A 144,179-nucleotide genomic window follows, 5' to 3' on the forward strand; every position below is an offset into this window, starting at 1 on the left:
ACAACATTTGTCTTGCGAGAGTTTAATATTTCACTATAAAATGCTTTGTCTTGAAGACAGCTGCAAAATGCTAGGCAGCTCCAGAGACATTAGAATATTGTACAGCTCTGCCAACACCATCAAGAGTCAGTATTCCCCTTCAATTAATCCAGACGCCCGCCTCCTGCAAATGTCATGTTGTTTTGGTTGTTCTTACAAAGAAGGCACAAGAACACAAACAGCCTGTTATCATAAATGATTTCTATAACCACATTACTTTGAAAAACAATTCTGCTTCTACTGTGTTTTTCTTAGCTATCCCCATACCAGATCTTCCTGAAATGGCGTTTTCACATTGTCTGTTAAAAATGGGCTGTTTTTGAAAAATTTTGGGCAAAATAACTTGTCCATTTTTTCCAATACATTCTTTGTTTTCAATTGTAGTAAAGAAAAAATAGCATAACGTCTCCTAAATGACCCCTCAATTATACCAAGCAAATCATAATAACCATATGTTAAAGGGGTAAGGAGTCACTAATGACAAAAGACAGGAGTCGGAAAATTAAGGGTCAACGTACTACAATGGGCAAATGGTACAAAAATTTTAATAGACACAAGGGACAAGTGGTTGCATAAATAAAAAAAAGGCATGAACTTTAAAGCGTAACTAAACTTTTGAAGCAATTTTTATTTCATAAATGAATATTGTCTGTGAGAATCATAAACTTTGTATTATACTTCATTAAGAAAATGCTTCTCTGTGCTTTTATTCTGCTTCTTTTTCCTGTAGTGAGCAGTGTATGTGAAGCTTTTTGAGGTCATCCACTTCAGACAGGTAAGCAGGCTAGAAATTAATTATTTCCATAACTGGAACATAATTCCATTAATGTTCCAGCTCCTTAAGGAGATACATTTAGGACTGTATGTAACGAGTTAAGCCATTAGACACTTTATCGGGTTCCTTTAGCTCTAATCTGTCAGTGGTACAGGACAGAAAGATGATTTACATAAACTTCTTAAATAATGAAGAAAGGCAAGGGAAAAACAAGGATACAGGAACAGAAACAGCATAAAGTCCAAGCAGCACAATGATTAAAGTGGGTGCAGGCTAATAGGGCCAGGCTGAATGTCCTCCAACATAAATTAGAAGAAAAATAGCAGCCCTCCATACAAAATCCGTGAAAAAAGTGATCTTTTTTATTCCATAATCAAATGCGACAGAGACATTTCAGCTTTAACCAGCTTTAACCAAACCAAGTGAAAATACCACATATATATATATATACCAAAAATATAAACCCCATCCACTATTTAATTTGCATCAACGAAAACATGATATAAATAGAATATAAAGAGACAAATTCATTTCACAAGTGCAATCAGATTGTACAATGATACTATACAAGATATGTATATATATATATATATATATATATATATATATATACATATACATATATATATATATATGTATACATATACATATATATATATGTATACATATACATATATATATATAATACAATATGCTATACCATCAAAGTGTCATCAGTGATGTGTACAATGAGAAAGTGACATGTACGTTAGTGCAAGTAAAACCATGGCCTGAAGGATACTTAAGCATTCCCTCGTATAGATTGCCAGGACTTCAAACTCACGGATCAATGTGTATAAACAAACCTAGCGTGTGTCAAACGCTCACTGGAACGCATCTCCAGGCTTGGAAGAACGCACGAAGGATCACTTTAGTTAAGGATCACTATCGATCACTGTTCGATCAACACCATTGACAGTGACTAGAGCAGCACAACACGTGGTCAACCTGTCTTCCATTCATTTGGAGTAAAGAGTCCCAATGTAAATATCTGCTGCAGTCCTAATAATGGGAACCCCACCATCAGCAAGTTATATTTCATCTGGTGGATAGGGGATAACTTGTTATTATTGGACAACCACTTTAAATACCGGTTTTGCATCGGAATCCTGTATTAATCTGATTTTTTTTTTGAACCAGTCAATTTAGACAAATGTGCTATTGGTTTTATCAAAAAAATTAAAAAATGTCTCTTCCTTATTGAACACTTACAAGAAAAGGAGGTTTGATTTTGCTAAGTAGCAACATGTCCTGCACACACATGTTAAAGGGCATTTACCACCAGGATGAAAGACTGTAAGCAAATAAACCTGAGGGGCTTCAGGCTCCATAGGAGTTAATGGAGCTTGGTGCCTCTCAACCTTATTTGCATACAGTCTTTCATCCTGGTGGTAGATGTCCTTTAAATGTGTGCATCACACATACATGTTTTTGGTCAGAAAAGAAGGTGTGAGGTGAGCAATGTTCTCCTCCATGTATTCATTGTGAACTCTGAGCATGTGAATGGTAATCTAGCTGACAACTTGCTAAGTGGGCAATGAAAGGGCTATGATCAGAGCGATTACTATGAGTGATTAGTAATAGGCACATGAAAAGAACCCATACGGAATATCATTTGTTATACTAGCTGTCCATGAATATTATTGTAATAAATAAGAGAGGGAAGAAGAGACTGCAATAGGGCAACATCAAGAGGTTATTAGGGAAACACTATAATTCAACAAATTACATGGCGTGAAGGGCCAGAAACAAGGGCTACTTGAAGATCATAAATTGGAAAGTATGACGCACAGTATCTTAAGGATGTCACCTTCTACAAGGTTCATTTTTGAAGTGCTGATCGGACCAATCGACAATTTCTAAACGCAGAACTGTAGTAGAGAAGCAGAGAAGAAAGGATCTTATTTTACACTAAATAAAAAGCCAAAGGAGAACTAAAATGAAAATGAAATTTCCCAATAGCCCTGGATGGAATAATCTAGTTCTCACAACTTTAAAGTTGTCAACAGAAATCAACCTAATAAGCCACTACCAGTATGTTGTGAGGAAGATTAACACCTTCCAGATCATTGTCACGGGTGCCCCTGCAATCCACGTATCGGATCGCAGGCACAACCGTGCCCCTCTCCGTGGCGGCGCCCCGTCCCCCAGTCCTCACTTACCTCTCCGCGTTCCTGTCCCGGCTGGCCAGTGCGGGCGTCCCCACTCCCTAGGGTGCTTGCGCGCTGACACTCGCAGTTTTAAAGGGCCAGTGCACCACCGATTGCCGCTGGCCACTTCCGGGTTTTCCATAAAAGCTGGCTTCTGCCAGCAAACCCTGCCAGATCGTATTGCCCATTGCCTATGAGAAAGCTTCCTCCTGTAATCCCTGTGTCTGCTCTGACCTCCTGTTGTGACCCCGGATCTGTTCCAGACTCTGCACCTCTGCCACCTGCCTTGAATATCTGCCTGCTCTTGACCATGAGATTGCCTAACGTTCCTGAACCTCAACCTTGGCTGCCACCACCACTTAGATTCCAGTCCCAGGGGTCGGCTTGTGTCATGGTCTGCAGTGGTCCAGGGGGTTCACTGACCCCGAGCCCCGACAATCATGTTTCTTTCATGGTCCAGCGTGGTGGTATGACTTTATAAATCAACTTTGAAATGAGTTGTGAATTGATTGCATAAAGGCACGGAGGTGAAGAGAGCTCCACCTCAGAATGACTGTGATCATGCATCAGACTACAGGAAAGCCCTTAAGTGATGTCATTGACACAGAGTCATCAATAACAGCAATGTTCTAGGGTGAGGAATTTTGACTTCAGGGCTACACTCCCCACCCTCATGACTTCATACACACAGTTTACATCTCACTTCAATGTTGATTTGATTCTCCAGATGGTGCCACCAACCTGGGCCATGAAAGAAACATGATCTGGAAATCATAACAATAATGCTTTATTAGGTCAGTGTCTTCTCTCTTGAAGCATATTTGTACCCCTTCTTTACACTTTTCTGAAAAGTTGGCATGCCTTAGCGGGGTTCAAAGAATTAGTATGCTCTGTATTTAGAACAAAATGTTTTGTTGTTTTACCAGTTGCATCTGGTATGTTCAATAAGGCTATCAAGCCTAATGATGTATTGTCAATGATACTTTGTTTAAAAGTTTGAAAAGTTAATAAAAATCCAGTGAATTACAAAAAAAAAAGAATTAGTATAACTTATGGTAGAAAGTGGGGTAAGTTATAGTTCAAGTCTACTCCATCTCAAGGCAAGAGGATTCAGCACATCTTCTTTGTGGCAGAGGTCAAGATTGTAGGTAGAAGCAGTCTTGATAAATTGTATACCAAAGCACATAGGGGGAATGCCTCCTTGAGTTTGTACAACCAGTTTACATCTCACTTCAAAATTGATTTTCTGGATGATGCCACCACAGTGATGAAAGAAAGATGATCTGGGAGGTGTTCAGCTGCTTGGCAACATACTGGTAGTGGTGTATTAGGTCAATTGCTTTTGAAAAGTTCCCTTTAAGCTGTCTAAGCTAGTGGTACCCAAACTTTTTTTTGTCCAGGGACCAGCTGTAAACATGCAGTCTGGTTTCAGTTTCATAGCCAAAAACATATGTTTGCATGTCCACCATAACTCCATGTGTGCCTAGCTTATATTGTCCCCTTTTCTGCATCATGCCTTCATCTCATGTCCCCTTTCCTTTAGCTGTCCCCACCTTCTGCTTCCAATATCTCCTTTCCCAGACAAACAGTGTAAAATTCTATTGTCAGTAGACACGATGTGATGACATCATGACACTCACCGTTAATAGAGCAGTGAATTAACGTGGAAATTAAGTAAAGGAAGAGAAGACTGCTGCAGTGGAATGGGGAAGGTGAGTATTTTTTTTTTTTTTTTAACGGTGTTCCAATGGCCCAGTCTTGGGCCGCGGAGCAGTGTTTGGGAAACACTGGTCTAATCCACTATAGTAAATATAATGGGCAACATACACCAAAATAGATCCAAAGACACCCCTGAAAATTGTGGTAAGCTACCTACCTAGTGATAAATCTGTTCCTGTATATATAAAATAGAGAGAGCTCTTTACCGAAGGGCAACTTTTGCTTTATTCTTGTCTTTCGTATGATGGAGAACTGCTGTTGTATTGTCAGGATAGTCATCATCGAAGCCCTGCTGTTCTTTCTCTAAATAATTCTAATGATTGCACAACAGGGAAATTGATTTACCCTGCAGCTCTTCTCTACACTGTTCCTTGACTTGCCTCAGCTCATGAGGGGAGTCTTTTGGGTAAGATATGAACCTACAGGATGCTCAAAAGAGGATGACAAAATACAATACTTGAAAGGATCTCAAAACAAAGTCTTCCAAATTAAACTGAAAACTTTGGAATCGTCTAATCATCCTAATATCACTATCAATATTTCTGCAAAATTGTGTTTTCCAATCAACATCTCAGTTGTAATGGAAAGAGCCTTTAGGTGACATTAATTATAGATGTGCCTTTTCATGGCGAGTTAAGTAAAGAATTACATGCAACTTGTGTATTGAAAAGCAAAGGCCACAAAGATTTTCATGACCAGGACGAAGAGGACGGAATCGAGCATGACAAATCCCATGGTCTGTGATGTTTTCATCTATAAAACAAACATAATACTAGCAGCACTTTACAGATTGATTTTAACTGGGATTTTTTTCGGCAGTGTCAATTTATAGAAAGCACAATAGAAGAGATTAGCAGGAAATTGCAAAGTATACCAGCTCTAATCAATTAGAGACCGCTTTCATTCTCTAGTGAAAGCTTCAACGCACAAAAAAATTACAGATGCAAAAACAGGAAATTATAATTTTGTTGGATATAAATAGGAAGGCTTAATATGTCAAAAAATGGATGGATTGCAGAGTCGGTGGATGAGCAAATTCCAGCTATTTACAAAAACAGTTTAATTATGTGTTAGGCGTAAACTTCATTTTTATTCGATACAGTGTTTAGTAAAGCGAGCTCATATGGCCGACAGCTGTAGGCATGGCGAAAGGATGGCTAATTAGCCTTTAATAAGCACATTATCGCTGGCACTGCATTAATAATGCATATATAATACAGAGGCGATCTACCTGTAGAATTTAATCTCTACAAGCCAATCCGCACAGATGCCATACGGACAGTGACTGCTATTAGTCAGAAGTCACAGAAGGGTTTTCAAGGAACACACATTGGTGAACTCTCCGTACTACAGACCATCTTTGGGTTATTGGTATGGGTCCAACTACTAGGTCTTTAGAAGTGGTCTGAACTACAGAAGCTCTATAAAGGAAGCACTGGCGGATTAAGTGTCCCATGGGCTCCCATGCAGTTCACATGACTAGGGCCACTTAGTGTCCAAACCAAGATGTGCCGGGATGTAAGACCTAATGGAAAACTTATTGACTCCTACGGGGGCAATGCAGCCGCTACTTTAATGAAATGTCCACAGAAGAGCGCCCCCTTGGAAAATTTGCACAACACATTCCCAATTTAATGTAATGTCTACAGCAGGGGGTAAGGAAAATAAAGGAAGAAAAAGAAAAGCAAAAAAGAGGAAGAAAAAGAAAGAGAACATTATTTCTCATATATATCTGAATTTTCTTATTTCATGACCCTTGAAGAGATCTGGCTTGGAGCTCCATGGTTCCCATCTCTCCATAAAAATTGGAAATGTCTGCTTCTCTATGGCTATCCAGAATTAATATTAATAAAATATATTTATTCTTATTATTGTAGCTTTTAGAGGTGGACCTTGTAGTTCTTTCCAGGGGGACCTTGTACTATTTCCATTCTTGCTACACACAATATATGGGACACCAGATATCCTAATCTTCTAATCTTAATCATTGTTGAGAGAGCCAATTCCACTGACAGGGCTACCTCTTTCCCAACAACTTTAGAGATAATCATAAATATGTCCTTCCAAAATTTTTTAACCAATGTGCATCCCCACCAGGAGTGTAAAAAACTTCCAACTAAGAAACTTTTTTTTACCAACACTCAATTTGTTTACCAATTCCGGACAATCTATATTGATTATTTTCTTGCTAATTCTATATGATTTGTACAAATAGAGTATTCTGAGATTGACTTCCAAGACCTTTCCCAGTCTCTTCGGCTAAAATTCCTATCTAATTCCCATTTTGTTATATAATCGGCTGTAACTTGAAGCGGCCCAATCCCGATCCTTGACCAATGGCAGATCTTCATAGAGGACCTGGGTTTGGGTAGGTGTGGGCCCCTCACAACCTGAAGGACCCGGGCACCCACCCATTCTAAATGAAGATCTCCCATTGAAAGGAGGTAGCTAAGAATAAGGCCTCATTTACATGGATGAGCATACTATAAGAAGGAGGGGGAAGGCGGTGTGAGCACTTCTCACTTGAGATGACTATAGCTGTAGTTTTAGTTTGGGTTCGGCATTTGGTTTCGGTTGTGCGACCCAGATGTATTGCTGAAATGGCTGGACGAACAGTCATCAGGAAAATTGATGCCCCTTGCTACTAGCTTTGGCCATGAATGGCCCGGCAGCTGAATCCGCTCATCTCTACTCCTCCCTTAGAAAGACACTGCACTGCGACCAAGTGCCATAGACCTCTTTATGGTTCCATAGCCCATATGGTTGTGTACATGAGGCCTAAAGCTAAGAGAAAATGGAAAACACATTTAACAAGACCATCAATCAATTTAATTTCTCCCAAACTGGAGCAAAGATGTACCTAATGCATGAAGAGACCATGCTCCCTGCTGCCATATTTCACAACATACAGTACTATCCCTCCCTTTAAAACTGATGGAACGGAATCAACAATGCAAATAGGAACGGAGACAATGGGGCTCATTTACTAAGGTCCCCGCGGACTGCACTTTCATCGGACATCCCAACGATTTCCGTTTTGTGCCGCTGGGACATGGATTTAAAAGGGGTTCTTGGCGCACGCAATTGGATTTTGGCGCAATAACGTTGGCTTTCAAGCAACACAAATCGGGGGGCAGGCCGTCGGACGATCCGACGTATTCGGACAAACCGCAGGATTTAACTTCAAAATTGTGTTGCAAGACAATGCACTTACATGCACCAGGAAGAAGAAGGTAAACTCCGTCGGACCTGAGAGGGAAAGCGACACATGCAGGATATCAGGCGCTCGATCTTCATGAATCGTGGCAGAGTTCATCCTCGGATAGTCTGGATCGGGGATTGCACAGGGACCGGGTAAGTAAATGTAATAATAATTTACAGCAGATGGCATTAATACCCACTTAAAGGGTTTAACTAATAAAAAAAGAGTAAGTGGAGTAAACACTATTTATCAGAATAGAAGGTCGTCCTCTAAGTTTTACATAAGTGTAGGCTTTATAGACTGTTACTTTTATTTTTTATTTTGATTCGATTTTATTGGAACTACTCCATTCCTGATCTGGAGGACCAATTACAGGTTTAGTTGGTGGACACTGGATATGTCGATAAGATGACTTTTCTAAAAGGTAAAATGAATGAATCCCATTTCACCTAATTTAGCCGTAGTGCACATAGCCTGTAGCTTACAAGTGTAATTAAGTGAAGATTGAAGTTATTAGCTACGATAGGAGCCTTATAAGCATTGATCTACAGTAGAAGGTAGATTCTTTGGTAATTTTCCAATTTATTTCTCAACTAGCTATTCATCGACACATTCTGCATGTATGATATATTGAGACCGTTTTCAGAATGTTGTTATTATGGATCATATTATTCTCTACTTTCCTTATTTTCCTACAAATAAACATGTCTTCAAACAAGAGAACCATACTGTATCCCCTGCACACCACTTACTTCCAAAGTCTCTTTTCCACCTAATCAAAACTTCTGGCCAAAGGGTAGGGAGGAAAATAATAAAGAATAAAAAAAAAACATAAAAAAAAACAAAACATTTCGCTCATGTCTTTCCATTAGTGAAACGCATTGTAACTTGCATACTAATGTAACTACTATACTACTACAAGCATTGACCTCAGGGTTGTATGGCTCAAGAATATATAAAAATAATACAAAATAGTTATAGAATAGTTGTAAGGCAGCAAATAGTGATGAGCGGACCTCTTTAGGTTCAGGTACCCAAACCTGACCGTGAACGTCTATCAGTAGTACCCGTGATTGGAGTTGGCAACCAACGTGTGTGTTAACCCTTTAAACGCTGTTGGCTGAGCCTTCAACATTTTCCATAGGATTGTCGCTCCCTGTGACATCACAAAAGGAGCAACAATGCTAGGGAAAAAGAGGGCATGCATGGTCCGGCATTTAAATGGTTAAAGCCTGCGCTTGGTGCCATCACTGACGTGGATGTTACTGGTGGAGTTGAACCTGAAAGTCTAAACCAAAATTCTGACTGTGGTCTAGATTCGGGGACCTAAACCTGCAATGGACCCTGCTTTGGGCCGACTCAACCCTAGCAGTAATCCCAAATCAGTCATAAAAATATATTAATAAAGGTTGAAAAATGAATACATTTATTAAGCTTATGAATTGATAATGTCATTATTAAGAACAATAATAAATGCAATTGTATGTTTAATAAACTATATTTATTAAATATTCAGATAAAATTCGAGATTAATTCAAAAGATAATTCAATCTAAAACTTGAAAAGTAAGTTACATGTCTATGTATTTATATTTTCAGAAAAAGACAATACACACTACTGTTGTTACCTTATATTACTGCTCTGAACAAATTGGGGGGCAGCACTGGTCACCAACTGGAATTACTAGTTCTGGCATAGATTTCAGCAACATCCTGGTGCAGCCTAGAATCAATTGAGTTGGCCTTTTTTTCATGAAGTTGCGTGAGGGTGGAGAGGATGGTGCGCCATGAATTGAGACTTTTTCTGAAACTTCCATTCTTGGCTAATGATGATGCGGCATTATTCGGTAGTAATAGACCCACCTCTTACTGATGAGTTGGGGAAACATTTAGCTTTTCTGCAGAAATATATGGATTATCAAAGATCTAAATGTAGGTTCTCTGGAACCTACAGAACCTAGATCTAAAGGTAGGTTCTCTAGAACCTTTAGAACCTCTAGAACCTAGAACCTACATTAGCTACAAATTTCATAGACAACTACAAATGTACTTCTAAAAGATCAAAAGTTCATTACGATGAAAATAGAAATGAATTTTCCTCAAAACACATCAATGAAATATCAAGAAATATTATCACAAACAAAAGATAGATACAAGAGGGGTAACAAGACAGGATCACGGAAACTCTGCTTCTTAAGGCTACTATCGCTCCATACCACAAAGTTTACGAGACGAAATCATATGATCATGCTCATCCAAAAAGACTGGGATGAGGAAAAGACCTCTACATAAATGTACAGGCGGTCCCCTACTTAAGAACACCTGACTTACATATGACCCCTAGTTACAAACGGACCTCTGGATTTTGAAAGTTTACTGTACTTTAGTCCCAGGCTACAATAATCAGCTATAACCATTATCACTGGTGTCTGTAATGAAGCTTTATTGTTAATCCTGGTTCTTTTGACAATCCAACATTTTTAAAATCCAATTGTCAAAGAGACCAAAAAAATTTTGACTGGGGTTACAATAATAAAGTATACGGTTCCGACTTACATACAAACTCAACTTAAGAACAAACCTACAGAACCTATCTTGTATGTAACCTGGGGACTGCCTGTATTGTCCAAGCTAGAGGTCTAGGGTCCATTCAAAAATTAGAGCATGAAAGCCCAAGAAGCACAACGATCCAGTTATGTTCCCAACGCTTCACCAGCAGGTACTTTAATTGAACTTTTCCTCCTTTTTTTCTTACTTTTGGGTGTTTATTTTGTAAAATATATTTATAATGCATTGATCATACAGGAATATATAGAAAAGGGAAAATTTGAGACATTCTGGAAATAAGTTATGGAGATGACTCATTTACAAAACTCAACCCACTAGTTGTCTTGTTTCCTCTTACGTTAATGAAGATTAATGGGGACTGACAACCTGCTTATTTCTAGTGGCTATATGCTGCAGGGGCAGTGATGGATAATTGTTCATCTAATTTCCTGACAACCAAAGGAGACTGAAGCTATAGGCAGCAAAGTTACGTTTTAGCACCATGGGAACATTTCGAAGAGATCGAGGCACGTGGACGTCAGAGAGCCGCAGAGGAACGTCTACAGCTCTTGACACAGGAAAAGTTTTGCGTGTTAAATTCGACATTATTTCAAATGAAGGAGGATTATGTGTCATTTCTAAATGACTTTATCACATATTATTAATTTGATACAGCCAGGGTCATTTCATCATAATAAAGGTCAAAGAAAGAAAATGAGCTAAGATCTTTTTTTATTAGTAAGTAGGATTTTTTTTCTTCTTAAAAATACATCCATGTGACCTGAGGTCAAACTATTAGATTTGTGCCTAAACTTCTGTAGTTGGCTACATACATAGAAAGTGCTAATTATTACACCATTTAGAGCAGTGATGGCGAACCTTTTAGAGAGCAAGTGCCAAACTACAACCAAAATCCTCCTATTCACCGTGAAGTGCCAACATTTTAAGCATTTTAAGCAATAACTTATTGTTATCTGTTTTTCCACATCTTTCAATCGTATCAGCACCTGATAATTCAGACTATCATTGTAGCTCTCTGTACAGTAGTTCCAAACAGAAAATGAAATATTGCTTTATAATTGCACTGAGAACAGCATCACTTAAGTTGCCTGGGACTGCAGGAAGATTCAGTGGATTTGGTCCTGTTCGGGGTGATGGCCTGAGAGCCAACAGAAAAGACTCTGAGTGCCACCTCTGGCACCCGTGCCATAGGTTCGCCACCACTGATTTAGAGTTATACTTGCCAATTAAAATAAATTTACTAAAAAATTATAACTTTGAATTATATAAATAATACACCCTTTTCTTATATGGGGCCACCATCAGCACCACTAAAATTTTAATTCATATTGACGTGTCGGGTTCGAAACGCTCAAATCTGATTCTTCAGAAATAAATTCAGCACTATGTACTTAATCCACATTCACAGCACTTGGACACATATATGATATATGCACGACACTATTGTCCTGAACATCCAGTCATCATGTTGCACATATCTAAGCAGCGCAGGTAAAAAGAATGATAAAGGAGAGAGCACATCTGCAGCAATTACTGTATTGCTGTTAGATGAATCATTCTCTATAGAAACAAGATCATTCCAATCCCTTTGGAAGGAGAGGGCAAAATATTATACCCTTCTTATTGCTTTATACTGTACATTGGAAAACCTTATAAGTGTAGAAAGAAGCATAAAAATTTCTATAGAAACTTTAATTTTAAGGTACAAATCCTTAAAGGAAATCTACCACCAGGATAATTGTAAACCAAGTACACTTACCTGCTGGTGTCAGGATCCACTCTTCATTTAGCTTCATATACCCTTGATTTTAAGTAAGAAAAAGGCTTTAGAAAGTATGCAAATTAGCCTGAGGGGATCCAATTAACAGCTATGGAGCCCGATGACCCTGAGGCTCATTTGCTAAATTTTGAAATCATTTTTTTTTTTTTTTTTTAAAAGCCAGGTTATATGAAGTGAAAAGAAGAGTAAAAGAAATGTGTGCTTGGTTTAAAATTCCTAATATTGGTGGTACATGTCCTTTAAAACATTTTTTTATAAGTGATAATTCCTTTATTTATATAGCACACACAGAACTTGCCAAATCAGTCCCTGTCCACCTGGGGCTCACAATCTAAACAACGTGCCAGTATGTTTTGGAGCGTGGGAGGAAATTAGAGGACTTGAAGGAAACCCACGCAAACACGGAGAGAACATACAAACTCATTGCAGATGTTGACCTGGATACCCAGGACCGCAGCACTGCAAGGCTGTAGTGCTAACCACTGAGTCACCATGCTGCCCGTAAGTCCCATGAAGAATCAAGCTTGATAAAGGCTGTATGGATCAGCTTAAATGTAGCTACACGAGTGAATAAAGCCGCTTTGTTTCACCATATCTTTTGGAGTGTTGCCTGCTTTGTGCTACACTACAGAGGTTTTTGCTGGTTTGTACCCCTGATTTTTTTGTCATCTTAGCTGTTCTGCTCTGTACTTTATTTTTTCTGGATAAAGGATTTTTTCATTAATTTTATTTAAAGTATAACAAACTGAAATTGTTACTACGCTCGCATTTTGCAAATCATTCTCCATAGAAACACAAGACACGGGCCATAAAATATGGACAAAATAGATGAATGTATAGTAAAAAAAATTTACTGTTAATTTAAGTTAATGGACAGAGCAACCTGACATTACAGGTTTCTGCAATCATCCATTTAACTAAAATGGCCTCCTGAATTGTATCTTATTTTATGACAAAGGGAAAAAAAAACAGAAAATTGGTCTTTTTTGTGCTCTGTTAATGTAAGTTGCCACAGTAACAAAACTTTATATACAATGAAGCTCCATTATCAAAGATGTCACATTGACAAACATGATACATGGATTGTGGCTTAGGCTAATGGTAGACCTGAGTGAATTTGCTCATATATTATATTAATGTCAAACAATATGAATGTTCTGCAATGTTATAACATATGAATAAAGTATTGAAAAAAAGAGAATAGAAAATGTTATGATATATTAATTCAACTCACAGCATTTTACTTTTCAAAAAATAAAGTCGGACCCAATTTAAAAAATAAATCTTTTTGGTTCATGGAAATGTAATTCACAACAGCTTTAAAGGGTTGTCAAGCCAAGGACACAAAATATCATGTTTTCTTCTATTCACAGGGGGATTAAGGTGCTGATCGGTGTGGGGCCAGTGATGGGACCCCCACAGTTCATGAGCACAGGGGTCAATTGTACCCAATAGTGGATAATAATATAGGCGGTTCGGGTGGCAGCCCGGGGCCCAAGCCTTCTATGGGGCCCATACCACTTACCAAATTTTATACTGAGAAGGACCTTCACCCATGAAATCCTTGTACATATGCTCATGCTCTCAATACACATGTACATTAGAGCCATTTCAGTACCTTTGGAGGTCCTCCAAAGGTCCTAAAACCGCATAATGTAGGGGCTGTAATATTCACACAGGCTATGACCCTAGTCTTAATCCACCACTGATTGTACCCCTGTTGTACCCCAAATGAACATAGCAGCCGGTCATACGTGTACTTTGCTGCTCTATTCATCTCCAAATGGAAATCTCCGTCAGTTCCACAGGCAGTGAATGGAGCAGCAGGGCGGATGTCTGACTAGCTGCTCCTTTCTTTTGGGGTACAAAAGTAACACTTGGACCCCCACCAATCAAAATGTTATAACTTGTAGTGACTGGACAACTCCTTTAAGGGAAAAGTAATGGCAGAAAATGTCTAATTATTTGAATCATTTTTTTTCTGTCCGATTTTTTTATGAATTATTGGTAATCTTAAATTAAATTTCATGTCATATTTTAAAATAAAATTTAAAATCTTTTTTACACTTTGAATATTCCACACAACTTTGGCTACAATTCTTAAATGATTTGTATGGCCGTGCACATTGTTCTCCAATTTGTATATAAAAGAAAGTCAACATATTAATTAATTTAATGTTCTTAATGATTCATGTTCATTTTTTAGTTACAGAATTTAGTACTTTGTAGACACTAGATTTTTACACTTATGGATCTCCATGATAATGTTGAGGACTCTTCTTTTGCTTCACTCGCGCATGCGTGGACCGGTCTGTCTCTGCTCTGCGGCCGCTCATACTCTCCTGCAGAGTTCACTTTCTGGCTACCTGGAATGCAACCAAGCGATGTGTACAGTGTGCGTGCACACACTGCTCCATTAGACCAAATTAGTCTGGGAATTTAAGTTTTTCTGCAGGGCACGGCGGCCATCTTTAGCCTTCACTTCATGCCACAAGGAATAAAAAGGTAAACAACCTATTAAAGGAAACCTACCATTTGCTTTTATGTATTGTGAACCAAACATACCGTGAGAATGCTGTAGCTACTGGTGCAGAAACATATCTTGTGTGGATGATGTTTTTATAGTGTGGGAAGGGACAGAAGCCACATTTCAAGAATTTGTTCTATATCAAAACAAGAGTAATGATATGAACATTCGCTAATTTTGGAGAAAGGGAATTGGAATTCCTCCACGTCAAGGCCAGAGAGGTTGATGGCTCTTTACAAACTATGACCTTTAGAAAGTCGACAGCCACCAATTCCCTCCTCCATTACAATAGCTTCCATCCCCATCACACCAGGGGAAGATTACCATTTAGTCAATTCTTATGTTTAAAAAGACTCAATAGTGATAGTTTTCAGTTTGAGCTACAAGCAAATTAATTGAAGAATACAATTCGAGCATGGGACCTCTCAACCACTAATGGAGAAAGCCTTAGAAAAAGCATGTCAATTTAAATGTATTGACTCAAATAAGATCCATACTAGCGGCACCCGTGCCAGGAGTGGGAGTAAACGTTTCGCCTTCTTGCGTGGCGAAAGTTCACACAAGAAGGCGATACGGTCCACTATATGTAAGCATTGGAAATTCTAGAGCAGGACCCCTTATTAAATGAATTTGTGTCCCAAAAACCCCTCATTTCATTTAGTAGAAGTACCACCTTAAAGAACAAATTAGTCCGTAGCCGTTTCTCTAGCCTGAGCCTGACTTGGTTACGACAGAGTACCCACAAGGGTAATTTCCGGTGTGGCAGCTGCAATTTTTGCAAATATTGCAAACAAACTAAAAGTCTAAAGTTGGGAGGATTTGACCATTAAATCCAGTCCCTTATCACTTGTGAAACTATTTTTGTCGTTTATGTTATCTTCTGTCCCTGTGACAGGTATTATATAGGTAAAACTATAAGAAACCTGTTTACTAGGATTAGAGAACATTTCAACTTTATTGATACGGGCAAGGGATGCCAACGTTTAATGGATCACGTCAGGGACTGTCATGGTGGTAATTCGTAATTCTCTCATGAGAATAGCAAATAATCTAGTGGGAGGTGACCACGCCCCTTGCTTTATCGAGACAAGAAGCTAAATATATTATGAAGTATAACGCAAAGGGGCAACTTGGATTAAAGGATGGCAATGAGTTGAGCATGTTCCTATAACCAATTAACACAATAGCAAATGAACTAACATTATTAGCCTTAGTTTTGAGTTTATATGATTGATAGGCAGAGAGTACATAATGGGGTTTTATTTACTAAGGGTCCGCGGATCGCATTTCCATCAGACTTCCCAACGTTTTCAGGGATTGCACAGCTGGGACAGGTATTTAGAAGGGGATTGTGTCATGTGCTATTGGATTTTGGTGCAATCACGCAAGCTTTCATGCGACGGAAATCGGGGGGCGTGCCGTTTGATGATCCAATGGATTCGGACTGAGCGCGGGACAATGCACTTACATACACCAGGAAGAAGAAGATGAACTCTGGTGGACCTGAGCGGGGAAGCGACACATGCAGGATATCGGGCGCACAATCTTAGTGAATCACGCCAGAGTGCATTATCATCGGAACAATGCACTTCGGGTGAAATCCTCAGACAGGTAAGTAAATGTGCCTTATTGTCTTGTGTATGCTGCTAGTGTTGCATTTAATTCCCTGGTCATTTCCGTTTTCTGTGCTTATATTCTTTATTCCTCTCACAACTGCATGTTGTCTTTGAATGTTAAGAAGACCAGGATTAGATACATTTGTATACTACAGGTCTATTTTACTTTCACTGTGGGTTGTAAGCCATATGAGGATTGTGAGCAGTCTTGGAACTGTTCTCTACGGACTTTCTACAACCTCATTGGCTTTAGGGAAACACGCGGGGAGGCAGGTATTGACATCAGTAGGCTTGAGAAAGCGTGTTATCACACTCGAAACAGCCCGTCGCCTTGACGAGGCAGCATCTCACCCTGTCCTGATGCCTCTACAATAAAAAAAGTTTTTGCACACTGTCCCGGCCACACTTATTTGTTCTACTTCACACATATCTTGTTTAATCTCTGATCCGAGTGGTTTTGCTCTAAAAACAATTATAAAATTCAGGACCTTGGGAAAGTTTGGAAAAAAGTTTCTAAACTGTCAAGACAGAACTAAACAACCTGAGCTGGATGACTTATACACAGTATCTGGGGGATGGTGCAGCGATTAATTACTTCTGCCTGTTAGGGACAACACAATGATTGCGGCACATCATTCTCTGGAGCAGTGCATAAATAGGGTGAGGAGAGCGCTGGGGCAGCCACAGGTGCTACAGAGCCTCATTATCTTAATTTTATAATTGTCTTTCGAACAAAACCACTCAATTGAGGGATTAAACAAGTTATGTTTCTGCATCAGTGTAGCTACAGGATTCTCAAGGTATGTTTGGTTCATAAGCATCCAGGCGCATTCAATAGAGATGCTAGGATTTAAGATTTCAACCTAGAACGTCTTATTTTTAATTCATTTTAAAAATCTATACACTATGACAATTACTAACAAATAATGCATCTACATGGTAGGTGGATGAGGCTTTCTACCTTGTTATCTAGCCTCTCATGTGTAAACATTGTAAATTACGTGAAATGGTTATTATTCCATCTTTGCTATTTGCACTTCACTCGAGTTATCATAAAGGACAGTGCTTCATTCTTTAGCATTGGCATAGAAGGTATATCAGCTATGCATGAAAAGGTTATTGATAAAACTGATACTGGTCCTTGATGTGCTACCTCTTCCATGCTTTAAGTTACCATCGATTATGTTCACACATGGTGGGGCTCATTTACTTACCCGTCTGCTGGAGTTTACAGAAAGTACATTGTCCGACAATAATGCCGCAATTCACTAAGATTGTGCGCCCGATATCCTGCATGTGTCACTTCCCTGCTCAGGTCCGATGGAGTACCATCTTTTTAGTGGTGCATGTAAGTGTTTGGGCTTGCAACACAATTTTAAAATTAAATCCCACGCTCAGTCCAAATCAGTCGGACCGTCCGACATCATGCCCCCTCCGATTTGTGTCGCATGGAAGCCAGCGCAGCTGTGCCAAAGAACTATTGCGTGTGACACAATCCCAGCACAGACACCTGTTATATACCTTTCCAAGCCGTGCAAATCCTGAAAGAGACAAACAGACCTACAAAAGTACAATCTGTGACCCTTAGTCTTAAGCAGTGACCATTATCTCTCTACTATTATCACATGTGTTGCATAGATTTGGTATGAATCTGTTATTTTTCAGGCACTGAAATGAACCAGGATCTTCGATTTCAACAGTTTTTTCAAAATGGCAGCTAGCTACTGAGGACGGTTGGGGGAAATGAAAAAATTCCTAACAAATGTGCGAAAAAGTCCAGCTTATTCATGAGGGGGCGGTCCGAGGCGCTGCCTATACCCCGCCCCAACAACTCCATAGGCCGACGGTGACTGCCGAGCATCAAGCGACAGTCACCTCCCCTAAACTGGCACCTCATGATTACGTCAGACCACTTTGAGAGCGGTCCAGCGTTCCTAGTTTACATTGCGGCAGTGTCTGCTAGCAGTATCGGAGGGTTCTGAAAATGCTAGCAGTGTAACACTGCTCCGTCTGTTGAAGCACTAGGAGCTGCTTACTTTAGTAGTGCCGTTTTTACAGGTGACAGGTCCTCTTTAAGGTCCTGAAAGGTAGATTGGACATGGACAGTTAGAGATCACATAGCCCTCAATCCCTGGTCATTTTATGAATGGGAATAGCAGCTGATGGGGTAAAAGACCCTTCTGAACCAGGGGCTTTATTTTACATTTCAAGAATGGTAAGTTACCTAATATCCTGCCCCTAGGATATTACAGAAAGTGGCCAAAATCCTTAAAGTGCTTTCCCTATACCTGCATGTAGTTTTAATTCACCATATAACCACCTGCAGATTACAAGGCTCACACTACTATATACACGCAGTGCTATCAGCAGTCTGATTTTCCAATAATAATCCATTGACGTTTGTGTGCAGATTGTTACATAGCCGGCAGGTAACATCCAGCGTCCACCAATAATCCATGGCAGAAATGTTAACATGATTCTGAATTGTACTATGGTTCAGTAGAATAAATCCGCCATGGCATATTTCTCTTTTAAACTAGTGTTGCTGCCAGTTGATTTAATCTAGAAAGTCTGCTTTTGCCCATAGCCTTCACAGTTCACTATCTGGGAGCTGTACATTTATATTTTCCTTTTATTAAAATGACAGCTTAGCAGTTTTGCTGTAAAAGTTCAGGAAGTCCTGAGTTTATTAGTGTCCTTCAATTCTGCCTCGGAGGAAAGAAAAGCCAATTATATTAGTCCCAAGTATCAATCCTTAATGAGCAGAAAATCATCAAGATGGCGACAAAACACGTACACTTTTAGATGTTGCTGTATTAATTATATTTAATTGCGGTCCGTGAACAAATTCAGGAAATAGTATTTGGCGAGGAGCGTCGTACATCAGATGAAAGATGTAATACATGAGAAGGACAAAAAATAAATTAAACCTACTCATTATTCATGAATATTGTTTGGAAAATCCATCTGTTAATTGTAATGTAAAGCCTACGATCTTATTAGTAGCCAGAAGAAGTTTAAGCTATCATGGCACCCATTAATAAACCAACTATGTATTGACCAGGCCAGGGAGAAAGCGCCGGCTTGGGACACAGCTTCCATAAGCCTGCAGCACCGGAGGGGTGGAATATCATCATAAGCCAGGGCATGAGCACAGACGTATGATTAATCCACCCATCTATGTTGTACCCAACAGCAAAATATTGGAAGTAGCCGATAAATTGAATGAGGGGAATTTATCATGGATTGTATGCCAGTTTTCCTCATTTTTAACTCCCTACGCTACCCTCATGCCAAGCGTATGGGGAATAGGCCAGAACTAGACAGTTCTCTGCTGTGTCAGATTAATCATAGGAGCAATTTTTTTTACCCGTTCCTGTCGTGCTCCCAGATCCGGAGGGTCCGACGAAGATGAAGTGCGGCACAATTCACCAACATTGTGCACCCGAGATCCTGCATGTGTTGCTTCCCCGATGAGGTCCGCCGGAATTCACCTTCTTCTTCCTGCTTTATGTGAGCCGTACCGATGCGCCAAAATCCTTTCACATGTGCCAAAAACCCCTGTTAAATGTGGAGCTAATCGGAAATGTGCTGTTGGTGGGGGGGGGGGGGGGGGGCGGGAGTCCACCTAGTAGTAACTGAAAAGTCTCCTTTAATATGCATAGTTAAAGGAGGAGTTACTGTATTCTAAAAAATATATATGAAATCATTAGGGAATTATTGAGGAGACAATAACTTGGAAGATTGTCATTTTCGATCGTGGTGCCCTGAAGGTTTCTAACATGTCCCCTATAGATAAAGAAGATATTCCACATTGATCACTAGAAGGCAATTGTCATTTACATGAATTTGTTTCTGCTCTAGAAGATTGTAGTATTGGGTTAATATTGATTATTTTAGTAGTTTTACTCTAAAACTAACAACCTGCTTGTCAAAAAGCAACTCTGTAAATGTTTCCTAGAACTGTGTTATTACTGGATTCTATTATCTAGCTAATAGGCTTTGAGCTCTGCGGATAAGGAATACAGTGTATAGAAAAATGGCTCGCCTATCTTATATTTGTGAAATTGAACGTAAGTAAAAGGACAGAAGACTTTGGACTCTCGGAACAGTTTGAAAGAAAACAGGGATATCCGAAAGGTACTACAGTGATTTATACATATAAATATTCTTGTGTATACTGCATTATAAAGCCAAACATCAAAAAGATATTAGAGCGTAGGTGAAAAAAGTGGAAGGTAATAGAGACAGCATAATGGACACCAAAAAATATCCCATTGACTACAGTGCGGTCAGTTGGAGTGTTCATTGAAAAAAGTCCAATGTGGAGAAACATTTAAGTGTGTGTGTTAATATGTGGCACATCCAGGGCCGTCTCCAGGTTGCAGAAGGCCCCTTGGCGACAGAGCCTCAGTAGGCCCCTTTGTAATGAATTAACGTGGCAGAATTAAACATTTAGAAATTAAAACAGTCTTATGTTCCCTAAAATATTCCATAGCTTATCATACCAAACAACCCCATCATGGTTATTTTATAAAATAATAATAATAATAATATTAATCTTCATTTATAAAGCGCCATCATATTTCATTTAGGATAATCTTAGGGGACATATACAAATATAATATTACATTGCATAGTACAAACATTCATATGGAACAGTAGAAGTTAACTACAATACAGGGACAATTTCATTAAAAAAAGGTTTGTATCAGTTTTACAGTAATATTTTTCCAGTTAAAGGGAATCAGGTTTTACCCCACTAAACTACCGTCCCCCACAGGTAGAGTCTGAAATGTCCTTTCTAGAATTCCCTTTTATATGAAATCTCCACCATTTACCCATTAAATAAATCTCCCCCAAAGCCAGACAAGTATGACTCTTTTCATCCCATATTTACATGAGATGAGTCAAGTTCAGTGGTTGCATGGGAAGAGTCACTTCAACATCCTCTAACTTTTGTTCTATAGTAACTAAGAATTACATTTTTGTTATACTAAAGATGATAATCTCATCTTTCAGATGCCATCAGGTTTTGTACTCCCATGTACTCCCATCTGCCTGGACCTCCCGTTGCTGACCCTGGATTGGACTTGACCTTGCATCTCTGCCTCCTGCCCTGACCCTGTGCCTGAACCTGACCATGAGACTGTCTCCTGCTAAGGTACCTCGACCTCGGCTGCACCTGTGGAACAACCTGGTGGCACCCCACCACAGCAAGACCATCCCGCTTTGCAGCAGGCTCTGGTGAAGACCAGATGCCACTTAGACTCCAGTCCCAAGTGTCGGCTAGTAGCAGCTATGTCCGGAGGATCCACTTATCCCAAACCCTGACACTTACTTTACAATTTTACTCAGTTTTATTGCTGTTTTAGCTGCTATAACTCAGTGATGGTCAGTCTAAAATCAATGTGGATGGGGACTCTCTAAGCAGACAATTCATGATCCTTCTGTGCTATGAGATTCTGTGTGCTGACAATGTGCTTAGATTATCAGGGTACTGGGTTTATCTACACTTTCATTAAACTTCTGAACATTCTACTAGTATCTGACACATAGAAAAAGAGAGATAAGACTGATTAGACATGAGAGATGATGAGATCCATGAGATGGATATAGCACACAATGACACTCTCAGCTTTGCTAACTCACCTATAATACCCACTGTCAGCTCTGCTATGCCTCCCTTCTGGATAAAGACCTTATCTGCTAGTAAAGTAAGTCTATGTACACTGCTGCTTGACGGCTAGAAGTTCCTGTGTCTGAGCTGGTCTTATAATGCAGGGGGAGGAGCAGGAGGCAAAGAGCACTACATTGTGCAGAGATGAGAAGCTATTCATGAGAATAATCCGACATAGTAAGAAGATTTATGGTTGGATCCAGGGACAACCAAAATTGTAAACACCGGGACTGATGCATTGAGACCGGTTGGAATTTTATCTGTGAAATTCTGGATATTTGTTAATAGCTGTGGATTAGAGAATCCGTTATTTTGTTATCCCACGTATATTTAGTATCTTATCTTCATGGGACTACCCCTTAAATAATGGGGACATCATTAGGGGGGCTCTTCTGGGGCATTATTAAGGGGGCTCTGCTCAGGATATTATTATGGGGGCTCTGCTGGAAACAGTTCATTAATGAGGGGCTCTGCTAGGGACATTTCATTAGTGAGTGGAGGCTGCTGGACATTTTGTTAGTGAGGGGAGGCTGCTGGACATTTCATTAATAAGGGGAGGTTACTGGGCATTTTATTAAAGAGTAGCTCTTGCATAACCCTAGCCCACACTAGGCTTATACTAGATTCAACAAGTTTCCCTATTTATTTTGTGGTAAAATTAGGTTCCTTAGCGTATACATGGATAAGCTCATACTAGAGTATATGTGGTATGCGGTGACAAGGCCAAAGGCCAGAAAAAGGGGCACTATAAAGAGCGGGGTATAAAAAAAGGAGGGGTTATGGATAAAGAGGCACTATAAAGGGGCCCACAGAAAAGGGGGCATTTTAGATTGTGGCTGCAGGAAATGACATGTTATATGGGTTGGGGTTACATATGGGGTATTTGTGGGGCACGCAAATTATTTTCCCCAAGGACCATGGTAAGGGGGTTACCCAACCCATTCCCTGAAAACAAAAATGTTCGGTGCAGCCAGTCCCCGTACTGCTCTACAGTATTGGAGATACAGGTAGCTAAAGAAATAATTGGAGATGTCAGCTGCAGATAAAGATCCAGTTCACACCTATTTTGTAATTGCCTCTATGTCTACAGTTAACGTACACAATAGGTTCTGTTGCTTTGTCCTTAAGTTGAATTTATATGTAAGTCAGAACTGTATATTTTAAAATTGTAACCCCAGCCAAATTTTTTTGGTCTCTGTGACAATTGGATTTTAAAAATGTTGGATTGTCATAAGAACCAGGATTAACAATAAATCTTCATGGCAGACACCTTTAATAACTTTTACAGCTGATCATTGTAACTTGGGACTCAAGTACAATAAATTACCAACATCCAGAGGGACACTTGTAGCTAGGAGTTGTCTGCCTGTATAATGCAGGGTGCGACAGATTAGTTAAGAACGTGCGCCAGAAATCACGAATCTGTCGCTTCCCTGCACTGGCCCGTCAGGGTTCACCACAGTTTACGCTAGAAAGAATGTGGAAAGTCCAACAGAAAACTGCCGCAAAGCCCCATCCTGGAGTTACCGAACATTAGAATACCCCTTTAAGGACTTTTCGTCCGACTGTAGAGAGGGCAGAGCAAAGGTTTATGCTCCCATCAGTAGGTCATGAGTAAGATACATGGCAGTGGAGAGAAGAAAAGGTACATGGATAAGATTTCTCAGTTTTAATTATAATATTGAAGAAAACAGGATCAAAGGAAAGAAGGAGATTAAGGACCAAAGAGATCAGATTTTTTTATATATTTAATATTTTTGTGCATTAGAAGTTTTCCTTTTAAGACTTTTCCAGGTCCCAAGATGATCTCTACATTATGTAGATGGATGAGTCATTCCTTTAGTAGTATATGACTTTTTCTCTTAATTAACTAGTTTGCAGCCAATATTCAATCACAAAAGAGTTTTTTTTAAGTCCGCCACAGATCTTAACATTCTGACTGGATGTCTAAATTCCAGTAATTATGATCATAATAAATCTTGACTAATGATATTATATCACTTTTAATTGTTTAATGAAATACCTCAGAATCCATTACTTAAAGAGTTTTCTCTAAAGTTTATAAAGTTTCTTCTGCTTTCTGCCTGTCTCAGCTCCTCTCCCTTCAGCCCTTGCACTCGGATTGCCATGATGAAACCATGCTGAGCAACAGGAGATGCAGGCTACAAACTGGGCTATGCAATGTGCTCGCTCCCATGTCTGCTCAATAATTACAGGAAGCAGCTTTTCTAACAGGCAGGAGCTGGGGTTCATGTCTGCTCTATCCTGTCTACATTCTGCCCTCATGTCCCCACACAAAGTTCATCTCCGCCCCTGCAGCTGCTCAGTTTAATAGTTTGAGAATTTAGTATCATCCATGAGCCTGCCCTGCACACCACCTCCTTCTCTCTAGACTTTGACAAGGCTACAGTCGGGTCGTTTAAAATAAATCGGGGAGAGAAATGGGGTTATGATATGCAGCACACTGTTGTGTCCCTCTAGTGTGTCTCTGTAATAATCTGTGTGTTTTTGCCACTGTGACCTTAATGCATATTAGTATAGATGTGAGAATGTAAAACTGACAAGTAATTGATCTGTAAGGTTAGGGTCACATCTGTGCTGGGGAAACAATAAGCTGTTAAGGGAATTCCTGTATGTTCAGCGCAGGATGTAAGAATCCAGTGAACTTCAGTCATCTCTGTGTCTTATCTGCCTTGCTTGGACTCAGTGGGGTTCATTTACTAAGGGCCCGATTCACGTTTTCCCGACGTGTTACCCGAATATTTCCGATTTGCGCCGATTTCCCCTGAATTGCCCCGGGTTTTTGGCCCACATGATTGGATTGTGTTGCATCGCGCCGGGATGCACGTGACGGAACTCAGGGGGCGTGACCGAACGAAAACCCGACTAATTCGGAAAAACCGCCGCATTTTAAAAAAAAAGTCGCTGGACACGCGCTTACCTTCACTCGGCCCGGCTTGGTGAACTCCAGTGCATTCAGCACAGCAGCGACACCTGGTGGACGTCGGGGGAACTGCCTTAGTGAATCGCTGGAAGACCCGAATCCACCGCAGAGAACGCGAATGGACCAGGTAAGTAAATCTGCCCCAGTGTCTCAACAAGCAGCAATACTGTGGAGAGGGTTCAGGCTGAGATTCTGTGTCCTGATTGGCTGGGCTGCTTGTGCTAGTGTGTGTGAGGAAAGCTCAGCATTATGGGAAGTGAGGGAACCTTCTCTGGTCTCTGTTCCCTTAGCTGATTTCAAAAACAGTAAGTGTCTACCCACCTCAGGAGAAGCTGGAGAGAATATTACAGATACTGCCGATAGACATATCTAGCTGGATCTCAGATTAGGAAGAAGGCCGCAGCCTGATATAAGTATCTTTGGAATTGTTCTCTCCAGCGGAGCTTAAACTATTTTTGACCCTGTAATTGCAGATTTCAGCTTTAACTGTTTAGATATAAATGTATAACATTGCTACATTTCTTGTTATTATTTTTAGGTGACTGATTTCACATTATACAATTCCCAATTGTTATTTGGCTTCCTTTTTTTTTCTGATGGATTTGCAACATGCGGCTGATTTGTGGATTTTCTTCCTGCATTCAGAGTTCCTTCTGTTAATTATAGATCTCGCGGTTGCTGTTGTTGTTTTGCTCAAAACTGCATGAATGCATATGAAAATGAATTATGTCTGGCGTATTGCTGTGTGCCTCTGTGTTATTGTATGAAAAAAGGGAGTCCTTTTATCTGCCTTACACAATGTCATGTAATGCTTCAGTAATTAGCCTTGTGTGGGAAGAGGAGGAGGGGAAAAAAACATAACATGGGCTTTTTATAGACAGTAATGGCCTTGAATTCTATTGCCTCTGGATACGTTATGCTTATATGGTAACTACATTGTTCTCTAACACACAGCATGGGCATTACCTTCTTATCGACAGCTGATCTTCATATCAGTTTGAGTTAGTATAAGTCCCAGAATGCTTTGCAATGCAATTTAAAAAAAAATCATATTAATAATATACAGCTCTTAATAATAAACAAATAAACAAGTAATAAAAAAATATCTTGTGTAGCAGCTCTTTTAATCTAAATTTAATAGAAGTAAAGGAAATTCTTGAACTTGTTCTACCGGGGCTACCCCTAATGCATATGGAAAGTAAAGTAGTCCTGAGAGTGATGTCACAGTTGTGTGAGCGCCGCTGACTATAATTAGATTATATAAAGCCATCTACCGGCCCCGATGCATTTCACTGGATACAATACAAATTATTTTTCTTGTTCCCGATGACCAGCTGGAGCTATGATATCCTTGGCATCTATCTAATGCACACTAATGTCTGCGGCCTAATGACCCACTCTCCTTTTAATTTTATTAAATCTAAAGAGCCTAGAGATGTACGCTACGTCCACCAAGCATAAACTGTATGAATGTTTAGATTTTGTAATAATTCCATACTTCAATAAGTGCAAACAATCATGTATCCAATGAAGGGAATATAAAACCAGTTCTTTTTGTCTATTAGAAGCAGAAATAAAACTGGAATTTGGGTTATAGATTATTATTTTCTGCATAAGATTATTGGGGCTGCCTATTAACCTGAGCTTCTCATTTGGTGCATTAAAGGGTTTGTGCCCACCAATCACAAGATTTGGTGTCCTGTTCCCAATGTTGGAGTAGATTCCTTGGGCCCACCAGATAAACATGTTATTATCCATCAACCCTTAGTAAACAGACCTTAGTAGTCTCCATACAAGGTTATGTTCTTCATGTTGGCAGGTTCCATTATTTGGTTTCTCTGGCGCCCTGGTGGGCCAGTCCAATACTGTGTGTTCTGGTGAATGAAGTGGTAGGTCAAGATTGCTTCCTTCACTTCCATTCACTGCCTATGGGAGTCTGGGAAATTCTCAAGCACATCACTTGTCTACCTATGGCACTCAAGTGCAATGCTCATCAATATACATCAGTCACATAGTAATGGATAGAGCAGCAGGATGTACTTCTACATAATTGAGTGAGAACATGACCCAGATAAGGGGTAGTAGATAAGCTGTGACATCATCTATTGTCAGTAGTGATGTAATGATGGGCCAGTGTTATCTATATAGATGTTGTTGTACAGGGAGGGGGAAGAGATAAGCTCTGACATCATCTATTGTCAGTAGCGATGTAATGATGGGTGAGTGCTATCTATATAGAGGGCATTGTACAGGGAAGGGGTAGAGATAAGCTGTGACATCATCTATTGTCAGTAGTGATACAATGATGGGTGAGTGTTATCTATATAGAGGACATTGTACAGGGAGGGGGAGGAGATAAGCTCTGACATCATCTATTGTCAGTAGTGATGTAATGATGGGTCAGTGTTATCTATATAGAGGACATTGTACAGGGAGGGGAGGAGATAAGCTATGACATCATCTATTGTCAGTAGTGATGTAATGATGGGTCAGTGTTATCTATATAGAGGTCATTGTACAGGGAGGGGGGGGATAAGCTGTGACATCATCTATTGTCATTAGTGATGTAATGATGGGCCAGTGTTATCTATATAGAGGTCATTGTACAGGGAGGAGGAGATAAGCTGTGGCATCATCTATTGTCAGTAGTGATGTAATGATGGGTCAATGTTATCTATATAGAGGTCATTGTACAGGGAGGGGTAGAGATAAGCTGTGACATCATCTATTGTCAGTAGTGATGTAATGATGGGTCAGTGTTATCTATATAGAGGTCATTGTACAGGGAGGAGGAGATAAGCTATGACATCATCTATTGTCAGTAGTGATGTAATGATGGGTGAGTGTTATCTATATAGAGGTCATTGTAGAGGGAGGGGCAGGAGATAAGCTGTGACATCATCTATTGTCAGTAGTGATGTAATGATGGGTCAGTGTTATCTATATAGACGTCATTGTACAGGGAGGGGGAGGAGATAACCTCTGACATCATCTATTGTCAGTAGTGATGTAATGATGGGTCAGTGTTATCTATATAGAGGACATTGTACAGGGAGGGGGAGGAGATAAGCTGTGACATCATCTATTGTCAGTAGTGATGTAATGATGGGTCAGTGTTATCTATATAGAGGTCATTGTACAGGGAGGGGGAGGAGATAAGCTGTGACATCATTTATTGTCAGTAGTGATGTAATGATGGGTCAGTGTTATCTATATAGAGGTCATTGTACAGGGAGGAGGAGATAAGCTGTGACATCATCTATTGTCAGTAGTGATGTAATGATGGGTCAGTGTTATCTATATAAAGGTAATTGTACAGGGAGGGTGAGGACATAAGCTGTGACATCATGTATTGTCAGTAGTGATGTAATGATGGGTGAGTGTTATTTATATAGAGGACATTGTAAAGGGAGGGGGAGGAGATAAGCTGTGACATCATCTATTGTCAGTAGTGATGTAATGATGGGTGAGTGTTATCTATATAGAGGACATTGAACAGGGAGGGGGAGGAGATAAGCTGTGACATCATCTATTGTCAGTAGTGATGTAATGATGGGTGAGTGTTATCTATATAGAGGTCATTATACAGGGAGGGGGGGAGATAAGCTGTGACATCATCTATTGTCAGTAGTGATGTAATGATGGGTCAGTGTTATCTATATAGAGGTCATTGTACAGGGAGGGGGAGGAGATAAGCTGTGACATCATCTATTGTCAGTAGTGATGTAATGATGGGTGAGTGTTGTCTATATAGAGGTTATTGTACAGGGAGGGGGAGGAGATAAGCTGTGACATCATCTATTGTCAGTAGTGATGTAATGATGGGTGAGTGTTATCTATATAGAGGTCATTATACAGGGAGGGGGGGAGATAAGCTGTGACATCATCTATTGTCAGTAGTGATGTAATGATGGGTCAGTGTTATCTATATAGAGGTCATTGTACAGGGAGGAGGAAATAAGCTGTGACATCATCTATTGTCAGTAGTGATGTAATAATGGGTCAATGTTATCTATTTAGAGGTCATTGTACAGGGAGGGGAAGGGGATAAGCTGTGACATCATCTATTGTCAGTAGTGATGCAATGATTGGTCAGTTTTATCTATATAGAAGACATTGTACAGGGAGGGGGTAGAGATAAGCTGTGACATCATCTATTGTCAGTAGTGATGTAATGATGGGTCAGAGTTATCTATATAGAGGTCATTGTACAGGGAGGGGGAGGAGATAAGCTGTGACATCATCTATTGTCAGTAGTGATGTAATGATGGGTCAGTGTTATCTATATAGAGGTCATTGTACAGGGAGGAGGAGGAGATAAGCTGTGACATCATCTATTGTCAGTAGTGATGTAATGATGGGTCAGTGTTATCTATATAGAGGTCATTGTACAGGGAGGGGGAGGAGATAAGCTGTGGCATCATCTATTTTCAGTAGTGATGTAATGATGGGTCAGTGTTATCTATATAGAGGTCATTGTACAGGGAGGGGGAGGAGATAAGCTGTGGCATCATCTATTGTCAGTAGTGATGTAATGATGGGTCAGTGTTATCTATATAGAGGTCATTGTACAGGGAGGGGGAGGAGATAAGCTGTGACATCATCTATTGTCAGTAGTGATGTAATGATGGGTCAGTGTTATCTATATAGAGGTCATTGTACAGGGAGGAGGAGGAGATAAGCTGTGACATCATCTATAGTCAGTAGTGATGTCATGATGGGTCAGTGATATCTATATAGATGTTATTGTACAGGGAGGGGGCGGAGATAAGCTGTGACATCATCTATTGTCAGTAGTGATGTAATGATGGGTCAGTGTTATCTATATAGAGGACATTGTACAGGAGGGGGAGGAGATAAGATGTGATATCATCTATTGTCAGTAGTGATGTAATGATGGGTCAGTGTTATCCATATAGAGGTCATTGTACAGGGAGGGGAGGAGATAAGCTGTGACATCATCTATTGTCAGTAGTGATGTAATGATGGGTCAGTGTTCTCTATATAGGGGTCTTTGTGCAGGGAGGGGGAGGAGATAAGCTGTGGCATCATCTATTGTCAGTAGTGATGTAATGATGGGTCAGTGTTATCTATATAGAGGTCATTGTACAGGGAGGGGGAGGAGATAAGCTGTGACATCATCTATTGTCAGTAGTGATGTAATGATGGGTCAGTGTTATCTATATAGAGGTCATTGTACAGGGAGGAGGAGGAGATAAGCTGTGACATCATCTATAGTCAGTAGTGATGTCATGATGGGTCAGTGATATCTATATAGATGTTATTGTACAGGGAGGGGGCGGAGATAAGCTGTGACATCATCTATTGTCAGTAGTGATGTAATGATGGGTCAGTGTTATCTATATAGAGGACATTGTACAGGAGGGGGAGGAGATAAGATGTGATATCATCTATTGTCAGTAGTGATGTAATGATGGGTCAGTGTTATCCATATAGAGGTCATTGTACAGGGAGGGGAGGAGATAAGCTGTGACATCATCTATTGTGAGTAGTGATGTAATGATGGGTCAGTGTTCTCTATATAGGGGTCTTTGTGCAGGGAGGGGGAGGAGATAAGCTGTGACATCATCTATTGTATTATCTATATAGAGGTCATTAAATGGAAGCTGTTTCCTATCCTTTGTGTTTAATTTCATTGAGTATAAGACTTTCCAGTATACGTTTGTACTGTTACTTTTAAACACTTTTGTTAAATCTGCCCCTTTGTTATATGTTATTTATATTCTTTTATATACTTTTTTCCAATCTAAGAAACACTAAAACACTTTTGTGACACTCTTTTCAGGAGAAGTAACTGGTGTGAATGCTGCTAATAAATTAGAAGACAGATACACTACTACACCTTTAATTGTAAAACCTTTAGTGTGACAGAAAAACTAATCTAATGCAACATAAAAAACAATGTAAAAATCCATCAGGCCAACATATGTTCCCTATTTTAAGAGCTAATAAGGATGATTAATAACAGACAGTTTGTACATTGACGCATCATTAATTTTCCAAAGTACAAAACTGTTGTGAGCTTACAGTACAAACTGCGAGTGAACAGTATAAAATGTGATATGTTGTACCAAATCACTAGTGAAAAAACCACAACCTGGGCCTGTTTTCAGGATTTTGCTAAATTCCTAACCACCTGCTTCTTTATGATTCAGCAATTAGATTATAAATGTAAATGTAACCTATGAAAGTCTAGAATACATGAATTTTTGATAATAAGTTTGATTAGGAATCGCAGATTTCTTGCCAAAGTTTGACTGAAAATCTCTATTATACTTGTAAATGGAACATTTAATTTTAAAAAAATTACTTAAAGGGAACCTGTCACCACATTTTTCACAAACACAGGTAGTGACAGGTTCCCACAGAGCCCTTTTGACTAAATGCCGCCCTTCTTTTAGCTAAAAATAGTTTCTCTCACAACCACACAAAATCAACTTTGTTATCTTACCTGGCACCAGTTTTATGTTCAGCCGGCCCCTACAATCTACTACTCACCATGCCATATGCCTTCATTACTTCATGTCATGTGACCAGGGTGATGTCATCTTAGGTCCTTTACCCCCTATCATTTGCAAAGTCTACCCCATTTATCACATGAAATCACAGCATGCTTCCATGGACTTCTACTCCTGCCCATCCTTCATGGGGGAATGGTGTGATTTCATGTGATCAGAAACATACATGAGGTTGTTGTTAATGTTACTGGGTAAAGGACCTTATATGACATCACCCTAGTCACATGACCTGAAGTGCACAAAGATGTTACTCTCTTTCAACGTTCCAGTAAGGCACCATGTACAAATTTTACACAGCTTTTTCTACCCCTAAAATGAAGTACATAGAGCTGTATATCTGTTAGCAGGCGGTCCCTAAGTACTTGCTTCACACAGCAGTATGTCCTAGCAATGAGACCTGTCAATCAGAAAGAAGGTGGCAGGGCAAAGTAGGTAAAATTTTATATGTCGGACTCCTTTACTATCATTGGACTCACATAAGGTGATCTGCATATAAGTTTTCAACCTGTTTTTTAAGCATTTCAGCCAATGGAAAAGAATCATTTATGGATAAGGGTTAATTTGAGTGGGTTGATTTAAATGAAAGGTTCCCTTTAATAGAGCAGTCAAAGCTGCACCGTGTAAGTGTTCACACACATAAGGCATGAGTTAAAAATACAATGGAGCCGATGTAGTAAGAGCAGAATTTTGTGAGCCGGCCCTTATTTTTGCTTTTACTTCTCCCAGATGCACCAGTATTAGTTCTGACTTCTTAATAATATCTGATCTAACACTTGCACCGGAACATAAAACTAGACTTTAGCTAAGCTTGCACCAATTTTCCGGTGTGGGTTATCATAGATATGGTGGACCAAGGCTTCCTCACACAGGTCCAGCCTTGTTCTCGGCCCTTTTAAACTCACTCATCCAAACTGGTGATACAATCTATAGCAAAAAGTATTTGTAGTGACTATTTCATGGAAACCTACCATCAAAATCAAGCATGATAAACCAGGGACCCTCACTGATAGATAAAGGAACTGTGTGTTAATCTTCTTATATTTGTTATCCATTGCCTCCTTCTGTCTAATATCCACTTTTAAAATTATACTAATGCACCAGAAGAACTCTGGGGGTGTTACCAGAGCCCCACCATGCTCTGGCTTCAGAGACTGTTACACAGTGCAGGAGCACTTCCTTTCCCACTGTGTGAGATTACAGCAGGAAGAGAGAGGGAAGAGCTGAGGGAGAATGTGCTTTTACAAAGTGTAACAGCCTGTAAAGCTACAGCATGGATGGGCTTTGGTAAACCCCCACATAGCCCTACTGACTCATTAACATAATTGTAAAAGTTGATATTAGAAGGAATGTGGTCACAGATAACACATATAAGAAGATTACCACAGTCATGGTGCCTGGATCTATGGGTAAATGTCCCAGGTTTATCTTGGCTTGATTGCCTTTAAAATCTGTAGTCACTCAGCATTCCTTGAATAAAATCCACCAAAAAACACATAATATGTATTTTTCCTGCTACAGATTATCCAGTATAATTGTTGAGGAAAGTCTACAGCATTTTCACCCTATGTGGCTTTTTTCAGACATTTCTCTAATGTCTGGAAAAAACTGTGATAATATTTCCTAAAGTATGTTATCTCATAGGATGTTTGTGGTCACCTATCACCAGAGATGGTGATATAACCCAACTCTTGGGCAGCACAAGGGAATTCACTAAAAGAGTTCCTTTGTTAAGTTTAACAGCATCACAGGTTATAGATACTGGAATTCTGAAAACGGTGTCCGATTTTTAAAATTTCTCTGAATAGGATCAGATTTCAGGCTTCTGTGCTTGAGGTTGAGCTAATTTTTTGTACAACTTTGAATTAATAGATAAACCAGTCAGTGCTGGGGGCAGTGTCCAATACTCCCTTTATATTTTGCCCAGTTTCTTCAGATGGTGCTGTTTATTGCAGTCCTACTCCTTGCCTTTGTTTGGACCATTACTACCTTTGCTATTGTGTGTCCAACCTCAGCTACGTTTTTTTGACTATTGTATCACTACACGATTCTGTGCCTACCCGCCATCTTGGATTTGAGCTGGTTTTGTCTGACTTTGCTATTATAGGGTCACCTATCATCAGAGATGGTGATATAACCCAACTCTCGGGGAGCACAAGGGGATGGAGGAGCAAACAAATTCCTGAGGAGCTGTAAATAACTACCGGCGGTGCTTCCTGGGGCTACTGTGATATAGGAGGTAGCCCCTAGAGCCTCATTAGCATATTCTGAAAACATATATTTCTTCAAAATGCTGCAATTTCAGGCTTAGTGAAGTCAATGATCAGCTTCTACAGGCAGATATGGACAAGTAAGTGTCTTTAGATTAAAAAAGGTATATTATGGTGGTAGATTTCCTTTAATTCCTCTTAAAATGAATAAAATATGAAAATATAATATGAAAAATAAACTAAGAAATTCTTATAGCTTGCATAATGTCCCTTATGTACAAACACCTACAAACAAATTCTGAAGCAGCAACAATTATTTTCCTTCCAGTCAATAATTAATGAATTATTTTACTACCTAATTCTTCAGATTGTATTAATGTCCTTGTTTACCAGCACTAAATCTGAAAAGAATGTCGACGATAAAAATTACAATTCTATCTATTTATTACTCTGTTATTATAGCCACATATATTTTTTCTCAGGTCCTTGCGAGCAACAATTCTTAATTCCTACGAGACGGCGCAATATTTCAATTATTTTTAATTTAGGCAATCAATTGTTATTTCCTGAAATAAGCTGCCATGTTGTGTGGGCTAATTATCATCATGATTAATGACGGCCCACGTAACATTGTGTTAATTTATTACAGGATTGCAGTAAACTAGTCATAGAAGCCCATACAGTGCTTGGAATCGATAAGAATAAAAATAATAATATTTTGTTTAGTGAAAACATTAAATAAAAACACAAGAGTTGATCTAGTAGAAGGCAAAATTCCCCGCAGGTAGAAGTAATTTTTCATCATCTTAACATACTTTATTCATTCATCCGTTTTTATAAGAATTTTGAACATAAAATTGTAGAATTATCATCATAATTCCTTCCCAACTCAACATCTGGCAATTAGAATAAATCTCTGGATCAACAAGCCATGTCCATGAGCCATGAACCCGTCTAGCAACAGCGCAAGGGCGAACCCGCTATCTGGAACCTAACTAAAGGACCCTCAGAGACCCTACAATGTGACAGGGAAGTCTTACTTTGTCTGGCAGCTGCTGGATGGTGGAGAGGACAGGTAACAGGAATACTGAGATAGACCCATGTTCACACTTGTACACAGAAAAGCATCGATCAAATAACAACACTAGTCTAAGACAGGGAAAGCAGGATAACACGTAGAGAGAACAAATCACAGAAGTACACTCAAAAGATAATAGTGAAGTCAGACAATACCAGCTGAAATCCAAGATGGCGGCTAGGCACAGAATCATGTAGTGATATAATGATCAATAAAACATAGCTGAAGTTGGATACACAGAATAGCAAAGATAGCAATGGTCGAAGCAAAGGCAAGCAGTGGGACTGCAAAAACTAGCACCATCTGAAGGAACTGGACAGAATATAAAGGGAGTATTGGACACTGCCCCCAGCACTGACTGGTTCAGTCATTTATCTATTAATTCACAGTTGTACACAAAATGAGCTCAACCTCAAGCACAGAAGACTGAAATCTGATCCTATTCAGAGAAATTAAAAAGTTCTGACACCATTTTCAGAATTCCACTATCTATAACCTGTAATGTTATTAACCCCTTACCGGCATGTGTAATAGTACGTCACATGTCGGGTCCCAGGACATGGAGAGGGCTCGCGGGCCGAGCCCTCTCCATAGCCGGTAAGTCTTTGCTGCATATTGCAGAAAAGGCTTACCGGTAACACCCTCGGTGCCGGCACTGATTGCGGGTGTTTTACCGCTGATCGCCTCTGGCAAAGGTGCCTGCGGCTTCAAAAAGACGCCGGCACACGGGCGCCGCCATCTTTCCGTGGATCGCCACTCCCCGTGACGTCATCGGGGAGCGGCGATCCATCGCCATGGTAGCTTCGGGTCTCACGAAGACCCGAAGCTACTTCGGGTTAACCCATTCATTACAATGTGCTGTCAGCACATTGTAATGTATGAGGAGTAAAATCCCCATACACTGCCATACTGTAGTATGGCAGTATATGATAGGATCGTACAGACACCCTAGGGTTAAAGTACCCTAGGGAGTCTGAAAAATAGTAAAAATAGTAAAAATAAAAAAAAGTTAAAATAAAAAAATTATAATAAAAAAAACTAAAAATTCAAATCACCCCCCTTTCCCTAGAATTGATATAAATATAAATAAACAGTAAAAATCATAAACATATTAGGTATTGTCGCGTCCGAAAATGCCCGATCTATCAAAAAATGATAACGGTTTCTCACTGCGTTTAACCCCGTAACGGAAAATCACGCCCAAAGTCAAAAATGGCACTTTTTTGCCATTTAAAAAAAATTAAAAATTCTATAAAAAGTGATCAAAAGGTCGTAAAGTCCTAAATATGATAACATTGTAAACGTCATAAAAATCCGCAAAAAACGACACCACCCACAGCTCTGTATACCAAAGTATGAAAAAGTTATTAGCGCCAGAAGATGGCAAAATCCCCCCAAAAAATTTTGTACAGGAGGTTTTAATTTTTTTAAATGTATGAAAACATTATAAAACCTATACAAATTTGGTATCCCCGTAATTGTACCGACCCAAATAATAAAGTAGACATGTCATTTGGGGTGCAGTGAAATCCGTAAAATCCAAGCCCACAAGAATACGGCACAAATGCGTTTTTTTACCAATTTCACTGCATTTGGAATTTTTTTCCCGCTTCCCGGTACACAGCATGTAATATTAAATACCACCATTTTGAAGTGTAATTTGTTACGCAGAAAATAAGCCATCACACAGCTCTGTACATAGAAAAATAAAAAAGCTACAGATTTTTGAATACAGATTTTTGTGGGGAGTGAAAAATGAAAACGCTAAATCGAAAAAGGGCCGCGGCGGGAAGGGGAAAAAGGCACCAGGATTCTTCTTGAACTCTTTTAGTGAATTCCCCATAATAATTCCCCCGGTATAGTTTTATAGTCTCACTGCTGTTTTAGGTCTGTCTAAAAAATTTCTGTACTCTAAATGCAAACCACTTGTTGCAGTTACAGCACTTAATAGAACTTAAAACTGGCCCCAATGGAGACGTTCCTTAAAGGGGTTGTCTGGTTATAGCAAGTGCTGATCGTTGGGGCTCTAAGAGATAGGGATCACAAGAATATATGGTCTGTTGTAGCACTGTTGCCCCCGAGATGACCAAAGCAGCCAGTTGTGGATGCTCTGTCTGCTCGGTTCATCTCTATGGCACTGACGGAGATAGATGAGCGCCGCAACTCCATAGAGATGGAAGGAGCAGACGATCCATGCGTGACTGGCTGCTCATGTCATCTTGGGTGCAACGGTGATACAAAAGACCATTGTTCTTGTGATCTGTGGGGGACCCATCCCGTGGATAGGGCTAACTTGCTATCACCCGAACCCTTTAATTTTAAGGTATTTTCCGTGGTCCTGTGGCTGAGGTTGGCAAGTATGCGCCACAACAGGCTTCAGAGCCGCGCACAGCATGGAAGAGAAGACAGCAAATGGGAAAAGAGCTGTGGGGAAGGTGGAAAGGGGAGTATCAGTTTTTTTTTATATACTTTTTAAAGCAAGTTGAAATCCATCAGTAAAATAGAAAAAATATGACCACATCAGATGTTAATGTCTGGGGTTTCAGTAATACAATGTAATACACCATCATTTGGCCAATGGTAAAGCATCAGTTGATTGTATCCAAATTATAAAGCATATTTTAATACTTTCTCACTTTCTTCGCACATTATTTTAGACTGTCTCTAAATTATCTGCTGCTCACAGAGAATAGAGGGCGCTTCGTACTGAATGACAAGACATCGGCTGCCTGCGGACTACTTGCATATGTCAATTTCAGAATAAATAATATCACATGGTAGTTCTTCATAAGTGTCACCTCTAAAATCTGGATTCTACTAAGGAAAGTGCTGAATCAGCATTCTAATGAGTTCAGCATGCTGGGGAGCAGATGTGCCTGTGTGCAAGGTTTGGAAATGTTTACTGTATTCTTTCCAGGAAATTCACATTAGAGGGGACAAGGTAACTATGCATGTGTTCTTTGTCAGCTATTATGTGGGAACAACAATATTTTACCGAGGATTTATTGACATCATTTATTAAATGATCATTTATTACATTTTTAAAATAATATTACTTTATATTACTATTATTATTTATTTTTAATTTATTTATTTATTAAGTGATCATTTATTAAATGATCACAAACTTTTCAACAAACTATAATAAAATCGAGTAAAAACAAAAATCTTAAAAAAACATAAATTGGTTGAGAAAGGGCCTCTTTCTTCATTTATTTTCCCCAGTCATGTTCCACTCTTGTCACCAGCAATGCTATTTTTAGTTGATGACAGGTCTCAATAGCCTATGCTATGCTCATTTTAAAAATGCCTTTGTCAGCATTCTGAATGATTTCACTATTTTATAAAATGTTATTTCACATTACCTCACTCCCTGCCAGCAGAATTCGGTGACTCCCAGGAATGGGCAGCTGCAGCCTGTGTCTCAGTATCCTCATGTATTCTTCCTCACCATCCCCCTCCCTCCCCTGCCTGCTCAATGTACATAACAGAAAAGGGAGCTGGATAAATGTGGAAGAGAGGAGACTGAGACACAAGAGCACAGAGGCTGCAGCTGCTGCCTTCCCAGCGACTCACCTCACATTGCTGGCAGGGAGCCAAGTAATGCAAAATAAAGTTTTAAAAAGTAGTGAAGTGATTCAGAAATCTGACAAAAGCATTTGTAACATAAGAATACATAGGATATGAGAACCGAACAACAGGTGACAGTTTCACTTTAATATTGAGTTATTCTATGAAATAAATGCTGCATTCCATCTTGCTAGAAAAGACAAACTGAAACTCTAGGTTTCATAATCCAAGTCAAAAGGAAAATTGGCAATACAGTCACATGAACTGCACAACCCCTTTATGATGGGTAAAATCTCCATTCTTAATAAGGCTTACATATAGTCTTTGGGTGGATTTCTTGCTAATTTACTGGTTACTGATTACTCTTCAACTAGTTAAATATTACTCAAGTTCCATGTTGTATTTTCAGATTTCCAGAAAATATTGACTAAAGGGTCGCTTAAAAAAACTCCAGTATGTGTTTTGATCTTTCCTGTAAATTGGCAAGTTTTCATGGTGACTGCTGTGCAAATACCCGGACGGCTGCTGCCTGCTGGACATATTATTGCAGCTCAGGACATCATAGGAAGAATCTTATAAGATTTATTGCATTTTTGGAAAGATTTGTATTTAAGGATTAAAGCAAGCAATGTATGTAAATGTCATTAAAAGACTAGCTTATATATTTTATTAAGATTTTTAAAGGAAACCTACCACTTGAGGTGGCAGGTATAAGAGGCAACTACCGAGCACCAGCTCAGGGTCAGCTGGTGCCGGAGCTTAGTTTTGTTAGTGTTTTAAACCGCAGTATCGCCGTTTAAAACACTTTTTAAACTTTATGGCCGAAGCTGCAGGGAGGTACGCGCTCGGCGCACCATGCGCGCAACCGTGTGCACGGCTCTCCTTCACTTCCTATGCAGCCGTGTGCACGGTCGCACGCATGGTAAGCGCCGAGCGCGTACCTCCCTGCGCCGAAGCAGCTCCGGCCATAAAGTTTAAAAAGTGTTTTAAACCGCGATACTGCGGTTTAAAACACTAACAAAAATAAGCTCCGGCACCAGCTCACCCTGAGCTGGTGCTCGGTAGTTCCCTCTTATACCTGCCACTTCAAGTGGTAGGTTTACTTTAAAACATTCTTACCTTTTTAAGGGTTTGTTCTGGTTTGATTGGGTTTTCTATTTGTGAATGATGCTATGAAAAAGATGCCTTGTTGCTTTATGCAGAAAATTTCATACAGAGTTTTAAATTGATCCTCAACTTAACGGGATCGTCCCACTACCAGCAATCGTGAGAACAGGAGCCCACATTTTCTAAGAGCCCCATGAAAATATTGCACAGTCTACGTCTTCCTGGATTTGATCAATGGGTTTGATCCATTTTGGTATTTGATTTTTGGCTTTTGTTTAGTGACTTCTCTTTTGTCTTTGTGATTTTGTGCTCTCTCAGTTACTACCCCTTATTGTGTTTTTCCGTTTCTTTGTCTTGTTGTGTGTCTGCATATTAGCCTAAGGAGGGATTGTCTTCATGGTTGTCCGGTATCAACAGGATACACCGAGGCAAGCAGGGAGAGCTGTTGGGGGGCTAGAGCTTAGGGCTTGCTGTCCTGTCTGAGTCTTGAGTGGCATCCGATGCTTCATTCACTTCCATGGGACTTCTTGGACACATCGCACAGCCACATTAAAGTGAATAGAGTGCAGTTTGGACATCAAGGTGCGCAACTACAAAAGTAGCAGCCATAGCACCTGCTATGGGTCTCGCAGTCTCAGGGCGCCCCATCATCCAACCTGACACACTAAAGAGGGAAGGATGTGCACCATTATATATGCTGTGCACGGAGAGGCAGTAGAAAAAGCAGCAAGTACTGATGAGGAGAAAAGCAAAATTCTGTGTTTTTGCACCATCAATTGGAATGCCAAGTGTTTTATTATTATTATAGTATGTGTGTTTATATGCTGTATGTTTGTATATGGCACTATATGTGTGAGTATATGCTATATATGTGTGCTCATGAGTGTATAAATATGTGATTGTAACTCATATACAAATATGTATATTTTTTAAGTAGGAATGGATGCCTGCTATGGGGCCCTGCATCTTCTAGTGGCGCTCCTGGTATATTCTGTATGTATGTGTGTATGTGCTGTATGTATGTGTGTATTTGCTGAATGTGTGTGTATTTGCTGTACAGTATATACTGTATGTATGTGTGTACATGCTGTTTGCGTGTGTGTATTTGCTGTATTTGTATGTTTTTGCTTTATGTGTGTATATGCTGTATAGTATATACTGCATGCATGTGTGTATATACTGCATGTATATGCAATAGGTGTGTAAACGCTGTATATAGTGTGTGTTTTGTGTATATATGCTGTATATACTGTATGTGTGGCTATATACAATATGTAGACACATGCATATAAATACATATTCCTATCTATATGGTGTGTGCATCTGCTGTATGTGTGTTTATGTATATGCTTTATCAGTGTATACGGTCTTTATGTATATTCTGTATGTATATATATATATATATATATATATATATATATATACTGTATGTGTGTATCCTGTATGTATATGTATTATGTGTGTATACACTGTATACAGTATACTGTATGTATGTGTATATATGCTGTATATAGTTTCAGTATGTGGGTATATAGTGTTTTATTCTGCCTGTATGTGTATACACAGTGGGTGTATACCATATGTAAAAGAATATGATATATGAATGCTATCTGTATGTATATAAACAGTATGAATGAAAATTTGATGCATATATGCTATATATACAGTATGAGTTTGTATTAGAATATAAATGTATATATGAGTACATAAATGTGTGCATATGAGTGTATATGTATACGTATGTATATATGTTTGTACAAGTATATAAAAGCAAAGGAATTGGCATCTTGTGGTCTACGGAGATTATGTCCCTATGCGAAAGAAAGTGACATTCCATGGTCAAAGAAAGTGATGTCTTGTAGTCAACGGAAAAGACGTCCCTTGGGAAGAGGAAGTGACATTTCATGGTCAAAGGAAGTGGCATCTTGTGGTCCACGGAAGGGATGTCCCTCTGTGAAAGAAAGTGACATTCCATGGTCAGAGAAAGTGATGTCTTGTGGTCAACGGAAAAGACTTCCCTTGGCGAAAGGAAGTGACATTTCATGGTCAAAAGAAGTGGCATCTTGTGGTCAACGGAAGGGACATTCCTTGGCAAAAGGAGGTGACATCTTATGGTCAAACGAAGTGATCTAAGGAGGCCACTCATTAGCTGTGGCAACCTTGATGTCTTGAAATTTGTGGTCAGATGCAGTACCAAAAAGTGGAACTAACGAAGTGTGGTGGAACTGAAAGTAGGGTAAGTATGCCTTCTGTTTATTATTTTATTTTAGAATTAAAAGTTATTTAGTTCTCATTTGAAAGACTTAATATATCAACCATCTCCTGCTGCGCTATATAATGCCACCTAGAGTTGATTCTGCTTGGACAGGTGCCCTCAAAATAGAAAGATTTTAGCACTGGGTTTCACAAAAATGGTAGCTCATTCCATGCATAACATACAAAAGAGTATAACAAATCATCTATCATAAGTACGTATCTATCTTATCCATCTTACCTATGTGTCTAATGAACCTCCTGATTAGAATTCTTCAATTATTTTGTCTGCAAGACAGGCTTCTTCCTTCTGTACAACAAAGGAAATCGAGGTGGCTATAAACTGAAAATGATCATAAGGCATTCGGAGCCTCGGCACAGCTCTTGTAGTAGAAAGAGATGAGAAGATGTTTCAAAACAATCATCCCACATTTCTTTCAATTGTCTGTTAACACCTACACAGATATAACCAGAGAGCTACGCGCCGTTATGGGCATTTTCTGCACTTTTTTTTCTTTTGATATCCACAGGATATTTTAGAGCAATTTTCCATGTACTTTTCAGTCTGCAAATAATAAGGTTAGAAAAATCCCAATTATATCTCATTATTATTTCTCCCCCTTCCCTCCTGGGGACCGCAAAGAAATGTGTTTGATGTGGTTAGGGATTTGCTTTCTACGTAGGCAGCAAGAAAAGCAAATAGAGGGAGAGCTATGGTGACGTGAATCAGATGGCTAATAGTATTAACCTGTGATGTAATTCTGTTATTCGGATTGGAAGTTACAGACCTTGTAGCAGAGAGTCCTTGTTGTGATAAATTGTCTTCATTAATACTGATAGCGGTTAGCATGCCAGCAGATCTGAAGAGAAGACACAATACATCCAATACAGCAGGAATAAATACCTTAGAAGACCCAGACATGGTAGGAGACAGGGAAGTTTCTATTCTATCTGAACTAGAATTTAAAAGTTTTAAGCTTTACACTAAATGTATTAATCACCCTCATCCAGAAAGCTCTGCACAGTGCCGCACCTTCCTACATCTCCTCCCTCATCTCAGTCTACCGTCCCTAACTTTGCTCTTCCAGTGATCTTGGATACTTTCTTCTTAAATTCAAATTTTTCACTCAAGTCTCCAGGACTTCTCCCAAGCTGCACCAATCTTGTAGAATGCTTTACTCTGGACTATCAGACTAATATCCAACTACCAAAGCTTCAAACATGCCCTAAGACCCCATCTCTTCAGGCAGGCTTACACACTTAGGAACCTTCACTCTCTTTTCACTAACATTTCCTGTGTTCTCCTCCCACCTATGTAATCCCTCACCTCTTGATACTAATAAACAGATTACTCTGCTGATGGATGCACCCTGGTTTCTGTAGATATTGATGGCGGCTGGTTAATTATTTTATCTCTTTATTAAGAATGTCTAGCCCATTGTACAACCATGGTCATCTCTTTTCTAACTCCTTCATCCTCATAAACTGTTAGCTCTTGTGAGCAGTGCCCTCACTCCTATTAGCATAAAGTGTCTCTGTAATTTAAAGGGAACCTATCAGCAGGACTGTTAATTTTAGCTGGTGACAGGTTCCAATAGTCTATGCTGTGCAGGTTTTAAAAATGCATTTGTCAGTATTCTGAATACAGCCTCAACTTTGTAAAACTTTATTTCACATTATGTGACTGCTTTAGGTCACACCCATGGTCCCACTATCTACCTGCAGTTTGGTTCCTCTGCTTGTGATGCAAATGGCGTTCCTCAGCATTACCTTGAATATTTAATATACCTTATATACTCGAGTATAAGCCTAGTTTTTCAGCACAAAAATTGTGCTGAAAAACCCAAACTCGGCTTATACTCGAGTCAAAAAAATAAATAAATCAAAACTTGCCTTTCTGGCGGCACCCGTAGATCTTCTGTGCGATCCATCCGGTATTGTTGTGCTGCATAACGGGGAGGGGGGGGGGCTATATACACTGGGGCAGGGGCTGGCAGGCTATATACACTGGGGCAGGGGCTGGCAGGCTATATACACTGGGGCAGGGGCTGGCAGGCTACATACTGCAGAGGCTGTGACCAATGCATTTCCCACCCTCGGCTTATACTCGAGTCAATCGGTTTTCACAGTTTTTTTGTGGTAAAATTAGGGGCCTCGGCTTATACTCGGGTCGGCTTATACTCAAGTATATACGGTATATATATTTTTATTTTTTTTAATATTCAGAATTATAAGCCAAAAAAGGAAATGGTACCACAGCAGACAGTGTCAATCACTTTGTAGGACTTCCTACTAGACTCCAAAGCCCAGAAATAGCAGACATCACTCATGATAAGTAAAGTAAAACTTGAAATTATCCTTAACTCGAATATATCAATCGGCTGACCTATTTGTTCTATCGGCTCAGCTCTTTCTGCTCTATAACAACCTATTCTCAGATTAGATTCATTTTATCAATGTGCCTGGTTTCCTTTAGGGAAGAGGAATCTGTCAGAAGTTCTAACCATACAATGCAGCAAATGATGTTAGAAGTTGGCCCTGTGGATTGGATTATCCATACCATTGTGTGTGTTGTTATATTTTAGGATTGCAGCTGGGTTTTGAGAACTCAGCGGTGCTTGAGATCTTTTCAGTGAACACAGCACCAGCCTCTCCCCCTTAAGGACTGTACTGAAGTAAAATGAGGGGATCTCACAAGGAGTGCCACACCGTGATCAAAGTCCAGCTACAATCCTGCTTGAGATCTTTTCAGTGAACAAAGCATAGCCTCTCCCCCTTAAGGACTGTACTAAAGTCAATAGAAGGGATCTCACACAGGAGTGCCCCACCGTGATCAAAGTCCAGCTACAATCCTGGAATCCTTCATAGCCCTAACCACACACAAAAGGAATGGCCTCCTGGGCCTATACCTTACAATGTCTGCAGATTGGTATGATCAAAACTGCTGACATATTCCATTTAACATGTTAATTTACCACAGGCTGTAACTATCAGCTCTAGAAATTGTATATAGAGGTAATTGGTGCAGAATAAGACAGATGCACCAGATTTTACATTTAAACCAAAAAGATTACTTCTTATTCATTTTCTTTATTTACATTACAGAGACAGACAGATAGATAGATAGATAGATAGATAGATAGATAGATAGATAGATAGATAGATAGATACCAGATAGATATGAGATAGATAGACAGATATGAGATAGATAGATAGATAGATAGATAGATGATAGATATGATAGATAGATAGATAGTTATTAGATAGATAGATAGATAGATACGAGATAGATATGCGATAGATAGATAGATAGATAGATAGATAGATAGATAGATATGAGATAGATAGATAGATAGATGATAGATATGATAGATAGATAGATAGATAGATAGATAGATAGATAGATAGATAGTTATTGGATAGATAGATAGATAGATAGATAGATAGATAGATAGATAGATAGATAGATAGATAGTATAGGGGCAGGTGTATTAAGTGCAGTGTGAATGTTAAATTCACTGTTTACAGAGAAAAAAAAACAGCCATTTTTCGCAGTTCAGTTCCCTCCCACCTCCATTAGTTAAGTAAACAGCGATTTTAACCAAACACCAGATAAGAGCGTGTTATTCAGACGCCTAGCAGCCACACTTGATGAATTAACAAACTATAATCTCTTGATTTAGACTTATGTTTGCTTTGCTGAATTAAGTACAAAGAAAACTAATATTATTTCAAAATGTATTTATGGAGAAAAGAAGGTACATATGGGGCTGGAAAAAGTCATTTTGATGACTAATAAGTTCTCTAGAAATGCAAACACTTACCCTGCATCCTCTTTATTAGATTTGAGGGGTTTAGTTGTCATGTCACATATTGATCTGATGGGGCAGTGTGGAGCTGCTGTACTATCCAGCTGCTAGAGAAAACTCTACTCTACTGGTAAATTGCTATTATTAGTCACATATTTTTGCGGTTCCACTAATTTTGGGGAGGGTAAAAATGAATTCTTTAGAAGATTCAAGTCCATAATCATGTTCAGCGAAGATGAGACTTTGATGTGTGGGTTTATATCATTTCTTCAATTGGATATTATTAAAATACAATTTACCAGAACTGATTGTCATAGAGCAGTATAGAGCAGGAGGAGCTGAGCAGATTATACATAGTATAGTATCTGCAGGCAGCATGTTATAGAGCAAGAGGAGCTGAGCAGATTGTAGATAGTGTCCTATCTTCAGGCAGCATGATATAGAGCAGGAGGAGCTGAGCAGATTATATGTAGTGTAGTATCTACAGGCAGCATGTTATAGAGCAGGAGGATCTGAGCAGATTGTACATAGTGTCATATCTGCAGGAAGCATGTTACAGAGCAGGAGGAGCTGAGCACTTTGTACACAGTGTCCTAATTGCAGGCAGTATGTTATAGAACAGGAGGAGCTGAGCACATTGTACACAGGGGCACATTTACTAAGGGTTCGTTGGACGCATTTCCGTCGGGTTTCCCGAATATTTCCGGTTTGCCCTGAATTGCCCCAGGTTTTTGGCGCACTCGATCGGATTTTGCCGCATTGGCGCCGGCTTTCATGCGACACAAATCAGGGGCGTGGCCGTCGGACAACCCGACTGATTCGGATGAACCGCGGAATTTAAAATTCAAATTGTGTCGCAAGATCAGCACTCCCAAACACCAGGAAGAAGAAGGTGAACTCCGGCGGACCTGAGTGGGGAAGCAACACATTCAAGAAATCGGGCGCATAATCTTAGTGAATGGCAGCAGCTCAGAATCCTCGTCGGACATTCCGGATCACCAGACACAACGGAACGGTAAGTAAATGTGTCCCTATGGGGCTCATTTACTAAGGGTCCGTGGAACGCATTTTCATTGGGTTTTTTTAATTGTCCCGGGATTTTGGCACACGTGATCAGATTTTGGTGCATCTGCGCCGGCTTGCATGCGACAGAAATCGGGGGCATGGACGCCGGAAAACCCAACAGATTCGGACAACGCACAAGGGGCCACATTTATCACTCGTTTTTTCTGATGTTTTTGCGCCTTTTTTGCGATTAAACGCCAAACTAGCCGCGCAGCACAAATAACCAGCTTTCCCTCATCTATCTTACCAATCCAGATGTTTTGCTGCGCCTAATGATATTCATCACTTGCAACGTCTTCATTTAGGCGCAAAAACGGGCGCAAAAACACTCCAGCCCGAAGGTGGCGTTATCTGAGAAGAAAACACTGAGCCCCTTTGCAGAAGAGCTCATTTCTAGCAGCAAAGCTCAGCCAGACACTAGAACATATAATAGATACATTAGATACACTGCAGACAGGAGCTGCAGACTCTATTTACAGTTCATCACTAGAGATGAGCGAACATACTCGTCCGAGCTTGATGCTCGTTCGAGCATTAGCGTACTCGAAACTGCTCGTTGCTCGGACGAATACTTCGCCCGCTCGAGAAAATGGCATCTCCCGCCGTTTTGCTTTTTGGCGGCCAGAAACAGAGCCAATCACAAGCCAAGAGACTCTGCACTCCACCCAGCATGACGTGGTACCCTTACACGTCGATAGCAGTGGTTGGCTGGCCAGATCAGGTGACCCTGGAATAGACTAGCCCCTGCCTGCGCTGCTCGGATCATTCTGTGTCTGGATGCCGCTAGGGCAGTGGTGGCGAACCTATGGCACGCGTGCCAGAGAGGGCACGCACATCCCTCTCTGTGGGCACGCGTACCATCTTCCTGTTCTATTTCCCTGTTAATCACTGCAGCTCAGGCAATGCAGGAAAATCTGCCGCTTGCCGAGAGCTTCAGTGATCTCTCATACTGTAGTCTGCATCTGACCTGCTCTGTGCTCACAAGTGCTGCCTTAGACACAGAGCAAGTCAGTGCCCGCCCCTCAACTCTCTCCCCCTCCTCCCCCTCCTCCCCTGCAGCCGGGAACTCCGTGAGAATGAGGGCAGAACATCCACAACGCCCGGTGAGTACATGGAAGCAGGAGCTGCTCTGTGTGCGTTACACAGGCAGCAGGCAGCTTTGGGACACTAAACAACTACAGGTCCTAATTGTTTAGTGTCCCAAACTGCCCTGTATGACAGCTTCCCATGGTCACAAATCTACTGCCCCTGGCTGGATCCCTTATTGCTGTGCCATGCTGCCAGTGATGCCAGGAAGCACTACACTGCCCTCACTGACAGCATGGCACAGGTGCCCAGAGCTCCGGACCAAGGGAGGTAGATATATATGGCCACAAACATGTAACATATGTGGTGATTTGATTGTAAATTCGTCTGCCTGGTTCCCTGTAACTTTGCTATGCAGTGATCCCACCCTTCACCCCACAACACACACTTAGCCCTACAAACCCCCCTCCGAATTGAATTCAACAATCCTTCATATTGCCCCTGATATTTGGTCACTGGATGGGGGTAGTGCTCCTCACTGGATGGGGGTAGTGCTCCTCACTGGATGGGGGTAGTGCTCCTCACTGGATGGGGGTAGTGCTCTTCACTGGATGGGGGTAGTTCTCTTCACTGGATGGGGGTAGTGCTCCTCACTGGATGGGGGTAGTGCTCCTCACTGGATGGGGGTAGTGCTCCTCACTGGATGGGGGTAGTGCTCTTCACTGGATGGGGGTAGTGCTCTTCACTGGATGGGGGTAGTGCTCCTCACTGGATGGGGGTAGTGCTCCTCACTGGATGGGGGTAGTGCTCCTCACTGGATGGGGGTAGTGCTCCTCACTGGATGGGGGTAGTGCTCCTCACTGGATGGGGGTAGTGCTCCTCACTGGATGGGGGTAGTGCTCTTCACTGGATGGGGGTAGTTCTCTTCACTGGATGGGGGTAGTGCTCCTCACTGGATGGGGGTAGTGCTCCTCACTGGATGGGGGTAGTGCTCCTCACTGGATGGGGGTAGTGCTCCTCACTGGATGGGGGTAGTGCTCCTCACTGGATGGGGGTAGTGCTCTTCACTGGATGGGGGTAGTTCTCTTCACTGGATGGGGGTAGTGCTCCTCACTGGATGGGGGTAGTGCTCCTCACTGGATGGGGGTAGTGCTCCTCACTGGATGGGGGTAGTGCTCTTCACTGGATGGGGGTAGTGCTCTTCACTGGATGGGGGTAGTGCTCCTCACTGGATGGGGGTAGTGCTCCTCACTGGATGGGGGTAGTGCTCCTCACTGGATGGGGGTAGTGCTCCTCACTGGATGGGGGTAGTGCTCCTCACTGGATGGGGGTAGTGCTCTTCACTGGATGGGGGTAGTGCTCTTCACTGGATGGGGGTAGTGCTCCTCACTGGATGGGGGTAGTGTCCCTCACTGTATTTGCTCATGCTTAGTGATATTATTGGTGATATTGGTCTGTTTATTATAAGTATGGTGGTATTTATCATGTTGTACTGGTAATGGTCATGATACTACTTTATTATATGTCCCTTATAGAGGGGGATTGTCGGTAATTTTAGGCTAAATAGCCGGGTTGGCACTCTGCAATGATAGCGTAGACTTTGGTTTGCAGTTTGGGCACTTGGTCTCTAAAAGGTTCGCCATCACTGCGCTAGGGAGAGAGCTGCTGCTGGTCAGGGAAAGCGTTAGGGTGTTCTATTAGCTTACTGTTAGGCAGGAGTGATTCTACAAGAACCCAACAGCCCTTCTTAGGGCTACAATAACGTTATACTTTTTTTTAATTATTTGCTTGTGGCTGGGCTTGCTGGCACTAGTAGTGCAGCTAGTACCATATTGTGAGGAATTTGCTGGGAGACCTGCGACCATTGTGTTTAGCTCTTAGTGACACACATATCCACCTCAAACACCAAAGTGGGAAAATTTATTAGGGGTTTGAGTAGAATTAGGCAGAGTCTGCTGATTTTTTTTTTTAGCTGTATTTCATTTTATAGCTCAAACTCCTCTTGCAAAGCAGTGTGCTCTCATTGTAGGCTACAAAATAGCCATAGGAGAACCCCAACGGCTTACTTAGGCCTCCAATAGCGTTATATTTTCCTTTTTTTTGTTTGCTTGTGGCTGGGCTTGCTGGCACTAGTAGTGCAGCTAGTACCATACTGTGAGGAATTTGCTGGGAGACTTGCTACCGTTGTGTTTAGCTCTTAGTGACACACATATCCACCTCAAACACCGAAGTGGGACAATTTATTAGGGGTTTGAGTAGAAATAGGCACAGTCTGCTGATTTTTTTTTAACTTTATTTCATTTTATAGCTCAAATTCATCTTGCAAAGCACAAAATCCAGTTGTGTGCTGTCAGTGTAGGTTAGAAACTAGCCATAGCAATAGGATAGCATCGTTTTGTTAAAAAAAATAAAAAACGAAAAAAAAATAAACACAAATTTTTTTTTTTTTTTCAAGTTTACACTTTAATTTGGAAAATGTTTAACCCGAGGGCTAGGGGTAGAGGACGAGGGCGTGGACGTGGGCGTCCAACTACTGCAGGGGTCAGAGGCCGTGGTCCTGGGCGGGGTGAGACACCACCTGCTGATGGGGGAGCAGGGGAACGCCGCAGAGGTACACTCCCTAGCTTCATCATGTCTCAAGTTACTGGGACTCGTGGTAGAGCACTGTTGAGACCAGAACAGTGCGAAGAGGTGATGTCGTGGATTGCGGACAATGCTTCTAGCCATTTGTCCACCAGTCACTCTTCCACGCAGTCCACCCATGTCACCGAAATCGGCACTCCTCCAGCTCCTCCACCTCAGCCTCCTTCCCCCCAGTCAGCCCCCTCACACCAAAATTTGGCATTTGAACCGGCATACTCTGAGGAACTGTTTTCTGGACCCTTCCCACAGTCACAAACCACTTATCCTGCTGCTGCTGAGCTATTTTCCGATGCCCAGGTTTTCCACCAGTCGCAGTCTGTGGGTGATGATGACATTATTCACGTAGTGGAAGAAGTGTGTAAAGAGGTGTCGGACGATGAGTAGACACTGTTGTCAGACAGTGGTGAAGTTGTTGTCAGGGCAGGAAGTCAGAGGGGGGAAAAGACTGAGGGATTGGAGGATGATGAGGTGACAGACCCAAGCTGGGTTGATAGGCCGGGTGAACACAGTGCTTCTGAGACGGAGGCGAGTCCTATAGCAGAACAGGTTGGAAGAGGCAGTGGTGGGGCCAGACGGAGAGGCAGGGCCAGAGCTGGTGCATCAGCGCCAAATGTTGCCCGTAGTCAAGCTCCCGTGGCGAGGGCTAGATTTTCAGAAGTCTGGAGGTTCTTTAAAGAAACACCGGATGACCGACGGACTGTGGTGTGCAACCTTTGCCAAACCAGGATCAGCAGGGGTTCCACCACTACTAGCTTAACTACCACCAGTATGCGCAGGCATCTGAATGCTAAACACCCCACTCAATGGCACCAAGCCCGTTCACCTCCGGCCGCGCACACCACTGCTCCTTCCCCTGTGTCATCTGCTAGTCAGCACCCTGCCCAGGACCCCGGCCCAAACACCTCCCGTGCGAAAACCCCATCTTCGCCTCCACGATCCTCCACAGCATCCACCAGCATTCAGCTCTCCATACCCCAGACGCTGTAGCACAAAAGGAGGTATAGCGCAACCCACCCACACGCCCAAGCCCTCAACGTCCACATCTCCAAGTTGCTTAGCCTGGAGATGCTGCCCTATAGGCTGGTAGAGACCGAGGCCTTTCGAAACCTCATGGCGGCGGCCGCCCCTCGGTATTCGGTCCCCAGCCGCCACTACTTTTCCCGATGTGCCGTCCCAGCCCTGCACAAGCACGTGTCAGAGAACATCCTCCGTGCCCTGACCAACGCCGTTTCTGACAAGGTCCACCTGACCACGGACACGTGGACGAGTGCTGCCGGGCAGGGCCACTATATATCGCTGACGGCACATTGGGTTAACTTGGTGGAGGCTGGGACCGAGTCTGACCCTGGGGCTGGTCATATACTGCCGATGCCGAGGATTGCGGGACCTACCTCGGTCCAGGTCTCAAAGGCCTACTATGCCTCCTCCTCCTCCCACCCCTCCTCCATCTCCTCCTCTGAATTACCATCCGTGGGCATGGCGCCATCAGTCGGTAGCTCTAGGCACAGCAGCAGTGCCATCGCTAAGCGACAGCAGGCGGTGCTCAAACTGCTGAGCCTTCGCGATAAAAGGCACACCGCCCAAGAGTTATTACAGGGCATCACGGCGCAGACTGATCTGTGGCTGGCACCGCTGAACCTGAAGCCAGGCATGGTTGTGTGTGACAACGGCCGTAACCTGGCGGCAGCTCTGCAACTCGGCCATGTGTTAAATCTCATAGTTCAGCGTTTCCTCAAGACATACCCCAATCTGTCTGATTTGCTCACGAAGGTGCGCCACATCTGTGCGCATTTCAGGAAGTCCAGCACAGATGCTGCCACTCTCAGGGCAGCGCAGCGCCGCCTCCAACTTCCCGCTCACCGACTGTTGTGCGACGTGCCCACGAGGTGGAATTCAACACTAACCATGTTATCCAGAGTTTACCAGCAGCGCAGAGCGATTGTAGACTGCCAGATGTCAACTTCCACCAGAACTGGTAGTCAGGTCAGTCAGCTTCCTCAAGTCTACAATGAGGAGTGGACGTGGATGTCTGATATCTGTCAGGTGCTGAGTAACTTTGAGGAGTCAACACAGATGGTCAGTGGTGATGCTGCCATCATCAGCCTCACCATCCCGCTGCTTGGCCTGTTGAAAAACTCTCTGGTCAGCATGAAGTCGGAAGCTTTGCGCTCGTCACAAGAGACGGGGGAAGAAGATTGATAGCCAAAGCACCGTTAGGTCTGTTTCTCAGCGCATATCGGAGGAGGTGGAGGAGGATCAGGAGGAAGAGGAGGAGAATGTTGGCGAGACAGAAGAGGGGACCATTGTTCAGTCCTTCACTGTTCAGCGTGTATGGGCAGAAGAAGAGGAGTTGGAGGAGTTGGAGGAGGAGGAAATGGACAGTCAGGCCAGTGAGGGGAGTGAATTCTTGCGCGTTGGGACTCTGGCACATATAGCAGATTTCATGCTAAGCTGCCTATCCCGTGACCCTCGCGTTCAAAGAATTTATTCCAGCACCGATTACTGGGTATTCACTCTCCTGGACCCACGGTACAAGCAAAATCTTTCCACTCTCATCCCTGGAGAGGAAAGGAGTGTGAGAATGCATGAATACCAGCAGGCCCTGGTGCACAAGCTGAAACAGTATTTCCCTTCTGACAGCGCTAGCGGCAGAGGGCGTACTTCTGCGGGACAAGTAGCGAGGGAGAGTAGGCGAGCAGGCAGCTTGTCCAGCACTGGCAGGGGTACGCTTTACAAGGCCTTTGCCAGTTTTATGTCACCCCAGCAAGACACTGTCACCTGTCCCCAGTCTCGGCAGAGTAGGGCTGATCTTTACAGAAAGATGTTGAGGGAGTATGTAGCTGACCATACCATCGTCCTAAATGATCACACAGCTCCCTACAACTACTGGGTTTCAAAGCTGGAGGTACTCCTTGGAGGTTCTTGCCTGCCCTGCCGCTAGCGTGTTGTCCGAGCGGGTTTTCAGTGCAGCTGGTGGCATCATCACCGATAAGCGTACACGCCTGTCGACTGACAGCGCTGACAGACTGCCGCTTAACAAGATGAATAAGGCCTGGATTTCTCCGCATTTCCATTCTCCACCGGGTGAAAGAAGCTGAACCTGAATAATGTATGCACTCCTCCTCCTCATTGTCCTCCTTCTCCTCCTCTTTGTACACTAAAGCAGAGGAAACTGGCAATTTTTTTGCCAGGGCCAACTGGCTCTGGCTATAGTACTCTATGTATTTAATTTTTCTGGAGGGCCAACTACCCTGTCCTCTGTTTTAAACAATTTTTGGGAGTGCCACATACAGGCACTCAATCTATGTAATTTTTCTGGAGGACCAGCTACCTGCTCCTCTGGTTTGAAAACTTTTTTGGACTGCCACATACAGGCACTCAATGTATTTAATCTTTTTGGAGGACCAGCTACCTGCTCCTCTGGTTTGAAAACTTTTTTGGACTGCCACATACAGGCACTCAATCTATGTAATTTTTCTGGAGGACCAGCTACCTGCTCCTCTGGTTTGAAAACTTTTTTGGACTGCCACATACAGGCACTCAATTTATTTAATCTTTTTGGAGGACCAGCTACCTGCTCCTCTGGTTTGAAAACTTTTTTGGACTGCCACATACAGGCACTCAATCTATGTAATTTTTCTGGAGGACCAGCTACCTGCTCCTCTGGTTTGAAAACTTTTTTGGACTGCCACATACAGGCACTCAATCTATGTAATTTTTCTGGAGGACCAGCTACCTGCTCCTCTGGTTTGAAAACTTTTTTGGACTGCCACATACAGGCACTATCCAAATTAAATTGTCTCCATAGCAGCCTCCACACGTCGTCTTTTTAGCTGCCTTCACACGTTGTCTCCATTGCTACCTCCACACGTCATCGCCATAGCTGCCTCCAAAAGTAGTCCATATAGCTGCCTCCATACATGGTCCCCTTATCAAACGAGCTGTGTCAGGCAGAATTTTGGATTGTTTTCATGGCTTCCATGTTAACTTTGTCGCCACCCTGCTGTGTAATCCACAAAATATACTGGCAAACTTTTATCATTTACCAATATTATTTCAGCGCTTCTTGCGCATCTGTTTACATTCCCCTCACCCGCCAGAACCCAAACTTATAAGAACGCTACTACACTTGATCTTATACAAAAGGTTCTTAGAAGTGCTGTTTGGGGAGTAGCCTAGAGACAGGGGCTTGGATTTGCGAAAGCTCGCCTGGCAGCGGAGCGCCAGCTCCATCCCAAGATCCAACTAACATAGTTTTAACTGCAGCACCTTTAATCTACTACTAGTTCACTGCCTCCATACATGGTCCCCTTATCAAACGAGCTGTGTCAGGCAGAATTTTGGGTTGTTTTCATGGCTTCCACATCAAACTTGTTAACTTTGTCGCCACCCTGCTGTGTAATCCACAAAATATACTGGCAAACTTTTATCATTTACCAATATTATTTCAGCGCTTCTTGCGCATCTGTTTACATTCCCCTCACCCGCCATATCCTAAACTTATAAGAACGCTACTACACTTGATCTTATACAAAAGGTTCTTAGAAGTGCTGTTTGGGGAGTAGCCTAGAGACAGGGGCTTGGATTGGCGAAAGCTCGCCTGGCAGCGGAGCGCCAGCTCCATCCCAAGATCCAACTAACATAGTTTTAACTGCAGCACCTTTAATCTACTACTAGTTCACTGCCTCCATACATGGTCCCCTTATCAAACGAGCTGTGTCAGGCAGAATTTTGGGTTGTTTTCATGGCTTCCTCATCAAACTTGTTAACTTTGTCGCCACCCTGCTGTGTAATCCGCAAAATATACTGGCAAACTTTTATCATTTACCGATATTATTTGAGCGCTTCTTGCTCACCTCCTTTGGTTCCTCTCTGCCACCCATTGGTTTTAAGCCTGAGTCCATTTGGGGTATGTTGCCAAGACACTCTCTAGCCTGCCGCTGCTGCCGCTGCCTCTGCCTCTGCATAGTCCCCTATAGTGTCAGGGTCAATTATTGGATGTTTTAGATGCTATCTAGCCTCATTTGGTCACTCTGTCATTGCCATGCTGTTGCCCATACTTTTGGCATAATGGTGCGATTAAGCAGCCTCAGAGGCATCCATGCATGCTGCCCCTGCTGTTTCCTGTCCATTTCTGTGGTGTTTCCATCCTTTTCTGAGGTTCCCAGGTGCTTGGCCAAGCTTCCCTGTGCAGATCCTTGGTCCCCTTGAAAAATGCTCGAGTCTCCCATTGACTTCAATGGGGCTCGTTATTCGAGACGAGCACTCGAGCATCGGGAAAAGTTCGTCTCGAATAACGAGTACCCAAGCATTTTAGTGCTCGCTCATCTCTATTCATCACCTTCTATTTACAAAATATTCTGCAAAACGCTGAGCTCACAGCAAGAGCAAGACAGAACTTTGCACAAGTTTGCAGAAGCTTGCAGTAGTTTGCAGATACTACAATCAAGTGTCCCCCATGTAATTCTGCAGAGTGTCTGAGGGGGATATTGTGCAGAATTACAGGGGTGCAGCAGGAGACCAGCACTGGGGGATCCCCTCCAGGAGAAGCCACTGCTGAGGAGGTCACTAGGTGCAGGGTGTCACAAACCTGGGTGCTACTGTGAATGTTATATTCATTCTGGGCTGTGGGAGAAGCAGAGTGGAGCTTGTAGCAGGATCACATGTAAGTGCCTGAATCTAACATTGCACCTAAACTGCGCCAAAATTGCGCCTAAACTGTGTTAAAGTAAAGTGATTAATAAGAGGCAGAAAATATACTTATCACAGATGGTTGTAGCTTTTGATAATTCTGGAAAACAGTGCGCCAGAATTTAGGCGCAGCTACTACACTTAGGCGCACAAAAGTGATAAATGTGGCCCAAGATTTAACATTTAGAATTGTGTCACAAGACACGCACTTGCAACCACCGGGAAGAAGAAGGTGAACTCCGGCGGACCTCATGGGGGAAGCAACGGATGCAGGAACTCGGGCGCACGATCTTCATGAATCGCTCTGGACTTCATCCTCGTCGGACCGTCCGAATCGGGGATCACAACAGGACCGGGTAAGTAAATGTGCCCCTATGTTTCTTCTTAGACCCTCCTGCTGTAAAATAAATTGATTACAAATTGGACTGCAGTTACAATGTGAAAGCTTTGAGCAGCCCTCCCCTTACTTTAACACAAAAGTTTGCCTCACCACATCCCGGGTTATTAGAACGCCATTTGCAATTTCTACATTGATTCATTATCAAGAGGGTAAACAATTTCCGATGTCCTACAGCAGTATAATTAGCGTGTAAGTCACTGTAGTCATACATCTGTCTGATAACGACATCCTGTCTAATCGCCATGACAGGCCATATACATTACTGTTAGGAGGCAACCGCCAAACATATCATATCACAAAGTAACAGAGGGGGGGGGGGGAGGGATTGGAATCGCTCCGCAATTCCACTCAAGTCTGAAGGTCGCAATTTTTCAATCTCATATTGTTCGTCGCATTTGAAGATGAGACACAGGCGGCTTTTAAATTAAAACTTGGTATGCACAGGTATACGGTCATTTTCTCTAGTCTCTTATGATACCATAAAGATTAATATGTTGCCATGGAGATTATATGGCAAAGTCATGCTCCGTGATGTCAAAACTCAGGAAAAAAAACATTGAAATCAGGAAATTTAGCTGCAGAAAGCGGAGAGTGCCTTGGAACATGACTATTTTTAATCAGTGGAGAGACTGGATTGTACAGGATCAATTTCATTTATCAAACACAGATGGGACTCCGCTTTATTTTTTTATTTCCCCCCTGAGTAGTTGATGTTTGTTGTCCTCCGTTGACTGAAAAGTTGACCGGTTTTTAAATTCTTTAAAGGGAAAACTTCTACCAATGGGGAGAGCTGAGGACTAGGACAGTAGTGGACCAAGTCCAGCTTCAATCATAGTATCATAGTGTATAAGGCCGGAAAAAGACACAAGTCCATCAAGTCCAACCTTTAAGAATTAAATAAATGTTTTATCCCCATAACCCGTGATATTTTTTCTCTCCAGAAAGGCATCCAGGCCTCTCTTGAACATGTACATAGAGTCGGCCATAACAACCTCCTGCGGCAGAGAGTTCCACAGTCTCACTGCTCTTACAGTAAAGAACCTTTGTCTATGTTGATGGTAGAATCGCCTCTCCACTAGGCGTAGAGGATGCCCCCTTGTCCTGGTCACAGGCCGAGGTATTAAAAAGAGGGTCAATAGAACTTGGGCTTCCCAGCCAGTCTCCCATGCTGGTACTTGCCAAGCCTTAAGCTGCATTGCTGCTGCAATCTGACGAGAACAAGCACATTCAGCATAGAATGGCCATGGACGTGGAATATAATAACAGCACACACACATGGTCACACAGGACTCCAGGAACAATATCTAACACTATCTGTAGCTTGAAGACGCCCGTCAAAGCTGAAATATACATTTATGTTCATTTTTTATTATATATAGTGACATGATATCAAGAAACTTACCAACATCTATTCAGTTAAGGGTCTGCGCCAGCACTTGGCATACCAAGGTAAGTGCCGGGGCCCAGGATTCATGGGGGGGGGCCACATAAGGCTGTACATAAGGAATCCATGAGGCGGAGGGGGGCTGTATCTAATGTATCCATAGGTGGGGAAGGGGGCTTATATAAAATAACCATGATGGGGCTGTTTGGGATGATAAACTAGGAATTATATTAGAGGGAACAGTAGACTGTTTTAGCTTCTGAGTTTTTAATGCGTACATGAGTTCCCTGCAACGGACCTACTGAGGCTCTGTCATCCAGGGGCCTACTGAAACCTGGAGCCGATCCTGGTCTGCACCATTGTCCTGAAAGAAGCCACAGCCCTCCTTCAGAAAAACCTTCCTGCTCAGCAACCTACTGCTCACGTCCATAAGATGGCTGGAAATGGAAAGTCATGTGACCACACACTCCCATGAGCACTCACTCCCCTACAGCATCTTTCCCTGTTACACACTGCCATATGCATAAAATGGGGTTAGAAAACCAAGAAAAAGGAGTTAGAAAACCACTGCCATATCACATTGGTAGTTATTAGATGCTGTGTGCAGATCTGCCTGGCAGAGGAGACACGGCACTGCTTCAGCTTCTGGTTTGAAATGTCAGCCAACTGTGGGCTGTTGTCTTCTCCCTTTCCTCCACTTCTTCCACTGCTTATCAAACCAGAAGGTGAAGCAGTGCAGTGTCCTCCATCCCAGCAGAGCTACACACAGCGTCCCTTAAAAGCTTCCCCCCTGTGACATGGCAGTGACCGGCTGTGTAACAGGGAAAGGAGATCACTGCACAGATAGCTCACAGGACGCTGTAGGGGAGTGAGTGCACATGGGAGTGTATGATCACGTGACCCACCATTACCGTTTTATGGACGGGAGCAGCAGGCTACTGAGCATGAAGAGATTTCTGTAGGATACCTGTGGCTTCTGTTTTTATGAACATGGGGCAGAACTTAAACTGAATGGGGCACATTTACTTTCCCAGTCCGGGGAGTTCACAGAAAGTGCATAATGCACTGTGCTGCGATTCAATAAGATTGTGCGCCCGATATCCTGCATGTGTTGCTTCCCCGCTATGGTCCGACAGAGTTCACCATCTTTTTAGTGGTGCATCTAAGTGCTTGGGCTTGCTACACAATTTAAAAGTTAAATCCCGCGCTCAGTCTGAATCAGTCGGACCGACAGCACGCACCCTAATTTGTGTTGCATGGAAGCCAACAAAGCTGTGCCACAAAAGGGTCATGTGCACCACAATCCCAGTGCATACATTTCGTAAATACCTATGTAAGCCGTTTTAGCCCCGAAAAAGGTGCACAGTCCAACAAAAGTGCAACCGCGACTCTTCATAAATGAGCCCCAATATGTATAGGCTATGGCAAAAGGGGGCTACAATGGCGATATTTTTTATGTGTAGCGGGGGATTTTTTACATTTATTGAGGAATATATCAATGTTTATTTGGAAATATTTATTAATCTGTAATGTGTGTATGTGTGTTTTAAGTTATGAAGGTCATTTACACATTTTTTATATTTATTTTTGACCATTTTTTTTTTTACTTCCGTGTTTTCACCTGTAACTGGGGCATCTATAAGAGCCCCGGTTACAGGGAGAAAAGACCCCTTGTCGGGGCGGATGTTTGATCAGAGCCGGACTGGGTCTAATCAGACCCAATTAGAACTCTTAAAGACCCGGCAAGACTTGGCACTCGAGTCAGTGGGCAGTCAAGGACGAGTTAATTTTATTTTCCTGTGAATAAGCTTATACTAGCCAAGGGGGTGGTGACTTTTAATTTTCATATAACAACCCAAGAAGTTGCCCTATAGACAATCACATGCACTGAGTCATAGGACATTTTCCACTTGGCAACTGGCCCTCTTTCAGTGGCAAAAATACTAGAAATGACCCAGAATATATTATTTTCTAATATAAAAATTCCTGACTTGCGAGGATTTAGAGGCAGCGATGCCATTTGCGGTTTTATTCCTGGATGTTTGCCTACTCTAAATTTGACATTTTGTACCAGAACCTCCTCAGAGAATCTTGTAAATCACGCTTTTGTTTTATGGCGCTGATGAAAAAGCCGGTACACTTAATCCCTGTGCGGCGGAGAAGAATCTGATGCAATGAATCACAAGCGTAACACAGAACATGAGATGAAAACATATACAGTATCGTAACGTTAGATCCATTATTTATAGAGTTGCTATAGATAAAGCTCGAATCATAAAAGAATTGCGCAATCAATATATTCCGCTCCATGAGAAGGTTATAGTCCTTTAAGAACTCTCGCTGTGATCCATCTTAGTTTCATCTGTGTTTCCAAATCAAATTAGTATCTCATGAATATTTATTATGCTTTCTTCATATACTTTGTCTACAAGGTGACTGGTCGGTCATGTGGACTTCCCATAACTTTTGTCAAACAGTCTGTGACTGGCAAAAATGAAATTTTAGTAACTGAAGCCTCATTCATTTAATTCCTGGACAATTACATAGCTTAGACTTATTGGGGCTTAAAAAAGATAACATGGGTACTTACTAGGTCCACTCATAGATCTCATAGATTATTTTAAACATTATGCTAATGAATCATAAGGGCTTTGGGGATGTTACCCATCTTCAATGTAGCTTCACAAGCTATTAAACTGTTCAGGAGCACTTCCCCCTCCAACTGTGTGAGATTACAGTAGACAGATGGAGCAGGGAGGAGACATGTTCCTACACAGTTTGAACATCTGTAAATCCAGAGTATGGATGGGCTCAAGTAACAACCCCAAGAACCATTCAGGCTCATGAGCATAATTTTAAAACTTGATTTTAGTAGGAAAGAGGCCATGGATAACAGATCTAAGAAAATTGCCACATTTATGGCACCTGGATCTATGATTAAGTGCCCCTGGTATCATGCTTGATTGTGATGGTAGATTTATTTTGCTAACAAGAGCAATTTGTCCTCCCAAAAACAAGCCCTCATCCTATGTAGCTATGTAAATGAAAAAATAAAAAGGTTAAGTCTTTTGTAGTGCAGCAAGTAAAATGTTTAGAACTTGTAAAATGGACAAAACTTTAAAGGAATCATAATGGCAGCTCTTAAAGGGGTATTCCCACATAGACAAGATTCTTACATATACTAACAAAATGACACATTCTTTAATTCACTGTTATTAACAAAAATACAGCATTTCACAGATATAATTCCAACCTGTCTCTATCTGTCCTGGTGTATATAATTTTGGCTGTCCCTGGATCTGACTGTAAATCTTTTGACTATGGTCGCATTCTTCTTAGGAATAGCTTCTCTTGTCTGCACAATGCAGTGCGCTCTGCATTCTGACCCTCTCCCCTGCATTACAAGACCAGCTCAAATATACACACTTCCTGTGTGAAAAGACTTACTCTACAACTACATACAGATAAGGGGGGATATTTATCAGGACCTCTGTGCACCGCCAGTGGCGCAGAGGCCCTGAAATAATCGCAAATGCTAGCTTATTGCTAGCTTTTGCGATTATTTTCCCCAATCCGCCACCTTCACGCCGGACGGGAGTGGGCCGGCGCGGGGCGTTACTGTCCCCCCGCCTGCGCACTCGCTGCTGCCGGCGACTTTTCAAACGTGAAAAGTCGCCGGTTGCGTTTTTTTCTACGCCAGGCCCTGCCTGGCGTAGGATAAGCGCTGCGCAACTGGCAGCCCGATACATCAAGAGGCAGAAGCCTCTTCATGTATCGGGCTGCGAATTTGTAGCGGCGGGGCTATCATACGCTGGCGCACGAGCGCCAGCGTATGATAAATATCCCCCAAGGTCTTTATAGTAGAGCTGACTGTGTGTTTTATTGATTAGGTGATTTAGTAGAGGTGAGAGTTTCATTAAGTTTTCTATCCATCTCATTGATCTCATCTCTGATTTTTCGTATTTCTCTTTCTATGTCACATATGCTAGTGAATATTTAGAAGTTAAATGAAAGTGTAGCTAAAATCTGTACCTTGATAATCTAAGCACATTGCCAGCACACAGCATCTCATAGCACAGAGGAATCATGAAATGTATACTTGGAAAGTCTAGAATTTTACACTGACCTGTATACCGAGTGATACGACCAAAAATTGAATAAAATTGCAAAGTAAAGGGACAAAAATTATCTGTATTCTGTTAACATTTGAGAACTTTCTTTCATGGTAAAACCCGTTTAAGAAGTGACTCATATCGACCATATGGCATTGGGGAAAACAATGTTGAACAGTATCTTTCCTATCACATAACTTATGTACCGAGTCAACTCTTCCGACATGAATCATTCCTGACGCAAGGCATTAGCGAAGACCGTTACATAAACAGTTCCCATTGGCTGCTTAATTTAAGGCCATATATGATTCATTCTTTTCAATAACTTTCTGCTTCGCTATGGGTTTTATTTAGTCAGACAAACGGAAATCTAATTAATTACATTCAGTAACAAAAATAAACCCCGGGCCTATTCACATATGTAGTCATTTCAGGCTTTAATTTACGGTGGGGAGTCAGACAAGTCTAACGGATCTGAATGACTTACTTCAAGTGGCTCTTAGGACAAAGGCCGCCGAATCAATAGAAAATAGGAATCACTTTGTCTTGAGAGAAATGAATGGCCCGGAGGATTTACATAGCTTTCATCAATTTAATGCATTGCGCGCTATTGATCAGCAAGGTATTTCCCCACCAGGACTTAGAAATCATTGAAGTCTCCTTGAAGAAACCGTCTATAATCGCATGTAATTCAAAAGGTAAAATTCTAATGAAATACTAGAGGTGGATTTTAATCGGTATTACATCTCACTGTATTAGGAAAGCTCATTACATTGCAAATGCAGTCAAATAATAAATTAATATTGTTTGAAAATGTATATTAACTAAAAGATGAACGCAAGCTTATCCAAATGTATCACCAGAAAATAAGATTTTATGGGTTATTTTGGAATTAGATAATATTAGAAAATATAATATTAAATTAGAAATAGATAACACTGACAATAGATGGTGTCACAGCTTATCTCCTCCTCCCCCTTACTCTACAAAGACCTCTATATAGATAACACTGACCCATCATTACATCACTACTGACAATAGATGATGTCACAGCTTATCTCCTCCCCCTCCTGTACAATGACCTCTATATAGATAACACTGACCCATCATTACATCACTACTGACAATAGATGATGTCACAGCTTATCTCCTCCTCCTCCCTGTACAATGACCTCTATATAGATAACACTGACCCATCATTACATCACTACTGACAATAGATGATGTCACAGCTTATCTCCTCCCCCTCCCTGTACAATGACCTCTATATAGATAACACTGACCCATCATTGCATCACTACTGACAATAGATGATGTCACAGCTTATCTCCTCCCCCTCCTGTACAATGACCTCTATATAGATAACACTGACCCATCATTACATCACTACTGACAATAGATGATGTCACAGCTTATCTCCTCCTCCTCCCTGTACAATGACCTCTATATAGATAACACTGACCCATCATTACATCACTACTGACAATAGATGATGTCACAGCTTATCTCCTCCCCCTCCCTGTACAATGACCTCTATATAGATAACACTGACCCATCATTACATCACTACTGACAATAGATGATGTCACAGCTTATCTCCTCCCCCTCCTGTACAATGACCTCTATATAGATAACCGTGACCCATCATTACATCACTACTGACAATAGATGATGTCACAGCTTATCTCCTCCCCCTCCCTGTACAATGACCTCTATATAGATAACACTGACCCATCATTACATCACTACTGACAATAGATGATGTCACAGCTTATCTCCTCCCCCTCCTGTACAATGACCTCTATATAGATAACAGTGACCCATCATTACATCACTACTGACAATAGATGATGTCACAGCTTATCTCCTGCCTCTCCCTGTACAATGTCCTATATATAGATAACACTGACCCATCATTACATCACTACTGGCAATAGATGATGTCACAACTTATCTCCTCCCCCTCCCTGTACAATGACCTCTATATAGATTACACTGACCCATCATTACATCACTACTGACAATAGATGATGTCACAGCTTATCTCCTCCCCTCCCTGTACAATGACCTCTATATAGATAACACTGACCCATCATTACATCACTACTGACAATAGACGATGTCACAGCTTATCTATCCCCATTACCTGAACCTACAAAAATCATCGCATAGACCTCAATGAGTCTTCTCCAGTATATGCCTATGGCATAATATGCAATTGCTGTAAATGAATAAATGCTGCTAACAAGGGGAAAGGCTGTGTCATGATGGCCACCTCCCTATGATCACATACAGAAATTATAATAAATAAAATCTGTAATTAAAGAAATGTAAAAAGATCAGAAAAGTTCTATGTTTCACTTATTGGTTTTAATAAGTATAAAATAACATTGATGATACATTATTTTAAGACTTTACCACTCAACATACGATTTTAGTGCATTTTCTATTGTTCGCGTTTGGAAATGAAAGTCAAACAGGAACCCAATGAACATTGAAAAAGTTTCTCATTATTCAATTATTTTCATTTCAAAAACTAAAAAGAATCAATGGCCAGACAACCGCTTATCTATGGTCTTGACATAAAGCTCTATAAAACTTGGTAAAAGTTGTTGATAGGGATGTACTACCTGATAATCTACTACCCACTATACATGTTATAGATGTTGTACTGAAGATGCTATAGTCAGAAAAAGAAACATAAGCAACTAATTCATCTTTTCAGGCTCGATCACTGCAATATGGGCAGGAGAATTTTAAGTGTGGTATAAAAAAATTTTTTTTTTAATAAAAAACGTCTAATTTGTCACAAATGCCTGCAAAGGTTAGTAAATATCTGCAAAGGTAAAATCTATAGCTCTGTCTACAGTGGGTGCCTTTTGGAAAATACTTACTAGTCAACGCCTAGTATCCCGTATCATGTCACTAGGCTTCTTGAAAGTCAGACATAGGTGTAGAGTGAGCTGCGTTTTAAAGCACTAAGGCTTACTTTTCCTTGAAAACTTATATGCATATTCCTTACCCATAATCCCATGCATGGCTCTTCTAAATTCTGTATGCATGTAATGGTGACCTGTTAAGACAATCTCCATAAGGAGTTTAGTTTCTCACCTTACCCATGTCGACGGCTTTTCACCTAGCCAAATCAGTGTCCTAGGAGATGCAATGGCACCGAAACTTCAATATCCACAAATGGGAGTCTATTTCTTTGGGAAAAGACTTGGCTATTGGTTTGGCTATTATACCTAGCCCTGTCACTAGGCTTCTTTAAAGTCAGAGATTAATGTATAGAATATGAGCCCCATTGGGGACAGGGACTGATTTGGTAAACTTTGTGCAGCGCTACGAAATCTGTAGCTGCTATATAAATAAATATTAAATATATTATTATTATTATGATAGGGAGCTGCCTTTTAAATGTAGCAGTGAGGTAACATTTTCCTTTTCCAACTGTAGAAAACTGATTTGCATATTTCTTACCCATTATTATTACCTTATCTGCAAATTTATGACAATTATGAAACTAGATTTCTGTAGATAAGAAGTTAATCCGACAACGTAATTGGATTGCTACAATTTTCCGCAAATATGTGACAATTTCTGTCCTTCCAATGGGAGTTTTTCCTTGCTCTGAATTTAAGCTGTAGAATTATGGATTGGACTTGATGGGCCTGTGTCTTTTGTAACACCAACTTTCTATCTATTAGTTCCCTGCAATCCGGCTCCCAATAATATCAAAAATGTAAAGGTCATATAATGGTCTACATGCTGCTGTTATGGGAATGGACAAAGATGGAATGGTAGACACAGACAGAAAAGCCCTAAGACTAGATCCCCCAGCTGTCCCTACCTAATTGCCCATCCTACCTTAAACGGCAACAACTGGTCAACGTTCCCTTCCTGTGCCAAACACAAAGACAAAAAAAAAGACAAAACAAAGAATAGTCGCACAGTGATGGGTAAAAACCAAGAGGACAATGCAGTACAGAACTCATACGGATAGTCAGAAGAGCAATAGGTCATAGAATCCAGATAGGAAAGTCCCCAAACACTAGATAGCTGAACTAAATACTTATAGCAAGTACTGGTAAATGGTCATATAAACTTCTTACCAGATATCAGAGTCCCAGTCCAGAGAGTGATTGGACCACATCTCTGACATCCATACTAACGGGAGAGGAAGGAATGTGAGTGGAGGAGACACCTGTACATCACAACTAAGTTAACTGTCCTTAACCCAGAACAAAGTCGACCGGAGACAGAAAGGTGTGGTGGAAATTAATCAAGACAGCCAGGAGAAGAATAAGGCAGAGTTCCCATAAGTGTACTGTATATTCAGTACAAATTTATAGTCAGCACCGCATCCTCTGGTGTACTTAACGGACAGGGGATGACGTTGAAACCTGAAGGGACATAGATGTTACCCATGCACTAGTTTTTCCACAGTGTTGTAGAATATTATGATGGTCTCTTCTTCTGTGTAGTCACCCTATACTTATAATGCCTGTTGCTAGGCAATGGTATTATTCTATTCTAGTGCTCCCTAGCAAATACAGTGCATGCTTAAATTATTTACTGGGGAGCATAAAGGACTTCTTAATGAGTAATTAAAATGGCAAACAATGATATTTTTTATAATTACAGTATCTATTTTTTAAATCACAATGGCCCCATTATACTTGCCTGGCGGGCAAGCAACCTTTTTAGATATTTGATAATACAAGTGTATAAACCATGGAAATCATTAAAGAATGGAACGGCGCAGTAGTAAAAAATAACAATAATAAAACTAAATATCATCTAATAAAAGGCTTAATTGTGTATCAGTAATTCTGGAACATTACGCCATAAAACACATGAACATTAGTTATTTTCTACCGTGATTAGATATATTTCAAAAAATTTTTGGACTTCATTCGTCTGCATTGTTCAATAGGAAATGTATGTGACACTAATAGTGGCATCACTGCCTGTGTAATCTGTCTTTATTTTAATTAGGAATCTTAATGCAGCATGACGCACTTTTGATTAAAAAGAGACCTTGGTTTGTCCTCCGCAATGTGTTTCATTTAATTACAGTATTAGTAGAAAAAAAATTACAGCTGAGAAATGTCTTCTTCCATAGAAGGAAGTTGAATGTCTTTGTGTTACAAGTAGTCATTTTTGAGAAGTTAAATAACACATAGTCCTACAACATCATCAGATTCTTATACCCAGAGGCGTAACTAGGAGAGGCAGGGCCCTATAGCAGTGACTAATGGGGCCTCCCCTTCCACTTAAAAAATATACATATTTATATACTCACACATGTGAGTTACAAGCAAACATTTATACAATCATATACACACATATAGTACATATGCACATCACAGATACAGAATATATACATCACATATATGTTATATACATATTATGCTGTACAATATGCAGTATAATTTGTATATAATGGTGCACATCTTCCATTCTTTAGTGTGTCAGGTCAGATTCTGGGGCCCCCTAACACTGTGGGCCCCATAGCAGCTGCTATGGCTGCTACCACTGTAGTTACGCCCCTGCATATACCTGTTTTCATAAACTAGAAGTGAATTGGAGCTTCCATTGCAGTTGCGGCTTCCAGCCACTACACGGTACATCTGCTTCTGGCTTAGTGCCATTGTGTGTAATGGAGGCTGCACAGCTGATTGGTATGGTTGGCCAACACCGGTCAGACAATGATAGCCTATCCTATTGAATTAATGGGAACCTATTATCAGAGCACTCTTTTTCAAATATGACAGGTTCCAGTAGAGACAGAAAAGTCCTTATCACACATGTTTTTACAATATCTCTTAGTTACTTAGTGCTCTTAGTGCTGATCAGTCCTGGTTGCGGGCGCCGCTGTCATGCACGATCGTCCAGACCGTGCACCTCCCTGTCCTATGCAGCATTTTGAATAAAGAAGATTCCTGGGTGAGTGCCGCTACCTCTTGTCTTTATTTGTTTACTTAGTTTTACTGATATCCGCTTATAAAATGTACCTGGTTCCCTATTGCAAAATATAAAAAAGCCTACTGCGAGACTCTCTTATGGCCATGCGGCAGATAATCCCCAGGCTGTGGAGATCAACTGAAACACCTACTAGACTGCAATGGATAGAGGCATTAGACTCAATCAGACACATGGAGGAGCTGAAGGCAAGTGATGAGGGCATATATGAACAATTCCATACCATATGGTCCATTTTGATCGATCACTAGCCTACCCCTGCCTTACGTGAGTGGCTGTCCACAGGTGGCGACCTACCTACGAGTTTAGAGGCAGCGTAGGAAGCATTTCCATTACCCACCCCCTTCCTCCCTCCACAGCTTCCCATTTCTCTTATACACCATTACACTCCCCTTCTGCCTTGTCTCTTATTCATTTTTTGTTTTTTTTTCTCTCTTTTTATTATCTTTAACAGGTTAAACTGTTGTTCTGTTATTTTTATGCTTATCCATTGTTCCAAATGTGATGTTTATTACTCTCTAATCACGTATAATTGGATGACTTCTATTCACATATTTACAAATGTTGCAAGATATGTACTATTATACCATTTGCCGTAACGCAATGCAACAAATAAAGTTTGATGATGGACCCTAAAATGTACCTGGTTCCCTCCAAGCAATTCATACTCCTGGGGGCTATGCCTTTCATATTACAATGGGTGCATGTTCGTTGAGTCATATTTGAAAAAGAGTGCACTGGTGACAGGTTCCCTTTAATGTTGATTCCTGGGTAACCCCTTTTACTACTGTCTGTAATGAAGCTTTAGTGTTAATATTGATTCTTATGACAACCCAACATTTTTAAAATCCAATTGTCACAGAGACCAAAAAAGTTCTGGCTGAGGTTACAATGATAAAATATACAGTTCCGACTTACATACAAATTCAACTTAAGAACAAACCTACAGACCCTATCTTGTGTGTAACTCGGGGACTGCCTGTAATAGTGATGTGAAGGGGCCATTAATAGTAGCAGAAACATACCATTGAGTCCACAAAACAATGAAGAAATGCAGAGATAATTATCTTTTATTGTATGTGTAAATAATTTTAAGGGTGGGCCCATATTGGCATAATTTGCTGAAAGAAAGCCGTGACATTGGTAAAGACTAAAAATCGGAATCAGAGCTAAATAGGTGACATTGAATATACCCAATAATCAGGTTTGCCTTATTTTGCAGGGTATTTTGCAGAAATACCAGAAACATATGATTTTTAGATCCGAGTAAATCTATTCAGTAAAATTTTGTCGATTTTTCAGCACTTAATCAAATCCAATTTTTTTTATATTCACTTCAGCTGAACTGATGTTACTTATATTGTCCTTAAAATTTCTATAAATCCCCTTCTAGATTTCTGAAATAAATTTGTTTTAATGAAAAGCTCCTATCGCTTTGTGTTCATTTTCTCCAATATTTTTTCATGAATGTTAGGGTTATCATTGGGTTTGGTATAAGGGTAAGGGATAGTCTTAGTGTAAGGGTTAGAATTAGGGTTATGGTAAATACTAATGCTAACCCTAATACGCTATTCCTCTCCCCCAAGCCTAGTGAAAAAATTGGTAGAAAATGAAAGTAACAAAATAGCTCAATTGGAGCAGCATCAGTAAGTGCCGTTTGGATTCCGACCTAAACTGAATCTTTTGAAAAATTTGAGGAAATTTCAACAAATCGGATCTTGAATTATTTGCTCATCTCTAATGATTATCTTTTGTACTGCTTTATTAGTATCTGGTACCAATGGTATGTTTTGTATCATAAATACAAACATCGAAATATTATTTGTGTAGGAGACATTAGGACAGACACACGAGTGTAAAATAAATAAATAATAATTAAAACGCATTATTTTTAAAGAGAGTTTTTTGCTTGGCCACAGACACACTTGCCACAGTGTTTGGTGACTCTGTAGATGTTCCCAACAATAACAAGGGTAAGTATTGTTCTGATGTTTTACACTTTTGCTTGGCAGATGAAGATGTTGGCTTAGGCATAGGGTGGGTTATGATATTTTTCCCCTACAGCACAGTCAGGGAGGCTTTTTGACGGAGGCTCATAATCTGTGTGAAAAACCAACGTGTGATTTTTGATGTGAAATTCAACACAATTTATTGGCAGGGGTTCAATAATTAGACCTCTACCAGTCAGCCAATTCCAGCTGCCTTGGGAACTGGAATTGTAGAGATCCCTATCCATGAATCAGAGCTGAGCTGCATAAATCACTATGCAAAGAACAGAGCTGTACTTCCAAATTCATTTCTCTGTGCTCTGGAATTGTGGCCAAATACTGATTGTAACCTTGACTTACTACATGTAGAAGATTCCAATCCTGGTAACGATTGGGAACTTCCGTATTCCCGAAAAGGTGAGTGCAAATTCTCAACGAGGAAACACAATTCACCTACCCAGAGATAATCCGCACATCGAGCGCCCTTCTGCTCTTTTTCTCCCCTTGTTTTCTCTTCTTGACTTACTACAGATAGTAATTGATAAAATATTGCAAGCCATTGGGTCAAGGACATCATCACTTCAAGGAAGTGCAGTGGACCAGACAGCGTCAGGAACAGAACAGTAGGGGATTGTTGAGATTAGTATGGATTTTTTTTTTTATTTTTTAGCTGGGCCATTGTAACTACCGGCAGTTTTTCTTTAGATTTTTAGAGATAATTGTTGATATCCTATATCCACCCCAAATCCACCTACTACTCATTGCTGACATTAATCAGTTGCCATACATTTAGCAGCAGCTGACGAGAATATAGCTTTTTTCCCATTCAAATAACACAAAATGAACGTTTGACTTGGATTTTCACACATAAAATTACACATGAAAACTCGAAAACTAAAAATGATGCTGCAAATATAATGTTCTCATTAATAATAGTAGTGATATTGAGATTAGGAGAAATCTTATAATACAATAAGAATGTGTATTATGCAGAAAACCTGTAGATTAATCTCTTTTTATATTGGGTAAAAAAAAATACCTTATTAAGTAAATAGCTGATATTTTATCTAAATTGTTTGGCTAATTCATACAATCAATTCAACGTGTTTTTTTGAAATAAAACATTGAATTACGCTAAAAGCATAAAAAGTTGAAGCATATTAAACTATAATTTTGTGCTTAAGAGCTAATCCTAGCATGTGTTCTATTTAATAGGAGGATAATTAATTAAATAAAAGTGCTCGCTCTGTATTCATGTTTGCTTACATCCCACAGTGCTCCTTTTGTTTTGCCAAACCACTTCTGCATAATTAGGAATAATGATTAGTTAGCAGCTTTCAATACATCCAGCTTATAAAATTGTACTAATAAGAGAAAAAAAAACTATATACACAAATCTCATGGGGCTCCATAGCATAATGTAGTTAGCCCCCCCTATAATGTTTTTATAAAGTTGGGGATTTTTTTGAAGAGAATATAGAAAATCACAGATAAATTCACTTTACATAATCCTGAGTTATCAAACTGGATGTCTATGGCCACCACTAGGGGGAGCTCAGTGCATAATAATAAATACTGCTTCCATTGAACTCAAAGGAAACTGTTCAAATCATCTAAAAATGCAGTTATTAATTTTGGAAGGCAACAGAAGACGATCAGTGGAGTATCCCACAGACCCCATAAAAAAGTCAAAACTTGGCACTCAAAATAGAAGGTGAATGGAACTTTACTATCGTTATGTGCCTGTAAATATGAATTCATAAGCAATCCAATTAAATACAAAACGTTTCTGTGTATATTGAAGGCCTTCCTCAAATACGGATTGCCATGGAAGTTGGAGGGTGCTCTGAAGATGCCTGACTGTGAGGCCAAAGCAGTACTGCTGTGCAAGGTATACCTACATGATAGGTATGCTCTTGATCCAAAATGTAACCTGTTCTGAAGAAGGCGATAGTATCATGGAGAGCTTCTTGAAGGTACAAGAAAAAAATGGCCAATCTTAGGGATCTCCATGACCTTTACAAGGACAAAAAGGTGATGGCTAAATGCCTAGATCCCAAGATTCCCGGGACGATGAGCCCCGCAGCATGTTCCTGGTATTGAAAGTAAAATTCGGTAGATAGTAAGTTGGAAGAAGATGGCCTGGTTTGATAAATCATGTCTTCTACAACATGTGGATAGACAGTTTTGTGGTGGTCGCTTACTAAGGGAACAGATGGCACCAGGATGTATTATGGGGAAACAAAGGCAGTTTGATGTTCTACTGGGAAACACTGGCTCAGTATTCATGTGGACTTCACTTTGGTTCATAGGTCATGAAACAGTGTTAGGTGGAACTAGACATCTGAACTGGTTGCTAATAATGTTTCACAAAATAGTGTTTTACTTGCACTGTAAAAACCAGACAGTTGCAGGAGCAATAATATATACCTTGCAGATGGGGAACAGAAATTGGGAGCCTAAATGTTCCAAATGGACCATGATGGTGACAAGAAGGTCATAAAGAAGATCGTTATTGATAACCAAAAATAGACAAATCTGACCCTAACATTCCTAACACCGGACACAATGCCCCTCACTATCCCTTCAGTAGTCCTATAGAGATGATTCCGGGCACTGCTCTATAATGATGAAGGTACAACGGACTCCAAATTTTTAATTGACTTGGTCCTTAGTGGGTAGACCTCCTCCAATCAGACACACATCACTTATTCAATGGATAAGATATTGTTTGCCTTACGATTATTTTTCTGTTCATATGGAAATAGCATTTATCAGCCATTTCATTTATTTGTTCTATTAATTAAGTTATTTTCTTTTAGGTTAACCTGTAAGCAAACATAGACTTACCCTCCGACTTTCCGTTTCCATTGCATGCGAAAATAAATCTGGCAAATGTACAGCAAATATACGACTTTTCTTTTTACCTGCTGAAGCATAAAAAATCTCATCAGTGGGTGGAACTAGACAAGGAAATGGCACTGAATGTTCTACATAAGCACTTAAGGGAAACCTGTCACCACAGACTTGTCTGTTCCAGTAAATACTCGTAGAAACAGCAAAGAATACTGATGCCAGAATAGATCCCATTGTTTTCTTTGAGATCTGTCCTCGCAACCAGTGCACGCGTTGGGCTAGAGATACAGACGGTCCCCTACTTAACGACACCCGACTTACAGACGACCCCTAGTTACAGACGGACCCCTCTGCCCACTGTGACCTCTGGTGAAGCTCTCTGAATGCTTTACTATAGTCCCAGACTGCAATGATTAGCTGTAAGGTGTAATGTCTATTCTGCGGGTCTTCATTGTTAATATTAGTTTGGTCTGGAGTGTACTCCAGTATTAGCCTACTATGGGGCCTCCAGTAAAATATGTTCTGGGGTCTCCCATATTATTTACCTGCTGGGGAGGTCTCCAAAGGTAGTATTGTCTGCTTCAGGGGTCTGTCTACTTTAAGGTTCTTGTGTATTATCAGTTTGCTCTGAGTGTCTTCAGTATTATTAGTCTGATCTTGGGCCTCCAGAAATATTAGTCAGCTCTGGGGTCTCCGGTATTATTATTGTCTGCTCTGGGCCACCCATAGTTAATATTAGTCTGCTCTGGGCTCTCCATATTAATTAGTCTGCACAGGGGTATCCATAATTATTATTGTATGAACTCGGGTCTCCATAGAGATTATTTTCTGCGCTGATGTTTCCCTAGTTACTGTCTGTCCTTTGGTTTGGAGTCTGCTCTAAGGTCTCCATTATTATTATTTGCTTTGGGGTTCTCCAGTATTAGTCTGCTCTGGGGGTCTCCAGTATTATCATCTTCTTTGGGGGTCTCTAGTATTATCAACTCTCATAGGGGTATACAATATTTGCTTTGGGTCTACTGTCTATGTCTGCACTGCTATTGGGGTCTTTTCTTTATTATAGTTGCCTGCTCTGCGGATTCCATTTTTTTTGTGGTTTGCACTGGGGTCTCCATTATATTTATACACTGGATTCTGCATTACTTGTCTAGGCTGGAATCTGTAATATAAATTACCTAGTATGGGATTTGTATTTGTCTGCATCTGGAAGTTTGGTAACCGCGGAGGCAATACTCTCAGCAAGTTTTGGAGTGAAAAAAGAAGACAAAAAAATGCAAGGAGAATTGTAGCTGTAGCTATGATCATAATAGATACATACGGAGATGATGACTGATGCTGCTGACCTTGATTTCCACCACAAATGTTTTTCTTCTGACAGCCATTTTGGAGTACATGTAATATGTGCTAGTGATTTCTATTTTGACAAAAAAATGGCAGATAACAGAGATGTTTCTGAACTACTTTCATTTTTATGCCATTCAATATTCAACTGAAATAACATTATAAAATGCAGCTCCTAATAATGCTAAATTGCCATGTATTATTTGATGTTTTGCACCAATCATAAAGTAATACAAAGTCTTATTTTTCATTTATTTTTACCAATTTTTTAAATTAAATTATGAAATTATATCCAATGTGATTCTAATTTTGCATATATAAACTATTATTCAAAGGGGTGGCACATATGGATTAAATCTGGGGTAGAACTACCCTTAGAGCACACTTTTTCAAGAATTAAAGTAGTATTTCAAGAAACATGGAAAACTACTATGGACTGAGGTAGAAGAAACCTTAACCTGCTCCCACTTCCAGTGGAACTGGTATTTTTTGCAATGTCATAAAAACTGTGACATGTTCTTGTTATTGCAAGAAATTTAGCACAAAAAAAAAGACCACCATAGTGCAGGATCCGGAGCAGAGTAAGTACACTTTCATGTTTTTGGTCACTCTTGTGTGGCATCTAGAGGGTTTACCAGTACTAAGACTTTGGGGCTAATTTACTGAGTGTAGCAGATTGCTTTTTTGTCTGACTTTTCACCGTTTTCGGGATATGCGTGGCTTTAACAGGTATTTACCAGGTGTCTGTGCTGGGATTGTGTCGCACGCCATCGGATTTTGGTGCAGCTGCGCTGGCTTTCATGCGGCAGAAATTGGGGGGCAGGCCGTCAGCCAATCCGACTGATTCAGACTGAGTGCAGGATTTAACTTCCAAATTGTGTCACAAGACAATGCACTTACATGCACCCGGAAGAAGAAGGTGAACTCCGGTAGACCTGAGCTGGGAAGAGACACATGCAGGAAAATGGATGCATGATCTTAGTGAATCGCGGCAGAGTGCATTATCGTTGGAAAATGCACTTTTTGTGAACTCCAGCTGCCAGGTAAGTAAATGTGCCCCTTTGTATTTTTTGCAATGTCATGAAAACTGTGACATGTTCTTGTTATTGCAAGAAATTTAGCAAAAAAAAAAAAAAGACCACCATAGTGCAGGAACCGGAGCAGAGTAAGTACACTCTCATGTTTTTGGTCACTCTAGCGCGGCATCTAGAGGGTTTACCAGTATTAAGACTTTGGGGCTTATTTACTAAGTGTTGCGGATTGCTTTTTTGTCAGACTTTACACCGTTTTTGGGATATGCACAACTTTGACAGGTATTTAACAGGTGTCTGCGCTGGGATTGTGTTGCACGCAATCAGTTTTTGGTGCAGCTGCGCTGGCTATCATGCAACAGAAATTGGGGGCGTGCCGTCGGCCGATCCAACTGATTCGTACTGAGCACGGGATTTAACTTTCAAATTCTGTCGCAAGACAATGCACTTACATGGCCCGGGAAGAAGGTGAACTCCGGCGGAAGCGAAACATGCTGGATATTGGACGCACGATCATAGTGAATCGCAGCACATAAAATCCATATGTGAATACATCTCTCCCTGACGTGACTATGCTTGGTGGCTATATGTTCAATTTTTGCTAGATTCCTTGCATTAATCTCTAATGGATGAACAGTCTGATTCCAGGTTAGGAAGTAAGAGTTCTCCTTATGGAGACTGTCAATTAAGGCTGCTGTTTAGGCATGTGGAGACTCATTGCCATGGGGATTCTGGGAAAATATGCAAATAAGTTTTCCAGGATGTGATAAGAAAAACCATGCATCTTTTAGATACCTTCTAAGGCAGCTCCTTTGACATCAAGCATGACCTACAAGAGGTCTTATGACAGGATGCCTCATTCCAGGTTAAGGAGGTTGACCACAGAGGCTAACACCAGATCAGACCACGTAACCCCAGCTAAATGGGGCTCTGGCTGCATCCACTCCGGGCTCTCCGACTCTGGATTTTACTACTCTATGGGAGCCCTATCTGCATTTTTGTTTCCTTTATTTTAGGTTTCTTATTGTCATTATGAGTACTGTACATCACATCAAATGTATACTTTTGGTGCTCATTATATGGTAAACTTCCAGGACCCCGGAGGGTGATAATTTAGCACTTTATTTAACAATAGTCTTAGCCAGAAAAAATCTTGTAGAGAACTGAACATTTCCATTATTTTGAATTGATATCATTTAAAATTCATCCTCACAGAACACTCCAGCGAGAACCACATAGTAGATGATCTGCAAGAGGAAATCATTGTAGCAAAATTCATTGAACTACTAGAGATGACTCATTGTCCTAATAAGTCTGCTGCATTGTGATCTTCCATGTCAACAAGTACATCAACCGGGCATCACAGATGCAGCAAGTACAGCCTGTACCGAAATTACCTACTTGCAGAGTTTTAAGTTAAAGATGTGAAATCTGTTCTCAGTCTTAACAATTTAATTTAGAAACTCTGAACAACATCCACATTTCCGTGTGCTCCTGGAGGGCGAGAATTTATAAGGAGTCAATAAGCCACATTTATTTGTAATCATGACCTTCACTACAGAACTATGGAAAGTACATCGGATAAATTATTTACCCTCTTATATTTTTGTATTTTTTGTAAATTTAAGTTAATGTACATGTGTATGGAGATGTATAGGAGTTTTCTGGTAACTCAGCTTCAAATACTCTATTAGTGAATTATGTTGTAAAGCAGAATCCCCTGTCCAAGGTCTTCATTTATCTGGCTGGGTTTTAAAAGGGCATTTTATTTGCTTATTTTTTCAGTTAAAAAAAAAGTTTTTGAAACACATACAAGACTTATTTGAGAATGTATATTAGTATACAGTATATAGCAGCTGCAAAAAAATGTCTTTTGTATTTTTCAATTCATGAACAAGTGGTAAGGTGAATTTTTTTAATACCTGGTCACATGGTGCAGTACTACATGGTAGCTTCCATTACTTTGGTGTGTAAGGTCCACAGTTTTGAGTTTAGAACAGCAGCATGAGTGCTATCGGGCTGCAGGGTTGTTCACTGGGTAGAGAAAGTATTCATTATTCAGAGGTTGCCACCAAATGACTAATTGGCCATTTGAACACCATCCAGTTTGTTCCAATAAATTTTATCAGTGTGTCTGCAGGATTTAAATAAATGTGCCCAAACATAGAACTGCTGAATTGCACTGACATCTTTGGGCAGATTTACTTACCCTTCCGCAGAGTTCACCGAAAGTCCATTGCCTGACAATAATGCACTGTGCCGTGATTCACTAAGATCGTGCGCCCGATATCCTGCATGGCTGAGTTTCTCTGATCAGGTCCGCAAGAGTTCACCTTCTTCTTCCTGGTGAATGTAAGTGCATTAGCTTGCGACACAATTTGAAAGTCAAAGCCCACGTTTAGTCCGAATCAGTCGGATCATCTGACGGCACACCCCCTAACTTGTGCATGGAAACCAGCGGAGCTGCGCCAAAAAACGATTGTGTGGGTCACGTCCCTGTGCAGAAACCTGTTAAATACCTGTCCAAGCCGCGCAAACAGTCTGACGAAAGTGCGTTCCGCGTCCCTTTGTAAATGAGCCCCCTTGAGTACAGTTCAGGAGCGAGGTTGTCAGAGCAAACTTGTAAATGTACACATACATTTCACATGCAATATTCAGATGCTTGGCCCAAGCATTTTTTTAAAAATTTTTGGGTGAAATCTATATTTGCCAGTGTGTGAAACCGCAATGCCAACAATGCTTTTATCATTATCAATTATATAACCTGTAAAAAACTGTGGGGCTTATTTACTAAGGGTCCCGCAGCCACATTTCCATCGGGTTTTCCAACTATTTGGGGATCGCAGTGCCAGGACAGGGATTTAGAAAAGCATTGTGTCACTCTTGATTGGATTTTGCCACAATTGCACAGTTTTTCATGCGACACAAATCAGGGGGCGCGCCTTCAGACATTCTGATGGATTCGGACAAACCGTGGGATTTAACTTTAAATTTGTGTCGCAAGCCAAGCACTTACATGCACCAGGAGGAAGATGGTGAACTCCGGCAGACCTGAGTGGGGAACCGACACATGCAGGAAATCGGGCGCACAATGTAAGTGAATAGCGGCACAGTGCATTATCGTCAGACACTCCGGATCGGGGAACGCGCAGGACCCGGTAAGTATATGTGCCCCTGTATGTTTTCATGTAATGCGACCCTTAGGTTACATCTACATGGTATTTACTGCTAATAGAATGGAAAAGAATCTGTTGATTTAGAGTGTAATTATTGGTAAAATCCACAGAAAAGTATACAGATTTAAATCAGATTTTATTATCAAGTAAAGGGGTTGTGTGAGATTTACATTTTTTTGTGACCCATTATCCAGAAATAAGTCAAATTCATCTTATTTTACTGTAGATGATCTAGCAGTGCACCTCCCACAGTTCTCCCGATCTCTGTTCGGTGTCAAGTGGCACGTGACCAAGACTGATAATCCAACATCATTCAAAACACCTTGGCCATACTATGCTCTATCCATATGTTTTTAATAAAAGACAAGATATTCCTCTATCAGCGAGTGCTGAATCTACTGTTCGTTCTCTTCCTTTCCAGTATGGCCATACCAGATCTGTGTATGTGGAGGTACACAAGAACCAACCACTCTATACTGGTTGACAACTTTGGGCCAGCGGTGATGAGCTGCCCATTTTTTAATTTGTATCCCAATCTAGCACTTCACTTTACACAGTGCTCCTGATCTCAGCTAGAAAGAGTCATGAGCCCACACTATAGTAATTCTGCAATCCCACAATTCTCTACCAAATACCGAAGACCAGAGTGTGCCATTTTGTAGTACATTTCCTATGGTGGAGTATTTCGGGCCATGCATTTTGCCCATATGTACTCAGCATAACAAAATAACACATTCCCTAATTCACTGTTATTAACAAAAATGCAGCATTTCACAGAGATCCAACCTATCTCTATCAGTCCTGCTGTACACAATTTCAGTTGCCCCTAGACACGACCCAGTAACTTCTGATTTAGGGTCTGCGGCAGCCATCTAGGATTGGGATTGTGCAGATAAGATTTATGTCTGTCTATGCTGTGTGGCTATAGCCACGCCCCCTGACCGGAGCTCAGAGACACTCCTGCCTGCCCATGGTGAGCAGAGAAAGAGGCTGCAAACTACAAGGAGGTAAGAGATTCGGGGGAAGGGGGAGGCAGGCACATCTATGTGAGATGTAGCAAGGCTCACAGTGTAACACTGTAATGATCTGTCAGCCTGTGTCTATCAGCCTTTGCGTAATCTCATGCATCTCTGATCTGTCTTATCTCTCCTTCTATGTGTCAGTGTGTTATTACAATGTCAGAAGCCAGATGAAAGTGCATATAAACCTTGTACCCTGATAATGTAACCACATTGTCACCCCACAGAACTAGATGGATAATACAGTAACGTGTCTGCTTAATGAGGCCCCACTCACACCTTGGGATTTTACACTGAGCAGCCTAGAGAGTGATAGGGACAGCAATAAAACTTAGTAAAATATAAAGTAAGGGGTTAAAATTATTTTCATTGTGTTAACATCACTAGGAGATTGAGATGTGAGAGTTTTCTTTCATGGGAAAACACCTTTAACCTCCAGGTAATTCTGTTTTAGAATGAAAAAAAAGAACCTTGATTTTTATGTAAAATTTTTTTATTAAGTTACAAATAAAATAAGAGCATAAAATGAATTTGTATAAACAGTATAGGGATTTTCTATACTGTTTTACCAAATCCCCTCCCCCTACTACCACCATCCAAATTACTTTCTATAGTAACTAGTAAAACTATACAAGCATACAGAATACCGACATTTTTCTTGTTACTATATCTGATGTTCATCTATCCAGAAAAAGATTGTTGTGACATGCATAGAGAATTGTATCAGACATGACTTACACACTACAATATGATTCATTGCTCTCTGCTAACAAGTAGACTCAGCCCAGTGCCAACAGTCTGGCGGATTACTCATCTTTTGAGTCTGCTAAGTAAATATATGGATTGAAATTCTGTAGCTAGTAAGCAAGCACTAAGATGTAACATTAACGTCACAGTACTCAAACGTAATCTTATCAGATTTCCGCCCTTACTATCACCAATGAAAGGTTGGCATCAGGAATTCCAGGGCCCTATAAATTTTGTGCCCCCCCCCCCTTTACCCCAACAACAGCAGAACCAGCTTATTCAATTCTATGGTGAACCAGCAGAACCCCCTCTTTACCTTCTCTGAAACACCAGCATCTTTTCCATAAGTTAAATGAAAAAAGCAGAACCCCCTCAATAATTTGTAGGGTATACCTCCAATTCCTCATAATGTAAATCTCACAAATACGTCAGTAGAAAAAATAAAAATAATTATCTCCCAGTGGTCATTCAGAAAACACTTTGTCCAGCTCCTGCAGAAGGACACACATGACATTATTGTGTGGAGATGGAGCACATAGAGGATTCTATACTGCATTGGTCTCACAGTCAACTGCATCTGCATCTTAGAGATGCAGAAATAATAGATTCTTCTATAATATAATGTAGCACTGGGAAAGTCCCAACACTGAGTCCTCTTTTTCCTATCACTTTGATAGAAAAATTGCTAGGACAGGCAGTCCCCAGGTTAAGTACAAGATAGCTTCTTTAGGTTTGTTCTTAAGTTGAATCTCTATGTAAGTCAGAACTGTATATTTTATAATTGTAATCCCAGGCAGAATTTGTTTGGTCTCTGTGACAATTGGATTTTAAAAATGTTGGGTTGTCTTAAGAACCAGGATTAACAAAAAAGCTTCATTGCAGACACCTGTGATAACTGTTACAGCTGTTTATTGTAGCCTAAGGCTAAAGTACAGTAAATTACCAATATCCAGAGGTCTGTTTTGTAACATGGGGTTGTCTGTAAATTGGGTGTTCTTAAGTAGGGGACTGACTGTGTGGCCCTGTTGTCAACCATGTGAAGGCCCAATGGTTACAACATAGGCCTTCAATGTCCCCTTATAACTCTAACAAAAGGGAATTAATCTACTCCTTTATTACTCGCCATAATAAATTTCATGTCCCTTTTGTGGTTTTTGCTTAAAAGGTGTTTTTATAAAACAAGATTAATACTCCTATGATTTCCATAGCCCCCAGTGGAGGTGTTTGTTCTGTGGTTAAATAGACCGATTATCAAATCTTGAAATGGCTCACCAAGCCATCAAGCTCGCTTGGCTTTTAGATCAGATATAGTTACTGCTATAGACAGCCTATTTGAAACCCTAAAGGCAATGGGGCAGATTTACTTACCCGGTCCTGTCATGATCCCGCGGTGCATTGTCTGACGAGGGTTCGGGTCTGCCGCAATTCACTAAGATCGTGCGCCCGAGTCCCTGCATCCATTGCTTCTGTGCCGAGGTTCGCCAGAGTTCACCTTCTTCTTCCCGGTGCTTGTAAGTGCGTGTATTTTGACACATTTCTAAATGTTAAATCCCGCACCTTGTCCGAATCCGTCAGGTTGTCCATCTGACCGCCCCCCCCCCCCCATTTCTGTCGAGTGCAAGCCGGTGCTGATGCGCCAAAATCCGATCGCTTGTGCCAAAATCCCGGGACAGCTGTCTCTGGTGGGCCAGAGTACACAGGTATGAAGGGGTCAAGGTAATTCGCTATGGCAGTATTACTGCCACACTACCTCTCTCCTTGCAATCTATGTCTGATAAAGATCCCTCAGTGGATCAAAACATTACACTATTGGATCGTCTAAATAGCATGAATAAAAATTATTTAATACTTTGCAAAAAAATTGAGTGCCAAATTTTTTCTTGATTTGGTAAAGTTGATTGAACTTTAATTGTCTGGACATGATTCGAGCGTGAGCCTGGGACCTTGGAGTCGCTTTAGAGGGAGGGGGCAGCAGAGGGAAGTACACTGCCAGAACAATATGGAAAACAGAAACCTAATAGAACGCAAAAGTGGAAAGTTCATTAGAAAGTGTCCATACCTACACAGTAAGGTAACACCGGAGCAAGCATGGACCCCTGTTATTTACATATTCTTCATATGAACATAAAGAAAAAGGAAGACATAGAGGATGATGGCTGAATTATTAATGGAAGATTTCGTTTTCTTCCTCTGCCACCAGTCACTTCCTGTTTCACTTCCTTTTAGATGTTTTCTTTACTCCTCCTCTTCCTCCTCCAGACCATAACTTGCCTTGGTCCTCTTGGTCTTCTCACTTGTAAGAACAGTTCTATTAGTACTGAATGCATCTCAGTGAAAACATATTATAGGATAGAGCCATGTGGGTATTTTGTACCACCGTTTTGGGTAATTCTTACTTTGGTTGTTCGTGGGCAATCACTTCTTTGAATTTTCCCTCTTTCTCCTCAAGCTCTTTTTTAGCTCTTTAGTAAAATACAATAAAAAAAGATTAGAAGACAATAATACAGTATAGAAGACAATGCAGCAGTGTGGGGGGCATGAGAAGGTGGGGGGTTCTGTTATATGGACACTCAGCTACTTCTACCCTCCTGGACAAGGTAGAGAATGTGATGTCTTTTATCTTCTAAGATAACAGAACAATAAAATGTTCTTCTCATCCTTATGAAAGGAACAGCGAGAAGATCTTCAAGTAAAATATTGGATTGTGACCAGATGGTAGCGATTGCTTTAATGAAATAAATGCACTTTCCAATTCCAATGCATAATCCAAATGCCAGAAGAAGAAGAACAACCTCTATCAGCAAATACCAATCTGCAGAAGGGAAAATAATTAGTGATTATCAGACCCGAAACCCATAATGTCAGCCAGTAGTTCAGGTTCAGCGTTTGGCTGTTAGGACACTATGTACAATTTGATTAAATATTCCCAAAGACGGGTACTGAATTTTTTCTCTGTGGCTCACATTTATATTTCTATACATCTGTAATTGCCTGTGTCTGCAGTTCTTTAGACCAGACAACCACAAGCCTGATGTGATCTAAAAGATGAGATTCTTATCTTTAATGACAAACAAAGCATGTTTCTAGGTGCTATAGAACCAAAATTAGGGGAGTGTAAAATGACACTCCCCCTCCAGCCTCTAAAAATGACTCATGTCAAATGACAAATGTCTCAGCTCATTTGCATATGACTGTGAAAATTGACTACAGGCAGTCCCCGAGTTACATACAAGATAGGGTCTGTAGGTTTGTTCTTCAGTTGAATTTGTATGTAAGTCGGAACTGTATATTTTATCATTGTAATCAGAGCCAGAACTTTTTTGGTCTCTGTGACAATTGGATTTTAAAAATGTTGGGTTGTCATAAGAATCAGGATTAACAATAAAGCTTCATTACAGACACCTGTGATAACTGTTACAGCTGATCATTGTAGCCTAGGACTAAAGTACAATAAATTACCAATATCCAGAGGTCTGTTTGTAACTACGGGTCGTATGTAAGTCGAGTGTTCTTAAGTATTGTCTGTATTTATAAATATAACATTAAAAGAGGAAATTCTAGAAAGGCCATTTGATACTCTTCCAGAGGGGGCTAGTAGTTTATTGGGGCAAATGCTGATAGCAGAGTCTCTTTAAGAGCTGAAATGAGGTTGAATAAAATGGTATTTTCATTGAAGGATTTTTAACATATCCACAGGATTAGAGATGAGCGAGCACTAAAATGCTCGGGTACTCGTTATTCGAGACGAACTTTTCCCGATGCTCGAGTGCTCGTTTCGAGTAATGAGCCCCATTGAAGTCAATGGGAGACTCGAGCATTTTTCAAGGGGACCAAGGCTCTGCACAGGGAAGCTTGGCCAAACACCTGGGAACCTCAGAAAAGGATGGAAACACCACAGAAATGGACAGGAAACAGCAGGGGCAGCATGCATGGATGCCTCTGAGGCTGCTTAATCGCACCATTATGCCAAAACTATTGGCAACAGCATGGCCATGACAGAGTGACAGAATGAAGCTAGATAGCATCTAAAACATCCAATAATTGACCCTGACACTATAGGGGACGGCATGCAGAGGCAGCGGCAGCAGCGGCAGGCTAGAGAGTGGCATGGCGACATACCCTAAATGGACTCAGGCTTCAAACCAATGGGTGGCAGAGAGGAACCAAAGGAGGTGAGCAAGAAGCGCTCAAATAATATCGGTACATGATAAAAGTTTGCCAGTATATTTTGTGGATTACACAGCAGGGTGGCGACAAAGTTAACATGGAAGCCATGAAAACAACCCAAATTTCTGCCTGACACAGCTCGTTTGATAAGGGGACCATGTATGGAGGCAGTGAACTAGTAGTAGATTAAAGGTGCTGCAGTTAAAACTATGTTAGTTGGATCTTGGCATGGAGCTGGCGCTCCGCTGCCAGGCGAGCTTTCGCCAATCCAAGCCCCTGTCTCTAGGCTACTCCCCAAACAGCACTTCTAAGAACCTTTTGTATAAGATCAAGTGTAGTAGCGTTCTTATAAGTTTGGGATATGGCGGGTGAGGGGAATGTAAACAGATGCGCAAGAAGCGCATGATGCGCATGGAGCTGGCGCTCCGCTGCCAGGCGATCTTTCGCCAATCCAAGCCCCTGTCTCTAGGCTACTCCCCAAACAGCACTTCTAAGAACCTTTTGTATAAGATCAAGTGTAGTAGCGTTCTTATAAGTTTAGGATATGGCGGGTGAGGGGAATGTAAACAGAAGCGCAAGAAGCGCTGAAATAATATTGGTAAATGATAAAAGTTTGCCAGTATATTTTGTGGATAACACAGCTGGGTGGCGACAAAGTTAACAACTTTGATGTGGAATCCATGAAAACAACCCAAATTTCTGCCTGACACACCTCGTTTGATAAAGGGACGATGTATGGAGGCAGCTATATGGACGACTTTTGGAGGTAGCAATGGAGACAACGTGTGGAGGCTGCTATGGAGACAATTTAATTTGGATAGTGCCTGTATGTGGCAGTCCAAAAAAGTTTTCAAACCAGAGGAGCAGGTAGGTGGCCCTCCAGAAAAATGAAATAGATTGAGTGCCTGTATGTGGCAGTCCAAAAAAGTTTTCAAACCAGAGGAGCAGGTAGGTGGCCCTCCAGAAAAATGGAATAGATTGAGTGCCTGTATGTGGCAGTCCAAAAAAGTTTTCAAACCAGAGGAGCAGGTAGGTGGCCCTCCAGAAAAATGAAATAGATTGAGTGCCTGTATGTGGCAGTCCAAAAAAGTTTTCAAACCAGAGGAGCAGGTAGGTGGCCCTCCAGAAAAATGGAATAGATTGAGTGCCTGTATGTGGCAGTCCAAAAAAGTTTTCAAACCAGAGGAGCAGGTAGGTGGCCCTCCACAAAAATGAAATAGATTGAGTGCCTGTATGTGGCAGTCCAAAAAAGTTTTCAAACCAGAGGAGCAGGTAGGTGGCCCTCCAGAAAAATGGAATAGATTGAGTGCCTGTATGTGGCAGTCCAAAAAAGTTTTCAAACCAGAGGAGCAGGTAGGTGGCCCTCCAGAAAAATGGAATAGATTGAGTGCCTGTATGTGGCAGTCCAAAAAAGTTTTCAAACCAGAGGAGCAGGTAGGTGGCCCTCCAGAAAAATGAAATAGATTGAGTGCCTGTATGTGGCAGTCCAAAAAAGTTTTCAAACCAGAGGAGCAGGTAGGTGGCCCTCCAGAAAAATGAAATAGATTGAGTGTCTGTATGTGGCAGTCCAAAAAAGTTTTCAAACCAGAGGAGCAGGTAGGTGGCCCTCCAGAAAAATGGAATAGATTGAGTGCCTGTATGTGGCAGTCCAAAAAAGTTTTCAAACCAGAGGAGCAGGTAGGTGGCCCTCCAGAAAAATTGAATAGATTGAGTGCCTGTATGTGGCACTCCCAAAAATTGTTTAAAACAGAGGACTGGGTCGGTGGCCCTCCAGAAAAATTAAATGCATAAAGTACTATAGCTAGAGCCAGTGGGCCCTGTCAAAAAATAGCCAGTTTCCTCTGCTTTACTGTACAAAGAGGAGGAGAAGGAGGAAAATGAGGAGGAGGAGGAGTGGATAAATTATTTAGGTTGAGCTTCCTTCACCTGGTGGAGATTGGAAATTATGAGAAATCCAGGCTTTATTCATCTTAATAAGCGTCAGCCTGTCAGCGCTGTCAGTCGACAGGCGTGTACGCTTATCGGTGATGATGCCACCAGCTGCACTGAAAACCCGCTCGGACAAGACGCTAGCGGCAGGGCAGGCAAGAACCTCCAAGGCGTACAGCGCCAGTTCGTGCCACATGTCCAGCTTTGAAACCCAGTAGTTGTAGGGAGCTGTGTGATCATTTAGGACGATGGTATGGTCAGCTACGTACTCCCTCACCATCTTTCTGTAAAGATCAGCTCTACTCTGCCGAGACTGGGGACAGGTGACAGTGTCTTGCTGGGGTGACATAAAGCTGGCAAAAGCCTTGTAAAGCGTACCCTTGCCAGTGCTGGACAAGCTGCCTGCTCGCCTACTCTCCCTCGCTACTTGTCCCGCAGAACTACGCACTCTGCCGCTAGCGCTGTCAGAAGGGAAATACTGTTTCAGCTTGTGCACCAGGGCCTGCTGGTATTCATGCATTCTCACACTCCTTTCCTCTCCAGGGATGAGAGTGGAAAGATTTTGCTTGTACCGTGGGTCCAGGAGAGTGAACACCCAGTAATCGGTGCTGGAATAAATTCTTTGAACGCGAGGGTCACGGGATAGGCAGCCTAGCATGAAATCTGCCATATGCGCCAGAGTACCAACGCGTAAGAATTCACTCCCCTCACTGGCCTGACTGTCCATTTCCTCCTCCTCCAACTCCTCCAACTCCTCTTCTTCTGCCCATACACGCTGAACAGTGAAGGACTCAACAATGGTCCCCTCTTGTGTCTCGCCAACATTCTCCTCCTCTTCCTCCTCATCCTCCTCCACCTCCACCTCCTCCGATATGCGCTGAGAAACAGACCTAAGGGTGCTTTGGCTATCAACAAGGGAATCTTCTTCCCCCGTCTCTTGTGACGAGCGCAAAGCTTCCGACTTCATGCTGATCAGAGAGTTTTTCAACAGGCCAAGCAGCGGGATGGTGAGGCTGATGATGGCGGCATCGCCACTGACCATCTGTGTTGACTCCTCAAAGTTACTCAGCACCTGACAGATATCAGACATCCACGTCCACTCCTCATTGTAGACTTGAGGAAGCTGACTGACCTGACTACCAGTTCTGGTGGAAGTTGACATCTGGCAGTCTACAATCGCTCGGCGCTGCTGGTAAACTCTGGATAACATGGTCAGTGTTGAATTCCACCTCGTGGGCACGTCGCACAACAGTCGGTGAGCGGGCAGTTGGAGGCGGCGCTGCGCTGCCCTGAGAGTGGCAGCATCTGTGCTGGACTTCCTAAAATGCGCACAGATGCGGCGCACCTTCGTGAGCAAATCAGACAGATTGGGGTATGTCTTGAGGAAACGCTGAACTATCAGATTTAACACATGGGCCAGGCATGGCACATGTGTCAGTCTGCCGAGTTGCAGAGCCGCCACCAGGTTACGGCCGTTGTCACACACAACCATGCCTGGCTTCAGGTTCAGCGGTGCCAGCCACAGATCAGTCTGCGCCGTGATGCCCTGTAATAGTTCTTGGGCGGTGTGCCTTTTATCGCCTAGGCTCAGCAGTTTGAGCACCGCCTGCTGTCGCTTAGCGACGGCACTGCTGCTGTGCCTAGAGCTACCGACTGATGGCGCCATGCCCACGGATGGTAATTCGGAGGAGGAAGAGGTGGAGGAGGGGTGGGAGGAGGAGGAGGCATAGTAGGCCTGAAACACCTGGACCTAGGTAGGCCCCGCAATCCTCGGCGTCGGCAGTATATGACCAGCCGCAGGGTCAGACTCGGTCCCAGCCTCCACCAAGTTAACCCAATGTGCCGTCAGCGATATATAGTGGCCCTGCCCGGCAGCACTCGTCCACGTGTCCGTGGTCAGGTGGACCTTGTCAGAAACGGCGTTGGTCAGGGCACGGATTATGTTGTCTGACACGTGCTGGTGCAGGGCTGGGACGGCACATCGGGAAAAGTAGTGGCGGCTGGGGACCGAATACCGAGGGGCGGCCGCCGCCATGAGGCTGCGAAAGGCCTCGGTCTCTACTAGCCTATAGGGCAGCATCTCCAGGCTTAGCAATCTGGAGATGTGCACATTAAGGGCTTGGGCGTGCGGGTGGGTTGCACTATATTTGCGTTTCCGCTCCAGCGTCTGGGGTATGGAGAGCTGAACGCTGGTGGATGCTGTGGAGGATCGTGGAGGCGACGATGGGGTTTTTGTGGCAGGGTCCTGGGCAGGGGGCTGACTATCAGCTGACACAGGTGAAGGAGCAGTGGTGTGCACGGCCGGAGGTGAACGCGCTTGTTGCCACTGAGTGGGGTGTTTAGCATTCATATGCCTGCGCATACTGGTGGTAGTTAAGCTATTAGTGGTGGAACCCCTGCTGATCCTGGTTTGGCAAATGTGGCACACCACAGTCCGTCGGTCATCCGGTGTTTCCTTAAAGAACCTCCAGACTTCTGAAAATCTAGCCCTCGCCGCAAGAGCCCTCGCCACGGGAGCTTCACTAGTTGACACATTTGGCGCTGATGCACCAGCTCTGGCCCTGCCTCTCCGTCTGGCCCCACCACTGCCTCTTCCAACCTGTTCTGGTCGAGGACTCTCCTCCGTCTCAGAAGCACTGTGTTCACCCGGCCTCTCAACCCAGCTTGGGTCTGTCACCTCATCATCCTCCGATCCCTCAGTCTGCTCCCCCCTCGGACTTCCTGCCCTGACAACAACTTCCCCACTGTCTGACAACCGTGTCTCCTCATCGTCGGACACCTCTTTACACACTTCTTCCAGTACGTCAACAAGGTCATCATCACCCACAGACTGCGACTGGTGGAAAACCTGGGCATCGGAAAATTGCTCATCAGCAACCGGACAAGTGGTTTGTGACTGTGGGAAGGGTCCAGAAAACAGTTCCTCAGAGTATGCCGGTTCAAATGGCAAATTTTGCTGGGAGGGGGCAGACTGGGGGGGAGGAGGCTGAGGTGCAGGAGCTGGAGGAGTGCCGATTTCGGTGACATGGGTGGACTGCGTGGAAGACTGACTGGTGGACAAATTGCTCGAAGCATTGTCGGCAATCCACGACATCACCTGTTCGCACTGTTCTGGCCTCAACAGTGCTCTACCACGAGTCCCAGTAACTTCAGACATGAACCTAGGGAGTGTAGCTCTGCGGTGTTCCCCTGCTCCCTCATAAGCAGGTGGTGTCTCACCCCGCCCAGGACCACGGCCTCTGACCCCTGCAGTAGTTGGACGCCCACGTCCCCGCCCTCGTCCTCTACCCCTAGCCCTCGGGTTAAACATTTTGAAAATGAGAGGTATAACTTTAATTTTTTTTTTAACTTTTTTTTGTGTTTTTTTTTTTTTTTGTGTTTTTTAGTTTTTAAAACCAAACGATGCTATCCTATTGCTATGGCTATTTTCTAGCCAAGTATGAAAGCACACTGCTATGCCAGATGAGTTATGAAAAAAATAAACGTAAAATAAAAAAGGAAATGGCAGACTGTGCCTAATTGAAATCCAACCCCGGGCCCTAATAAATTTTCCCACTTCGGTCTTTGCGATGGATATGTGCGTCACTAAGCGCAAAACACAGTGGTCGCAAGTCTCACTCCAAATTGCTCACAATTTGCTAGTAGATGCACTGCAGCAACTACAGCCACCAGCAGATCAACCAGAAATCAAATATATATAACGCTACTGTAGGCGTAAGTAAGCCGTTTGGATTCTCCTATGGCTATTTTCTAGCCAAGTATTAAAGCACACTACTATGCCAGATGAGATGACGCTGAGTTATGAAAAAAATAAACGTAAAATAAAAAAGGAAATGGCAGACTGTGCCTAATTGAAATCCAACCCCGGGCCCTAATAAATTTTCCCACTTCGGTCTTTGCGATGGATATGTGTGTCACTAAGCGCAAAACACAGTGGTCGCAAGTCTCACTCCAAATTGCTCACAATTTGCTAGTAGATGCACTGCAGCAACTACAGCCACCAGCAGATCAACCAGAAATCAAATATATATAACGCTACTGTAGGCGTAAGTAAGCCGTTTGGATTCTCCTATGGCTATTTTCTAGCCAAGTATTAAAGCACACTACTATGCCAGATGAGATGACGCTGAGTTATGAAAAAAATAAACGTAAAATAAAAAAGGAAATGGCAGACTGTGCCTAATTGAAATCCAACCCCGGGCCCTAATAAATTTTCCCACTTCGGTCTTTGCGATGGATATGTGCGTCACTAAGCGCAAAACACAGTGGTCGCAAGTCTCACTCCAAATTGCTCACAATTTGCTAGTAGATGCACTGCAGCAAGTACAGCCACCAGCAGATCAACCAGAAATCAAATATATATAACGCTACTGTAGGCGTAAGTAAGCCGTTTGGATTCTCCTATGGCTATTTTCTAGCCAAGTATTAAAGCACACTACTATGCAAGATGAGATGACACTGAGTTATTAAAAAAATAAACGTAAAATAAAAAGAAACTGGCAGACTGTGCCTAATTGAAATCAAACCCCTAATAAATTCTCCCACTTTGGTGTTTGAGGTGGATATGTGTGTCACTAAGAGCTAAACACAACGGTAGCAAGTCCCCCTGCTAATTCCTCACAATATGGTACTAGCTGCACTACTAGTGCCAGCAAGCCCAGCCACAAGCAAACAAAAAAAAAAAAGTATAACGTTATTGTAGCCCTAAGAAGGGCTGTTGGGTTGTTGTAGAATCACTCCTGCCTAACAGTAAGCTAATAGAACACCCTAACGCTTTCCCTGACCAGCAGCAGCTCTCTCCCTAGCGGCATCCAGACAGAGAATGATCCGAGCAGCGCGGGCAGCGGCTAGTCTATCCCAGGGTCACCTGATCTGGCCAGCCAACCACTGCTATCGACGTGTAAGGGTACCACGTCATGCTGGGTGGAGTGCAGAGTCTCCTGGCTTGTGATTGGCTCTGTTTCTGGCCGCCAAAAAGCAAAACGGCGGGAGCTGCCATTTTCTCGAGCGGGCGAAATACTCGTCCGAGCAATGAGCAGTTACGAGTACGCTAATGCTCGATCGAGCATCAAGCTCGGACGAGTATGTTCGCTCATCTCTACGCAGGATACATCATAAATACTTGAAAAGTGCAGATCCAACCTCTGGCGACTTTTTGTATTTTCTCCTTTACTACCATATATACTTGTGTATAAGCCAAGTTTTTCTGCACAAAAATGTGTATACCTCGGCTTATACATGGGTGTCTAAAAAATAAATTTACTTACTCGCCTTCCAATGCTGCAAGGCTGCAGGGCATTTCATTACAAGGGTGGTACATGGAGCATTTCTTTACTGGGGAAAGGCTGCTGGGCATTACATTACTGGGGGATGCTGCTGTGCATTACATTACTGGGGGAGGCTGCTGGGCATTACATTACTGGGTGGAGGCTGCTGGGCATTACATTACTGGGGGAGGCTGCTGGGCATTACATTACTGAGAGAGGCTGCTTGGCATGACATTACTGGGGGAGGCTGCTTGGTATTACATTACTGGGGGAGGCTGCAGGGCATTACATTACTGGGTGGAGGCTGCTCGGAATTACAGTACTGGGGGAGGCTGCTGGGCATTACATTACTGGGGGAGGGCTGCAGGGCATTAGATTACTGGGCGAAGCTGATGGGCATTGCATTACTGGGGAGGCTGCTGATCATTAAATAACTGGGGGAGGCTGCTGGACATTAAATTACTGGGAGAGGATGGTGGGCATTACATTACTGGGGGAGGCTGCTGGGAATTACATCACTGTGGGAGGCTGCAGGGCATGACATTACTTGGGGAGGCAGCTGAGCATTACATTACTGGGGGAGGCTGCTCAGGATTTCATTACTGGGGGAGGCTGCTGGTCATTTCATTACTGGGGAGGCTGCTGGTCATTACAGTACTGGGGGAGGCTGCTGGTCATTACATTACAGGGGGAGGCTTCTGGGCATTACAGTACTGGGAGAGGCTGCTGGGCATCACATTACTGGGGAAGGGCTGCTTGGCATTACATTACTGGGGGAGGGCTGCAGGGCATTTCATTACTGAGGGAGGCTGCCGGGCATTTCATTACTGGGGGAGGGCTGCAGGGCATTTCATTACTGGGGGAGGGCTGCAGGGCATTACATAACTAGGGGAGGCTGCTGGACATTACATTACTGGGGAGGGCTGCAGGGCATTACAGTACTGGGGGAAGTTGATGGGTATTACAATGCTGGGGAAGTCTGTGACTAATGCATTCCCCAGTTATTTGTGGTAAAATTAGGGGCCTCAATTTATAATAGGGTCAGCTTAAAATTGTATGAGATAGTATTTGTTCTACATTTTTTTTCCTTTTTTTAGGGGTAAGACATACAGTATTTTTCGGACTATAAGGCGCACCAGAGTATAAGGCGCACCATCAATAAATCCCTGCTAAAATGTCTAGGTTCATATATAATGCGCACCGAATTATAAGGCGCTACTGATTATAAGGATGAATGACCAGCAGGTGGCAGACCTGTGCACTGTTCAAAGCATCTGTTGACTGTAAGTATGGTTCATATATAAGGCGCACTGGACTGTAAGGCGCACCTTTGATTTCTGAGAATTGCGCCTTATAGTCCGAAAAATACGGTACATGATGAAGTTGTAATAAGACCAAATTAAAATATAGGAATTCCAATTTTAAAAGAAGGTTCTTAACCAAAGGAGAAATTTAATTAATTTAACCTAAAACTATGCAAATCACTTAATCCCTCTTCATTAGAACACTCCCTGCAGATTGGTTATTACACTGAAACAAAGGATAATCCTGGCAGATTAGAAAAAAAATAATCCTGATATTAGGTAAAGGTGAAAGTGCCAAAGAGATATAAAACAGAAGCCTACAATGTGGGCATGCTGAACACTCAGGGAATTAGTCAGTTTTATAGATTATTTAATATAGAGGTGTTTTTTTTGGTCGAAATGACAAATCTAAAGTTAAAGTTTATTTAAGGGAGTCACCACCTGCCTCTACCATATATAACCAATGCTATAGTGGGAAAGAGCATCTTATGCTGAAGTTCACCATATCTTTATTATGACTGTCCATAGCATGGAATGTCCAAAAAACGAATATATTTGCAAGCAATGTGGTGCGACCAAGGCATAAATGACTCCCAGGATGATAAGTAGACAGAGTTAGGCGATCACCTAGGGCGCTACCTCTGCTCTGGGTTGGGGGGAACCAGATAGTTAGAGAATTTGTTTCAATTGACGCTAAATGGGTTGGCCATGCTTTCACATAAGTTGCCCATGTGCTTTTACTGCCTGTTGTTCATCAAGTGATTCAGCCGTCCTGCTACTTACATTTGTGTTGTGGGCAGGCTCTCTGTGATTCTTTGTACATGCCCCAGGTGTACCAAGCAATAAATTCATGAATTAACTCAAACTCAGTTTTTAGAGATTTGATGCAATTTACAGACATAATAAATGTACGGTAAACTTCACCATAATTGCATCATTGCAGCATACTATTTGTTATTTATGTTTGATGGCGTCAGTAAATTCCTTTAAAAAGTTATTAAGAATCTTTACTTAGCTCAGGGGTTCCCCGCTGCTCTGTTTGTGATGGACCCCTGGACCCGATTCTTACTTCACTTCCTGGTCGAGTAACATTCACACACCTAGTTGTATCATCTGTGCAGCCAATCAGTGATTGAAGCAGTTAAGGCTACATTCACATCTTTTGATATGCACATATTATATTATACGCCAGGAAAGCTTGTGGTGCATATGCTGAACATATTCATGGACAGAGGCCTCCTTATACGTCACCTCGAGCAGGAACCACAGGATGAGAAGCAAAGCACTGCACTTTTTATCTGCATCCCACTGAAAAAAGTAGCATGTGCTCGGCTAGGGCCATTATTTGTTATAGGAGATGGATGCCACTAAATGGAATCCATCTCTAGCCTCCACTGAACGTACACTGTGGGTGTGACCCAGTTATGTGGTTGTCCTTACATGGAGACAACCTGAACATTTGGAGCAGCAAATCACTGCCGACTACTGTGAAAAAAGTGGAGCTAGACAGTAGGACTTATCCCACTGTAGAGGCAAACAGGATATCATCATTGCACCTGGAAGCAAGAAACTCCGGTATACTGGCAGCTGGACATGTTAGAGGAGTGACATGATAGCAACTTATCATCCTCAGTTACAAGGAGGTTATACCGAAAGGAGTTGGTGATGCGCAGCGTCAATAGCAACAGAAAGATCTAAGGGAAGGAGTGTAATAAAAATAAGAGCAATGACATCTAGAGTTGACATTGAGCATGTAATTGGTAACCTTCACAAAGAGCAGTTTTGATCTAATGTAGTGAGTGGAATCCAGAGGGGATGAGGTCAATTGTAGAGTGAATGGATAGAAAATACTTTACAGAAAAAGTAAGTGGTAAATAAGAAAGGAATTTTTAAAATATTGTTGGCATATCTGTCATATCTGAATCATCTGTCATTAGTTTCACCTTACCTTACAGCGCGGAGTCCGGCTAATAGCGCTCCACCCCATTATAGTACAGCATGGAGCCAATGCTCCGATACAGAGCTGAACCAGCATTGGCTCCGTTGTTAAGCACTGGGGGTCAGCGGTAATATATCACTGACTTACCTGAACTTACCTTAACTGAATGCCGCGACCAAGGCATTTAAATGGTTGCAGGAGGATTTCCTTCTCAATACTCCCCCCCCCCCCCTGCAGCAAATTCGTGGGGTGCCAAATGTTGGTATGGCAACCCTAGAGTCTGTGCTAAGCCCTCAGGACTACCCATAGTAAATGCCTGTAAGGTCCTGTCCTCTGTATTTTGGATTCTCTGAACCTTTGCCAGTTTTCTGACTATCCGTTTGCCTATTTATTTTATACTACTTTTGTGCTCCTGGTTCTGACTCATATCTTGTCTTTGATGTTTTGTATTCTGCTCTCTTTCTCTCCATATTTTCACTTTGCCGGTGATTTTGAAGGTTAACTGGTTGTCATGTACCGCTTAGAATAGGCTGAACAATTAGACAGGAACAGCTGGGAAGGGGTGTCGTCTTGGCGATCAGTGTCTTTGTCTATCTTTCCTATCCACCCATGCCGTTCCCTTAAGTAGCATAACAATAATGTGTGTTTGTTGCAGCAGGACTCTGGAGAAAAAAAATTATACATTCCAGGATTGTATCTGTACTTGGTGCACTGTAATCCACTTGTGTGCGAGGTCTGTTCACAAAACACTGCAATTTTTTCGTAAAATGTATATTGGCCATTATTATCAATGTATGCTCTCTGTATTCCAAAAACAAGTTGTTCAGTATCTTGACTCCTTCTTCCTCTCTAATATGGTTTCACATCCTTTATGTATGGGGCTGACTAGTGATGGTTGCCAGAAGAGATATTTATAGGTGATAATGGTATCCTCATGATCGTACTGACCCAAAGAATAAAGGGGAGATGTCATTTAGAATGCAAGAGTCAAAGCCGTAAAAAAATTGTTTTGTCAATTTCTCTGTATTTGGAACTTTTCTAGCTTTTCATCACATGGCATGGAATATAAGATACAGTCGCTAGGAAGTACAATTTGTTACACAGGAAACAAGCCTTCATACAACTCTACACACAGAAAAATTTGTGTATTTTTAAAGGACGGGAGCATTAAATGGAAAAGCAAAAAAAGAAAAAAGGGCATCTGCAGGAAGGGTTTAATCCCTGGAGAAGTGACCTGATGTAGCGAACCACGAGTCCCAGAATACATCAAATTTCTTCATTGCCTTTCTCTTCTGTATACCCTATATCAGTGATGGTGAACCTTTTAGTGACTGAGTGCCCAAACTGCAACCCCAAACCTCCCTTAGGGTGAGTAAACATAGTACTCACCCTCCGGCGCTGACCCCCGCCATACTCTTCTCCCCGCAGCACGTCTTCGGGTTCCTGACGGGGTCGGGACATGCACGTCTATGAGATCTGCCTGCACAGAAACTATCAGCCGCCTGCTGATGAATTTCTGTGGCAGTGGCTCGCATAGGCGTGCATCTGCTGGCCTGGTCGGGAACCCAAAGACGAGCTGCAGGGAGAAGAGGACGCTTTGGATCAGTGCCGGAGGGTAAGTACTAAGTTTATTTTTTTAAGGGGGGCACCGTGCTGGGCATTTTATTAATGGGGAAACTCTGCTGGGCATTATATTTATGGGGGCACTGATGGACATTATATTTATGTGGGTACTCTGCTGGACATTTTATTATTGGGGGAACTTCTGGTTATTATATCTATGGGGGCACTCTGCTGGAAATTTTATTAATGGTGGCACTGTGCTGGACATTTTATTGATGGGGTACTCCCAGAATAGCAGCTGCATTTCCCACCCTAAGCTTATACTGAAGTCAATACATTTTCCCAATTTTTTTGTAAAATTAGGTGCCTCAGCTTATACTCAGGATATACGCTTATACCCGAATGTATACGGTACTCCCTTTTCCAATCATATAATATCATGAAGGCAGTTCCTCAAATCTTTAACAGTAGGGGGCAATGTCTGTATGCATTTAGCTGCTATGAGTTTCCTGGCCTGGTAAAGTATGCGGGACATACTTATGATAGTAGGTGTAATTAAAAGGATGTCCTATAAAAGCGCTGGATTCGGGTCCGGCCGGGATTTATTAAGGCAGTTCCTCTGCCGTCCACCAGGTGGCGCGGCTGCGCTGAAGAGCATCGGAACGCACTGGAATACACCGAGCCGGGCTCAGTGAAGGTAAGTGCAATTTTCGCTACACATTTTTTTTTAAAAATGCAGCGTTTTTTCCGAATCCGTCGGGTTTTAGTTCGGTCATGCCCCCCGATTTCTGTCGCGTGCATGCCGGCGCCTTTGCGCCACAATCCGATTGCGTGCGCCAAAATCCCGGGGCAATTCAGGGGAAATCGGCTCAAATCGGAAATATTCGGGTAACACGTCGGGAAAACGCGAACCGGGCCCTTAGTAAATGACCCCCAATATCTCAAACTCTGTGTACACTACCGGCTGGGCTCGAGGTGCTGGCAGTCATGTGACCACTGTAACAAACCACTGGCCAAGTAACAGTGGTCAGAACAACGACCCGGATTTATCAAAAGTATTACAAACTACACTAGGTGCAGGTTGCCTCACTAATGTGCTCTGGATTATTGTATACTAGCGCACGGTCTTCATTAACATGCGCGCCCTGCTTTGCTCTGGAAGTATGCCCAAAGTTTTTTTGGAGCACCTCTAACATACAGGGGCACCCTTACTAAGGGCTTTGCGCCGGTTTTCAGATGGACTGCAAATTCTTTTTGCGAAAACGGCTTGCACAGGTATTTAAGAAGTATCCGTGCTGCGGTGCACGTTCTTAATGAATCAGTCGCACCCAACATTATAAGAGAAGAGCATTTTTAGTGATGTTTCTGACTTTCTTAGTAAATGTGCCCCACAGAGGGCAACAAAGTTCTGTCAAGTTGCTAAAATAAATGTGCTTCACGATCCAAATCGAAATAAGATCCAGAACGCCCCTTAAGGTGCAGAATTTTGCGTAGAGTTTTGGCACAAAACTGGGCGCAAACACTTCATAAATAGATGTGCAAGCAGTTTACACATAGGGGCATATTTATCAGGACCTGGCGTGGTGCAGAGGCCCTGAAATAATCGCAAATGCTAGCTTATTGCTAGCTTTTGTGATTATTTGCCCCGATCCGCCACCTTCATGTAGGGGCGTGTAGGGGGGGGGGCGCGGCAAGACAGGAGTGGGCCGGCGAGAAAAGTCGCCGGCTGCGATTTTTTCTACGCCAGGCAGGATAAACGCTGTGCTGCAATAAGCCCCGATGCATCAAGAGGCAGAAGCCTCTTGATGTATTGGGCTGCGAATTTGCAGAGGTGGGGCTATCATACACTGGCGCACGAGCGCCAGCGTATGATAAATATCCCCCATTGTTTTCAGTGCAAAGTCTGACAGAAAACGCTTTGATAAATGTGGGCCACTGATGTTCTGAATGTGCTATCTGTATTTGTGAAAGGGGTTTTCCAGGCTCAGATAAAAAAAATGAACTAGACTTGAGAAATCAAGCTGTATTTTATGTGGTAAACCCCAGCGCCTGACATCTTTCCTCCGGGGCTTGTGTAGTACATGGTCATTATAGAACAATTTACCTCACAACATCCTTCATCCAACTAACTAGATTAGCCTGCTCCATGCGGCACATTGGGTGGTGTGTGGCGGCTATCTAATTTTACATGACTCACCTACCTCCCTCAAGTGCCCTCTTCTACAATCTTTCTATGACTCTGACTGTGTGCACAGCTGTGGTGTGTTGGTGATTCTGGAAAGAGATGCTAGAATTTCCCTGTAAATGCATTTGTCGCTGTGAATAGCGGAATGTGTTCGCCTATGTGCTACGCGCTTGATAAAGCTGGCGGGTAAGACACGGTAAAACACTTCTTCTTGTGCTATGTGATAGCTATAATCAGATTCAGTCTCAGTGACTGAGCCATTAAAAGAGCCGTGCAATCAGAGAAAACAGATGCTAAGTGGTGAGTGTCATTCATGTGCCTTGGCAGTGCCGCTCGCTTCTTTAAAACTCAATTTAAAAAACAGTGTGTTAGAGAAATTACAGTATATGTTGTAATGGATTCTTCTCAGAACCCAAACATTCAAAATACATTTGTTAAAGTGGGATTTATGGCAAATAACAGTAATAGAAATATGGAACCTCGTGTAAACACCACTTAAGCCCGCCTTCGGAAATGAAAAAACACTCGCAGGCGATCATGTGTGAATCTGTCAACGAAAACGGGGAGAAATCCGGGATTTGTTATTGTAGAAAAGAGGTTAAAAAATGTTATAGTGGAACAGTGTAGGGATATAAGGAATGATATAACGCTTTCAGGCTGTAAAATGGAGATTTTAATTCCTGAATTTTTGTAGTTTCTTTTATTAGCATTAACAGAAGACATAGGGATTTAATTTACATAATTTTTTAAATGATAGCAATTAATTTTGTAGGTCTAAATTATGGAATTTAATCTTTTTAAAAAAATATCAGATTTAAAGGAGTATTGTCTTGTCAGCAAATTAATGTTATTGTTTGCATGATGAAAAATTATACATTTTTCCAATGTACCGTATATACTCGAGTATAAGCTGAGACCAATAACTTTACCACCAAAAACCTATTGACTCGAGTATTGACTTGGAAAACCTATTGACTTGAGTATAAGCCGAGGGTTGGAAATTCATTGGTCAGTAGTATACAGTCAGCCCCCATGTAGTATATAGCCAGCCCCATGTAGTTTACTTCCAGCCAGCCCCCATGTAGTATACAGCCAGCCCCATGTAGTATACAGCCAGCCAGCCCCCAGTAGTATACAGCCTGCCCCATGTAGTATACAGCCAGCCCCCATGTAGTATACAGCCAGACCCCATGTTGTAAACAGCCAGCCCCCATGTAGTGTACAGCCAGCCCCCATGTAGTATACAGTGAGCCTGCCCCATGTAGTGTACAGCCAGCCCCCATGTAGTGTACAGCCAGCCCCCATGTAGTGTACAGCCAGCCCCCATGTAGTGTACAGCCAGCCCACATGTAGTACACAGCCAGCCACATGTAGTACACAGCAAGCCCCACGTAGCATACAGCCTGCTCCACGTAGCATACAGCCTGCCCCACGTAGTATACAGCCTGCCCCACGTAGTATACAGCCAGCCCCACATAGTATACAGCTAGCCCCAAGTAGTATACAGCCTGCCCCACGTAGTACACAGCCAGCCCCCCGCAGTTTGCCAAACAGATAAAACAAATAAATTTAATACTCACCCTCCGGCGTCCCCGATGTTCGTCTCGGCTCCCGATCCCCGTCGTGGTTCCCAGCAGCTCCTCATCAGCCGCGACACTGCTGCATCATACTGTGCACTGGCTGGCAGATCGCATCGACGCGACTCTGCCGGCTATTGCAAAGAGAAGATAGAAGAGGAGGCGCCGGGAGCCGCGACGTGGATCGGGAGCCACAACAAACATTGGGGACGACGGAGGGTGAGTATTAAGTTTATTTTTTTTTACCTTGAATCGTGTATAAGCTGAGGTGAGGTTTTTCAGCACATTTTTTGTGGTGTACACACGAGAATATATGGTACTTTCTATTTGCATTCGACATGGTTTTCTAGATCTCTGTTTGCTGTCATTCAATAGAAAGCTTCTATGTTTGCTTCCAGTAGATAGAAATCTGACATGGTCACACAGGTGCACGGCTCGATAGTATTATAAAGAGTAATCAGAGCCGTGTGATATAACAAGCCGTGCATCGATCGCGGCTATTAAACCCCCCCCCCCGTTGCCGCCGGCAAAGTCGCCGGCGGAATTAAAAGACGGCGGCGCGCGGGCGCCGCCATCTTTTTTTCGATCGCCACGCCCCCGAACGTCATCGGGGGGCAGCGATCGGTTGCCATGGTAGCCTCGTGTCTTCTTTTGACACAAGGCTATCTGGCAGCTGCAGATTCGTTACAATGAGCCAGTGGCTCATTGTAATGAATGTGCTGCAAAAATGCCATATATTGCAATACAGAAGTATTGCAGTATATGGTAGCAGCGATCTGACCATCTAGGGTTAATGTACCCTAGATGGTCTAAAAGATAGTGAAAAAAAAAGAAAAAAAAAAGTTTAAAAAATAAAAAAAATTAATAAAATATTAAAAGTTCAAATCACCCCCCTTTCCCTAGAACTGATATAAAACATAATAAACAGTAAAAATCACAAACATATTAGGTATCGCCGCATCCCAAAATGCCCGATCTATCAAAATATAAAAACGGTTACGGCCGGCGGTGACCTCCGAGGCGGGAAATGGCGCCCAAATGTCCGAAATGCGACTTTTACACCTTTTTACATAACATAAAAAATGAAATAAAAAATGATCAAAATGTCGCACAGACCTCAAAATGGTAGCAATGAAAACGTCGCTTCATTTCGCAAAAAACGACCCCTCACACATTTCCGTGCACCAAGTATGAAAAAGTTATTAGCGTCAGAAAATGGCAAAAAATTTTTTTTCTTTTTTGTACACATTCGTTTAATTTTTGAAAATGTATTAAAACACAATAAAACCTATATAAATTTGGTATCACCGCGATCGCACCGAACCAAAGAATAAAGTAGGCATGTTATTTGGAGCGAAGAGTGAAAGTCGTAAAAACTGAGCCCACAAGAACCTGACGCACGTGCAGTTTTTTTTCAATTTTTCCACATTTGGAATTTTTTTTCAGCTTCGCAGTACACGGCATGTTAAAATAAATAACATTACGGGAAAGTAAAATTTGTTACGCACAAAATAAGCCCTCACACAGGTCTGTACACGGAAAAATGAAAAAGTTATGGATTTTTGAAGTTGGAGAGCGAGAAATGAGACGAAAAACCCTCCGTCCTTAAGGGGTTAAAGAGTTTTCAGTTTTACCAGGCAACCTTGCAGAACCAGGGTGAAGATGAATAGCGACATCTAGTTACACTGTTCTGGCTTTCTCCGACGGCCTTTGTTTCTTTGAGTAAGTTTGAGAGGTTGTTACAATAACCAAATTTATTTTTTAACATTTCATATGTGTTGCCTTTAAAATTTGGTTTGGCACTCTATTACAGGCGGTCCCCTACTTAAGAACACCTGACTTACAGACGACCCCTAGTTACAAACAGACCTCTGGATTTTGGTAATTTACTGCACTTTTGCCTTAGACTACAATAAACAACTATAAAAGTTATTCATGGTGTCTGTAATGAAGCTTTATTGTTAATCCTGGTTCTCGTGACAATCCAAAATTTTTAAAATCCAATTGTCACAGAGACCAAAAAACATTTGTCTGGAGTTACAATTATAAAATATACAGTTCCAACTTACATACACATTTATCTTAAGAACAAACCTACAGAACCTATCATGTACGTGGCCCGGAGACTGCCTGTGCTATGGAGTACAATAGGTTATAGGCTCAGTAGAATGGTGGTGCACACAGATTTAGGGGACATTGGCTCTTAAAGGGGCACTATAAAAGTAGTAAGGACCCATCTGTGGATAGTTACACTTCCCCTTTAACTCTACATGTGGTATAGATTTGCCACTTTTAAGGGGTTGTCCACACATCCATACTGATTATTTGTTTGGGCCTAAACACTGGGCACTGAGCTGGATGCACTTACCTCCATGCTTTGTGTTGTGCCTGGAAGTTGTAAGTAAGAACACAATTAATGTGAGTGGGACTCTCATCTTCTGGCAACTACACAGAACGAAGAACTAATTTGCTTCTGGCTGGGAAAGAAAAGAAGTTAAAACAGTGTTAAAAAATGTTATCTACTGCAGGATGAAAACTCAAACATACAGCACTTAGGTGCCATGCCGAAAGGGCACCAGGATGTCAGATAAGGCTTTCCAGACCTCCCAGTCTTGCCAAAGATGTCTCCTTTCTCTTAGCATGGACTTAGCTCCACGGTGAGACTCGGAGGTCGTGGAAGTTCTCCCTGACCTTCTGGAGCCGTTTCAGGCATAGCCTTGCATCTCATGCCGGTGACAACCGAATTCTTGTCAAGACTAAAGGTCTCTAGCCCTTATGGCCTTGGGGCAACCTCCCATTCACAGACTTCCAGGAAGGGCACTGCCGCTCTGGTTCACTGCTGAGAAGATCTGTTCCACCAGGCCATGTCATGCTCTTCTTCTTCTTCTTTTTGAGAGCATCCTAGACTTGGCGGGACTCTGCCCCAACCGTTACCAAACGCCAACCCATCGTGGTTCAAATTTTTGAGCAATTTTATATATACATATAAATACATACAATATTCATAAACACTGACTGCATTAAGCAATAAATTCTCACATTAAACTGTGGTTTCCCCTTGTGTGTGGGAATCTCATAATCATCTCTAATGGTGGTGTTATGTGAGGCGATGTATAATTATAGGGAGTTTTTTTGTGCGCAGCAACTATTAAGTGTTTAAACACCATTGACCACCAACAACATGTACTGAGAAATTACAATCATTTGTTGCCAAAGACTCCAGTTCCAGATCTCAGTGCCGCCGAGAAGTACAAATCTAGAAGGTGGAAGCTCACAGACAAATCACTGGCAGCTCCCAGACAATAGCATCTGATTGCGATAAATCCAGGAATTTTAATTGTTGATTATACAAAGTATTGAAAATGGTCCAAAACATAAAAATACATAAAAATAAAAAATTGTCATGCGTATTTTCTTGTATCTGGACCTAAGGGCATTCCAGCAACATATTTTATTAACAGTTTACAGAGTAATTATTTTGGTTCTCAGCACATTATGCAAACATTATTAAATCTCATAGCAATCCGAGAACAACTCATAAAATATTCATGGAGCGACATTTCTATGAGATATATTAACGTGGAGCTATTTATAAATATGCAAGCAATACATTTATTTGCGCGATTCCTAGACGTAGATTACAAGACTCGACTGTAAGATTTATTTTCAGATACATAAATTATATGTCTCCGAACCTTTATAGTCTTTCAGGCTAATGTTATATTGTATTGTTTATTATCAGAGCCAAGACCAGGAGATGAGTTGTTGCACTGATAATTATTTTGAATAATTATTATTTTGTTTTTTATCTTATAATTGATCAACAGAGAGCGTGGGAATGTCTGTGTGACATCATAATAGTATGCGGGGGCACAGCACACTACTGCATGGGACATGGTGGGAAGAAGAGGAAGCCAGAGTGCGGGAGGTAAGTACTGAGTTTTTTTTTTGGGGGGGGGGGGGGGAGTTACATGGAGAGGGGCCCTGTGACTGTTTGTGGACAATTTATTAGTGAGCCTGCAGACACTCTATTGAGAGGAAGCTGCTACTAGTCATGTTATTAAGTCATGTTACTGGTCATTTCATTGAGTGGAGGCTGCTGTTGAGTGGAGGCTGCTGTTGGACATTGTATTGAGTGGAGGCTGCTGGTGGACATTGCATTGAGTGGAGGCTGCTGCTGGACATTGTGTTGAGTGGAGGCTGCTGTTGGACATTGTATTGAGTGAAGGCTGCTGTTGGACATTGTATTGAGTGGAGGCTGCTGTTGGACATTGTATTGAGTGGAGGCTGCTGTTGGACATTGTATTGAGTGGAGGCTGCTGCCGGACATTGTATTGAGTGGAGGCTGCTGCCGGACATTGTATTGAGTGGAGGCTGCTGCCAGACATTGTGTTGAGTGGAGGCTGCTGCCAGACATTGTGTTGAGTAGAGGCTGCTGCTGGACATTATGTTGAGTGGAGGCTGCTGTTGGACATTGGGGCACATTTACTAAGAGTCCGCACAGCACATTTTTGTTGGGTTTCCCGAATATTTCCGATTTGCGCCGCAATTTAAGTGGTTTTTTTGGTGCATGCGATCGGATTTTGGCGCAATCGCCCCAACTTGCATGCGACACAAATCGGGGGGTGTGGCCGACTGATTGAGACTAAGCAAGGGATTTACAATTCAAATTGTGTCGCAAGACAATGCACTCACATACATCGGGAAGAAGAAGGTGAACTCGGACTTCAGCGGGGAAGCGACAGATGCAGGAAAATGGACGCACGATCTTGAAGAATCGCGCCGGACTTCATCCTTGTCAGAGAACGCACCTCGGGGATTGGGTAAGTACATATGCCCCATTGTATTGAGTGGAGGCTGATGCTGGACATTGTATTGAGTGGAGGCTACTGCTGGACATTGTATTGAGTGGAGGCTGCTGCTGGACATTCTACTAATAAGGGAGGTTGCAATATAGTATCTTAATAACGGAGGCTGCTGCTGGACACTACGTGTAAGAAGTATGAGTGTGGTGCTGTGAGTATATGTCTGTGTAGCACATATATTTGTATTTTCAAGCATAATGGGGCACATTTACTTACCTGTCTGAAAGTTCACCTAAAGTGCATTGTTTGATGAGAAACATCGCGATTAAGATCGTGCACCTGATATCCTGCATGTGTCGCATCACTGCTCAGGTCCAACGGAGTTCACCTTCTATTTTCTGGTGCATGTAAGTTCATTGTCTTGCGACACAAATTGAAAGTTAAATTCCGCGCTCAGTCCGAATCAGTCAGATCGTCAATGGCCCGCCCCCCGATCGCGTGCGACACAATCCCAGCGCAAACCCCTGTTAAATTCCTGTCAAAGCTGCGCAAACCCGAAAACGGTGAACAGTCAGACAAAAGTGCGATCCGCGACCCTTAGTAAATAAGCCCCAATGTGCCCCTAAAGTGTCACTTTTCCATATGAGAAGGATAGTACTATAAACCATACATTATACTAGAACCTGGCACAGACTTTGCACTGTGGCCCATCAGCTTCAAGTAACTCCTGCTAGTAATGTCTCCAAATGTTGTTTCCATGCTCCACCTATCTGTCCTACTTCAGGATTAAGGATAATGGGGCACATTTACTTACCTGGTCCTGCAGAGTTCAAGAATTGTCTGACGATAATGCACTGTGCCGCGATTCACTAAGATCGTGCGCCCGATATCCTGCATGTGTCACTTCCCCGCTCAGGTCCGACAGAGTTCACCTTCTTCTTCCTGGTGCATGTAAGTGCTTGATCTTGAGACACAATTTGAAAGTTAAATCCCGTGCTCAGTCCGAATCTGTCAGATCATCCGACAGCACAGCCCTGATTTCTGTTGCATGAAAGCCGCACTACAATCCCATGGCATGCGACACAATCCCCAGTTAAATGCCTGTTTCAGCGGTGCAAATCCCGAAAACGTCGAAAAAACTGAAAAAAGTGCGGCTGTGGACCCTTAGTAAAAAACCCTTAATGGGGGTCATTTACTTACCCGGTCTGGTCTCGAACCAGCGGCGCGTTCTCCGACGCTGATTCGGGTCCGGCCGGGATTCACTAAGGTAGTGCGCCCGCTGTCCACCAGGTGTCGCTGCTGCGCTGAAGTCCGCTGAAGTTCACTGGAGTTCACCAAGCTATCCTGGGTGCAGCGTGTCGAGTGACACATTTTTTTTAGAAATACGGCGGGGGGGGGGGGTATTCGAACACGTCAGGTTTTCCGATGGCCACGCCCCCCGATTTCCGTTGCGTGCATGCCGGTGCCACAATCTGTTCGCGTGCGCCAAAAACCCGGAGCAATTCGGCGCAAACCGGTAATTTTCGGGAAACCCGACGAAAAACCGCGATTCGGGCCCTTAGTAAATGACCCCCAATGTGTCCACCATCAGAATGATTTTGAAACCTGTGCAAATTGATACTGTCTCCATATTTATTAATGTTGTACATAGAGGCACATAACACAGAAGAAGGTTTTGCTTTGCAATCCCAGCATACCCATAGTAACATAGTCCTATACTATACTGGTATTGTCCTGCAATGTGAATCCTAAGGAGGTCAAATTTGATGTATATGTCGATTATTTTCATCGCCTGATACAATTGAGCTGCTGGACTCCTACAGTACATAACACATAGAAGTCAAGCTCTCCCCCTAGTGGTAGCAGAGTCATGGTTACATAACTACACTACTATGTTATACATGTAATAGGAGCAAAATAGAGAAAAAAAACCCTCAGCTTATTCAGAATAAATGAGTAAATAACTCAACTATTAATATTTACCATGGTAATAATATGACATTACACACAGGAAGGCCATTTCTCAGAATATTATTGCTTTTGCTTAAAGGGTTTGTCCATTTATCCTGTAAACAAAGTATAGCTATCCAAATTCTCAGCCCCCTAGAAATCACAAGCCCCCATAAAACTGAATGAACCAGGGGCAATCTGATCACTTTCATGTAAGGATCAGTATATTGCGTCACGTACATGAGGATACTAAGTATTTTGGTAATTTTCTTTTGGTATTATGTATTTATTTCCTGAGTTGGTATTTTCTGGGAACCACATTATATGTTAAGCTGCCAGTACGCATTAGACAGGTGTCAGCCAAAACATGGATTTCCTTAGACCAGATGATCTTTACCTATTCTGGTCCTTCAATGGCCATTACGTATTCCTCTCGTATTACGTATTCCTCTCAGCCATTTGGGGCTTGTTTTTTGTGGGATATTCCTTCCTTCTAAAATCATTGTTTAAAATAATGTAAATGAGCCAGAAGGGCTCTGTAGAGTGTTATCAAAACCCTCTATGCTGTAGTTTCATGGGCTGTTACACTTTGTAGGAGCAATTCCTCCCTCCCACTATGCAAGATTAATCCAGGAAAAATGCCAAGGGAGCAGGAAGGAGGCGGAGACCTTCTCCTGCAAATTGTGACAGCTTGTATAGCTGCAGCACGGAGGATTGCTGGTAACACCCCGAATTCCCTTCTGGCTCCTCAGCATAATTTTAAACATTGATTTTAGAAGGAAGGAGGCCATGGATAACAAATATAAGAAGAATACCACAGACACAGTGCCTGGATCTATGAGTATGAGTATTCTAGGAATGATAATAAGGATAGGGCCTAACTTACTGATTGGTGGGGGTCTCTTTGATTTGTGGGTTTGTGGGAAAACTTCTTTAAGGAGCCATTGTGCTCAGTCCTGTTATGTCCCCTGCAAATCAGTGTACACCCCTTGATATGTGCTGATCTAATGTGTTCTAGATTTTGTGTTTGATTTTTTCCTTGACTACTGTTTCCATTCTGTATTCCACTCTGTTGACAACCCCTGACCTATGGCCTGTTATTTGGATTCCACTGGTTTGCTAGCTGCCCAGACTACCTCTGATTGTGCTGTACCAGTGTTCTTGAACCTGCCAGATCAGCTGTCAACTACACGGGTACCAGTCTTGTGTCCTTATCTCAGTAAATCCCCATAGAGGTGTTTTAAAGAAGGACACTTGGATAAAGTTTTCGGGATCAACCAAAAGCCAAACAGGTCCTTACCATCCCGATGTTTGTTCTAACTGGTCCCTGGTTTTCTTCTAAGCTGTCCAGTCAGACTGTGTGTCTCAGTACCAGCCTGTCTCTCATTTTCCAAAGCAGCCAGTATGTTGTGAGTGAACTGCGACTATTGGCTACTGTGGGTGCACTGTGACTATTGGCTACTGTGGGAGCACTGTGACTATTGGCTACTGTGGGAGCACTGTGACTATTGGCTACTGTGAGAGCACTGTAGCTATTGGCTACTGCATGTCTCAAGTCAGGGCTGATCTGGCAAACTCTGTTTAGCACTGCAGAATCTGTGTGCGCCATATAAATAAAGGATATCTTCTTATAAAGAGGTAGGAAAGCAATGTAAGAAGTCAAGCTGCCCATGCCTAGACTCAGTCCTAACTCTCTTTTACACAGTTCCCTGCATTACATAGCCTGGCCTCATTGCACATGGGCCAATACTTGAATCTTGAAATGCAGGCACAATGGGGCACATTTAGAAGGAATGTAGGTGGGGGGGAGTATCTTACGCGACATCAGAAAAAAAGGGAGTCACTAGCTTGTATGCATATTTGCTTTTTTTTCTTTTCTCTCCTCCTTTTCTAGTAATAGAGAGTTAAGGTATAAAGTAAACTAGGAATATCCCACAAACAATGGAGAGAGGTATAAGGGATCTAATCATCGTATTGGTGCTCCAACAAGTGAGCAAATAACAGGGGGGGAAGAGGTTTTAGAGTTGGGAAGGGAGGGTTGTTGTTTTTTATTGTTCTGTCTTATTGTATTGTTATTATAGTTACTATTAGTGGTGCGCCCCTAATTTAAGAGGTCCCCTTGGGTTGCTCACATAATATCTCCAGATACCATAATACATGCTACCTGCCCTGATCCTATTGATACTAGCCATGCGTGTCATATCATGGAATGTAAAGGGGCTGCGTGCCCCACAAAAGCGAATGATGGTACTATGTCCCTTAAAGAAACTGAAGGTAGATCTAGCGTTGCTACAGGAGACGCATTTGACTGAGGAGGACTTCCCAAGAATGTGTAAACTCTGGGTCGGGGCAGTGTACGGTTCCCCAGCCAAAGAGAGAAAAGCGGGAGTGATGATATTAGTTAACAAAACCTTGGCTGGCCAGGTCCAGCAAGTGGACCAATTCACAGAAGGGAGGTTGATCACAATTAAATTGTTGTTACCGACTGGCCCCAACTCAGAGCAGAAAATCTTCTTTGACACACTCTGCACGAGGATTCTGTCAGACAGCGAACCTTGGGAATTAGTGGGTGGAGATTTTAATGATGTGATGAGGACAGAGGAAGACAAGAAGCGACCAGATCACCAGCAGGTTCGCCCCGACAATAGGGAAACCCCACTATTCCAGTTTAAGCAGATGACCGGATTGGTAGACGCGTGGCGCCTACTCCATCCACAAGATAGAGAGTTCACGCACTATTCCCACCCGCATAATACGTGGTCGAGGCTGGACTATATGTTGTTGTCCAATCCCTTAGTCTCGAGACTGACAGATGCGCAGATTGAGAATATGGTCATATCAGACCACTCTCCATTACAGATGGACTTAACAGACGTGAGCCCCAAGGGTACCGACATCTTATGGAGATTCCCTTCCTTTCTAACAAAGGATGAAAATTTTTTGAACTTAATGCAGGGTCGGTGGCAGGAATACTTGGGGAGTAATAGCGAGCATGCTACGGACTCACCATTGTTTTGGGAAAAGGGAAAAGTAGTAATGAGAGGACGTATAGACACATACTACCATGGCCTTAAAAAAGAAACACACAGACAATACCAACAGGCGAGCGGGGAGGTTAGAAGGGCGTACACTGAATTCTTTTCTCAACCAACACTAGATAACAAAGAGCGGTGGATGCGAGCACAGAGAGAGTACTTAGAGTGGGCACAAAGGAAGGAAGCATTTGTCCGTTCACAGTTGGAAGTGGAACTACATAGGTACGGGGACCAGTCAGGTAAGCTTTTAGCTAATCTGGCGAAAGGAAGGAGGACACTGATTCATACTCTCAGAATGAGGGACAGGAATGGGGAGGTAAGGACGGTCGGCTGGGATTAACGCATTGCTGGGGAAATTTTACGAATCATTGTATTCACACCCTATAACCAGTGGGGAGCTGGGGAAAACCTTTCTCGACAAAATAACACTCCCTAAGCTGTCAATGGATCAGCTACAGATATTAAACGCCCCCATCACGGCGGATGAGATACAAAATGTCATTAAAAATCTCCCAAATGGCAAAGCACCGGGGCCGGATGGCTATTCGGGGGAATTTTATAAAGCAATGCGCACCCAGTTGGCGCCAATCTTGGCTCCCTTATTTACAAAATTTACACAGGGGACCCCACTATCCACTCACATGAATACTGCATATGTAAAATTGATACCCAAAGAAGGGAAAGACCAGGAAGACCCTGCATCTTATCGCGCAATTTCTTTGATCAATCTGGATTTGAAAATCCTGTCCAAAATATACGCGAATCGATTGACGCCCATTATGCCCATGCTTATATCACCGCTGCAAGTGGGCTTTACGACTGAACGCTCAGCAGTAACAAATTTGCGCAGAGTACTGTTGGCATTAGATGTCACTTCCCACCGCCCTGTAGGCAGTAAGGCGCCTGCCCTGGTCACTATCGATGCAGAAAAAGCATTTGACAATGTATGCTGGGAGTGGCTAGGGCAGGTGCTAGATAACATGGGGTTTGCGGGTCCATTCAGAAAATATCTGACAGTACTGTATCGGGGGGCGTGGGCGAGGGTGAACACCCCTGGGAATGTAGGAAGCTGCACTAAAAGTACTCTGCCCGTGTATAATGCTTGGTGCGCCAGATTCATTAAGAACGTGCAACAGAAATCATGAATCTGGCGCTTCCCTGCACTGGCCCGACAGAGTTCACCAACTTTTAAAATAGGGCGTGCGACAGACTTTTTATGATAAATCTGGTGTAGTGTGACAAGCGTCGGAACGCCTCCATAATTTGTATCTCATAGAGCAGTGATGGCGAACCATTTAGCGACCAAGTCCCCAAGCTGCAAACCCAAATCCCCTTCATTTATCGCGAGATGCCAACCAAAATTAGAGCAGTATCTTATTGATTGCTGGCCTCCTGAGGACACCAACACAGTAGAAAGAAGGAGGGAAAATTTGCATTGTAGCTTCTTTCCAGTGTCCCCCTGTACATGGGTACAGCAGGAAGTCCTTCAGAGATAATTAGGCCCTGTCTACACATTTTCCCTCTTCCTACAGTCCCAAGTAGCCAAGTAAGTCACTTTAAAATATGACTGAAAGCAGCATCTTTTAGTTTGCATGGAACTGCAGGAAAATTCTTTGAGTCCTGTCTGGTTCGATAGGGCGATGGCCCGGGTGCCCACAGAAAGGCCTCTGAGTGCCGCCTCTGGCACCCGTGCCATAGGTTCACCACCACTGTCATAGAGGCTTGTGCAACTGTGCCACAAAACAGTCACGTGTGACACAATCAGGGGCGCATCTGCCATGAGGCGAGATGAAAATGGATGCCAGAGCTCTGCGTGAGGCGGCGAAATTTGGGGCCATAATGTGGGCGATGCGGGTGGCGATTGCCGCCCGAATCGCCCACATGAAAAATCAATCGCGCCTGTCTCTTTAAAAGACAGACGCGAATGAAGTACAGAGCGGCGCCGGCACAGACCCTTCTGTCCGTGCCGCTCTGTTGCTCTGGAGGACTCAGGCAGCATGCGATGACGTCACGCCGCCTGCGTCCCTTCACAGAGCACAAGCCAGCCGAAGACCCGGGAAGAGGACGCGAACGCCGGCGGGGGAGCGTGACAGGAGTCAAGGTGAGTGGATTGCTTTATTATTTTTATAAAAGGCAGGCTGTATACCTAAATGAACGGGGGGCAGTATATCTAAATAAACAGGGGGTAGTATATCTAATTAAACGGGGGGCAGTATATATAATTAAACGGGGGGCAGTATATCTAAATAAACGGGGGCAGTATATCAAAATAAACGGGGGGCAGTATATCTAATTAAACGGGGGGCAGTATATCTAAATAAACGGGGGGCAGTATATCTAAATAAACGGGGGGCAGTATATCTAAATAAACGGGGAGGCTGTATATCTAAGAAAATGGGGGGGCTGTATATCTAAGAAAATGGGGGGGGCAGTATATCTAAGAAAATGGGGGGGCAGTATATCATAGAATATGGGAGCTGCTTATTTTAAAATAAGGGGGCTGTATATTATATAATATGGGAGGTGAACTGGACATTATGTAACCTGGGGATGGTTTGTATGGGATACTGTATGTAATTTAAGTAAGTGGGGGCATGATTTAAATAAAATTTGGGGGCGGTAAATCTGTATATAGTTAAACGTGGGAGAATCTGGATATAGGGGTCAGATTTTAATTAAACTATAGGATCTGTATATAATTTAATTAGGGGAGAGGAGCTTTTATTATATATTTTAAAATAAATGAAGAAGGGGGGGCAGAGTGGTCCGTTGTCATGAGAGGTGTACAGTATATGATTTAGGAGCGCTGTTATTTCTGTGAATATATACTGTAAGTGACTGTGGTATATTGTGGGTGTGCAGAGATGTGGTGCCGGGAGCTGAAGACATCTGCAAGCAAATTCAACAGTCCTGGGTGGGAGAAGACGTAACGAAGACCTCTTCCTGATGGAGCAGATCGTCACCTGTGAGGTACTAGATGCCACTATTGTCTGTGTCACTGAACGGCTAGTGGTACCACGTGTGGTGTCACAGAGGGCCAGTTACTAATTTTAAGAAATGTTTTTAGCATTTTTTTTAACAGGTTGTAAATCCTTTTTAAAAATGTGGAAATAAATTCAGTGGGCCGAACATATCCTGGAAGCGGGGGGGGGGGGGAGGGGTCTGGTGTTGTGGCGTGGGGGGGGGTGTCATTTAAATTTTCGCCTCAGGCAGCAAAAACCCTAGAATCGGCCCTGGACACAATTATGGTGCAGACACTTCTTAAATAACTGTGCAAGCAGTTTACACTAGAAAGAAAGCCCCAAGTAAATGTGAACATAAACCATCAGGTTTACTGATGGTAGACTAGTCCTACTTACATGCTTGTTCTTCTTACAGCGTTATAATAAAAAAAGCTGTCAAATGGCTACATAAATGGTTACTTTGGTGAGTTATATGAGTTCAGAGAGAAAACGTTTCTTAAATATGAAACACTGCCCTCTTTCACCAACCATGTGCCTGTACAAGCTCTTATTTTCTGTATACACTTTCCTGGAACACAGAACTGGAGCTACTTTTAGCATGAACTTTTTTTCGACCAATTATACTGTTCCCCTCCTCACACATCTGCCTCTTGTTCCCTTCAACAAACAGAGAGAAAGGCTCATTTTTATCTTTAGTTTTCATTTCTTGTACTACACTGCCCTCTACTGCCTTGATCACACTGCAATATTATTTTTTTTTTAAATTATATTCAGTATGAAAAAAGAGAATTAAACAATTAGTTTCAGACACATGTATTATATATGGTTTACTTAAAGATAATCTACCATCAAAATCCATTGTGATAAACCAGGGACACTTAACCATAGATCCAGGCACCATGACTGTGGTAATCTTCTTATATTTGTTATTATCCATGGCCTCCTTCCTCCTAAAATTAACTTTTAAAATTATACTTATGAGCAAAATGAGCTAAGTGCGTGTTACCAGAGCCCCTCCGTGCAGTCACTTTACATCTCACACACAGAGAGGCTGAGATGAACTCCGACTTATCCTAGGGAGGATAATAAACATCTGTGATATTCAGTGTCCTTTCACAACCAGAGACAACCTTTGTGCAGGATCTGGCCTTGTAATAAATGTTATGATCTCCTTGTATTAAAAATATGTTTTATAAACACGCTAAAGAGCCGCATGTAAGGGCTGTTATGGGGACCCTGTGGCATTAATGGCAGCTATTGGGCCCTGTGACTATATTACTGCTGTGGGACCCAATTTACTTCACTAGATGCTGTGGGGGCCTTGTAACTACAATGGTTTCTATGAGGGTCCTTTGAATACAATGGCTGCTGTGGGGATCCAATGCTATACTTGCTACTGTGGGGGCCATGTGACTTTAAAGGAAACTTTAGGGGCACCATTAAAGCTTTATCTAATGTGGGGGCACTATTACTATATTGGCTACAGTAGGGGAATTGTAACTATATTACATACAAGGAGGCACTGTTGATAAATTGGCTTTCTAAATTAAAGGGGTATTCATCCCACAAAGACAAGTTTCTTATATGTGCTCAGGATAACAAAATAACACATTCTCTAATTCACTGTTATTAACAAAAATACAGCATTTCACAGGTATAAGTCCAACCTGTCTCTATCAGTCCTGGTGTACATAATTTCCCTGAACCTGACCCTGTATCTTCTGAGTTATGGGTAGGGAGGACATATTGGGGCATATGCCCCAGTTTTCTGTCCGAGTCTGCACGTTCTTTCTAGTGCAAACAGATTTCACAGGCATTTAGGAAGTGTCTGCGCCACAAATCTGCCGCACACAATCGTTTTCTGGTGCAGCTGCATGAGGCACCATGCAACACAAAATAGCGGACGTCACGGTGCTCAGTCGGGCCGAGGCCGACAGAAGTGTGCAGAACGCCCCAGGTAAAAGCTAGACCAAAAAAAGTGGTGCACTCTGTCAGGCCAGTTCAAGGATTGCCAGATTAATGAAGAACGTGCGCCAGAAATCCTGAATCACCATTCTTAGTAAATGCGCTCAGTTGCTCTCTGCCTCCAGCCCTCATCTTTGCATTCCAAGACAAGCTCACACACACACTGACTTCCTGCCGGCAAGTAACAAGTAGGGGGTGAGAGGCATAAAGCAGAACTGTGGGGCACATTTACTTACCCGGTCAAGTCGCGATCCTATGGCGCGTTGTCCGACGAGGATTTGGGTCTGCCGGGATTCACTAAGCTAGCACGCCCCGATATCCAGCAGGTGTCGCTGCTGCGCCGAGGTCTGCCGGAGAATACCTTCTTCTTCCTGGTGCATGTGAGTTCTTGATCTTGCAACACAAATAGTTTTTTGAATTCCGCGGTTTTTCTGAATCCATCGGGTTGTCCGACGGCCAACCAAAATCCCAGGGCAATTCGGCGCAAAACGGAAATATTCGGGAAACCTGACGAAAGTGGAGGTGTTCGGACCCTTAGTAAATGAGCCCCTGTGTGTGTAATAGGTGAGTTGCCAGAGCTGAGAGTGTCATTGTGTCTCATGGATCATCTGTCATCTCTGATCCGTCTCATCTCTCATTTTCTATACTGTCAGATACTCAAATGTTCAGAGGCTAAATAAAAATGTGTATAAACCTGTACCCTGATAACCTAACCACATTGCCACCACACAGAACTAGAGGGATCATGAAGTGTCTGCTTAGAGAATCCCCAACCACACTGACCATCACTGAGTAAAATTGTACAGAAAGGGGTTAAAAATTATCTTTATTGAGTAATCATCACTAGTGGATTGAAATTTGACAACTTTCTTTCATGGGCAAACCACTTTAAGGTGCCAGATAATATTTTGGCTTCTTTAGGCACATTGGGGCACATTAACTAAGGGTAGTGCAAACTGCACTAAAAGTGTGTTTGCCTGTGTATAATGCAGGGTGCGCCACAAAGTGTCGCGTGTGCCAGAAATGTGTCTCAGACACTTCTTAAATACCTGTGCAAGCAGTTTGCACTGAAAAGAACAGGCAAAGTCTGGCAGAAAACTGGCGCAGAGCATTCAGTAAATGTGGGCCATTGTTACTACAATGGCTACTGTGGTGCCACCCTTATGGTACTGACTACAGTGAGGGCATTGTCGTTAAATAAGGGGACGAAGTAACTACATTGGCTACAGTGGGGACCCTGTGTTCATAATGGCTACTGTTGGGGCACTGTTACCATATTAGCCATAATATTGATGATTATGGCTTATAGCCAAGGAAAACACTTTGCACTAGAAAGAACTTGCAAAGTTAGACAGAATTTTGGCACAAGGACCTTAGCAAATGTTCCCCATTATGTCAGAAAATTAGAATATAGATTTTTATAGATATAGAATTAGATATAGAATTAGACTAACTGTATAAATTTTTTTGAACACAGAAATGCTTTCCAAATGAAAAGTCTGTGGTCGGGGCTCCTTTGCATGAATGACTGCATCAGTGCGGTGTGGCATGGAGGAGATCAGCTGATGGCACTGCAGAGGTGTTATGGAAGCCCAGGTTGTGTGATAGTAGCCTTCAGCTCGTCTGCATTGTTTTGTCTGGCGTCTCTTATACAATACAACACAGTAAAACTTTATTGATCCCAGTCAGGAAACACAGAAACATAGATTCCCTATAGAGTTAAGTTCAAGCGACTTTGTTGACCAATCAAGGAGAGCAATACTGTAGTTATTAAACCTGGTACTGATATTTTGCCAGTGTGGGCAGGTGCCAAGTCCTGCTGGAAAATGAAAATCCCATCTCCAAAAATCTTGTCGGCAGAGAGAAGAATTAGGTGCTCTATAATTTCCTGGTAGACGGCAGCACTCACTTTGGTCTTAATAAAACACCCTGGGGCAGATTTATCAAGCTGTCTGAAAGTCAGCCCATGGCTACCAATTACATCTCAGCTTTCTTTTTACCAGTGCTCATGAATATTTTAAAGGGGAACTGTGATTGGTTGCCATGAGCAACTAAGAATATTCTGAGTTTCAGACAGCTTGATAAATCTGCCCCAGTGTACCTACAGCGGCAGATGACATAGCTCCCCCAACCATCACTGATGGTGCCCTTATGGTGTCACTTTTCCATATGAGAAGACTAGTACTATAAAATATACATTATAGTCGGGGGGTCTAGCACAGACTTTGCACTGGGGCCCATCATCTTCCAGTTACGCCACTGACTCCAGCAGCAGACCACTCCTTGTTAATCTCCCCCAAATTTTTGAATGACATTTTTTTAAAAATCCTAAAAGCCAGCAAGATCTTGTCATGTATCAGAAGTGGTCTGGACTCTCGTCATAGGGATGTAATATTACCACTATACAAGGCACTGGTTCGGCCACACCTGGAATATGCTGTCCAGTTCTGGGCACCGGTCCATAAAAAGGATGCCATGGAGCTGGAGAGGGTTCAACAAAGAGCCACAAAAATGATAAGGAGTATGGAGGGTCTTAGTTATGAGGAAAGATTAAAAACACTAAATTTATTTAGTCTGGACAAGAGACGACTATGAGGGGACATGATTAATTTATATAAATATATGAATGGTGCATACAAAAAATGTGGCTGTAAATTGTTCCAGATTAAAACGAATCAAATGACAAGGGGGCACTGTCTCCGTCTGGAGAAAACAAGGTTTAATCATCAGTGGCGACATGGCTTTTTTACTGTGAGAACTGTCTGTGATCTGTGGAATAGCCTGCCTCAGGCGCTGGTCACAGTAGGGACAGCGGAGAGCTTCAAGAAGGGTCTAGATGCCTTTTTACATCTAAATAATATTGATGTTAATGTTATATAGAATTGTTTCCCCTAAATCCCTTCCTCATTCAATCCCTTCCCTTCCTTGGTTGAACTTGATGGACAAGTGTCTGTATAAACTATGATACTATCAAGTTGCCTGTTATAAATATATGTAATTACGTCAATTAAAAGCGTCATGGTGTTATAGTCATGTCATCTTGGAAATGTCTATGTAACATTGAGCATATAAAAACAACAATAAAAAACAAATGAGGCATAGGAAATGTATTTCTTAGAGACATTTCACTTGAATAAGAGATGCATTGCACATTATCGCCATCACTAGAAAGGACATGGAAGCTTCTGCCTTCTGGAACTTTTGTCTCACCCAGTACTTGTCATTCCTTTACTTATGGGAAATCCTTTTTTTAGAACCACAACATTCCCAATTTCTTTCAATACAATCCAAGATGGAAAAACCAATGCATTAAAAAATCCTGTTTCAGTTTGAAGGAAATCTACCATTAAAATCCATTTTGATAAACCAGGGACATTACTCATAGATCCAGGCACTGTGACTGTGGTAATCTGCTTATATTTGTTATCCATGGCCTCCTTCCTTCTAACATCAACTTTTAACATTATGTCAATGATCCTGAAGGACTTCTGGGGGTGCCCAGGGGGGGTGCATGTATTTATATGGGGCTGGATTCTGTTTATACCAGTGGGACTGAATATATTTATATCGGGACGGATGCTGTTTATACTGGGGGAATATCAGGACGGATAATGTTTATACTGGGGGGTCTGTATACATTTATATGGGGCCGGATAAGGTACTTTTTATACTGTAGGGAAGGGGGTCTGTATGTAACTAATCTAAACATATATAGCTATATATAATATAAATAAACTGGGGGTGGCTATATGTGAGGCTGTATATAAATGAACTGGAGGGCTTCTAAATATAACAAAACTGGGGTGGGGAAATCCACCGTATATATGGGGCAAGTTAATAATTAAACCAGGGGTTGTGCTATATGGGAGGTTGTATTTAGTCAAACTGAGGGGGCTCTAAATATGGGGGCAAGATATTAATTAAACTGGTAGGAACTATATCGAAGGCTGTATATACTGTATATTACTAATCTGGGGGCTGTATATGGGATACAGTATATTACTAAGCTGGGGGCTGTATATGGGGAACAGCAGATTACTAAGCTGGGGGTCTGTATATAGGGTACAGTTTATTAATAAGCTGGGAGGGCTGTTTATGTGCAGCTAGATTTTATTTAAGCTGGAGGGGATCTGTATATGGGAGCTGTATATAATTTAATGGGGGGGATGAATAACGAGGCCTTTAAATATATGAGAGCAGGGCTTTATAATAAATAAATTATTATATATGTACAGTATATATTCATTAGCGGGTGCAACATATTATTTACATTGGTCAGGGTAGCACTGTATATAAAATCATATGTAATATGAGGGATATATTAATCATAGGATACAATAGATTAATTTGAATCATGTAAACCCAATGTTGGGGGGTCTGTATTAATAAATTAGGGGTGTTGTATATATAGTTGATTGGTGTACTGTTCATTTAATTCCAGTAGAATATATGAACACAACTCACCTTACTCCCCCACACATATAAAGTCTCCTGTCACTTATAATATATATATATAATGAAGGGATGTTTTATATGTGGGGAGAGTGTGGTCAGTTGAGCTGTGAGGGGTATATATTATTTAGGCGCGCAGTGTTGTTATCCAGGAGACTTCATACTGTAAGTGACTGTGGTATTTTTAGGGACGCCGGGTGGAGATGCTGCATGAAGCTGAAAATATCTGGCCGTGAATTTAGCCGTGATACATCATGGATTGGAGAACCTGGAATAAAGTTCTACTGATGGAAGAGATTGTGATTAGAGATGAGCGAACATACTCGTCCGAGCTTGATGCTCGTTCGAGCATTAGCGTACTCGAAACTGCTCGTTGCTCGGACGAATACTTCGCCCGCTCGAGAAAATGGCAGCTCCCGCCGTTTTGCTTTTTGGCGGCCAGAAACAGAGCCAATCACAAGCCAGGAGACTCTGCACTCCACCCAGCATGACGTGGTACCCTTACACGTCGATAGCAGTGGTTGGCTGGCCAGATCAGGTGACCCTGGAATAGACTAGCCGCTGCCCGCGCTGCTCGGATCATTCTGTGTCTGGATGCCGCTAGGGAGAGAGCTGCTGCTGGTCAGGGAAAGCGTTAGGGTGTTCTATTAGAATAGTGTTAGGCAGGAGTGATTCAACAAGAACCCAACAGCCCTTCTTAGGGCTACAATAACGTTATACTTTTTTTTTTTTGTTTGCTTGTGGCTGGGCTTGCTGGCACTAGTAGTGCAGCTAGTACCATATTGTGAGGAATTTGCAGGGGGACTTGCTACCGTTGTGTTTAGCTCTTAGTGACACTAAGTCGATTGACATGCGCGAGCCACACCCCCTCCTGTGACGCTGCCGGCTAAGGACACTGTGGATTGGTCCACCCAGCCGCGCCCCTTGCCAGATGATTGGCTGCCGAGGACGGCCCCCACTGTGACGTCATAGTAGAAATCTATATAGAGCACTGTGTTGCAGTGTGCGCCGCGTAATAGCCCCGATACCCCTGAGGACGCCACCGCGAGTGGCGAAACATGTCGGGGGGGCTAATATTGATCCTATTTTAATACAGCACTGTGTAGCAGCCTTATGTAATAGGGAATAAGGCAGGAGTCCATCCACCACCTTCACATTACGCTATTCAGTATCTATAGCAGGGATAGCGGATCAGCTTAGCTTGATAGGAATCCTCCCTTCCCCTACCTCCCCCTCCTCCCCTTAGGACGCTGAGTTCAGCCACTAGGGTTACAGGGAGTATCGTCTCCCAATCGAATGAGGGGTAGATGGATAGGGATATGCTGTAATAGGGGAACCTCCTGTACCCACTACAGTATATTGGTGGCTCTGACTTAATCCGACCCAGTCTTAGTGGCTGCAATTCATCTCTGCTGATAATTTTAAAGTCACAATAGTGGATGGAGTTTTGCCTATCTACTTTTTTAGTTCTTTTGTATAAATAAAAGTTAATTTTTAGTGACGAATGGGTATAGTTGTCCCTGCAGGACTCTATCTCTCTTTTGTAAATTCGCACTTATTGTATACCCAGTCACAAATTGGTCGCAATATATAAACTTTCTTTTTGGATACTATAGCTCTTAGTGACACACATATCCACATCAAACACCAAAGTGGGAAAATTTATTAGGGGTTTGATTTCAATTAGGCACAGTCTGGCAGTTTCTTTTTATTTTACGTTTATTTTTTCATAACTCAGCGTCATCTCATCAGTGTGCTTTCATACTTGGCTAGAAAATAGCCAAAGGAGAATCCAAACGGCTTACTTACGCCTACAATAGCGTTATATATATTTTATTTCTGGTTGATCTGCTGGTGGCTGTCCTTGCTGCAGTGCATATACTAGCCAATTGTGAGGAATTTGGAGTGAGACTTGCGACCGCTGTGTTTAGCGCTTAGTGACGCACATATCCATCGCAAAGACCGAAGTGGGAAAATTTATTAGGGGTTGGATTTCAATTAGGCACAGTCTGCCATTTCCTTTTTATTTTACGTTTATTTTTTCATAACTCAGCGTCATCTCATCAGTGTGCTTTCATACTTGGCTAGAAAATAGCCAAAGGAGAATCCAAACGGCTTACTTACGCCTACAATAGCGTTATATATATTTTATTTCTGGTTGATCTGCTGGTGGCTGTCCTTGCTGCAGTGCATATACTAGCCAATTGTGAGGAATTTGGAGTGAGACTTGCGACCGCTGTGTTTAGCGCTTAGTGACGCACATATCCATCGCAAAGACCGAAGTGGGAAAATTTATTAGGGGTTGGATTTCAATTAGGCACAGTCTGCCATTTCCTTTTTATTTTACGTTTATTTTTTCATAACTCAGCGTCATCTCATCAGTGTGCTTTCATACTTGGCTAGAAAATAGCCAAAGGAGAATCCAAACGGCTTACTTACGCCTACAATAGCGTTATATATATTTTATTTCTGGTTGATCTGCTGGTGGCTGTCCTTGCTGCAGTGCATATACTAGCCAATTGTGAGGAATTTGGAGTGAGACTTGCGACCGCTGTGTTTAGCGCTTAGTGACGCACATATCCATCGCAAAGACCGAAGTGGGATAATTTATTAGGGGTTGGATTTCAATTAGGCACAGTCTGGCAGTTTCTTTTTATTTTACGTTTATTTTTTCATAACTCAGCGTCATCTCACCAGTGTGCTTTCATACTTGGCTAGAAAATAGCCAAAGGAGAATCCAAACGGCTTACTTACGCCTACAATAGCGTTATATATATTTTATTTCTGGTTGATCTGCTGGTGGCTGTCCTTGCTGCAGTGCATATACTAGCCAATTGTGAGGAATTTGAAGTGAGACTTGCGACCGCTGTGTTTAGCGCTTAGTGACGCACATATCCATCGCAAAGACCGAAGTGGGATAATTTATTAGGGGTTGGATTTCAATTAGGCACAGTCTGCCAGTTTCTTTTTATTTTACGTTTATTTTTTCATAACTCAGCGTCATCTCATCAGTGTGCTTTCATACTTGGCTAGAAAATAGCCAAAGGAGAATCCAAACGGCTTACTTACGCCTACAATAGCGTTATATATATATATTTTATTTCTGGTTGATCTGCTGGTGGCTGTCCTTGCTGCAGTGCATATACTAGCCAATTGTGAGGAATTTGGAGTGAGACTTGCGACCGCTGTGTTTAGCGTTTAGTGACGCACATATCCATCGCAAAGACCGAAGTGGGATAATTTATTAGGGGTTGGATTTCAATTAGGCACAGTCTGGCAGTTTCTTTTTATTTTACGTTTATTTTTTCATAACTCAGCGTCATCTCATCAGTGTGCTTTCATACTTGGCTAGAAAATAGCCAAAGGAGAATCCAAACGGCTTACTTACGCCTACAATAGCGTTATATATATTTTATTTCTGGTTGATCTGCTGGTGGCTGTCCTTGCTGCAGTGCATATACTAGCCAATTGTGAGGAATTTGGAGTGAGACTTGCGACCGCTGTGTTTAGCGCTTAGTGACGCACATATCCATCGCAAAGACCGAAGTGGGAAAATTTATTAGGGGTTGGATTTCAATCAGGCACAGTCTGCCATTTCCTTTTTATTTTACGTTTATTTTTTCATAACTCAGCGTCATCTCATCAGTGTGCTTTCATACTTGGCTAGAAAATAGCCAAAGGAGAATCCAAACGGCTTACTTACGCCTACAATAGCGTTATATATATATATTTTATTTCTGGTTGATCTGCTGGTGGCTGTCCTTGCTGCAGTGCATATACTAGCCAATTGTGAGGAATTTGGAGTGAGACTTGCGACCGCTGTGTTTAGCGTTTAGTGACGCACATATCCATCGCAAAGACCGAAGTGGGATAATTTATTAGGGGTTGGATTTCAATTAGGCACAGTCTGGCAGTTTCTTTTTATTTTACGTTTATTTTTTCATAACTCAGCGTCATCTCATCAGTGTGCTTTCATACTTGGCTAGAAAATAGCCAAAGGAGAATCCAAACGGCTTACTTACGCCTACAATAGCGTTATATATATTTTATTTCTGGTTGATCTGCTGGTGGCTGTCCTTGCTGCAGTGCATATACTAGCCAATTGTGAGGAATTTGGAGTGAGACTTGCGACCGCTGTGTTTAGCGCTTAGTGACGCACATATCCATCGCAAAGACCGAAGGGGGATAATTTATTAGGGGTTGGATTTCAATTAGGCACAGTCTGCCATTTCCTTTTTATTTTACGTTTATTTTTTCATAACTCAGCGTCATCTCATCAGTGTGCTTTCATACTTGGTTAGAAAATAGCCAAAGGAGAATCCAAACGGCTTACTTACGCCTACAATAGCGTTATATATATTTTATTTCTGGTTGATCTGCTGGTGGCTGTCCTTGCTGCAGTGCATATACTAGCCAATTGTGAGGAATTTGGAGTGAGACTTGCGACCGCTGTGTTTAGCGCTTAGTGACGCACATATCCATCGCAAAGACCGAAGTGGGATAATTTATTAGGGGTTGGATTTCAATTAGGCACAGTCTGCCATTTCCTTTTTATTTTACGTTTATTTTTTCATAACTCAGCGTCATCTCATCTGGCATAGCAGTGTGCTTTCATACTTGGCTAGAAAATAGCCATAGCAATAGGATAGCATTGTTTGGTTTAAAAAACTAAAAAACACAAAAAAAAACTAAAAAACACAAAAAAACAAAAAAAAAAAAAAAAAAATTAAAGTTATATAACTTTCATTTTCAAAATGTTTAACCCGAGGGCTAGGGGTAGAGGACGAGGACGAGGGCGGGGACGTGGGCGTCCATCTACTGCAGGGGTCAGAGGCCGTGGTCCTGGGTGGGGTGAGACACCACCTGCTGATGAGGGAGCAGGGGAACGCCGCAGAGCTACACTCCCTAGGTTCATCATGTCTCAAGTTACTGGGACTCGTGGTAGAGCACTGTTGAGGCCAGAACAGTGCGAACAGGTGATGTCGTGGATTGCCGACAATGCTTCGAGCAATTTGTCCACCAGTCAGTCTTCCACGCAGTCCACCCATGTCACCGAAATCGGCACTCCTCCAGCTCCTGCACCTCAGCCTCCTCCCCCCCAGTCTGCCCCCTCCCAGGAATATTTGGCATTTGAACCGGCATACTCTGAGGAACTGTTTTCTGGACCCTTCCCACAGTCACAAACCACTTGTCCGGTTGCTGCTGAGCAATTTTCCGATGCCCAGGTTTTCCACCAGTCGCAGTCTGTGGGTGATGATGACCTTCTTGACGTAGTGGAAGAAGTGTGTAAAGAGGTGTCCGACGATGAGGAGACACGGTTGTCAGACAGTGGTGAAGTTGTTGTCAGGGCAGGAAGTCCGAGGGGGGAGCAGACTGAGGGATCGGAGGATGATGAGGTGACAGACCCAAGCTGGGTTGAGAGGCCGGGTGAACACAGTGCTTCTGAGACGGAGGAGAGTCCTATAGCAGAACAGGTTGGAAGAGGCAGTGGTGGGGCCAGACGGAGAGGCAGGGCCAGAGCAGGTGCATCAGCGCCAAATGTGTCACGTAGTGAAGCTCCCGTGGCGAGGGCTCCCATGGCGAGGGCTAGATTTTCAGAAGTCTGGAGGTTCTTTAAGGAAACACCGGATGACCGACGGACTGTGGTGTGCAACCTTTGCCAAACCAGGATCAGCAGGGGTTCCACCACTACTAGCTTAACTACCACCAGTATGCGCAGGCATATGAATGCTAAACACCCGAATCAATGGCACCAAGCCCGTTCACCTCCGGCCGTGCACACCACTGCTCCTTCCCCTGTGTCAGCTGATAGTAAGCCCCCTGCCCAGGACCCTGGCACAAAAACCCCATCGTCGCCTCCACGATCCTCCACAGCATCCACCATCGTTCAGCTCTCCATACCCCAGACGCTGGAGCGGAAAAGAAAATATAGTGCAACCCACCCGCACGCCCAAGTCCTTAATGTTCACATCTCCAGATTGCTTAGCCTGGAGATGCTGCCCTATAGGCTAGTAGAGACCGAGGCCTTTCGCAACCTCATGGCGGCGGCCGCCCCTCGGTATTCGGTCCCCAGCCGCCACTACTTTTCCCGATGTGCCGTCCCAGCCCTGCACCAGCACGTGTCAGACAACATCATCCGTGCCCTGACCAACGCCGTTTCTGACAAGGTCCACCTGACCACGGACACGTGGACGAGTGCTGCCGGGCAGGGCCACTATATATCGCTGACGGCACATTGGGTTATCTTGGTGGAGGCTGGGACCGAGTCTGACCCTGGGGCTGGTCATATACTGCCGACGCCGAGGATTGCGGGGCCTACCTTGGTCCAGGTCTCAAAGGCCTACTATGCCTCCTCCTCCTCCCACCCCTCCTCCACCTCCTCCTCCGAACTACCATCCGTGGGCATGGCACCATCAGTCGCTAGCTCTAGGCACAGCAGCAGTGCCGTCGCTAAGCGACAGCAGGCGGTGCTCAAACTGCTGAGCCTAGGCGATAAAAGGCACACCGCCCAAGAACTATTACAGGGCATCACGGCGCAGACTGATCTGTGGCTGGCACCGCTGAACCTGAAGCCAGCCATGGTTGTGTGTGACAACGGCCGTAACCTGGTGGCGGCTCTGCAACTCGGCAGACTGACACATGTGCCATGCCTGGCCCATGTGTTAAATCTGATAGTTCAGCGTTTCCTCAAGACATACCCCAATCTGTCAGATTTGCTCACGAAGGTGCGCCGCATCTGTGCGCATTTCAGGAAGTCCAGCACAGATGCTGCCACTCTCAGGGCAGCGCAGCGCCGCCTCCAACTGCCCGCTCACCGACTGTTGTGCGACGTGCCCACGAGGTGGAATTCAACATTAACCTTGTTATCCAGAGTTTACCAGCAGCGCAGAGCGATTGTAGACTGCCAGATGTCAACTTCCACCAGAACTGGTAGTCAGGTCAGTCAGCTTCCTCAAGTCTACAATGAGGAGTGGACATGGATGTCTGATATCTGTCAGGTGCTGAGTAACTTTGAGGAGTCAACACAGATGGTCAGTGGCGATGCCGCCATCATCAGCCTCACCATCCCGCTGCTTGGCCTGTTGAAAAACTCTCTGATCAGCATGAAGTCGGAAGCTTTGCGCTCGTCACAAGAGACGGGGGAAGAAGATTCCCTTGTTGATAGCCAAAGCACCCTCAGGTCTGTTTCTCAGCGCATATCGGAGGAGGTGGAGGAGGATGAGGAGGAAGAGGAGGAGAATGTTGGCGAGACACAAGAGGGGAGCATTGCTCAGACCTTCACTGTTCAGCGTGTATGGGCAGAAGAAGAGGAGTTGGAGGAGTTGGAGGAGGAGGAAATGGACAGTCAGGCCAGTGAGGGGAGTGAATTCTTGCGCATTGGGACTCTGGCGCATATGGCAGATTTCATGCTAGGCTGCCTATCCCGTGACCCTCGCGTTCAAAGAATTTATTCCAGCACCGATTACTGGGTATTCACTCTCCTGGACCCACGGTATAAGCAAAATCTTTCCACTCTCATCCCTGGAGAGGAAAGGAGTGTGAGAATGCATGAATACCAGCAGGCCCTGGTGCACAAGCTGAAACAGTATTTCCCTTCTGACAGCACTAGCGGCAGAGTGCGTAGTTCTGCGGGACAAGTAGCGAGGGAGAGTAGGCGAGCAGGCAGCTTGTCCAGCACTGGCAAGGGTACGCTTTACAAGGCTTTTGCCAGCTTTATGTCACCCCAGCAAGACACTGTCACCTGTCCCCAGTCTCGGCAGAGTAGGGCTGATCTTTACAGAAAGATGGTGAGGGAGTACGTAGCTGATCATACCATCGTCCTAAATGATCACACAGCTCCCTACAACTACTGGGTTTCAAAGCTGGACATGTGGCACGAACTGGCGCTGTACGCCTTGGAGGTTCTTGCCTGCCCTGCCGCTAGCGTCTTGTCCGAGCGGGTTTTCAGTGCAGCTGGTGGCATCATCACCGATAAGCGTACACGCCTGTCGACTGACAGCGCTGACAGGCTGATGCTTATTAAGATGAATAAAGCCTGGATTTCTCATAATTTCCAATCTCCACTAGGTGAAGGAAGCTCAACCTGAATAATTTATGCACTCCTCCTCCTCCTCATTTTCCTCCTTCTCCTCCTCTTTGTACACTAAAGCAGAGGAAACTGGCTATTTTTTGACAGGGCCCACTGGCTCTAGCTATAGTACTTTATGCATTTAATTTTTCTGGAGGGCCACCTACCCGGTCCTCTGTTTTAAACAATTTTTGGGAGTGCCACATACAGGCACTCAATCTATTCAATTTTTCTGGAGGGCCACCTACCTGCTCCTCTGGTTTGAAAACTTTTTTGGACTGCCACATACAGGCACTCAATCTATTTCATTTTTCTGGAGGGCCACCTACCTGCTCCTCTGGTTTGAAAACTTTTTTGGACTGCCACATACAGGCACTCAATCTATTTCATTTTTCTGGAGGGCCACCTACCTGCTCCTCTGGTTTGAAAACTTTTTTGGACTGCCACATACAGGCACTCAATCTATTCCATTTTTCTGGAGGGCCACCTACCTGCTCCTCTGGTTTGAAAACTTTTTTGGACTGCCACATACAGGCACTATCCAAATTAAATTGTCTCCATAGCAGCCTCCACACGTTGTCTCCATTGCTACCTCCAAAAGTCGTCCATATAGCTGCCTCCATACATCGTCCCCTTATCAAACGAGGTGTGTCAGGCACAAATTTGGGTTGTTTTCATGGATTCCACATCAAAGTTGTTAACTTTGTCGCCACCCTGCTGTGTTATCCACAAAATATACTGGCAAACTTTTACCATTTAGGGATATTATTTCAGCGCTTCTTGCGCATCTGTTTACATTCCCCTCATCCGCCATATCCCAAACTTATAAGAACGCTACTACACTTAACTTGGTGCAGGCTGGGACCGAGTCTGACCCTGGGGCTGGTCATATACTGCCGACGCCGAGGATTGCGGGGCCTACCTCGGTCCAGGTCTCAAAGGCCTACTATACCTCCTCCTCCTCCCACCCCTCCTCCACCTCCTCCTCCTCCGAATTACCATCCGTGGCCATGGCGCCATCAGTCGGTAGCTCTAGGCACAGCAGCAGTGCCGTCGCTAAGCGACAGCAGGCGGTGCTCAAACTGCTGAGCCTAGGCGATAAAAGGCACACCGCCCAAGAGCTATTACAGGGCATTCCACATCAAACTTGTTAACTTTGTCGCCACCCTGCTGTGTAATCCCCAAAATATACTGGCAAACTTTTATCATTTACCGATATTATTTCAGCGCTTCTTGCGCATCTGTTTACATTCCCCTCACCCGCCATATCCCAAACTTATAAGAACGCTACTACACTTGATCTTATACAAAAGGTTCTTAGAAGTGCTGTTTGGGGAGTAGCCTAGAGACAGGGGCTTGGATTGGCGAAAGCTCGCCTGGCAGCGGAGCGCCAGCTCCATGCCAAGATCCAACTAACATAGTTTTAACTGCAGCACCTTTAATCTACTACTAGTTCACTGCCTCCATACATGGTCCCCTTATCAAACGAGCTGTGTCAGGCAGAATTTTGGGTTGTTTTCATGGCTTTCATGTTAACTTTGTCGCCACCCTGCTGTGTAATCCACAAAATATACTGGCAAACTTTTATCATGTACCGATATTATTTGAGCGCTTCTTGCTCACCTCCTTTGGTTCCTCTCTGCCACCCATTGGTTTGAAGCCTGAGTCCATTTAGGGTATGTCGCCATGACACTCTCTAGCCTGCTGCCGCTGCCTCTGCATGCCGCCCCCTATAGTGTCAGGGTCAATTATTGGATGTTTTAAATGCTATCTAGCTTCATTCTGTCACTCTGTCATGGCCATGCTGTTGCCCATAATTTTGGCATAATGGTGCGATTAAGCAGCCTCAGAGGCATCCATGCATGCTGCCCCTGCTGTTTCCTGTCCATTTCCGTGGTGTTTCCATCCTTTTCTGAGGTTCCCAGGTGTTTGGCCAAGCTTCCCTGTGCAGAGCCTTGGTCCCCTTGAAAAATGCTCGAGTCTCCCATTGACTTCAATGGGGCTCGTTATTCGAGACGAGCACTCGAGCATCGGGAAAAGTTTGTCTCGAATAACGAGTACCCGAGCATTTTAGTGCTCGCTCATCTCTAATTGTGATCTATAAGGTACTAGATACCACTAATGACTCTCAAAACCTGTAGCCAGTCAAACAGTGTCAGGGAGCTGCCTGTGGGGATGTTAATTGTTAGTAAAGTTTTCAGCATTTACTGAACAGGGAGCGGGGGGGGGGGGCAGCATTTTACTATTCGCCTCAGGCAGCAAATATGCTAGAATCGGCCCTGGTGATACCATGTACAAGCAGGAATTTTGCTTCTGTGAAAATGTAGTAAAAGAGATTTCAAAATCCACAAAAAAATCTATTTCTCCTACAGAAAGTTGACAGAACGGAGCGAGGCAGCCAGAAGATATAGAATACTGAATCAAACATTTTATGGCATGAAAGTTCCCTAACCTCTTCCATGTGCTACGATTCCACTCATGATATATTCATCAAAAATTGATCTAAAAGGGAACCTTTCACCATGTAGTCCATCTAAATAGCAGCAGGGACAGAGCACAAGGGACCGGGAAGATTACTATATGGAAAAAGTGTATTCAAATATTATATACTGGTTCTACTATTGATTAAAAGCTTCTCTATATTAGTTAAAACATCAAGATAGCTGTCAGTCATAGATAAGGACCGCCCACTGGGCCCATGTTATACTGAAAAGATGTATGTATACTTGTCTCCTTTGATGTAGTGAGCTTATACACTTCAATAGACCACGCTAGGGGTATTGCAGCAGTGAAACACTTCCTCATTGAGTCTTCTCAATATTCGGAGGAGTGCAACACATTCATTTTGGCGCTCTTGGAGGTTATACTGACCTGCAATTATTTTCTATTCAGAGATCAGTTCTTTATGCAGACCCAAGGAACTGCCATGGGGTCGAATGTGGCACCCACTTACGCAAATATGTATATGCGTTTTTTGTAGGAACATCATATTTATGGTTCGCATCACTTCAGACAGGTCTTATGTTGGTGGCGTTATATAGATGACACATTCGTCATCTGGTCTGGATATGAGACACAATTACATACATTCTTTGACTATCTGAACTGTATTGATCCCACTGTAAAATTCACCTACATACACTCCAAGAAGGAGATTCAATTCTTGGATGTCAAAGTGTCACTTGAGAATAATATACTTACCACAGATCTGTACACAAAAGAAACGGACAGGAACAATCTTTTAGACTTTCATAGTTGCCATCCGAGACGAATGATTAAATCTTTGCCTTACAGTCAGTTGCTACGGGTGAAGAGGATTGTTGATGGGGACCCCCCATTACAAAACAGACTAGATGACATGGCAGATAAATTTCGCCAGAGAGGTTATCCTTCGCACATCTTAAACACCCATAAGAAGAAGGTGACAGATATTGATCGAAAAAAACTCTTAAGCAGTACACCCCACAGATCGGAGACTGACAGACTCACATTTGTCACTACCTACACCGAGACTAGCCCACTTATTTCTAACATTGTTAGAAAACACTGGCCCATCTTGAGAGATGGTTTAGGTACTCCTACCATCTTTGACCAACCTCCTGTATTCGCATACAGACGAGTGAGGAACTTACAGGACGAGTTAGTAAGATCTGACATTGGCCCAAAGAAAAAAATTGTACAATCCTTCTTAACCACTAGGAAGAAGGGATGTTTTCCATGCTTGAATTGCGTTAATTGCAAAACCATTGTTAAAGGGAATACTTCGACCGACATACTGGCAAGGAGTTCTTTATCAGACACTATCTCACTTGTTCCTCATCTTATGTTATATACCTTTTGGAATGCCCTTGTGGCTTATGGTATGTTGGGGAAACGAGCACAGAACTGAAGTTGCGATTGAATAATCATAGGCAGTCCATCAGGGACAGGAGAGTTGACTTACCAGTCTCAAAACATTTTGTGGAGGCCAAACATACGGAATTTCAACTACGAGTCAGAATTATTGGCCATGTCCCACCTCATAGATTAGGGGGAAATAGGCTACATAGACTTCTTAGGAAAGAATTGGAGTGGATCCATAGATTGGACACTCTGAAACCCAAGGGTCTCAATATTGAATTTAGAACCACGGAAGTTGCTCTATAATGGGCGTAAACCTATGTAGGTTGGAATCTTGGTCACCTTATCTGAATCAGTGAAACATTGGTGTATGATATTGTATATTTATAATGATTATTTCCTACCAAGCCGTATACTTACCACTTTTTCTTCTTTTTTAGATCTCGCAAACACTTCACTTGAGGCACCCCACTGTTTTCTTCACTCTGCAGATGTGATCTCCGCTGATTATCCTAAGGATCAGACACTACATATCATGATTCACCTCCTTCAGTAACCTTTATTGATCTATAGGGAGACTGCACTTATTTTGGGTTGCAAATGGTCTCTATTATGGGCCAGATATAGAGTGATAACCTGACCTGCATTATGCACCCGCTGGACTCCGGTCCTGAAAGGGTAGCTACGGATCGGGCCGTGCTGATAACTCAGTCACGATAATGTGACTGATGTCTGTGCATGGCACTCTGTGGACCCATTGAGACCCGGCACCCGTTTTTGAGACAATAATCTCGTATTTATTATACACTGCATGGTTCTCCCTTTCACAAGATGGCGTCACGTGACTGCCAGCTCTGTTTATATGAGTCACATGATTGTGTCAGAGGCGGTGCTCCATGGAGGCACGCCACCATTCCACATCCTGCCAGCTACTGATCCTTAGGTAGGCGCTAGATCTTCATTTTATTATGCACATGACTGCACTAGGTCTCTAACTTAATGTTTATATGTAATTGTAAAGTCCTTTTTGTATTCAAATATGTGATTTAAACTTGGTATTGCTGTGATCACATGACCTGTAAGATGATGTTACTTCCTGTGTATTTTGTATAAATTTTTCACTGTGTTACATGCACCTTTGCTTGAGAAAGGCTCCAGATGCAAGGAGCCGAAACGTAGCCTTGACACATGTGTGAATAAATGAGTATGTTTTTCTGATTTCCACAAATCTCGGAGTGCTGCCTTTTTTTGCTGTTCTATATATATACATATATATATATACACACATATCAGTCTGCTCAGCGTCCTTTGTTGCCTACAGTTAGGGGACTGCAATCTGCTCAATTTCTCTTGCAGTCTAATATAATCGGACATTATGTACAATCTGCTCAGTTCCTCCTGCTCTGTGACATGCTGCCTGCAGATAGGACACTATGTACAATCTGCTCAGCTCCTCCTGCTCTATAACATGCTGCCTGCAGATAGGACACTCTGTACAATCTGCTCAGCATCTCCTGCTCTATAACATGCTGCCTGCAGATAGGACACTATGTACAATCTGCTCAGTTCCTCCTGCTTTGTGACATTCTGCCTGCAGATAGGACACTATGTACAATCTGCTCAGCTCATCCTGCTCTATAACATGCTGCCTGCAGATAGGACACTATGTACATTCTGCTCAGCTCCTCCTGCTCTATAACATGCTGCCTGCAGATTGGACACTATGGTCCACATTTACTTACCTGTCCTGTCCGATCCCTGAAAGTGCATTGTCCGAAGATTCCTGAAGATCGTGCGCACGATATCGTGCATGTGTCGCTTCCCCGCTCAGGTCCGCCGGAATTCACCTTCTTCTTCCTGGTGCATGTAAGGGCATTATCTTGCGACACAAATTGAATATTAAATCCCACGTTCAGTTCAACGTTCAATCAGTTGGATTGTCCGACGGCCCTTCCACGGTTTCTGTCACATGAAAGCCGACGCAGCTGTGCTACAAACCGATCTTGTGCGACACAATCTCCATTTAAATAACTGTCCCAGCGGTGCAAATCCCGAAAACTTAAAAAATCGAACAAAAGTGCGATCCGTGGACCCTTAGTAAATAAGCCCCTATGTACAATCTGCTCTGCGCTTCCTGTTCTATGATATGCTTCCTGTAGATAGATATAGATAGAATCTACATAGCTCATCTTGCTCTATACACGCTGCCTGCAGTACAATCTGCCTGTCTCCTCCTGCTCTAGAATATCCCTGCAGGTTCCCTTCAAAAGCAAATTTTATATCCTATACACAGGAAAAAGTATTCTCCAGCTTTGTCTCTAGGTGTCACTAAAGATCCATGATTATGGAATTGCCTTTATCCCAGCGGTTTGTTGGGTTCATAGGATAATAAATAATAAATCTACACAAATCCTATAATCCTAAACAAAAAAAAACATCAAGATTTTTGTCCGTTTACCATGAAAATAAATGGAAAGGTCTCTTACAGTAAAAAGGTGTTTTCAGAAATCAATTAGTCACTCCTCGGCCCGGAACGAGAAATTGCCATCAAATTCTAATAACTAGTAGAAAAATCTTGACTACATTGTTTAAATGGTGTTTTTACTTTTATTGTGCGCACAGAAGGTCAATGTTCTTGTACCAATAAATGTCGTCTTTCAAATACCAGCGGTAATGTGGCAAAACTCTTGTCTGCCAGACAATTCTGAGAGTCGCGCAATCGAAGGCCGGGAATGTGAGACTCGGTAAAGACTGCATTGTGCTACAATATGTTTTTTCTGGTTCTTTTGTTAGTTGTAAAAACATGTATTATTAAAGAAAACTTGGCATTATTGACACAGATTGAGCAGTATATGTAAAAGGCAAGGCTTGAAGGTCTTGGGTTCTCATTTAATATTTGTGACAGGATTATCCAACTCTCCTTCCCCCCAGTTTATAATACAGGTGTCTTGTGGTGCGGTAGAGGGGCTTTTCCTGTTCCTCCCTTGGACTATTTACCAATTCTCACCAGACTCTACAAAAAGTCCACCTTATGTCAAACTGGGGTTCCTCAGGCCGACCAGATATTGGCGACCCTCCCATTATTATCCCCTAAGAGAAAGACCCTACTAGCATCTAAATTAGGTTGTGTGGTGTCCAGTTTTAAGAGGAGGGTATCACGGTGTCTCAGTGGTTAGCACTAAAGCTTGGCAGCGCTGGGGTCCTGGGTTCAAGTCCTATCCAGGTCAACATCTCCAACCAGTTTGTATGTTCTCTCTGTGTTTATGTGGGTTTCCTCCCGGTCCTCCGGTTTCCTCCCACACTCTTAAACATACCGGTAGGATGATTAGATTGTGAGCCTCATGGGGACAGGGACCGATTTGGCAAGCTCTGTGCAGAGCTATATTAATAAAGGAATTATGATTATTATACATTCTTGGCCCACTGGAGGATACTCTGGTTCTCTGGTATACCAACAAGTAATAGCACTAATGGGAGAAGCCACACTGTATCCGAGCTAAGAATCGAGGTAAGTTTAAAGGAAATCTACCATCAGGGAACTGCTAACTGAAGTACATCACATGGTAGATTCCTGCTTCTGTTGTTATCCCTACACTGTACTCGGATAATCATTTTACCTAGACTAACTAGAATTTGTATCTTTCTTATATGCAAATTACCTTAAAAGGCTATGTGTGGTGGGCGCTGGGAACTAAGGCTATACCACACCCCAGTAGCTTCTCCTGCTCTGCCTCCCTCAACGTCTCTGCACGTCCCTGCCGTGCTGCTCAATGTGCCCACGCATGCGCAGTAAGTGCAAACTTGCCTTCAGCTTCTCTGGAGCTCTGCACATGTGCAGTAGCTTGACTAAATGGTCACTATTCTCTCCTCATCCTAATGGATCTCTTGGCAGCGCTGGATACCGTGGGCCACCAGCTCCTCCTCAGGAGCATTCGCTCCTTTGGCCTAAACGACACTGAACTCTCTTGTGTTTTCTACCTATCTCTCTGACTGCACTTTCAGTGTCTCCTTTTCTGGATCTCTCTCTTCTCATTTTCCTCTCTGCGTCAGGGTTCTTCAGGGCTCAGTCCTAGGTTCTCTTCTCTTCTGCCCCATCGGACAAACCATCAGCAGATTTGGTTTCCAGTATCTTCTTTATGCTGATGATACCCAGCTGTATACTTCTGCACGTAACATCACTCCTGCCTTTATCCAGAACACTAGTGATTGTCTCTCTGCTGTCTCTAACATCATGTCCTCTCTCTTCCAGAAACGTAATCTTTCTAAGACTGAACTTCTTGTGTTACCAAGCTCCAGGCTTCTCTGCAGTCCCATTAACATTGGACTCTGTATTTATACATCTAAATAACATTGATGGTTATGTTATATAGAATTGTTTCCCCTAAATCCCTTCCTCGTCCAGTCCCTTCCCTTCTTTGGTTGAACTTGATGGACATGTGTCTTTTTTCAACCGCATAAACTATAGACTGTAAGCTCTTGTGTCACCTCCTATCTCCTTATAGACTGTAAGCTCTTGTGTCACCCCTCATCCTCATAGACTGTAAGCTCTTGTGTCACTCCTCATCCTCATAGACTGTAAGCTCTTGTGTCGCCCCCTCTTCCTCATAGACTGTAAACTCTTGTGTCACCCCTCATCCTCATAGACTGTAAGCTCTTGTGTCACCTCCTATCTCCTCATAGACTGTAAGCTCTTGTGTCACCCCTCATCCTCATAGACTGTAAGCTCTTGTGTCGCCCCCTCTTCCTCATAGACTGTAAGCTCTTGTGTCACCCCCTCATCCTCATAGACTGTAAGCTCTTGTGTCACCCCCTCATCCTCATAGACTGTAAGCTCTTGTGTCACCCCCTCTTCCTCATAGACTGTAAGCTCTTGTCCTCATAGACTGTAAGCTCTTGTGTTACCCCCTCATCCTCATAGACTGTAAGCTCTTGTGTCACCCCCTCATCCTCATAGACTGTAAACTCTTGTGTCACCCCCTCATCCTCACAGACTATAAGCTCTTGTGTCACCCCCTCATCCTCATAGACTGTAAGCTCTTGTGTCACCCCCTCATCCTCATAGACTGTAAGCTCTTGTGTCACCCCCTCATCCTCATAGACTGTAAGCTCTTGTGTCATCCCCTCATCCTCATAGACTGTAAGCTCTTGTGTCATCCCCTCATCCTCATAGACTGTAAGCTCTTGTGTCACCCCCTCATCCTCATAGACTGTAAGCTCTTGTGTCACCCCCTCATCCTCATAGACTGTAAACTCTTGTGTCACCCCCTCATCCTCATAGACTATAAGCTCTTGTGTCACCCCCTCATCCTCATAGACTGTAAGCTCTTGTGTCATCCCCTCATCCTCATAGACTGTAAGTTCTTGTGTCACCCCCTTATTCTCATAGACTGTAAGCTCTTGTGTCTGCCCTCATCCTCATAGACTATAAGGTCTCTGCGGGATGCTACCAAAGCCCCTCCATGCGGTACGTTCATGGGCTTTTACACTGTGCAGGAGCACACTCCCCCCTTCAACTGTGTGAGATTACAGCAGGCAGAGGAAGAAAGGGGGAGTGGGGCAGACTTGATCCTGCACAGTGTAACAGTCTGTGAAGCCAAAGCATAAGCAGCTTCTGGTAACACCCCTTCTGTCTCATTAGCATCATTTTATGCTAGTTGATTTTAGAAGGAAGGAGACCATGGATAACACATATAAGGTGATTACCACAGTCACAGTGCCTGGATCTATGAGTAATGTCCCTGGATTCTGATCTGTTCCTTTAAGGGAAGTTTTACTCAATCATAATAAAAGTAATCATTAAATCAGTGAATCTTTTGATATTCCATTTTGCTAAATACTTTCTAAAGAAATGATATTCTATGCAGATATGAAAAGTGGTTGAAAGATTCTTCCATTCCCTGAGCTAAACTATGATTAACACTTTACATGCAAAATGTTAATTGCTTTACATAACCTACCTGTTAAATATTCAATTAAATGGCTGATTGCTTTCCCCGGTGAATACTCTTGTTCTAAATAAAAATCCTGAGAAATTAATACATTTCATCTGCATGATTTTACCCCCACAGCAAACATTTCTAGCTGACTATACGCCAAAATTTTCTCCTATCAAATTGTCTTAATGTTGTGTGATTTTTTTTCTCCATCCCTTGCTGTAGGCAGAATGGAAAATGAAATAGACTTTCTTTATGACAAAAACTCCCCAAAAATGAATAAATGTTATTGTCACATATCGGCACAGAACAGTCTACGCTTCAATTTGCTTCCCATTCACTGTGTAACTGACTGCGCATATGTAAGATTAGAACACAGATAGGTTTCCTACAGTGAGATTCGCTGTAGCCTTGAGATATTTTCACCTCGGCTGTGCTAAGTGGAGACTTGTTACTGAAGATAACTTATTTTAGTATAATATTTCTCAAGCCGGTGGAGGGAAAAAATAAGATTGACGGGGGGGGTTATCATTAAAGGAAATCATCCACATGAATTCAGTGGTTGTAACCCAAGAATTCATACACCCTGAAACATTATCTGATCTTCTTTTAGGTGGTAACGGCTTATTTGTTTAAAAAAAGGACTTTTTAAAAAATATGCAAATGAGCCTCAGGGGCTCCTGTGTACTTCATACAAACCTCTTCTGGCATCGTTGGCTGTCACCGATTCTCTAGCAGGAGAAGGGAGGGAGGAGGTGGTCATATACACCAATGGTGGGCATGAATATTTAGCATGTGATAGAGGGGCTTCTGTGACATACACAGGAGCCCCTGTGGCTCATTTGCATATTTCGGAAAGATCTTTTTTTATCAAAAATAAGCCATTAACAGTGAAATGAAAAACAGATCCTGTTGCAGGAGGCACAAACCAGCATGGAAGTATGATTGGGATAAAACCATTGAATCCATATGGTTGATTTCCTTTAAGTAGGCTTCTTGTGCCAAGTTTTTTTGAGACCGCCAGCTTGATACATGTGCCACATGAGGTGCTAATGTCTGCCTTGGATTTAAGACCTGTAGGTGATCATTGTGCAAATCGGCAATTGAGACAAAAAGAAGTTGTAAATTATGTAGCGAACCGATAGTTGAGACAAAAGCAGTGTAACATTTTGGAGCAAATCGGCAGTTTGTGAGACACTTGTGAGACATTTTTTTGAAAACCCTTTAAGGTGTAGAATGACTATTTTTATCTCTACTTTTGGAATTAACTCCTCAAATTACTTGTTCCTTAAGTGTGGTCTATTGCAATACTTTATGGGATATTTGCCCTATTAAAACCAAACCCCAACAAAGGTTTTCCCATGAACAAAAGTAAGGCCCACGGGATTGGGCCTAACTTGCTGATCAGTGGGGGTCTCAGTGCTGAGACCCCCACAGATCCCGATAACGAGGGGTCTGGTGGGGTCTCACATACTGTACCTCTTGCGGACCCCTCCTCGCTCGGTCAGACTAATGGAGCAGAACGGCCATGACCGTTCTGCTCCATTAATCTCTATGGTGCTGACGGAAATTGCCGAGCGCTGCGTACCATTGATGTATCACTCTACAGCTACATGTTACATCATCTATCCATACAGTTATATGAATACATTGGATAGTTGAGATACGTTATGCTGAATATCTGTATAAAGTACAGTGAGAGTACCCTGTCCAGCACTACTATTGTAGGTCTTGGGGGGGTCTACCTAGCTCTGGGGCCCACCGGTGGATCCACCTGTTCACTTGTGGGCAAGTCCCTGCCAGCTCTGTAGGTCTAATACATAGCATATACAGGAGCAATACAAGGCAAAATGTCAGCCCTAATTCTATAAAAGTCGTGTTAGCCTTGTGCTAAAATATGACTTTCGATATAAATCATTTATAAATAAAATAAACTATGTATTCCTTTATTTACATCATGCAAATTTAGAAAAGTGACAAGAAAGCACATAGCATATATAAAGTAGGCTCTGAAAACACAACCCTTATGTAACATATAGCGAGAAACTATCGGGTATTACGTGACCTTTTGGCTTGGAACAAATGTTAAGAATGTAAAACAAGCTGCTTCATGTAGAAAGATGAGATAAAGACAAAAACATAGAGGAATGTCCCAATATGCAGTAGCCTGACACTCTCCTCTTAGGTAACAAAAATCATTTTTCATAAGATGCATTTTTATTGGTTATTAGCAGCGTAAAACAAGATAAAACATAAAAGAGAAAAGCTTGGTAGGTATCTTCGCAATACATGCAATATCATCTGGATGTATCATTGTAGTCGTTCAATGGTTGTTCACGTTTTCGATTCTGCTTAGTCACAGAAGAAATCAATGGCCTGTAGAAGAAAAACACAATAAATGTCAGGGTGTAAATGTGTTCAGATCTGGTAAAATGCTGAAGCATTGAGATAGCTGTCAGCCACATCCACCCAATATATGCAGGTGCTTCCAAAGAAGAAAGTGGAGTCATTTGCTGTTGAGGAAGAATTCAAAGTTCCATCAACATATTGACCCACATTTACTAAAAACAGTGTAGTCTGTACTAGGTGCAGTTACCCTGTGTGGTGTGCAGGGGGCGGCAGATTCTGGCACATGTTCTTCATGAATCTGGCGGCCTCTGCACTGCTCCGACAGAGTGCTCCACTTTTTTTTGGTGCACCTTTAACATGGGGCATGTGACACATTTCTGTAGGACTTTGCATGATAAATATGTCACACAGACCAACTGACCCGGCATGTTCCTCATCCCGCCTCCCTTCAGGTGACGTCATCATCTGCTCTGTACTGCTGATAAGAGGGGAGATGAGAGAAATGTGGGAGACATGGGCCGAGAGAGACATTGGGGGAGATTTACTAATTGTGGCGCAAGCACGTCTGTTGGCATCAGAGATCAGTCTCCGCATAGCACAGCCCGATGTATTTAAGTGGTGCAAGGCTGTTAGTAATTAATGGGCAGACGGAACTGATCAGTCGGGCGCCATAAAAAATGCCGACATCAATGAGATGTGCGCCAAAATCTTACATGGACTGCGCCTTAATTTTACTATCTGACCATTTTTTTCCTAGTCTATCGCGCGCCAAAAATTGCGCATAAAAATGCCGACAAAATACACATAAATGTGGAGGATAATGTGGAAACGTTAGGCCACGCCCAGTTGCACCAAAAAAAGACGGAGGAGTCGGGATAGTCGGAAACATCTGTTCTTTAGCGAGATTATAAATGATCCACAACAGTTCTGCGCCAAAAAAAAACCTTTAAATCCCGGCATTTTTTGGGCGCAGATGCGATAATACATGTGCCCCACTGTCTTGCATGAATAACACACACTTTGGCACTTATCACTGTTTCTGGCAGGGTACCATGTGGGCTTACAAAGTTCATTTTCTGGGGATAGGAACTATGCATTATTTTACTATAAACAGCGTGGGCAAGAGTAAGTATAGTACTATGGAAACCTGTCATTAGGTTTAATATTGAAAATCTGTTGACAGGTTCCCTTTAAAGTCTGGGAAAATCCAGAGACCCTAGCTGGGTCACATTACTAGGAACCTCAGGTATAGGGACTTTCCTGTTGACTGACCTAGTAATTGTCCTAGCCAAATCACTGACCTTTGTGATAACCTCTACACACATAGCTTGATATACTATGACTGTGAATGTCACCATTGAGACCATTGACCATTGGTTTCAGAGGGGACATCCCACAACAAAATTGTATTATATCCCAAAACAATATCAATCGAAACCACCAAAGAGGACTGGGATGGAAGTGTCAGGTGAGTTTATTTTAGTTATCTTGACACTGCTCAATACAACGCTACAGCATTACTTATGATTTAACAGCACCTTTAAAAAAGTGGGCATTTGCTTTTAGAAGTGGCAGAGTATTGTGTGATTGACAAGTTGAAAGTCTGGTAAATTCCACGACTGTGGTGAATGAAAGTTTGGGCTTTAGGAAGAAACTAAACTCCTGCAGATTCTTAAAGGCAATGCATGCTGTGCTGATTCTGGGTAAGGAATATGCATATAGTGTGCCTCAAGTGCTATCTTAAATAGGGCTCTCTCTCTACATCAATATTTGACAAGTAATTTGGCTTGGGGTAATAGCCAAACCAGTAAGGACAGCACTGTTTCAATGTCATTGCATCTCAGCAGTACAGTATAGGGAACTGGTTTGGCTAGGTGAGATGCCATGGACATGGGTCAGGGAATAGCTAAATTCCTTGTGAAGATTGCCTCTTCAGACCACCCCTTTAGGCTTTTATGAAGATGAAGAAATTTTATGCAGATGTTGAAGGAATATACAAGAACACAAGGACACTGTACTTTATCCTAAAACAGAATACAGCACACGACCGCTGATAACAATATATATTCTTAAATTTTGTTCAAAGCCAAGGCTAGGTAACCATTAAGATAAGAACTCATACATCTCATATACACTCACTGGCCACTTTATTAGGTACACCATGCTAGTAACGAGTTGGACCCCCTTTTGCCTTCAGAACTGCCTCAATTCTTCGTGGCATAGATTCAACAAGGTGCTGGAAGCATTCCTCAGAGATTTTGGTCCATATTGACATGATGGCATCACACAGTTGCCGCAGATTTGTCGGCTGCACATCCATGATGCGAATCTCCCGTTCCACCACATCCCAAAGATGCTCTATTGGATTGAGATCTGGTGACTGTGGAGGCCATTTGAGTACAGTGACCTCATTGTCATGTTCAAGAAACCAGTCTGAGATGATTCCATCTTTATGACATGGCGCATTATCCTGCTGAAAGTAGCCATCAGATGTTGGGTACATTGTGGTCATAAAGGGATGGACATGGTCAGCAACAATACTCAGGTAGGCTGTGGCGTTGCAACGATGCTCAATTGGTACCAAGGGGCCCAAAGAGTGCCAAGAAAATATTCCCCACACCATGACACCACCACCACCAGCCTGAACCATTGATACAAGGCAGGATGGATCCATGCTTTCATGTTGTTGACGCCAAATTCTGACCCTACCATCCGAATGTAGCAGCAGAAATCGAGACTCATCAGACCAGGCAATGTTTTTCCAATCTTCTACTGTCCAATTTCGATGAGCTTGTGCAAATTGTAGCCTCAGTTTCCTGTTCTTAGCTGAAAGGAGTGGCACCCGGTGTGGTCTTCTGCTGCTGTAGCCCATCTGCCTCAAAGTTCGACGTACTGTGCGTTCAGAGATGCTCTTCTGCCTACCTTGCTTGTAACGGGTGACGATTTGAGTCACTGTTGCCTTTCTATCAGCTCGAACCAGTCTGCCCATTCTCCTCTGACCTCTGGCATCAACAAGGCATTTCCGCCCACAGAACTGCCGCTCACTGGATGTTTTTTCTTTTTTCGGACCATTCTCTGTAAAATCCCAGTAGATCAGCAGTTTATGAAATACTCAGACCAGCCCTTCTGGCACCAACAACCATGCCACGTTCAAAGGCACTCAAATCCCCTTTCTTCCCCATACTGATGCTCGGTTTGAACTGCAGGAGATTGTCTTGACCATGTCTACATGCCTAAATGCACTGAGTTGCCGCCATGTGATTGGCTGATTAGAAATTAAGTGTTAACGAGAAGTTGGACAGGTGTACCTAATAAAGTGGCCGGTGAGTGTAGATTTGTATCAGGGAAAGGCAGAAATCTATGTGAAGAAAGTTTGCTCAAAGGTAGTGCATCGGCTTCACTTTTGTCTTAGATGTAGAGTATAGGTAAACTTTAAAACATTACAAAGTGATAAAATAGCAGCCTAAAAATGTCTATTAAAGAGAATTTATTTATGGGCTTTGTACAGGTTTAAGCAGGCAGGTAAGTAAGAAGCCGGACTCATAAATTTTATGCAGCTCTTGTGTTTGTGTAACCAGTTCTTCAGTAAAGATAAAAAATTCCTTGGGGGAGTGTGGAGAAATACATAAAACATTATTCTATGTACATTCCGTTATCCATCTGTCGAGAACTTAGAGATGTAAGTAAAGCTGCCAAATGCTGCTTCATTTCCACATGTGCTATATATATATATAAAAGAAAACCAATAAACAACTGTTCATTTTGCTGGTATCCAATCTGTCGAGTGATTTGCTTTTACTGTTAAGTTTGTTGAGACGAAAGCGATCGGATTTGACTTTTCTCTAAAAAAAAAAACATATTTTCTAAACATTTATCTTAGTTTTGAATTATTTTGTGTAAATATATTAATACACAAACTGTAGTGGGTGGACGCCAAGTGCAGATTCTACTTTCTACACCGTCTTTATAATCTTGTACCTTATTCAGTATTGAAAACTGAATATTTAATGCAACTTATAAATATCTTTTTTTGTTGAAGATCCAACATTGAGGCATCAAATTTTTTGACACACTTCAAGAAAAAATCCACAGGCCTTTTGAACTGTGTGCCATTTTTCGTGGCCCATCTGACATCGCAGGCCGATGTCACAAAGATGGGTAGGAATAGGACCACTCTAGGCAGTGGATAGACAACTAGAAGGTGATCCCTTCTTGTGCCAAAGTCCAAAAGACAAAACAATACAAGGAGAAAAGAATAGTTGCCGAGCCAGGTCACAATGAAAAGAGCAAACAAGGTACAAAATCACAATAACAGTAGAGTATTCTGAACAAGAGTCAGGGATCAGGAAACCAGAAAAACAACAAGCAGAGTAATATGCAAGGATAGACACTAACTACACAGAACTCTACAGTCTGCATTGTAGGAAGAGTGGGACTCTTATGTGATCTCAGAGCCCAGATCTCAATAATGGTTGGGTCAGAATTCTGAGATCCAGACAACACAGCGAGTAGGTGAGTACTGTGAGGAGCTGTCATTCATAAGGAGCTAACTAATGATGAACTAAGGATAATGCTGCGGGAAAGAGATGAGTATGATGCTTAATCAATCCAAGCAGCATAGCCAGCTAAACCAGTGTCTACACTGCATTTGTTCAGTAAGGCAAAAAATAGTGCGTCCTCAGCCATATTCCACAAGCTGAGGATGACATTTACAGGGGTTTTATACCTGCCCGGAGGTATACGTGCTGGAAGTTGGCCTGTTCCTGGTGTGGGCACCATGCCTCACCGCATTGGGAATGTGCCCAATAAAGGGTTCTGGGACT

At 42.4% G+C, this 144,179-nt stretch overlaps 1 protein-coding gene and 1 long non-coding RNA gene across 2 annotated transcripts in view; one reads left to right on the forward strand and one right to left on the reverse strand.

Annotated features, from left to right (window-relative positions):
* Positions 1 to 42,639: 42,639 nt before the first annotated feature.
* On the forward strand, positions 42,640 to 103,904 carry LOC140120444 (uncharacterized). Its single transcript, XR_011853794.1, has 3 exons — positions 42,640 to 42,715; positions 101,810 to 101,877; positions 103,824 to 103,904. It is a non-coding gene; the product is annotated as an uncharacterized lncRNA (long non-coding RNA).
* A 35,033-nt stretch (positions 103,905 to 138,937) lies between these two features.
* The window catches only part of OTOR (otoraplin), a 12,842-nt gene continuing 7,600 nt past the window's right edge, over positions 138,938 to 144,179 (reverse strand). Inside the window, exon 4 of the mRNA XM_072139485.1 lies at positions 138,938 to 139,383. Coding sequence (XP_071995586.1) covers positions 139,360 to 139,383 — 24 coding nt within the window. The 3' untranslated portion in view covers positions 138,938 to 139,359. The remainder of the gene's footprint in view (positions 139,384 to 144,179) is intronic.

This window comes from Engystomops pustulosus, chromosome 3, assembly GCF_040894005.1.
Source record: "Engystomops pustulosus chromosome 3, aEngPut4.maternal, whole genome shotgun sequence".
NCBI lineage: Eukaryota > Metazoa > Chordata > Amphibia > Anura > Leptodactylidae > Engystomops > Engystomops pustulosus.